The following is a 144,179-nucleotide window of genomic DNA, read 5'->3' on the forward strand; positions in this document are numbered from 1 at the left end:
ACAATCTCTCTCCCTCAGGCACCTGAATTTGGCAACACTTCTAAACTGTCATTCCTCAACTGTCCACCAGATGCTCTCAGATTTTCCTGCCTGTCCCAGTCACCTGACCTTCCCCACCCGCTAACACACCTGTTCCCAGTTTCCCAATCATCCAGCCAGTGTCCAACAAACATCAAACCTTAACCTGAAACCTACCTTCATACTGTGGACTTCTGTCATTGTCATTCTCTTACTTGTCACATGTTGCCTGTTCCCTGCCTGCCCGCCTGCCTTCACCATTTCTTACGTTAAAATCACTGATCCATTGTCTGGATTCGGGTGTTCCTTTCTGTGCGCCATATAGACCAATCATAGCACCTACAGTGACAGGTGTCATTTCATTCCCTCATACTCCTTCCCCCAGTGGGGGGTTATGGGTCATAGACTGTGGCTCAATCACACAGCATCAGCTGTATATCTCCCCTCGTTCATCGTCTCTGTCCTCATCCTCATCCATCCATCCTGATTACACCTCTAATGGTTCCTCTTCACAGCAGCCACCAACTGTAATGGAATTATGCTTGAATGAACAGCCGTGTCTCTGCACTTCTCCCTTTTTCTCTGCTTCTGTCCCCCCCCCCCCCTCTCTTAATATGCACAATCTCACTTCTTCCCAGTTTCATTTACAGAAAGCCATTTGGACATTAAATACTCCAATGCATTCCACTATTGGGGCATATGGGGGAAAAAGAGGAAAGCAGCATTACTGTCAAATTTTCAGATTTAGAGTATTTACTTTATACGCTTTAGTCAGAGGATGGAAGAGTACAAACACTGCAGAGGCTCCTCACATATATCCACTGTGTGCAACACCCCATTCAGTAGGGAAGATAGTTCCTCTCCTCCTTTGCCCTCCGTTTCCACAAGAAAATGCTTTTATAATCGCTCGTATTTAGCATTATTCCTCGATTTCACCCCCCCACCCCCTGTGCGTCTGTCTCTGCCTCTCCAAGTCTGTATTGTGACACTGTAGTGTAGCCTCTCGCTCTCCTCAGGGAAAATCATCCTTCCATCGTCCAACCCCGCCAGCCTTATCAGTGACAGGGGAGAGATGAATAAGGGATCAAAAGAGCCTTTTCTCTCCCTTTTTTCACACTGTCAGGTTATATTTATTCTGGGCCCCAGTGGCTCAGCACAATGCCGCACACACCAATTACACATGACAGGCTTTTTCATTTCTGGGACCTCGGGTGGTGCAGTTGTGTCATTACTGAAGCCCCTCTACCAAACATGTTCAAAGGCAGACCAGGAACATACTTCTAGAGTTGAGGGTAGATATCCTGCTCCTTAAGTCTACAAGTTGTTGTTTTTACAATAACTTGATTGCTTCAGAGTTTATAATTAAATCAACACTATATATGCTACATACTTTTACTCAGCAACAGTGGCCTCTGCAGCTTCAGGTGTTAACTATGTACAGCATGCTGACATATTAAACTCTGTTGAGCTTCGAGTCCAAGTAAAAGGTACCAGGAGCTACGTACCCCTAGGAGCAAGAACGGCAAACACAGCCTATCAATCCCTTGACTGGAGCTCTGACTGCGAAGCCCGACTTACTGAACTGAAACTCAGCCGAACTGTGAATATTCCTCCTGATCCCTGGCTTTCAGAACAAGGTATTTTTGTCGCTGTAACAAACACACAAAACTCTGTTTCCTCACTGAATTTCAAAGATGAACACTGGTTTTCAATGACTTCTAAGTCTTTTTATCTGATCTACAGTTCGGCATTACTCTTGAAGTTGCTGGGACTGATTCCAGCAGTTTGGGCTATTGAATTTCACTCAGTTACATACCTCTCGCAGGAGATCATAACCGCTCACCAAAGTTATACATAGTGCAAGTATAGGCATTCTGGGTCCAGAGTGGGAATGACAGAAGCACCATTTTCCCTATTCCAAGTAAGTGTAACATCATAATGATTTCAAAGCTGTTATTTTACGGTAAAACAGTTACATAATGTTGTTTTAAGCCTTTGTTTTTTGGCTTTGATGAAAGTTTGTATAGTCTGTTTCACAGTCTTTCTTCATAATGTCCCTTAGAGTATATTTTACAGCACACCAAAGCCAAAATGTGTTAACACGAAATGATATAATTGACAGAAAAGTATCAGCTAAGCTACTGTTACCTCATGTGAGACCAATTATCATCTTGAACCACAAACGGACAGCTTGTTTGGCAGTGCAATTCATCCATTGGATTCTCTGCTGCTTCAAACAAACCCTGCTGTGGAAAAAAAATCCCCAAATCCCACAAATCATTTAAAAGGAAACAATAGCTAACAGCAGCAGGGAAGCCGATGTAATGACCTGTGTCTCATTCTTTTAAAGGATAAACAGATGCCTCTTTTCATTCTTTTGTAAAATCCATACCTTCACTGCAGCATCACCACATGTCCCCAGCATTGCACATCTGATGAAGTACCCTGTGCCCATTAAAATAGGATCAAAGTTAATAACTAATCCCTGATAAAACAGGCAATTTAGTTCTGCAAAAACTAAAGCAGGCCAAGATTCCCAGTGTGTTTGAGTGTTTACCCAGCCCCCATTACAATGTACTAAAACCTTGGCTCTGGTGTTGAGGACTGGCAATAACCCACCACTTAATGAGTAAGGCCTACTGCTGCTCCTGCCAGGCGATAATCTTCTCTTGGCATAACCAAATCAAGCATAGAAATGTTCTTATCAGGAAGGAACAGCAGACATCCCCCCCAAACAGCCAACGGACCCCCGACTTAATTGATTTTCACCATCCCAAGGCAGCTCATTCCGTGCGTCAGACTATTTTATTTACTGGACTGCTTGTTTGGGTGCTAGATTGTTTTCTGCCCATTTGATTTGATGATGTGATCCAGGCCTTGATAGTGGCTGGGCAAAAATAGCCTAGACGTGGACAGTTTTTGTTATATTCACTGTAAGTTTTCTTCAAACATGTTTTAGTGCAATTAAATTGGTGGCTTGTTTGCTTACAAAGTAACCCTCCTACGTCAAATTGGTGTGCAATGAAACCATAATGAAGTCTTTGTTCAGGTAGGTGTTGTTTGTTTTGTCCCTGTAGGAGAATTCCTACAGTCTTCACCGTATGATCCAATTTGCAATAATGCAAGTGGATTTTAAATAAATTTAAATTTTTAATGTATATTTTACAAGACTTCTTGATGATTCATTCATGGGACACTATGATACATCAGAGTAATTTTAATCACTAAGACATAGATCATATTTACAGGCAATGATAGATCTGTGTCAATGTATTTAAGCCTTTTAGAAAAGAGGGTTATCTTAAAGAACTCTCAGTGTGCTCTAAAGATTCACGCATTGACTACTACAAGGATCGCATTAGAAAAGCTTATTTTAAGCGTGCTTCGACTGTAAACTACTTTGTCAAACATTTAATTTAGATGCAACAGCCACACTGATCGCAAGTCATTAGATCCGGCAGAACAAAGCTCGTCAGATTTGTCCTCCCAATTCTTTTCCTAATTACCAGTTCCACTTTTTGCTCGTCCCTGGGGCTAGCATTAATCTCATCATGTTTTGCCATTTTCTTGTCTTTTTCATAGAATATTGCATATTTTCAGATGGAGGAGGTGGCCGGGTAATAGGTCTATCATTTTAAAATAATGAAAATGATATCTGGTTGTGTAATAGGTTTCTAACTGTGTACTTACGGATTCACTTTCACTGATCGCCCCTTGCTTCTGCTGTACTCATGAAAAACCTCTCAACAGAGTGACAAGGGACAGACTATCGGTACAATTCATCATTGATACAAATTAGTTTGGAATAATGAGGCAGCTCTGCCACTGACTGCAATTAGAGACAACCATGCCTTTGCACTGCAGTGGAGGAACAAGAAAGTCAAATTCTGACACACTGGTAATACCATTATTATTATCTCTTTTTTTAATGTCTTGTGTTGTTTTTCAGCTGTCATGTAAATGGTGCACTACAGGAGGATTATTTTATGAAAAACAATAAAGCAGTATAGTAACAGAGTTTGCCATCTGTGTCTATAAAAAGGAAATGTCCTCATTCAAAGCCAAACTCAGGAAAGGTCTAGATCTGACCAACTTTTTTGTGATTTTCCACATTTTTCTTCTAATTTGTAACGGCTAGTTCCCCTATACTGTGGTGCTTGTCACTGCAAACCCCTGCTGCTGGCCTGGGGACAGTCTCTCCCTCGGTATAGAAGCCTAAGCAGCACCTGGAGGCAATAAAGCTCTCTAGTGTTACAGGAATTCTGTGGTCAAATGCATTTTCTAAATGTGTCTTCAGTGGTCCATTTAGTTGATTTAACTTAAAGCGGGAGAGTGTAGGAGTTGGATAATTATTGTTTCATTATTTCATAGTCAAAGTCTTCTCTGTGAGTTCAACTACTTGGCTGCCCAGGAAGATTTGTTTCCTGGAAGTCATTTTTTATGTCCTTTAATTTCACTTCCCGGTTTGTCAGATTGACAGTCCATTATAGCAATTTGGCTGTGCAACAGCCCTGTCAGCGGTAGACCATCAGCTCCTGCACTCCTTTACCCTTCTTTCTCACCGTGGAATGAAGTGCATACAAAGTGAGAGGAAAGGGAGGATACAGTTTGGCATTCTGTTGTTTACTAAAAGTAAATTTGCATACACAGGGATTAAAGTTTTCTGTCTATACCACTGATTTTTTTTGCAAGGCAGTGTTATCCATACAAAGTGTCACAGGCAAAAAGGGTGCTATGGTATTATATGCTGGTGATGGATACAGCATGTAAATGGCCTGTAATACAGACGAATGAAAACTTGACTGAACATACTGTTTCACCTCCCATCCTAAATATTAAAGTCGCTTTAATTGAGAGAAAGAAAGATAATAATGGATCACATGACTGTGTGATGTGATATGTATCCATCATCTTGGTGACAAACCCACTGCAGAAATCACTCAATTTTCAGTTCCTCTCAGCTTGATGAGGCTTTACAGGGTCTATCAGTTCTTCTTATTGCATTTAGATGTGACTGTCAGAGTTCAACAGGTTGGACCCAAATGCACAACTCACAGACTCAGTATACAGGGTACAAGCCAGGTGTTTAATGGCACAAAAGGTGATCACAAAATCCAAGCAAAGGTATAAAAGACGGCAGACAAAAGGGCAGGTCAAAAAAACATGGCGAGGTCAGAATCCAGTAATAGCACATTCACTAGGAAGAATATGCTGGAACGCTGGTACGAAGACTCAAGATGAACTAGCACAGAAGAGAGGGAAGGGAGAGCTTAAATAATGAGACACAGGTGCAATGCATGGGGCGGGGCAGGTAATCAGGCAGAAGGGCAGGACAGGAAGTAAACGGTGTGGAACGAGTGACAGGGTTAGGGTTTTGCAATACAACAGGACATGACACAAAAGCTGAAAACGTGACTGCAGCAGACAGGGGATGTGACAGCGACAGGCAGTGAAAAATTTCACACGAGTTAGTGGAGAGCAAAACAGCTCAAAACAAGAGTGAATACCGGGTGGATATAAACTTGTGATAGCACATGATAGCATGTCGGTGTTGTGCTCAGCTTGTTTCTGATGCCTACACGTTAAAAAAATAAAAGTTTTAAATAAACATCATATTGCATGTTTAAGGAATATTAATGTTTTTGCTTGTATGTAGAATGTAGTATGTGGATATAATGTAAATAGTGTTTGAAGACATACACCATACACTCATATTACTCCCTTATGGCTCAGGTATATTCAAATCTGGTTGGCATAATGGATGTTATTACTGGTTATAAATACAAATCTTTATATTAATAACTCTCTGCTGTCTTACAGATATGAGACAGCTTTCCAGCTAGCAATGACAGCGCACTCTGGTACACAATAAGGAAGGGCTGATGGATCAAGCAAAAGTAATTGCTATGGATATATATATATATATTTTTAGTACAATTGTCATCCGAGCTTCTTGGGCTTATGTCGGTGACTGGAGAGTTCTCATTCTGCTTTCATTTGCTCTCATGAGGAAAAAAAATCACAGAATTTGCAAAAATGAAAGCAAAATGTAGATAAGACAAGGTATCGTGTGCTCATTCTGTCCCTCTGAGGAAGCATTTACCAAGAGGACAGAGCTGTTTGTAACTTCACCTGTGATAAAATGAGTGCTGCAAGTGACAGTTTATGAGAGCCCCCCCCCCAACACACACACTCAGTCACCCCCACATCTGCTCTTGATTCTTAAAATGCATCTTTTATCTTCCCTGAGTATCGTAATCGCCTCTATATTTAGAATGGAGTTTTTTTGTTCATTCTCCTGTAATTTGTCGCTGTTCCATTGCTTAGTCTAATCAGTTGACTACATGTTTTCACTCGTCTCCAACCAACATAAAAAGGACTTACATAAAATTGTGTATAATGAATAAATACATATTACATCGACATATTTAACATGTAGTAACTGTAATATAATTCACAGCAATCATATCCATGTTTCATTCACCTTCTTTTAGTCAGTGATAGTGAATTTTGGTTATTCAGTTTGTCACTCCAGATAATTAAGACATTAAGGTAGCTAGCTCAGCAGACCTCAGTATGTGCCATCTCATTATCTTATTACATCTTTTCAGCCTAAAAAGACATGAAATGAAAGCATTACAACCTTTCTACCGTTCACTTTCCTCCCTGAAAACTTTAAACCCTTTTTTCTCAACTTAACTGCTTCTGTCGTTTTTGCACTCAATCTTACGTCATGGACATTTTTTTCTTACTTCCTCCTCAAGTTTATTGTTCTTATTCAGTTTGCATTACCGTAGTTATGACCCAACAAGCCCAGTAACACAATAATAACACCTGACTACCTCACAAGTCCTGGTTTCTGCAGCTGTGGTGGTGAACAGCTGGTAAGTAGCTCTGCAGCCCCACAGGGAACAATGTTGTCTTCTTTCATGTTCATACTGTGCACTGCAGAGTTCAAATGCAACCAGGAGTCATCATCTGCGGAATGCCTCAGATGACTCTGCATTAATGTCAGAGCTGAGCAGGGACTGAGAACAGAGATGTTGTGGACAACTTGGCTGAGTGATGTAGTGTGAGCCATATACACTTCATTGCAAGAAAGATAAAGAAGGCAGTGGATAAGGACACGTGTGACCCTTTAGACTTCATTCTTAATGCCTGCATCAATTCCATGTGTCCTTGTGAAAAATTTGGGATTGAATTCTTGGTGAAGTGTGGGCTACTTGCAGGGCTAGTAGATGGAGTAATATAGCTGACAACTTAGCCAGGACATGCTAGCATTAGTCAGTCCTGTTAAAGAAGGAAAACAAGTTCTCCAAGCTAGCAAGTTCAATTGTTTAATTGTCAGTTAGCAAGCTTGTGTTTTTGCTAAGGGTAAAATTACATAGTTTATTCAAAAGAAGTCTCATAACTGTCGTCAAACCAAGTCTCTTTTGAGGAGCAATTTACTCCAAAGAGGAAGTTCAATAAAATGGTGCCACACTTCTAATAAGCTGTTCATCCATTTTGGACTCTGGCTCTCTGTTCCCTCAAAGGTCAGTACTGTCAAGATGGCTTGCTATTTGTCGATGCTGCAAATTTGCAGGTCAAGGTTCACCAAAGTCCACATGAACAATTTGCATGGATTTACATTGCCTCAGAGAGCAAATCCACTAACCACAGTAATGAATTGATTTTTGCCATGAAATTTAGAGTTTAATTTCCAGCATGACCCAGCCTTCAGAGAAGCTGTGGACATTGTGGGACTTAAAAATATGCAATGGGCCAGAGGTGTAGTCCAGCAGCAGGTAGTGGGCATGATGTCAGTCTACCAAACCATCACATCCCCGCTGTTTGATCTGTCTTTCTACACTTCAAAACATGATGAAGTGCAGATGAATATCATTTAAAACAGGTGCACAAAATTAATGTCATTACGTCCACACAGTATAAAAGGATATCAGCTTGAGGGAGAGAGGGACGCTTTTTATGTTGTACAAAGTAATGTTGTGTTTATTGGTTTAGTCACTGCAACAAGAATCCTCAATTGCAGGGTATCAAAGGGGCATGACAAGACATTAACCCAAACTAAGGCGTTAATTGGAGGACTGCCAAGAGCTGGCACATAGCCAGTTGAATTCCGGTATCTTTGTTGTGCTTTTGCATGTCTGTTCCTTGGGAGACAAAACTGGATGTGGAGAATACTTTCCTTTTTTACTCAAAATATTTCTTTGCTACTTTGGTGTATTATTATTAAACATATAATTTCATCTAACTCTTCATATTTAATTATAGATACTGAAAGATTTTGCACTGGTATAATAGTCATTCAGTTAAGCTGCATATATTCAAAACAGAGATAGATGTAAATGTTCCTTTGATTATTAGCCTATGGCTAAGATATTTTAATTAAGTTATATGTATTACAGAGTGTAATTTAAGTTTATTTCTCATGCCCTTTTTTCAGATATGGCCTTGAATTGTTCCTTGTTTGTATCCATCCTGTCTTGCTTGGCTAGGCAGAGGCCTTTGGTGGTTATTGTCCTGCTCATGCTCCTCACCTTAAAGGTACACCAATGTAGCATTGTTAGACTTCACGATGGACTCAAAAAAAGATGCAGCACATGATGCATAATTTTTTAACCTACACATTCTTAAAAAGACCCAGTGCCTACATTACCCACAATGCAACTTGACAGTTAAGTCAGAAACTTGGGTGTGTTATGCAAGTTACTTGAGCCGCTTGCCTCAAGCATAGATGAGGTGCAGACAACAGATGTCTGGTAAGCTCACTTCTTCCTGTCTCCACACCCACATTTTTTTTTTTTTTAATTTTCAAAGTTGATGTAACATTTGAACGCAATTCTTCAGACAAAAAACAGAAACATCCAAATTTAGAGAGTCGTGATCGACTATAAAGAAATACCCTGCCTGTTCTTCAAACAGTTAACATCTATTCTTTGTCGGCATTTTATATTACGATCTAAGATTCGAGATGGAAGGCCAAAGGAGAGCTAATGCATTTTGGAGCAGATCCTTTCACCTTTGGCCTGCTCCCCAACTCAGTAATTTACAGTATTTGTTACACTGATTGATTTCTCTTTTTTTTGTCTTTTTTCTATAGTCAAAGATGAAAGAGTTAGAATTGCTTTCATCCATGGCCACTCAACCTACACATCCCTCTTCTATCACAGTACCTTGTTACTTTACTCTCTAGCCAGGAATGGATTCAGTGGGTTGACATCTGTTCTGGCCTATCTGCCATCAACTCAAATAGCTGAAATATTTCAAGCAGCAAGACTGTGATATTATGATTATTATATATCATTTTCATTCTTCTCTTTGGTTCCATCTCTTTGGTTTAACCTAAGAGTGCACTGACACGGGCTGAGTGAAGTAGTAGAATTTCATCTCCTGTCTTTTCAGTATTCTCACAGACATTACTGCACAGCGCCACAGGAGAGGCTCTCTTTCTCTCACACGCTCCAACTGATCCTTTTCCAGAGCTCTGAGGTCACATGGTGCAGTCTTATAAAATTCTGAGAAATTATCACAAACTTTCAATGCAGATTACATGCTGTAGTCGCAAATTGTGTACACATTATATTCATCCTCCATGATTCGAAGGCTGAGAGAGCAGAAGGCCAGATATCAGTCTACATAGAATACAGACAGATCCACAGGGGAAAAGAATGTGATGACAGGACTGTCATTGGCTGCTGCTGGTGCAAGCTAGTGGTAAACATCACTGAGGTGGTGGTGATAACATTTATACAAATATCTTCAGATATAATGAACAGTAGCCAAAAGCCAAAGTTAAGAGGGAAGACTTTCCATATTAAGAAAGTCTATGAAAGTTCATAGTCACATCCAAACAGGAAAACAGCAGAACATGTGGTTTGGAGCTTAAGAGAAATTTAATGGAAATCACATGAGTCACATAAAGGGTTGGGTTGCACCACAGGTACAAGGATGTGCCAGTAGGGGGCAAAGAGTCTTCATGGAATTATAAGACATTACGAGAATAAGTATTTTTGGATTACCTCCTGCCTACTTAATTCCCAATCTCCCAAAGAGGTACAGAATGGACTTAAACCAGTGTGGGAGCACAGCCCTACATGAAATACAGAATTAAAGACCTTATGTTCCTTGAGAGGGCAATAGGATCACATTCAGTACTTATGCGTTATTGGTAGGTAAGCTTGTTTGATGCCATGAGGTACAATGAGCTGATTAAGAGGAGCAGCTGAGGGAGCAGAAGGAAATAAGTGAAACGGGGTAAGAGATGAAGTGGGTGTTGATTACAGTGGAAGAGGAGTTTGCGGGTAAACTGCACAGGTTGATTTCTACTGTGCATGTGCTAATACACCTCTCATTTTTATTTGTACTTTTATGATGTGTGTGTTCCCCACCTTTCCGTCTGCTTTCCCAGCTCCAAAAGAAAAGGGATCATTGGTGGGTGGAGCAGTATATGCTTTCAGAGGTGCCTGGGAGCATTGCCCAAGGGAGGCCTGTGGATAATTACAAACCATTCAACAAACACAGCTCGGCGGCTCGATCCTGACGGTGAGCCAATAGGCAAACAGAGCTCTAACAAGATAGAGATGGCAAAACATGGAGTACATGAGTCATACAACATCAGCTGCAGGATTGGAAACAGACATCGAAGTTGCAAAGGCAACAAAAGAACTCCTGACTCGCTAGAGAGGATGGAAGTTGAGCATATGACCACAGCAGAGCTTAGTATATTACCCATTCTATAAATACTGTAAACTATCACAGATAAGGAGTATAGTCATACTTAATAGCTTGGAGACAGTAATGAAGACAGTAAAGAAGAGGGTATGCCGGTCATAAAGTGTTGAAACACCCACCATATTTTCAAGCTCGTAATCATTACAATCACTTTTGTGATCATCATCAGCACCACCACCACTTATGTAATTCCATCTCCCAGATTTAAGTCTAATTACCTCTATTAGTAAATGTCACCTCTATCTGCAACCAGACTCGGTGTACTCACTGGGCCCTCAGTGCTCAAGAATGTGTGTATTGCAAATGTGTGTATGTGTGGAGCATTTGATGAAATAGCTTTGCCCCACAGGGCTGATATTCTAACTGAAAAAGGGAGAGGGCAGAGCGAAGAGCTCTGCAAAGAATCTGATGTATCAGTAACCTCAATCATGTCCCACACCTATGGCTAACCTCGGGCTAAGTTAGGGAATTAACAGAGCAGCCGGGGAGAGATGCAACACTGCCTTTGACTTTGCACTTCAGAGGTGTGAGCGCTTTGCCCCTCCTCTGGAGAATCTTGAGAAAGACCATCATTATACATTAATAACACCAGAGACTTCTCCCTCAGCCTCTGTTTGTGTCCCCTATTGATTTTTCACTGAATTCTTTTGATGAGAGTATAGGGATTGACACTTTGATTATGTTTACCGTTACTGGGTGTGTGTTGGTGTGCACTTCTGTTTGTGCATGAGTGTATGTACAATATAGAATGAATTTACTTGTGCACTGTGTGTGTATCTATATGTGCATTTATGTTTCTCACTAGGTTGAACAGCTATTCTCTTCCTATACTTGTTCAGTAAACCTCTGACAGTGTTTTATCCCATGTCCAACTCACATCCATCCATAGTTCTACATTCGCCCATAATGTAACTCATATCCTTTACCATCTTTCTGCCTTTCACCTTTCTCTTCCTTTTTTTCTTTCCTTCTTTTTTTTCTGTTACTCCATCGTTTTGCAAATTATAGGCTTGGCATTTTGGGAAGGGCAGTTCACTCTGTTGGTTCTTCACAGTTCTGTGAATTTGTCCTGCTGCCGCTCCATGCGTAAAAATTCCAGAAAAAAAAAAAAAAAAAAAAAAAAACACAGCCAAGGGGGGGGAAAAAATCTCAGACGGCAACACTGAACCAAGTGCAGAGCTTGACCGAAACATTACACAAACACAAATGCTTGTTTGGATATCAGGACACATAAAACAGCACAGCCAATATGAGGCTGCATTGTTTGGGCTAATTGTAGAGATAAACAGCTCTTCCTGGGAGACCTCTCCTCTTTCTCTGAATGTCTCTGGCTGATCAGGTTTCAGTGACATTCAAAGATGGGGCCAGAACTGAGTAAACACATGAACACACACACACACACACACACACACCACACACACACACACACACACTTGCAAGAACAGACATTATCAGACGAATACATGACCACCAGCTGGTGTGACCAAGGTTCTACCTACAATGGTTTGCTCCATTGTATATTTGGCAGTCCTCCCTCACACCTTCTCCCTTGATATTAAAGTCATGGCTCATTCATTGTGTTATTACAATATTTTGACAAAAGGCCGGAAGGATTTAGGCCAAATTGAATACCTCTGCAGTTTGTCAGCAAATGTGCGATGTTGGCACTTTTTGCTTTTTTCATCAAATAGGAACCACGACCTCAGGGCATACTGTAAAAAAGACATTTAGTATAAACTGCCTTTTGTTCCAGTAAGCACAAGTCAATATGTCTGTTTTTACATATGATGTATGGCCCACTCAGTGTTTATGAGTTCCCACAAAGGATGCTATGCTCCCCCACCCTGACCTGTCTCAAAACAAATATAATTTATGTCAATAAAAATTACTGGAATGGTGAGTATGCTAATGGTATTACAACATGTCAAGTTACTCTACAATTTACTGTGTCATGAGAACATTTTCCTGAATGAGATCTTGAAATTCACACAGAGAGCAACACAACAAAAAGACGTGAAAGAAAAAGAGATCTGTGTGAAATGGGAAAAAAAAGAAATACTATTGTACATGCTGCATTTATAGTCATGCCTATACTACCTACTGCACACACACACACACACACACACACACTATACGAGTGCACGAGACCAACAGACCTACAGTCAAAATACACATTACAAATGAACATGCATACATACATGTAACAATATGTATGTATGTAACAAGAAACTGAGCAACTGAGGTAAGCACAGATTGATAAAGAAGAGGTATAACTATAGGTATAATCCTTATACAAGCAGTATTAAATCAACAACTAGAGGCACTACTTTTCTTTTAAACCCTTATTGTTATTCTTCAATTGACTTCTTTTGCTTTGAGTTCAGGAAATTGATTCCTCTAATCGACCCATGACGCCTTAGACTGAAGGAATTCATGCCACTGATCTTTCAATAATTGTTCTCAAAAGAATGCTGCTGTGATGTCCTCTGGAAACTGCATGTGAAAACTTTGAAAACTTCCAGGAAACTGTTTTGCTGTTGTGGGTTTTTCAAGCTCAATTGCTAAATGGGAAACTCACAACAGATCAGTGGACACTTTTAAAGAATTAAATCTGCCCTGAAAACCTATTTGGTCAATCACCTTCTAATTATGAGCAATGGAGTCCTGCATGAAAACAAGATCTTCTGTCAAAGTTGCAGTTGTTTTAGGTGATTTCACATGAGAGGTTTTCATAATTTTGCCACTGCCACTGGTTTATTTTGTCATGAATGTATAATGTTATGCCCCACCCCATTTTTAATGAGCTGTAATTTGAATAGAAACATTCAAAACTACATATTATTCCAGTGTAAAGCCCAGTGTCATAACATTTAATTTACTACTTTGGTCCCTAGATGCACTGTCATCCCTGACAAACTACTCCACCTTAACAACGTACCCTCAATCCTCTGCTGGATGTCAGACCTGCTGACGACGCACAATGTGTGTAGCTGTGACCCTAGTTTGCATTATCCCCCCACCCCACCCTTACCCCTCCCTCCTTGTGAGTGCAGGTTCATCACAGGGATGAGTAATAGCATGCTTTGGTCCCTGCACCAATGATTGGCTCTCTAATCATCTGTCCATCAAACTACCTTAACTGAGCAAAAACATGACCACTCTTGTGGGCCACATTATTGACAGTGATGACTCCATGTTAAAGAGAGAGGAGGTCTCTGTGTTGCTGTGCTGCCTATCACTTGGAACTGAGCACACTGAAAACTGTCGAAGTGGAAATTGATCTCTGTAGGGAACCTGTTGGTTAATTCATACCTGGAGTTCAAACAGCTGAGTTATTCAGGTTTTCTGTGATAAACCCTTATAATAATTAAAGTTTTAATACACAGTGGGAGCATTTTCTGTTTGATAAAGAAGAGCCAAACAAAATCCTGCTTCTGAGATATAAATCCTTTAAAAAACAACCACCATTAATTCACTATTATTTTCCATCTCAGCTGCTCAGATGCAGCTTTTCGCTGAGTAAACAAACATTGTATATCCTTCACTGTCAGTTTACATTAAGTCTAAGTCTTGACCTGTTTTACATACCATCCCAATGCTCAGTGATCTCAGCGCTCACCTCAGGTAAACTTGAACAAATCAAGGGAAGGACTGTGGGGGTTTTGAATTGGATTTCTGTGAAATAAATGAGGCAGTTGCTTCAGTTTAATATTCTGTTTCATCTTTTTTCTACTATATTGAGGTTCCTCTGCTTTAAACTCCCAAACAAGCAGCCCTACTTCTACTGGCTGTCATTCATATTAGAGGTGCAGTGTGATGTCACACCCAGTCATTAACACTGAGAGAATTACTGAACCCTGTCAGGTTTCCAGGTATAATAATATATATATATATTATTATACTGTGGTGTGACGATCTGTATAATGTGCTGCAACCTTAAATAGATTTGAGGGATTTCTCCAGGAGGATTTTATCCGCAATCCGACCCCGGATCTGTGTTACATTAACTCATTACACAGTCTGTAGTCTGCACATTAGACATACATTTACCACAATCTGCTGCTTTTTGGGTTGCAGTGTAATAGGAGGGTCCACGGTGCGGTGAAGTCGCAGGCGGGGTGGCAGCGGCACAGCAGTCGAGGGCAGGCGGGAACAGGGAAGGAACGCTCGTTCGGAGCGCGCCGCGCGCACAGAGGGGACGCGTTGATTGACAGTCGGAGGCACTGAGCGCCCCGTGCTGCACACAGGCGGAGCACGCTAATCTCCTCGTACCCGTCTCGTCGAAGGCATCTCTGTGAAATACCAGCCAGATCAGCCTGGCGCAAATAAGGGAGGCTCTATCTGTCCCTGGGCTCAGTGTCGGAGTCTTCTCGCCTCGTAAACGCGGAAAAAGGAACGCGGCAGCTCTGAGACCCTATCCCATCCGTGTCTTTACCTGTTCAGTCAGTGTAGTGGTCACAATCTGGGCTGACCTGGCGCCCCTATCCTGGAAACGGGAGTGGGTGGACAAAAAAGCTCGGGTTGCACTTTGCAATCTGAGCCAAAGAAGATTTTGTCGATTTCTTTTTGTGGAGTAAAAGGACTGCGCCCGGTGCTTTCGGGATCATTTTTGGGCTTCATTTTTGTCAAAACCGGTGTAATTGTGATGCGTTTGTGAGTCAAGTTACACACCGTGGAACCTGCAAAACTCTCCTTTTTATCCTTTTAATCGGAATAACGTTCAGATTAATCAGGAGACTCTTGGGAGGAATTTAAGTTCCATCTTGGTGCGTAATTTGTGCGGTGTGTGTGTGTGCGGTTGCTGAGCCGCAGAAGTAGTTGTGCCTCCCTTCTTCTTTTTTTATCTATTTTTTTTTTACGTTGAATACCCCATTTTCCCATGGAGTAGGCTAAGTCACTGATTAAGACTTAAAAAGCGCGGGTTTATTCTCTCTCGCCTGGAACAAACAGGCGGATCTGATGCGCAGATTCTCCGTAGGATGGTAAATGACCGATGGGGAATCATGAACAGCTCTTCTGAACTCGAAGATGGGACTCGGCATAAAAACCAGGTATGTTCACACAACGTTACTACAGTTGCGCTATGGGTTTGTGAGGAGTGGTGCATCTGTTGGTGCAGTGTTACCACGCTGAGTTTGCTTGGTGATGTGGCTCTCGAGCGAAATCTCTGCACTGTAGAGACAGGAGCTGCAAATGAGCTTTTCCCCGACTCCCCGGGCTCTGGCACTTCTGTTCCTGTCATCATGGCTAAACCCACCCGCAGATCACACAGTCCCCGTGGTTACTTCACACAACGCTTGAATGTGTTAGTTAGAATTACTTGGGATACAAATAGATGAACTGGGGAGAGTAGAAGCTGAAATCACGGCAGAGGATTAACATGAGTGTGAACAGGCCGATAGATGTTTGCGCATCTTGGCTGCATCTTCCCCCCCGTAAAAAAAACCACTCATGTAAACCTGGACCGTGCTTTAATTGAATGTGATTGAATGGAGATCGCATTTGCGTTGTTCAGAGTGCTGAAACATGCCACACAGAGACCCTCAAATAACCACTCCACAGCTCTTTAGGCTGTCTCTCGCTCGGATGAATTGAGACAGGAGCGGACGTGCGTTGTGTTGCAGCCAGGCAAAGCTCACTTTGGGGAATAGTCAATGTGTTTTCACAAGGTCAGTAGAGGGTTATTGACAGCCCATGAGGGAGAAAGGGCTGTTCGGGAAGACGGAATCGGATTTCGGGGGCACAGTTAAATCTCGGCGCCTTTGGAAAGACGCAGCAATGATTTACCTCTCTAATGAGATTGATGATGGATTTAGTTATTATGCGACATCACTGGCAAACAATGTTAAGGTGCTGACGTGAAATCCTCCCCAGAGCCACTGCAAAATGTTTTGACATCGCAGAGAAGTAAAGGATGTCACAAACTCTTACATTTTGGGCACTTTTTTTAAGAACTGACGCAGCCGTAGTTTGCTTTACAGTGCAAATAAATGAGCAGTTATGAAAAAGATAACAGCAGGGGATATAAGTTACCTAATAGGTTATGATTTTTTTAAAAGGATTAGTTTTCTTTCCCAGGTAACTATCTCTGTCACCTCTAAATGTTTTAAAGCAAAGTGGTTCACTCCCAACTCTTAAAAAAAATGCATTTGCTCTCTGCTTTTCTTTGACTCAAAGCTAAATGCAAGTGTCACTCAGCAGGCATTTGTTAGAAGGAAACAAGCTTGTGGCATATTTCTTGTTATTTACAAAGCTTGACAGGTGTCAGAAGATATGTGACTTCCTGTCTTGTGCCTCTGCTGATTTCATGGCTCACATCTGAGTCATTTGTATAGTGACACTTTGAACTGGGGCCTGAGTTTTAGTCCTCTGTGAGGCATAATGCCATTAGTATTGATCAATACAAGGCTGCAGTTAATTTTTCATACATCACAGTCGGCTGATTTTCATGTAACATTTATACTTCTGAGATGGAGCTGATCGGTGACTTACATTTTGCCTGTTGCCCACAAGCTGCTTTGCCTCTTTTATAAGCACTTAAAGGTCATGTGAATAGCAAATACATCTGCCCTGGTTTTTAATTTGATGGCGGCGTGTTCTGTTTTACCCAAATCTATGTCTCCGATCAATAAACTCTCCAGAAGAAAAAAATAATCTGTGCAAGGAAAATGAGATTCATTTAGATTTTTTTTTCAAGAAAAAAAACTGAATGAAGCTCTAATATGCTGAGTGGTATAAGCCTAGAGGATCAAAAAAACAAAATATGTTCCATATCCCCCAACACTCCAGTCCAGGTCAGACAGCATCAGGGGAATGAGATGAGAGGTTGTGGGAAATGGGGATGGCTAATGCTGCAATCCGTCCCTCTCTCCTTCCTACACCTATCTGTCTCCCTCTTCTGCACTTGTTATTTTGCTATCATGGGCAGACACACATAAATACTCTTTCTGCCTGTGTGTGTCAGCCTGTCTTTCTCTGTAATCTTGAGCAGTAACACTGAACCTTTATCTCTAGCTTTGTGCTATTGACACAGTCATTTTCAGACCCAGTGGGGAGGGATTGGGTAATAGAGATCTCTTGTGGTCTCTGTTTGTTTTGATATTACAAAACATCCCCCTCTATTTGTCTGGTAACTCTACATATTTGATTTGTAGCTGTAGGTGTGCTGTCATCCGTGCCCTTTTATAACAGATGGAGGCCAGTTAGAGTAAAATGGAGATGCTAATGCTATTTACAAATCAGCCTTGAAATCTAATTCACTAGATTACAGGCAACAGAGACTGAGGCTACATGGTCAGATGTACTTAATTTCTGTGTATAGAAATGCAGCACTTGAAAGGAACAAAATGGCCTCCGTGAGTTATAATATAGTCCAGTGAAGCTTTCATATCAAGCATTTGTAATGAAAAAGAACAGAGATAAGTCAAGGTTGCTGTTTGCCGTTATTGCCATGGCAATGGGGAGGAAAATTAAACTGAAGGATATAAAAAAAATAGTTACATTTCTTAAGAAAAATGCCAGTTTTGCTCAAGAATGAAAACAATATGTGATTTCACATAAGAAACAAAGAACAAAGGATGTGATATTGTGCTGTAAAAGCACCAATATTGATTTTTTTGGAAGGGTGCTAGCTAGATTTCTTATAGGGCTGTTTGCTATATCTGTTTCCATGGTATCATTTTTAAGTCAGCCATGAGCTGAGTTTGAGCAATTTGTTTTTTTTGTCTCAATTTAATGTTATAAATGTGATGTGTGCACACAAACACGCACATGCACACACACACACACACACATACACATCACATCTGAACAATGTGTATATCTGTATTGTTCTCTTCTTCACCACATGTGGCCCATGCACACACACACACACACACAGTATAGTTGAGAAGTCAGTGAGGCCCAGTGGGTTTGCCCACTTGGGTTGGAGGTAATCAATAACACTCTGAGAACTCCAAACTTTCCAAAGCACTGAAAGGGCTGTTTGTGTATGAGTAGAATACCATAGAATAGAGCTGCCAGCTCACACACTGAACTACGCATACACACACACTCACACACACACATACACACACACACATAGACTGAACTAAAGAGGTATATATTTTATAGACAATTTGTTGGGATTTTTATACCCAAAGCTCCACTTCAGAACCATGGACCAACACAAACACATCAAACCCATACAATCAAATCAATAAGTTAGCAAATCACCTAACAATGGTTAGGATGTTTATGTATTTCCAACGCATCAGACACAGAGCTGTAAAAAGGAGGAAGGTTCTCCTTGACAGCACACACACTGTAGGGTCCACATCTATCAACAACACGCTCGGCAGCGAACCAAGTCAGAAATTATATCAGACTTGCATGACAGCCACAGCACACACATGGACACACACACACACACACACACACACACACACACACACACGCACACACCTACCTCTGTCAGGATTTATCAATCTGCACTAACTCACTTTAATACATCTCACTCCCACATGTGGCAACTGTGGTTCAGGCAGAACCCAGAGGGCTTGATCCTCACATACATATCTGTCTACATATCTTATAATTACAGCTGAACAATGTGTGAAAAATATCTAACTGCAGTTTTTATTTATAATATACAAAATTATAACAAGTGTAATTACAAACTGTTTCTGAGGAGGTTTTTTTCTTTAAAGCAAGTAGGAAAGTAAATTGGTCAATTTTTCTACAGAAAATGAGACAAATATAACCTATATTAAGTAAGATATTACATTAGTGGTGTACTTGATGTTGCTCAATAGTATTCAAATGTAATCATGACATTCACAGTGGGTTTATATTTATTGGTACCAGCTGTATAGTCAGCCACTAATGATAGTGATGACAAACCGCAGGGAATTTGCACCGTGTTTTCATATCAGACTGGAGACAGGCAAGATGTTCCAGCTCTGCTTCACAGCTCTAAATCCTGGAGGTACAGATTTATAGGTGGGGTTTTGGCTGAGCAGTAAAATTCACAGGCCATTCTTTATATTTTCAAACATCAAAATTATACAGACTGTCATTTCTTCTTCTTTAGAACCATATTTGGCTGTGTGTAGGTTTACAGACACCAGACACTGGCATGCAGTGTTTTGCCTTTGCAAATAAATAATGTGAATTAACTAAGTAAATTTGCAGTTATTATAGTCATTATAGTCAATGGCATCAAAAACCGCCAGTTTAACTTGCTGCAACTTGTTAATACATTGTTATGTAAGTTATGATTAATGTGGCCTATCTTGGGATTTCAAATCACAATTTTGATTAATTGTTCAGCCTAACTAATGATACTGCATTTTTAAACAAGAGCTGATACATGTAAGGTATATGCTCCTTAGACTTTAGACTTTACAAGTATTTAAGACATCTTTCTTATTGCTAGTTCCTGCTAACATGTGAAATGGCTTTTCAATGACAGTGTCATGGTGTGTTGAGAGGTGAAGACCCTGACTGTTTACTGTTCGTGTGAGATGTGGGCTGTCTGGTTTTGTGGATAGCCTTGTCGAACTAATGAACCTGCTGAGCTGGCTGGAGGTATAGGAGGCAGTGTGGACTGAGGCAAAGCAGAGCAGAGAGAGAGTTCTCTGGTTCGCTGGGCCTGTGATTTCCCTGTAGGGGGTCCTGCTATGGCAGCAGAGCAACTCTAACTTCAGATTCTGTCTCTCCTGCCCCGCTCTGGGTGGCATCAAGGAAAAACACCCACCAGCAAAAGTTTTCAAGCCCCAGAAGGGCTTCATCCATTTGCCAGATCACATACCTGAGACGTGCAACTGGCAGACGCATTGACGTACAAATTCTGGACTTAGACAAGTTCAGCATGTCAAAATGGAACCATTTTAATCTTTATTTTTCTCCATGCTCTATATCTTTCTCAGTTTATGTGTGGGCGCTTGCATCTGTACAGATGTAAACTCTCACAAGAGGGCTCACAGTGTGAAATGTTTTTTAACACTTGTAATGTGAGTGTTTGACAGGGGTGCAAGGCTTTCTGTGTTTGTCTCTCAGTGTGTGTACATATTGTCAATGTTTTATTTGTTTTTTTGCTCATCCAGCTATACATAGTCAACTGTCTCAGAGGAGAGAATGGCCAAATTAAAGCAATGCCAGTCTTGGTGTTAGCTACAGTATGTGTTTAACAGCTGCAGAGTATAAAAAAGGAGAGAGTGATATTTTTGTGTGGGTCTGTGCATGCCTTGTGTGATCATGTGTTTCTACTGATCCTGTGTTCCTTTTAAACAAGAGTATGGGGGTGGGAGCAGAGGGAGAGTTATTCAGTTTATCAAGAAAAAACAATCCCTCAGTGTCATTGATTTCACTTGCTGCTCTTCATAACAACACCGCCTTTATATTGGCATGCACTATAATGAATTTCAAAGCCTTAATGCTTCACTGTGTTTTTCATCTTCAGTGGGGATGTTCATCTCATACACAGATGCTTTTGAAATCGCCTCTCCTTCTTATCGATATCATCTTTTTAGCTTTGGACACATCTATATACTATATAAGCTCTGTCTAGTTGAAACCCATCGCTTTCGTATTGTTGAATTGTGGGATCAAAACCTAAGTGGTTCACAGAAGTGTAGGCCTATTGTTAGAATGAAGGTATGAATGTGTGAGAGGAGTGTGTGTGTTGGTGGATCAGAGCGGTAACGAGCCATTACTGTCAAGTCGTTACGTAAGTGAAGAGTGCTTTTACATAGAAAGTGATTTAGTGCCTTAATGGAGCAGCATGTTATTTTGTTTAGGTTTCCTGCCACAGCCATTTTGTTTAACGCACATGTACAGTAGCCTGGTGAAGCTGAGGCTCTACTAGTCTGAAGGTTATAAATGACGGCAGCTGTCTCATGTGCTTTTGGCCTTGCTCATCCTCTATCTGGCTTTTGTTATCCGACCCTCACTCTCTTCCATGTCTTTTTCTCATTTTCTCCCATTCTATATCTCTTGCTGCAACGAAGGGACAGGATATTTCAATATCAGATTTCTGGTGCTGCAAGGTGGCTAGGAGGCCTTGAGAGAAAAAAAAGGCAGAGGCAAGAAAGGACAGGAGCAAGAATGAAATTGGGAATCGCAAAAAAATGTGGAAAAAGTAAAAATAAGAGCCAGAGTAGGGAAACAAAAGAGTAACCTAGAGTAGAGTAGAAAAAAAAGGGCACAGGGGGGCTGGGAAGTATGAATCACAGTAGGTCCCAGATCAGTGGTGAGCAGACAGCAGGCTAGCTGGGGGCACATGTACCTTTGCAACATGACGCAGATATACTTCAGCTGCTCAAAATCCCACATACCATCAACAAAGGACTATTATCAGATATACCACACATTGCTGTTGGAGTAAAAAGGCAAAAAAAAAAAAGGCAGTCTTTTTCCACAGTCGACTCTTGGATCAGTTACAAGCCTCATCACGGAAGCCCCAAAGCATCACCAAGGGCTCACTCGCATCCAAAACAACAGCTGCAATAGAAAGTAATTGTAACTAATTGATTCGTGATTCTTGGTAATTGTGTTGATTTTGTGTGTGACACGTGCTTTAGATTTGGCGCGCCTTTGTGTGTGAGAATGTACAGTATGAATGCACACATGTGCTTTCATGTCCACGTATGTGTGTGGGCAAACATGATGTAAATGGTCACACAGTTGGTTTCCCTCTGCGTCTTTGAATGGATGCAAAGAAAGTAAAGCTGTGTAGGGAACATTAGCAAGGCACCGCAGGGCAAGGTTATATTCTACCTCCCAGAGCATGTATTGACAGATGTGTCAGCAAGCTGACCTGATGGGCAGGGTTTCACAGTAGAAGCGCTAAAAGTGTGAGAGGGAGTGAGGGGAGAGAGGGAGACTGGGTAAGCTAAGGCATTAGATTTCCATCTGCAGGATTTAGCCCCTCGTGCATAGTTTGTGTGTGTATGTGTGCCATATATGCTCAGGAAAAGAGGAAAGATAAATGTTTATATTCCCCATCACTATTTTATTCTGGAAGACTGTAATATCAGCAGTCCTTCAATTTATCATTCACTTCCCTGCTAAATCATCATTAAAAATGCATTGGAAATCACCTGTGAGAGGAAGATGAGAGGTGTGCAGGTGTGCTAGGGGAAGGAGCAGGGTGGAAATGAGGCAGAGCAGTGGAGTGAGGGAGTGAGGGATGAGAGAGACATGTGTTATGGAGTTCAGTCATCTTGATGGACAACTAGCCAGACCCATTCCACTGACTGATTGGGCACTATCTCCATATCTCCACTGAGAAGTGTCCAATTTCCTCCTGGCGACTTCAATCTAAGAGTTAAAGAGCTCCGTTCATGGGACGCTGGAGTCTTGATCAAACAGAGATGTGAGATTAGGGGGCCCTGCTTTTAAAGGAACATACTCCACAACATAATAGTTTTTTTTTTGTTGTTGTTCCCTGGTCTCATCATTAATCAACGCTCACAGACACTCATGCATGCGCAATGAAATCACGTATATACACACACACACACACACACACACAAGTGTGGCTCTCTTTTGTGATGGGTTACGTATCTGACTAAGAATGCAGACTGAACAGTAAATAATAAGGGAATTAATTAGACCCTGAAAATCCAGTGAATAATTTATGATAAATGGGGAAGTTTAATCAAGCAATCAATCTCTTTGGCTGCTGGATCTGGAGCAGAAAAATATTGCAGGACACAGAGAGAGGAGAAGGGAGGAGGACGCAGTTTTAACTCAACATAAAGCAGTTAAAACGATCAAACTGAAAACTGCTGGAGTGCTGAGAATGCCTTACAGCCAGCAACAGCTGACTGTTAAAATAGTGATGCCAGTGTGTGGCATCTGCTCCACTGCTGGCATACAGAGGACCTTTTTATCTAGGTGTTAAAGAGTCTGTGATTGAGCTGGGCTGCTCTTGAACTCTCTCATACTTGGTAGCGTCTCCAAAATCACGTTATTGGTTCTCCTCTGACCCAAATTGCTTCATTTCAGCTGAAAACTGGCTTCATATATTTACCTGCTAATGACTTGCTTAAGCTAACAGAGGAAACATTATAGCATCATTATGGGCTAGGCAGCATCAGGCGTCTCAAGGTTAATAGCAACATTAATTGACTAGAAGGACGGAAGGCTGAGGAATCCTTGCGTCCCTATTAAGAAGTATTCTGGATCTGTAAATTGGATGCAAAAACTGAATGATTTCCTCGTTACCCGATCCCACATTCAGTGAAATGTGTCAGAAAAAACTCAACGACTGGGTCATTTTCACAAATATATTTTTAGGCTCGGGGACAGGTACTCTGCTTATAACAATTCTCTCAATTTTAAATATAGCTGGAACAGAAATAGAATTTTTTGTCATCAGCAGAATGAGAGAAAAACTCCATGAAAGAGGATAGGTGACTGATAGGAGAAAAGCATCAGGAGGGAGAATAGTTTCAGGAGAGAGACAAATAAATGAAATGATGCATGAAGAATACTCAAAACAAGACAGAGAGGGAGGCACAAAGAGATGCAGAGATGTATTTATTGCTACCCTATTAAACAGTTATGACAAACTCATGGCTAATATATTAACAGAGTTATCCACCAACATCCATTATTTATTCATCATCAAAAATTCAATCTGGCAGACTGCGTGCCATTATTCAGATGTGCTGGGGGAAAGTGGCACATTTGAATAAATGAGGAATTGTAGGGCTCACTCCCATGGCTTGTTGTTATTCCAAAACCCTCCCTTTAAATGATTCAAATGTTAAATCAATCAAAAAATGAAGGAGAGGGATTGATGTTGAAAAAAATCCCTTCCTAGCTCACATAGCGGGAATCTATTATATTTTCTGGAAAAAAAACATTTTATTGTTCTCGACCCATTAAAAAAAAAAGACAACTTATCGAAACTGTTGGAAGTTTTTCATTAGCAGAAAAAGAAAACATTATGTCTTCCGCACGTTTTAACTTCCATCTCAATTCATTGCAGCACGTGAGCCCCTGCTATGGCTGCAGCAGCGGACCAGCTCATATTTACTATATTTGGTTTGTCTCGTTTTCCTCTGGTGAAATTCTGCACCTCTCGGCAATACCTAAGTCTGAATGAGATTGGATATGGAAATGTAGAGTACTGCGGACCAGTAGTTTCTGCTGATGTTGTGGAACTTGGCAGCTCGGAGAACAGGACATATTCCTCAGAGAAACAAACAGTCGCGCATACAGACACTTCTGTGCAAGCAGACACATAAAACCAGACACACATGCACCAGCACATACTCTTCAGTTAATGCAGTACGTTGGAGAAAAAGCAACCACAGAAAAACATACACGTTTAAAGGGTAGGAGAGATTGTTGAAAATGTCAACTGTGCAAAAGTATTGGAGGAGGATGTAAATGGAAGAAAATGTACTGGCAACAGTATTTTACATCTGTAAGGCTAAATGAATCTATTATGAAGTACTTTTCTCTAATCGTCCTAATAGTGTGTACCATGCCAATGCTAATGCTAATATTTTGTGGGTATGACGTTTACAGTATTCACTGACTGAGTTAAGTGTGCTAGAATGCCAACAGTTTTTTTCTAGTGGAATCCCAGCACAGTTTTCCTTACTGACATTTTGTCTGACTTAGCTCGAACTTGATGCATGTTGTAGACACACTGACAATAATACTCATTCTAATACCATATCTATACAGCAAACAGTGTGAATAGTTGTCAGGCCTTGAATGTTAAAGTTTGGCCTTTGTTGTTCTTCTGCAGTGTGTGATTTTCAGGTGTCCTGTTGTTTTATCCAGTGACTTGGCCGGCATATCACCCAAACACTGCTGTGTTCAGTCATTCGTGCTGTAATTGGATCTGTACATTGCGTCACAATAAATTACAAATTACAGAGGCTCAAATCTCAATGACCTTTGGGAAAATTGGCCAATAATTGAGGACATGGTGACTTTGAGGCTTTTTGCTTTCTTTTGTAAATATTTCAATCCCAAACATTCTGTCCAGCTTTTGAGTTTTTCAAGCTGACGTGGCAGTATTATATGATGTTGAAAGGAGAAGCAAGAAGGTCAAGTGTAGTGTCTCTATCATTTTACAAAACTGAGGTACAGTCTGTCTAGTTCCAGGATTTACAATTCACTGATACACATTTGTTTTGCACAAACTAGTTCGATGTATCAGATTAGATTTGGAGCAGTCTAGAGGTATACTATCTCCATGAATTCTTGCTTTTCAAACTAGCTATATATAAAACTATAAAAGCTTTATGAAATGAGGTGTTGGAGGTGGATTATGAATATATGAGTGTAAATAAGCATACAGAATTAAGTACATGGCCATTATAAGCAGGTCTGGAGGATGATGGACAGAATTACCAGCTCCCAGTTTGATGTTATCCAGTCTGGTTTCACACAGGTGAAGTAAAGGTTGACAGTAGCAGTAGTGATAATCCTGGTGTTACAATTTATGGGTGTAATCATAAATACAGTTTAACCTCAATCATGGGAAGATTAATAAATCATAGCACATCATGCCAGAGGGAATTCCCATTTATTGCTAGTATTAATTCATGCTTTTATATCCAGAGTCATTATCTATCGTCTGTCCTGTGCTTTTGGAATGTTTTTGGTCAGATATGATGTAAAATCTTGTGGAAGATGATACCTCTCTTTCACCTTTACTTTGCATTGTAACTCATGTTCTGGCTAAGTTGTCAGATAATTGGGAACTTGTACTTCCAGTCTAAGATAGTCTGGTATTGTAAAAGCCCTTATAGAGTCTGTCAGCACTGCACAGTGCCTCAGCCATTTGTCTGTCACCTTTATTCAAATCTTCCTTACAGATGCAATGACTAATGGATGAAGTTTGCTAGAGATGGGGATGGACTACAGAGAGTGTGAGAGAACTTATTTGAAAAAAAAAAAAAAAAACAAGTCCAAAGTCCTGGAGCTTTTGAAGAGAAGTAGGGCTTATAGAAACATGTAGAGAAAAGTAAAACATAAATCTGGGGTTGTCTTTTTTTAATCAGATTGAATTTGTGATGAGACGGGAACAATAATTGTCACATAATCACTGACAAACTGTTCTTTAGCTTGTTTTGGCTCATACAGTGTCTTTCTTTAATCCTCCCGGCACATTAAACTTATGCTCTCTCTCTCTCCCAGCCTTTCTCACTTTGGGGAATGGAATCTGGCAGGCTCCTCACAGGCTTCTATAATGTGCTAACATAAGAAATCAATCAGACTCACAGTATTTCTACTGCCCCTCAGCTCACATTGATTTATTGCAAATGTGTTGAAGATGAAGAGAGAAACTCTTTAGCACTGTGGGCCAGGGTGGTCAAGGGGAGTAGATGGAAGGAGAGAAGAATGAGGGGATGGTGACAGGTTTGGGATGAAGGGGTGAGACAGGGGAGGAGCGAGCAAAGAGGAGGGATCTCGGCCTGTTGATATTTGTTTTTGATAGGCTGATGTTCACCTCGGGGTCAACTCACTGTCTGTCACCAGCCAGCCAGGCAGAGAAAATGATGATAATGTATTTTATACTTTAGAAGGCTGTGATGTGTTTGCTGTGTGCTGCGGTTTTCCAGTATGTAGGGCATGACAGCTGCTGTCAGCCTGTAGCGGAGGCTGGTCAGGGGTCGCAGAGATGGTGGTGGCTTAGTTTCCCCACCTGATGCCTTTTTTAAAACTAACCTGGCAAACTTATAGACAACTGCAATATGGTATTTTTGGAATTTGACTTTCCCATCTTGTACAGTATATTGACACATCTGCTGCTTTATAAAATGTGTGAGTCACCCGTGTCATAATCTACTTAAAACTTTGACTTGACTCAACTCTTGGCATTTTTCGAATGTGCCTGATTCATGAGTATCACTGTTAAAACCAGGCATCTTTAAAAAAAAACAAACTGTTTTCTAAACAAAATTATTACCATATTAAAGTGGTAATTTGTACCTAATGCATTTTGTAATGGCTTTTTGACTGTTGTTACTGTCACTCTCAACACTTTTTTAAAAAACTCAAAACAAATTATCTTGCCGTTGCCACTCAATTATGATTCAGAGCAATTTCATATTTCATGCTCACACAGCTTGGGGGGGGGGGGGGTATCTGGAATCTGGGATGCCTCACCAGTAAATTTTGTTTCCTTTTTTATACATCTCAAGAGTGAAAGGCTTGTTTATCTGTTTTGGAAAAGATGAATGTTGGAAGTAAGTAAAAGCTCAATAGTAGCTTGGTGTACTTATATCATGAACATACACTTAGAGACACCAAAGGGGGCTGCCGGAGATGAGGATTGAAGTGGATTACTGAGATAGCACAGCACTTCGGAGAGAATGAAATCTTATTTTTATATTAGGCCTTCATAAAATACATAAGCGGGAAAACATACGTCTGCTCAGTGGCCATATGCAGCTTTGTAGAGTGGCTGAGGCCCACTCGCTGCGGGGGCTGGCAGGCTGATTGAAGGGGTTAAAGAGGAGATTAAAGTGATAATGTACATCTCTAATCCCCAGCACTTTAAGAGGGCAAAGAGGCGAAACTGCCTCTAACCACAGAGTTGGACACGAGGAGGGTGCATCAATGGCCATCAGGGTCAGCCATTGCCATGGCAACAGATTATTCAGAATAATTATCTGCCATATGTGCCTTGTCACAATTAGAGGTTGGCTGTGAGCTGGGTCATGGGTCAAATGCTGATCAGAGTATTGGGGCGGTGGCGAACGTAACCACCCCACCACCACACACACACACACACACACACACACACACACTGCTTATTAGAGTAAAGTTCAGCCTGCTTATCACTTCCATCACATAAGCCACAGTCACACAACCTTCACTCTTTGCTTCCTAGCAGAGATATTCTTAGAGGTCTGATGCTACCAGCTACATCACTTCGTCGCAGTGGCTTACTCTAAATGTCTCCGCATGCTGTGCATACTGAGCTTTCAACAGCCCTTTTTTCAATAATAGATCTTACAAAATGAAAATCTGGAAATGAATGAAATGGATTTATGATTTCAATCAGAATACTAAGCTTCTTGAATCGACTTTTTTTTTTTGGCTGAGTAGCGAGGAAAGGAAATGACTGTGTGAGCAGAGTGCGCAAATGTGAGCTGACAGAGGCTCGGGGAGAAAAAAAAAAAAAGAAAAACTTTTGTGGTTTGCTCTCACGACCAAACCCTCCATTAGTGAGTCCAGACGTTTTAACTCATCACTGCAGTTCTCCCGCCGGAGTTATACAAAGAATGCTTCATTTCCCATAAAGCTGTGTTCACACTAGTACCCTGGGAAAAGCAGCAACAAGGTGCAAAGTGGTTTATCCATTATAGTGGATCATTTATTCTGTCACTGAGGCTCATGTGAGAAAAGTCATTTGGAGTGAGATACCCCTCTACTCTGTTTACTGTCCTGTAAAGCAGAAATGGCAATGTCAACCTTCAAAATCACAGTTAATTAATCTAGAAAAGTTATTCATGCGAGTAACATCAAGTGAAACTGCTGTGATTCTTGTTTCTTGAGCTTCTTACTTTTTATTAATTTTCACAGTGTAGGCACATGGAGCAGCCTGCAACAAAACATCCTCAAGTCACCCATAGCAATCTTTATTCAGATCAAGTCTCTCCCATCTAATTGTGGATTTGGCATGAAACAGTTTGAGGACCCCCTGGGGAAGTGTGAAACGTGACAGTGGCTTAAGCAGTTTTTAAAACACTCCTGATACCTCTGGCATATTACTGCAAGCTGTCAGATTGTGTGAAATGCACAGTGACCCTGCTTTTCTCTGATCAAGTTTGTCACATCCTGCCAGGCAGGATCACAGGGTGTAGGCACTTCCGACACGTTCAGGGAAGAGCCTGGATGTGCTCAGACAAGCCACTTAAGTTTAAACACCAATTAAGCCCCATGCACTTATATCTGTGGTCTATTAGATTGTCACCCATCACTATTAGGAGACACACTGAGCCCTCTGGCATTCTGGAAAAATAATTACATTCTTTCTGCATCATAATTACTGCCTTGAAAGTGTCTCTTTTGAGCACTAACAAAGCAGGCTTTTACTCTTTTTCTGTCTCCCCATTCCTCTCTCCCCAAGCTTTGCCTTTCTCATCTCTTGTCTGTTGTCTCTCTAGACACTAATGAAGTGGTTTAATCGCATAACTCCAGAGGAGTTGTCAGCAGAGGACTGCATTAATTAAGTGCTTGTGTGTCTTTCGTTTTAAAGTTTCCACATATCCGGAATGGGCCCTACCATATAAAGATGTCATTATCACTTATAGTGGCTTTATGGCAAATGTAGAATTTGGTAGACTTCAAGGATTTGCATGTGTTTTGGGGGAAATGTGTTGATTAATTAGTCCAAATGAAACTAATGCAGTTTTGTGCTCTTAAAAGTTTGATAGCACACTGATTTCCCACTTACTCAACTCTATGAATCCACACAAATCGGATCTGTTACCATCTTGAATCTGTTATTGATGCTGAAAAAATGAAGAATGAATTCATATTTCTACTCTTGGACTTACACATTGTGTTAATTGTGTTAATATGAAAAACCTGTCAGACGTGAACTGAGTTTGAGTAAGTAAAGTGAATTGCTTATATGTCACTTCCAGAGTGTGACTAATGTTTAGCACCAACTAACCACACTCAACTGGTCTATTTATGCAGTAACTCTTCTTCGATTCAGTCCTTGCCTTCTTCAGAGTATTCATTTGGATTATATATTTTTTGACATTGCCTTACTTCATTCATGGAAGAAAAAAAAATGACACTAGAGGCAGTTTCTTTTACAAACAGCCAGAGAGCAAGACACTGCTTCTGCTCTCATATTTCCCAGTGCCTGAATCCCAAGGATTCAGACTGTTGACTTTAGATCTTAGCTTTTCAGAATAAAGTCTACCTCCATTTTACATCTCTCTCCTCTCCACTTCTCTTGTATCGCAACAGCTAAACCTTGTCATGGTTCTTTTTGTATTTGGACAATCTGGCACTTTATGCTAGGTTATAATTTGCGTTAACTCTGCCTTCAGCAACTGTTAATGGAACAACTTTTAAAAAGGTGCTACAATAACTCCTCCAGTCATTTTACATTTAAGAATTTTTGGTATATTAAATATTAACTTGCTGCATAATTTCTGTATAATGTTACTCATTAGATTAAAATGCAGCATTAACTGACAGAGAGGAAATATGAAGCTTGCATGTATGTGAAACATTTTTTACTCATTAAAGTTACAATGAGTTTCTGAAAAAGGGGGGAACCTGAGGTCAGGATCCACAGGTCAGGATGACTCCAAATTTGGCAGGTACATTAATTGGATGTGCCTTTATGTAGTTTTTGAAAAGCTTAGATGAGTTTTGTCAAATATGAAGGCCAGGGTTATTAACACATTTTGTGAAAAGAAAAGAAAAAAGAAAAAAAAGAAAAGAAAAGAAAAGAAAAGCTGTAAAATACACTCTACATCAAACATGCATCTAGTATGTGTATCTGCCTGGTACTTCATTTCACACTCTTTTTGACATTAATAGTTTCCACTAAAGTGGCTTTCCATTACTTTCCTCATGAAATGGAAATCTGTGCGTAGATGCTTGTCTTTCGTTTACTTATTTATTACAGTGGTGGTTCCAGTGTCTTGTGCATGATGCCCTGTTTCTTTTTTTTATTTTTTATTTTACTTTATTTTTATTTGTTTGCTTGGTCAAGACTTCACTATGTAAAGCTATTATCTGGCCTATCATTCCATCATTTCCAAATATCTACTCATACACATACTGAGACTGACACTCATTCTCAACAAGTTACACAATTTCATAAACATTTCCCTGTTGCTGATTCGGTCTCTTGAAAAAGCAGTGATCAAACCCCCACACTCTGCAACAAGAGGCCCCTTCGTGATGTGCATGTATCCCCTTTTTACAATATGCACTGTGCTCATTGACCATCACTTAGGAAGGGTTATTTTGCACAGAAATTTAGAATGCTTCCATTATACTGAAGGCCCTTTTGAGAAAATTGCTTTTGTATTTACGAGTAGTGCCACTACAGCAGTAGCACTACACTGCTGGCATGCTGGGTACCTTTGTAACTGCTAACTAGACTCCAGCCAGAAACAAACCTGTCACAGTCGCTTTTAAGGACGGAGCAGACAGAAAAAGTGCAAAGAGGTGAGATACTGCACTTGATAGGCTAAGGGAACTGTTTTGTTGGTTTGTTTGTGATAGCTCAACTTAAGTCTCTGATAGGAAAGTTGAGTTTACACAGAAACCCATGACCTTAGAGGACTAATATCCACTACAGCACGACCTCCCCGCAGGGAGAGAATGAACATGCAGCACTTACCACCCGATAGCATTCAACCAAACATATCCCTTGGTCACACAGTGCCACACACGTGCACACACACACACACACACACACACACACACAGGCAGTTTGTCCACATAAATGAAGTACTGAGCACACATTCAAACTCACACCCCTACGTACGCGCACATATCCACTAACAGTGTGAGTAAAGGAGCAAAGACCACATTTGTCTCGCACTGTCAGCCTCCAAATCTGATCTCTTTTCCAAGGTCAAACTGTCAAGATGTAGGGTATCCACTGCATTCAGTCACAGACATAGACATGCACAAAGAGATAGATGGACACAAAGAAACATACAGATAGAGATGCACACTTGGCATACACACAGAAGGCCGCCATGATAGGCAACTGAAACCACAGCCATAAGTCATTTTGCAAGATAGCTGTACCATGAAGTGTAGACACTAGTATCCATAACATGCATGTATTATTTATGAGTCCCTGTATATGTAGTTTCTACATGGCGATGTATGCAAATGTATACATTAAGGAGAGGCAGCTCTTCATTTCTGCCAGTTAGAGGAAGTGTCTGCCTTCTTATCACACTGCTGTTAAAATAGCAAGGCTGTAGGGCGGAGATCCATCTTGTCTTTTAATGGCGTGTCTGTGTGTGTGTGTGTGTGTGTGTGTGGTGCACAAAGGTGTGTGCATGTGTTTGTGTGTCTAGGTTTGTATGGATCTTGCATGATTGTGCTGGTGCACTTCACTGTGCTTTCTGCAATCAGGACTGTAAGTGGCCTGCAGTTTCAAAAAGAGAAATTGAAGTGGGGACTGCAAAGGATGTGGAAGGAAATGTAAGCCTGCGGAGTTAAGATGTGAGGCATTCTTGATGAGAATCATTCTGATTATTCCTGACAAAGGTAACGCGAAAAGCATCATAATTACCTCCTTGCCATTTCATGTAAGAATGACTGTGTTCCTTTACCAAAGATATCTCTGTTAGTGTGTGTTTAAGCTGCTTCAACGAGGTGGCCACTCTGTTCTTGAGGACCCTCACAGTGCAATAAGAATGTTTTTACTGTCACAGAAGTGCTGCTTTTGCATTTGTAAGCCCCCATTAGAATACATCCTGGCTGGATGTGTACTGTATGTGTGTGTGCTGATGTGCCTGAGTTCGTTGTTTTTGGCATTTTATGCAGTTGTACTCAAATGATCCTTACTTGGCCTGCGTCTTGCACATGAAAGTTTAATTTCAAGTCAAGACAAGTCAAGTTTATTTGTATAGCCCAATATCACATTCAATGTCTCAATGGGCCCACAGCAGCAACAGTTCCTGATTTAGCCAAGGCTTTATAAGAAGGCAAGCGAAAAAAAACTCCACAAGAAGATGAGAGGAATAAAAAAATATGGATAAAAATCCTCAGGACAAAAAATTTAAATAGAGATCCTTTGTCCTTAGATGGTTGGGAGTAGCAGGACTGGGACCTGGGGAAAGGGCAATTAAAGAAAATGAAAATAAAGTTGTAGTAATTAGTGGAGATATGTAGAACGAAGGGTGGTTGAGCTTCTTAAATATCTGCATGTTTGGAAGCCTGTCATATTTAGGATTTAATAAATTAACATTATTAGATAAGGAAGCATAAGCAAGAAACACACACAAAATCATCCGAGTCCTGAGAGAAGAGAGCTAACACTATAAGCCATAACACTCATATGAAATTGAAAGTCCTCTTTCAATCTTGCCGTCTCACTTCACGCTCACAAAGCAGCCATTCTGACCTCACAGTGATTGTGTGCTTTATAATAGCGTCTGCGGTGATGTGTTTTTGCATTCCAGTGCATGCGTGCGTCTCAGGGACAGTGGGTGACAGACTCACTCCCTGTGTGTGGCCGATTGCCTGTGTGAGCTCCAAGGACAAGCAGTGGAGGGTAGAGCGGGTGATTTGTCTCTTAGGATTGAACTCATCTCCCTGGTCCCCCGCAGGCCTCTCATCCCTCCCCTCTCTCTCTCTGCATGCTGTCTTATTTTGAAGGTGAGGAGCATTTCTCTCACTGTTTGCATGCGCACATTTTAGCTGATGCAGTTCATTGTGAATTTACACAGTTTATGAAGTGTGCTTACTCGAGGACACATCTACACAGAGAAGACATTCAGACAGATCACATATTGATCTGCTAAATAAAGTGAGGAAACACAGTCTTTGAGGTTTTTCCTTGGTCTGTTTTGGCCAGTGGAGCTAAGGACATAATATGAATACAGCTCCTCCTGTAGTTCCGTTTCCTCTTTAAATTGTTTAAACGTAAATCTAAAATCCTGTATTCAAGACAGCAGCACTCTTTAGTTTAACAAGTACCAAGTCACTTCATGCATTTCTCTCAGATTTAGGGCTCTTAACTCGCTGCCTGTTCTAACTGTGGTATGTTTAGATGTGTTTGTTTTCTTTTGGCCAGAGGGCAGCCTCAATAAGGTGTGCTGAAAGATATTTTGTTTACACCTCTGAAATTGCTAATCTCTGAGCATAAGCAGCCAATCAGTAGAGGAGAAGAAATCCTCTGGATGTAGAAATTGAAAAAAAAAAAACAGCCTCATAAAAACCGTCACGGACAGCTATTCCCTAGTTATTCGCTCTGTTTAGCCGAAAGGCAAATGAAAAGTCGGTATAAATATAATATGGACAGTAGGCATGAAAAATAGACCAGCGATGGATCTGCCTTTATTGGATGTCTCATATTATCCCCATTAGCTTAGTATTGTTACCAAAACACAGCAGTGTCCCTCCTTCTACACTGTATTGGCATCATTTGTGTGCAAGTGGCCAAGTAGTCCAAAAAAGTGTCCAGCACTGTCATCAGCCATCAGCTGCATGGGGTACAGTCCCTTTGAAGTCAGGAAAAGCTGCTATGCCGCCCATCCCACCGGCAATGACAGTTTCCTCTAAAATATCCAAACCCAAACCTCTGTGGTCTGAAGAACAGAATATAGATGCTGGCAAAGTAAACATCTCTCATTCAACAGTCCATGCAACAATTTTCTGTTTGAATTCCATTTTGTTTTATGAAGGATGTGGTGAAGGTTATAATATTATTTTTGTTGAAACTCTGTGGTCCTGCTGTGGTCTATTTCATCAGTTTAATGCAGTAATTTGTCAAACCATATCTACTGCAAATTAAATTTCTACATAGTTTTTAGCTCTTTTTGGTTGGGGAAATATTGTGATCATATATAAATGACAGAAATGGTAATGGTGACCTAACTATACTGTCACTTGCTCTTAGCTTATTATACCAAATCTTCTCTGAATGAAGAAAGAAAACTTTTAACAATAAAGTAACAAAAAAGCTTGATTATCATATAAGAAACACATAAAGAGCTAATTAAGAGAAACTAGATAGCTCTTTAATAAATCTGAATCATAGACTATATACTAAAAACAATGACAAGTAACATGAGAACAGCATTCAATGTTAATGAACCAGCATCTAATGAATTTCTAAATCTAGTTTATAGATGAGTGTGAATCTACATATTGACCATTTCCTTGAATTCTTCCCAATTAAATGTAGATGGTCTGCTGAATAACACATAACCAAAAACCAATGGGCAAGTTACTTGGAAAATGCATTTCAGAGGTAATTACTGACCATCAGCAGCAAGCTTAATGTTGGCACCAGTGACTGCACACAGCACTCCAGAAGTTCCATCCTCATAGCGAAGCTCACTGTGAAGTTTACACGCCCTGCAACAGTGAACAGAATTTCTGAATTCATTTCTGAATGTAGGCATACAAATGTTAGTAACCCCAAAAACCAACTCTGTCTCCCAGAAATTACATTTATATACAACTAAACTGCAACCACAAATATGAACTGTAGGAGACATAACTGTGACAGGATTATGTTTTCTCTTAACGTAATCAGGAAACGTTTCTTTACATACTTGGCAAATGGCAAATATGCTGATACTGTACAAGCAGGGCATTGTTACTCACATACAAGCAGTTTATTATGACTCATAGTTACATTTTATTGTTACATCAACTCTAGCGGCTGTAGTAATTATGGCTGAAGCAAAGGAGGAAGTTAGGTGATGTAGATAGGCTGAAAGTCCTCAGCATTTATTCTAGGGGGATATAACAGCTCCACTGATTCATCCATTTATTGATTTATTCACTGTTAACCCCTGTTTCCTATAATCTTTTTGAAGTCTACAGATGATACACAGACGATAATCTTCTGTATTAAATACTGATGGAGGTGTGTAAGGGCCTTCATGCTTATGACAGGATGTCCTTGTGCTTTTTATTCAGCTTCCTGTTTCCCAATTTTTACTCCCCTTTTTCATCATGCTGTCAGTCTCAGTCCCTTCATTTAGCAGTCTGCAAGTTCCGTTAAATGATTAGTAAGCCCACAAGTGAATATGTGCAAAGCCTCTTCCACTCCATCGGCTTAGTGAGCAGCAGGCTTAAACACACCTTGCTAAAGTCCCTGTCACACACACACACACACGCAAAGGTATTGAGCAAAGTGAGCCGATATATTCAAAGAACAACACATTCAAACAATCCAAATATTCTTAGGTAGTGCTGGGATTCCTGCCCTGCAGATTCATGTCCACACACACTGCGCATGCAAACTCATCGGTACGCTCATTCAAAAAGAGCGCACGTAGACATTCAGTCACACCCAGGATAAGTCTGAGCCTTTCCTGTCTTCTAAGACGTGCCTCATCAGATAGGATTCTGCGTGTAAGGTCCAACCAATAAAAAGCCCAAATATTCTATTAAGTGTAAATCCTCTCCGCTGGTGGAGCTTGTGGAGTCAGATTAGGACTAGACAAACACTGCCAAGCAGTCATGCCCACACCGGGACAACTGCCAAAAAGAAGCCCCACAGATACTGGCGTGTCACTGCAAGTGCATGTGTGCGTGTTTTTGTGCACACAGGCAGCAAAGAACCCCAATGTGAGCATTAGCAGGCAGGAGGATGAACAAACTAAAGCTCTGATACGTGCTGTTCAGTGTAATGGGAAGGCAGTGTGTCAGTGATCTGAGTGGGTTGCAGCTGCAACACACAACCTTTGTTCTGTGTGCATGTGTGTGTGAGTGTGTGTATGTTTTTTCTATCTCTTTGCCCCCCTGTCACTAAGCAGGCATACTATACCTTTGGCTCTGTATCTGTATTGGTGCACATGCACACCTGTGAACTAAAATGCTAGCACCCATTTCTATTAGTGGATTTCTAACACATAAACATTCATTCCAATTTACTTTCCTGTGTAGCGGACTTGTTAGTTTGTTTAGCCGCATCACTGTGGAGTCTGTATTTATATAGTAATTGTAGCTCTGTAGCTCCTCTGTGTACTGCAAGCACAGACAGCTGCAATGTTTTAGGCAGAACAGGCATAGATTTCTATTGCTGACCCTAAGGCTGCTCATTAGAATTCAGCACACCTCTCCCAACATCCCCCACCCCATCGCTCCACCCCCCCAACCTCTCCCTTTACTTTCTTTCTCCATTGCTGCCCCCCCCCTGCTGTCTTACACATTGGAAGAGAATGAATGCTTAAAGCAAAGGGGTGAACCATTGGTCAGCCATCATAACAATGACTGTGTGAGCCACATGCACAGCAATTCACACTCACTGACAACTGAGAAAAAGGCACACAAAGATAACCGCTGCTGTGCAACCGCACGTGTGTGCACATACATCTATACGAAAATTTAGACACATTGGACAACTATTTGTGATATTAACATTAAATCAAATGACCCAAATGTGAAAGGGGTCACCCATACCTGCTGAAATCACAGAGAACTATCACCTAACTGTACAGCTCTAATGGAACTTTAGTCAAACCAATGTTGGCCTCTGCCACATAGAGCTTGTTTTAATATTATTGTCTGCCCCTAGTGGTAAAAAACACACATCATATAATATGTGCAAAGAGCATATTTGGTCTCTCTGTCGCCTACATTCACATATGCACAGGCCTATGACTGCACGTTCGAATATGATACATTAATTGCTAATGTTTGCAGCATCCATTCTTAAGTAGGCGTGTATATGTATGTATGTGCTTTTGTGTTGGTGTTATTGTCCTGGGCTAATTGAGCAATTCCACAGTGGGAGCAGCGGTGTTTAAGGTCACGGAATGACATGCTCTCCTGGAGCGGTTAGAAAGCCCCCACTTTCATAATTACTCTGCTTTTATCTCTGCAGCTGCTATAACTACTCCCAGACAAAAGCACATACAAGCACAAAAGAGGCACATATTGTATATTGAAGCACATATAATTCACATTTTACATACAAACACCCACCTGCCTTAATATGAGAATGTTCCCTTCTACACACATGATGGAACCCACTTGCAATCATTGAAATGTTCTTTATCATGCCTTTTCTTTTTATTTAGAGCCAGAGAAAACTGTGTGTACTGAGGATTTGCAAAGCTATCTCTGGGAAGATGCATTGAGGCTGTCATAAACTATTGAATTCAGTGATACCTTTGAGATGTACAGATGCCTGTTCAGATCTGTCTGTGTCATTGTGCAGTTATGTGTGTAGGCAATTGTAGTTTATCAGCACCAGCAGCATTTATCTCTTAACAATGATTTTATACACTTTTTATACAGTTGAGGGTTTGGCTTAGAAAAGGTGCTGTGCTCAGTGCTTTGATCTTTTTTTTTTCTCCAGATATTTAAATACTGATCCAAAACCTGTGTCTCTGTGTGTGTGGATTTGTGCATGCGTGCGTGTTTGTGCGCATGTGCTTGCATGCTTGATTGCACATGTGACTTGAACAAACGCCAACACTGGTGGCCCTGTCTGTTTGTCCCATGCAGACATTCTGTGAGTGTGTACCCAGCTCCTCCCAGCTCAAACATCGCTGGTCAGACTCAGAAACCGCCAGGGAGACCCCGGCGAAGGTAAGGACCTGTCACCACCAACACGTACAACACGTACATGCACACACCGGCACGTATGCATGAACGCACATATCAACACGCGCTTGTGTTTCATGGGTTTTTATTTTTATTTACATTTGGGGCTTTATTGCAATGGATGTGTCATACTGTTAAAACAAACAAACAAACAAAAAAAGAATAAAGGTTTACATTTTGAACATATTCCTTTTTAGTGAAAACAGGGGCTCACTATGCATAGTGACTTGCTCACCTGCGGAAGGGGATTAGGTATCAATGACGACGATTTCCATCACAATCCGCTTTCTCACTGCTTTGGTGATGGCAGTGCGAAGGATTATTGCATATTACACATTACATTTTGCCACTGAGCAGCGGCGATGGCACAACCTCAGCTCAAGTACCCAAACACACAAGAATTATACGGGATTAGGCGCCGGAGATTCTTTGAACTGTGTGGAGTGATCGTGGCTGCATCAGGGAAAAGAGCTTGATTACGCGGCAGAACTTTGGAAAAAGCTGCTGCATGTATTGAATACTGATGTGAAAGTGGTATTCAAGCTCCAGGAAAACTAAACCGAAGTGAAAATTGGTAAAAAATCTGCCTTTTAAATTTGTGTGTTTGTGTATCAGGCTTCTTTATATATATGCCAGTTCAGCAAAGATGTTTGCCCTTCCATGTGCCTTAGTTGGGTGGCATCAACTTGAATGTCTTCCTTGTGTCTGTATATGTGTGTGCATATTTATGTTTGAGAGAGAGAGAGAGGGATTGAGAGACAGCTTGCAAGACTCCTGCTGGTTTCCTTATCTAATGAGCAGACAAGGCCTTTCGTCCAAGAACTGTCTGCCAATGCTCTTGCGTGGGAGGACAACATCATTTCCATAGAGAGGAATTCTCTCTCATTCTCTGCCTCTCCTTTTCTGTCTCTTTGTCAGAATTCCCCTGTCATCCCCTCAATTCCCGCAGTGTGGCATGAGTAGAGACAGGAGAGGATCTGAAAGTCAGCCACTAATTACAGAGTGTGCTCCTGCTGTGAGATTGAGAGACTCATTTATAAAAAAACCAAAAAACCAAAAACCTGTGTTAAGAGGCTGTGTGCATCCTGTTCTCAGTGTCATTACCTGACTACAACTCTTGAGTTGAGTTGAGAGATTGTGTGTACCACTGGGATATGAAGCAGGTTGCTTTTGCATCTTTATTTTTCACTGACCAATGGAAAAAACAAATAAGTCAGCAGGAAGAACTCCACTCTTCATCGTCACGCTGACTTTTTCTTCCTTCAGTTCCTTCTCTCAGACTTTATGTCAGTCTGACCTGAGGAAAAACGAGAAGAGTCGAATTTTAGCTTTTGGAGCACAAAAGATTGTCACTGGGTCAGTACAGTATGGGATCTTTTCTTGCAAGTCAATTTTTGGACTCCTACCATTTGTACCATCACAAGTATAATTTTGTAACCCAAGTGACAAAAAGAATCCACAAATAACAGCTAGGTGCTACAGTCAATATGGTACCTTAATTGACTTTAGTTATCTTCATTTCTGGCTGATTTAGTTTTTGGGTGTAAATGATTATTAGTATCGGCCCACTATTAAGAATGATAAACCCAGGTACTGCAATGTAATAAAATGGTGCAACTCATCTGCTTCAAAGTATGTCCACTAAAGCTGCTTGTATTTGGCACCAACAGGCTCAGCTAGGGATAAAATGGCTGTTCCTGGTCAAACAAGAAGGATCTTACTCTTGTTCAGTGCTGCACCAGCTGCAAAGATTTTTGTCCCTATTAGTCATTTACGCCCAAAAATATGGGAAAATAAGGCCCGGATTCAAACATCCCAGAGGTATTCTTGTGCCTGTTCCAGTGCATATGTGAAAGGCTTCATGACTTAAATGTGCTTCTCTTCTATGTGTATATTAGAGTGTGCAGATGTCTGTCAGCTCCGTGTGTGTCTCGCTGTCAGCACAACGGGGGCCATCGTATATCTTCTCCATGTTAAGTTAACAATCAGTACGCTAGCAATGAATATTTAGTGCAGTGCCGATGATGGCTTCCACTGATGTCTTGGCCTGCGGGCGATAGAGCTCACTGAGACTGTTCTAATGTTACATTGCTGCCATTCTGCAGAGTGAGGCCATTATACACATTATGTACAGCACAGACACTCTGTCACACACACACACACACGCATCTCCATGCGCGTGCACACACACACACACACACACACACAGACAACGCCAAGCCCAGTCACACAATCACTCAGCTGCACCTGCACTCACAAAAAAAAAAAACACAAACTAAAAACACTGTTTGACATGCAAGGAGAGATTTCACAGTGCAGTCAGGGTCTACATGTTGAGTTAGAGCAAGGAGACGAAAAAAAAAATGTTATGTGCGGCAATACTCCCCTGGAGCTCTTTTCTCTGATGATGTATTTGGGTGAGAAAACAGGGGGAAGTGGGAATGTTCTGACAAAGCATTGCTCCAGTTTTTTCATGTGCAATATGTGAATGTGCTTGTCTGTCTGTTGCAAGCAGTTGGCAGAAGGGGCCATGCTGAAATGATGTGAGAGTGCATGTGCATATGCATCGGAAATTTAAGTGGCATGAGAGTGCTTGCTTGTAGTGTATTTAGTGTGCTTTATATGTTTGTGTGTGTGTGAATGCGCACGTGTACACAGTTTCCAACCCATTTGGGCAAATAGAGGCTAGGGGCAGTTTTCAGTGACAGTGCTTCCATACATGCCAGCGGTGTCCAGAAAAATAACAGCCGCAGTGATGTTAGATGTCGCAGAAAAAACAATAATGCATGAATTTAATCAATGTAGTGTGCTCAGTACATCTTCCCAAACAGCCTTTTATGTTTCAGAATTAAAAATAACACATCAACAAAATATGTGTGATGAAAGTAGTAATCACCTTGTCAAAAAATGTGTTCCTTTTCAGTCTCCAATAAATTTTATGCTTTAAAAAAAAAAAAAAAAAATGTAGTAGTCTATCAAGTTCATATATACACCAAGGCCATGTTGGTGTGCTGTTTAAATCATGGGTAAGATTTTTAAAAATCTTTGTACATAAATAGGATAGGCATCCAGTAGATACTCACCAGACTTAGCTAAATTTGCTCTCGGTCTCTAGGCCCCATATATGTCTGCCCATGTGGGTTGTGAATGAAGCCAGGAGGGTACAAGTGGGGCTGATGTGTGAAACCCATGGTCAGGTCTCATGTCAATCCAAAAAATCATCTTCATATCTCAGGATGCCTTTTTTCTGTCAACAGACCGACAATATGTGGGCTAAAAAGTGGGAGCCAGTGTGAGTTCCACATGGTGTATCCTATTTGCACTTGTTGTCCACATTTCAGTCCTCACACAGACAAGTTGCTTAGGCACTTAGAACTTTTTTTCTACCTTAAGAGTGTGGGTAAGCACAGTGGATAGGAGTATTTCCTGCACAACACAATTGATTTTCTTCACATTAAAGAAACCATAAACCTTTCTCGTAAAGCAGACCATTAGCTGTCTATTAGTGTGCCTCGCTGTGCTTGTACAGCCAATTTACATATTAATGAGCTTGCTCTCACTCACAGTTCCACATACAAACAGATAACAAACACACACACACCCACACATTCTCATCTAGAGAACATCCTCCAGTGTAGAAAAAAAAAATCAGAAAGAGTTTAGTTGCTGATTCATTTGGAGGAAGATAAGGGGGAGCTAGGCATTGTTAATCATTCATAGGTGGGCCATATAGCTCTCTCCTATCCATCGCTAGTTCTCTTGACCTGAGTGGAAAAATGGCACCAGATCATAAAGGGCCATCATACAGGCCTTTTATAGTCCAGTTAATGGAGACTATGTTACTGGTAGAGGTCTGCCTTTTTCCTCTAAGAGGCTTCTACTCTCTGTTCATTCATTTACATCCTATTATTGGTCTGAGTTGCTTTTGGTTTACTTTCGCTTCCTGGCTATTTTTTTTTTCATGTTTTTTAAAAAATTATTTTCCTTCCTGTCTGAGAAATGGAAAAACAGAACACTGGTGCCCCCTGACTGTGTGTTTTCCCAGACGTGTCTCAAGGTAGCATCCTCCATCCACCTCACCGCCACTGCATTAATAATATGCAGGGTGTTTGGATGAAAATGGTCTGGTTTTTCCTTACTTTTAGAGAATTTTGAGTTTCAAGAGGGTTGGCAGTTGAAGAAATCTACATTCTGTTGCTACATAAATCATTCAACACTACATTTTGACAGATGGGAATATGGCTATATCACTGAGCACTGAGCACCTGGCATTCAAAATATCCCCAGTGATGGATGAAAGTCATTTCTTTTTGAATAACACAGATGTTATGCTGTATTTTTTTATGTTCTAGCAATTGTGATCCTAACATCTACTTTTTCTCCTTTTCCTTCCTTCCTCCCATATTTCCTGCCTCTCCTCCTCTTTCCCTCTGTCTTCCCTCCTTACAGAGGATGAGCTGCAGCTACCTGCTCTGCACCATCCTGTTGTTCGTTGCTGTATTGCTGGCTGTCACTGTAACTGGCACCATCCTTTTTATGAATCACTACCAGGCCCCACCTATGTCTGATGGCCTACCCCACATCTCTACCAATCAGGATGAAGCTAATGCCCTGGTCACCGTTGAGAGAGGCGATGGCTCCCGCATCAACATCTTCATCGACCCCAACTGTCCCGACTATAACAGTAACTTTTTGCGCCTTGAGGGTGTGCAGACCTCACTGCTCCACTCGCTAACCGACCACGACTCTGACCTGAAGTCAGTGAAGGGCCAGGATCGGGCTCTGCTCGTCAGTCTGGCTGAGGAAGTGGCCAAGCTGTCAGCTCATGCAGGGCAACTGAAAATGGACTATGAATCTCTACGCAGGGGGCAAGGCAGTCTGGGGCAAGACCTTAAGACACTGCAGACTGAGCAGGGACGCCTCCTACAGGTGCGACACATGCACACACACCCACACAAACAACATAAATACAAATGAGAGACAGACGCACAGCATTATTGTAAGGTTCTAGAGAATACACCACACACTAAGTCAGAATGGTTACTGAGGCACAATATAACACAAAAAAGACGTTGAAAGCATTATCTGTTCTTACAGTTTGTAACAGTTGTGAAGACTGAGATATACATGAAAATGTACATGTATTTTAGTACATTATATAGTCTAAGTGTAGACACAATGGCAAAAGAAAAAATGGAGAAAAAAATCAAGGGTCTCAAATAGTGATCAGGAACAAAGTAAAAAAATGTAATTTTTAAGGATTCTAGTGATGACTGGAATATATACTTTTATGTGGAAAAAGATATTTTCAGGAATGTAATGACTCACCCATGGTTCGGTTCAGACCTCAATTTGTGAGCCATCGTTTTGTTCATACTCCAATTTTTGGTGGTATGGGTGGGGAGGGGGGGAGTTGGTATCACGGTTCCATCCTCCTGTATCGCAATACGAAATTGTGGACATTTTTAACACAGTTTTGGTCTCACTTTCAGACTTGTAACACCTCTAATTTTGTCTAGAAAACTAATGGAACAGGTTGTTTCTGTTTGTTCCTCTCTTTTATGGCTGAATTGAATTGGTTGGCTGATTAGTTGAGCAGTGAAAATAGATGAAGTGAATCCAGTCTGCAAGGCTCACCACTGACTTTAAGTACTGTACAGAGGTGCTCGAGTACTGGATTGTGAAACCCCTATCAATATGTATTGATTGTGGAACCGCCTTAAGATGTGTGACAGCTCATTGGATGTGAGTGTTTTCTCTCAGTTGGTGTTATTTAGTCCCCTCTTTTTCCTGAGTGCACAATCAAAGCACCATCATTCACTAATCCAAAGCCAACTCGACCATGTTAATTTCTCTCGCTACACTGTATACGCTCAGTAATGGCTAGATTAAAGTGCAAATAAGGTTCATGTTCCACTGAGTATAACTCACTCAGTCAAGTGTTTGGAGATGAGGTCGCAGGGGAAGGAATGCCCATCATGATTCAAGAAACAGAACAACTTGCACATTAATTCACTAAGATAACATAATGTTTCCCTAGATGTGTGAGACAGACTCCACATTGGATGAAAACATAATTAGACCCCCTTCAGTTTCACACTGTCCACATTGATTTATTGATGATGCATTTCCTAAATGTGCGTGAAAAATCTTTACACTACATGCTCTTCATTTTGGCCCATCAGACTCAGTCTCTCTATTCTGCAGTAAATAGATTTCATAGCTGCCAGCCATACAGCTCAAACAACTGAATGCATTCTGCTCCTGCCAATCCTTTCTTAACGCCAGACCTCTTTAGCTCAGGGTTCAACATTGTTTAGAAATCACTCAAAACTTACTGGATTGGTCTGCGCTTCCTCCGTGGGCTAAGAAACCATGGGTGCTGATTAGTAGCACAATGGGAGCAGAAAGAGGGCCAGTCCCTGCACTGCTGTTAACATGGCGTAGGTGGCATGGTGCAATGGGCTCTGAGGCTAAGTGGTGGTTGTGCTGGCAGCCCTGAAACTCCAGGTGATTGATTTTCTCTTTGGAAGCAAGGCATGTGGTGTGCATATCCGCTGTTTCTGCCTGACACCATGGTGTGACTGTGTGATCTATGGGCCACCTGTGGCCAGGACTTCTGATTTATACGATGACACAGAGCTGACTGTGCCAGTGTTAGTAATGGCTCTGTGTGTGCCACAGCCCCCTGAAGAACAGTTTCACCCTGCCCTGGAGTGGGGAGCAGGAGAATCTGATTGCGGTGGGTTTAGAACCAGTCTTATTTTGGATTTTTCAAAAACCAACATATTCTTTTTTTTTAACAGCTTGCAGCCTCAAATTGAAAGGCGCACCACAGCACACCCATTTGCATTCAAATAAATCACCCTGATAGGAAAGACCAGTAAAATAGTTGAATATAACAATACTTTTAGCTGATGCTCAGGGTTCACAGTGACAGACGTAAGGCATGTTGCTAGTGCTTGCCCTAGATCAAGATTCTTTTATAACACTGGCATTGTTAGTTTTATTCCATTTCCTTGCTTTATTGACAACTCAAAGTACAGCAGACTAGAGAGACCATTCTTAATCTTGTTGTCATTCTGTACACAGTACACACCAATTCAAATATTCACTATTCTCTAAATATGGGACCATATTAAGTCAGTATAATGTAAAGGGAATAATTGCTATTTTTTATTATTTCTCAGTTTTTTGCCAGTGAGTAAATTCATATTCTTGTTACTGTAGTCTGCATTGTGTATTATTTTAATTGATTGTAATGTGTCCCAGTGCGTCAGTGTCTTTGCTCCTCCTTCAGATACCCCTGAACGTTAGAGGCCCGAGAATTGAACCCTGAGGGATTCTGCATGGCTCAGTCTCCTCAGATTTATGTATGCAAATGGAAGCAACACAGCCATTTCACAGCAACACATGATTTCTAGGTGCAGCCTGATAGCCTATCTTTGAACCATTTGGAGCATTTCGAGCAAAAACTAAATTGGTTCGGTTCTGAAAAGTCTGTTCTCGCTGGAAGCAAGAGTGAACCGCAGTGACATCTGTTGACATACCATTTTCTACAGGTTGGAAAGAGAGGGTGGAAAAGGTAACACTGGAGAGGGCTTGTGAGAAATAATAGGAAAAGAATTTAGCATGCAGTGGTCTGCTGACAAATAACAGTACAAAGGCTCACAGGTAATCAGTGCGATCCACCATTGTGGATTGTGCAAAGCCCTCCATTAATCCTTGATCACAGTGTTTCCACTCTTGGTGGAAATGTGGGCCGGTTTTCTGAATAGCACCAAGGTTCCTGAATGGAACTGGTTCAAGAACCAGAGTTAATCTGGTGGAAAAGGGGTATCATACGTATGTCATTCATTGTCCTCATTAGTACAGTCTCTGTGTTAGCCAGATTGAATATTGTCAAAGAAGCAATACCTTTAAAAACAGTTAAGTTAGATTAAATAAAATTTCTCTATAATAAATTAATTACCCCCACACACAGATACACACACACACAGCCATTCCACCAAATCACCTTTCAGTGGCCCCCACCTGTAGATAAATAGTAAAGCAAAAACTCTGACACTGAGTCCTGTCACCACTTTATAAAGCAATAACTAACTGACATTTGCCTTTCCTCAGTGACATACTGTAGTTGTATGTTAAAGTCTGAAAAATGTGTGTGCTGTTTGCTTTTCTGCTTGTTGACAGGAACAGAACTGAGTCGCTATATTTACAAAATGGAGCATCAGCTCAGGATCACAGTTTATGTAAATTCAAGCAACATGTTCAACACCAAATCCAAATTACCTCAAAAGTCTCAAAGTACTCCTAGTCTAACATCCTCACATTAGTGCAGTGTGAACCTTCAAACCATGTTGTCTCAAAGGTCTCTTCAGTTATGAATTACATTTAAAATTGTCAATATATATTTTTCATTCTAACCAGTACTCACAGCACTGTGCATAAGCAACCTAGGCAATCATGTATAATGCCCTTTAGCTGGGGTGAGCATAGACGCTTCAGCATTAAAAAATGGAAGGGCTAGGTCTTCCATAGTAGAAGTCCAATCGAAATAAAATGTAGTTCACATATTCAACTGACTTGACATTCAGTTTTGTACAATGTCTGACTGCAAAAAGACTGCAAGAAGGTAAAGGCTTCGAGGAGAAGCATGACTTACTGATTTCCTTGAACCATGGGTCACAGTTTAAACTGAATTATGTGCCTGTGGAATATTAATGTTTTGGACAAGCAACACCCACAACCACTGCTAAAGATCTAGGGGCAAACCTCTTCTACTGTAGAATAGAAAACCATAATGCCTCAAGATGTTCATTCTGGAAAACACAAAATAGAAAAGTCCTTTGAGGACTTAAGAAAGTAAAATTCACAGAGTGCTTGTTGCAGCATGTTGTGTGTGATGTGATACCTGTGACTTCAAAACCTCAAAAAGAGAGTGGATAACGATTAGAGTTGCATAAAATATGGAAACCTAATTCAATTAAGCAAATGGGTAGCTTCAAAGATTTAGCTCACCAGTTCAAAGGAACAAAGAATATGAGTGATTTAGGGATCAAAAACATAACCATTAGAACAATACAGACCAATACAAATGTAAATACTTTGTAGTGAATTCAGCAATTCTGTAACACATATGTACTACAAAATAACCAAAATGTTATTTTTTATTACAATAAGCTATTTGCCTACAATATGGACAATATTCATTCAATATTTTTTATGATCTACTACAATATAATTTAGAGGAAATTAATGTTCTTGTTTAATATAATGATATTATGTCAAAACAGTGACAGTCAGATATGGAATACAGTACATATAGATGTATGTGTGAGGGACCATTGCTCAAGTAACAGAAGATCAATAAGTGTGCCGAAACATTAAAGGTTTAATCCACCACTTTATTTCATTAATGCTGATTTAATCTCACAGGATTTCACAGATTCTTTGCTCTGCCCCAACCCTACACTAAACCACACATGGACAAAATCAAAAGCCTGATCAAAGATCAGAGACTCTCTGTATGATATGAATACGATTTGCTATGAAAACATTCCCTTTATGCGTGAAGGTTCTGTCCATCATCAGGATAATCTTTTATTCATTGTTTCCTTGCTTCAGAGGTCTCTCATATGTCAAGGATCCCAGAGACTGTTTAATCAGAAGGATACAGTAAGTGAAGCAGAAGTTGGCACACTTGTGTGCCTCTTTCATACCATAAGTATTTATTGATAGTTTAAGTACAGCTGAACTATAATTTTCTAACATGCACATCTGCTATGATAAGTGAAACTATGAATACTAATATAGAATACACAGCCTTTTGTCCTGTTAATTCAGAGTGGTATTTTTAGTTTACTCTCTGGACTCAAAATGCATTCTTTGTTGACAAAAGCCCCATTCAGGCATAGCTTATTGGCATCAGAGAGGCAACACACAGGGAAAACAATTAGCCACCCAGAGGCTCTGGAGGAGGAGGTGGAGGAGAAGAAGATGTGCATCTACATCACAGCTGCCGAGAGATAAAAAAAGATGGGAGGGGGGTGCTCTAAAATGCAGGATGTGAAGATATCTGTGCAGAGAGATGGCTGGCAGCTACATGGCTGGCAAAGTGCAGCACAAAGGTTTGGGTTCACAGTCAATACATTTAGCTTGACTGGACCCTATGGACATCTGATGTTGATGTTGATGTGAGTTAAAGACAAGAAATTACATCCCATATTATTCAGCATAAACATTTACAAAGTATCATTGTAGTATATGTTTATCCAGTGATTGGTAGAGATCCAGCAAAATACAGTAGATTGAAGTTTTTCAAACCTATTTGTTGGATTTATAAGCAAGGTCATGGAATAGCACAACTCTGCTTGAGGGTTTAAATTATTTTCAACTAGAAAGGGCTACACCAGTCAAGAGGAAAGAGAGAGTGACTTTGTGACTTGATGGCTCCTCTCCCACTTGCTCCTCCAGGCTCCAGCTGACTTGACAGCCTCCATCTCTGTGGTAAAGATGCTGTATTAGGCAGATGGTGACTGAGTGACTTTTTTGCAACTCCTCTTGCAACTTGTCTCTGTTTTGTGACTTTACCCCATAGGGAACATGTCTTTACCTTATGGAACATCTGATTCAAGCCAACAAAAGGCACACCTTGTTGTGTGCCTCGGAAAAATAATTGCAGTCACTTAAAGGCACAAAACTTCCAAACACACTGCATTTAAACTACAGTAACAACAAAAAACATCATTTTGAGTGCAGATGCACCACACATTAGTGTGCAAATCATGTTGAGGTTTAATATGGACCTCTTTTCAAAAGATTTTGAAAACCCCTTCCATGATTGTGCGTCAGAAGTGTTAAAAACACCCAAATTTCCCTGGGCTTTAAACCTTGACTCACAAAAACCCCTCGTGTTAAGTGCTATGGTGTAACTGATTTTGTGAGCCAGTGCAGTAAAAGCTGCCTAATGAGAGCTAATTACATCATGATCCTAATTGATGTGTCAGTCAAGGCTTAGCATTAAGACTGCAGACACTTTTCTCCCTTTGAGCACACATACACACACACACACATACTTACCAAAGAAATTACAACACCAGAAATAATGTTAAATTAAAATTTAAAACACTTACAGGCGAAACCATCTATTTAATAATCTTAGTCTATAGAAACATTTTCCTCACCCCTTCACACATACACAACAAAACTGCCTTCCTGAACAATGGTGCATTCATAAAGCGGACACTCCAGTTTCTTTGCTGTGTCCTGCTTAGCTGCTTTGCACAATGGGTAATTTCTGTTGGTTTGTGTGGTTTTCTTTGTACTTGCATGTGGGCAAGTACATAAATATGTCTCGCTGTTTGTCTCTGTGTATGTGTGGGTTGAAGCTCCAGTGTCCATGTAATTTGATTGCAGTGCAGCTTGCTGTGCCTCAGAGGTGTGTTGCATAGTTATTGAGGCCAGAGAAAGGCCACCAGGGTTTCTGTCTAACGCAGTTTTAACACCTGAATATAGCTGCATAGACATACCTTTGATAGAAGACTCTGAATTCCTTAAATGTGACACTGAACACTGTAGGTCTCTGTGTGTTTGTGAGCGCACATGAGTGGAGGAACACAAAACCAAACCAAGGGAGTGACAGAGTTTGTGTGACTGTATGAGCAGGAAAGGGAATTTCTCATACCTTCAAAAGTATAGTGTGTGTACATGATATATATGGGGCCCAACACCTGGCAGTGCATAGGTGTTGGCAAACTAGGGCAATATGTGAAAACAACCTTTCTGCAATGAACAGTGCATAAAGGGCTGAAGGAGACGAAGTGACCACAGCAGATCAGAGAGGTTACCCTGCTCTCTGCAAGGCCTAGCACACACATTCATCACCAGCCTTCCCACAGGGCTTTTTGTGTTTCACAGCAATCGCCAGGGTGCATTATGGGATGGGGTGTCTTTGCAGTCTTTGCACCTGTGTGTTTCATAAGGTCCCTAAAGGACTATACTGTACCAGTGGTTATATAGTGGATGTTGTAGCCCATTAGCTACAAAATGAATATAATATAGCTACAGTATATTAATATTGTTTTCCAAAGAGAACCAGAACTTCTTCCATAGAGTTCTGTCTTCCAGGCAGCCTTTGGTTTCCACTTTCGATATACTTTTCCAACTTTTTTTTTCAAAGTCACATCATCACATGCTCATGCAGTTGAGACTACTTTGTAAACCGTCCTTGCTGGTGTGTTCAAGGATGCTCTGACATCTGAGTTTTCTGCTGAAAAGCACTGGATCCACAAGATTTTAACACAGAATCAAAACCAGAGGGGAAATGCTAAGAAAACATGGCAATTGTGTGAGAGATTAAGTGAATTTGGTCTTTTTTTTAAATCACTGTATTGTAAAATGTCAGATGGTAGAGCATCCTTCTCATGATTTTCACAGAATCCTCTAAGTCCTTTCACGCATTACTGTGGAAGTATGATGTAACTTTGACAAAAAGAAAATAAGTGTTTTGGATCGCTTCCATTCAAATGGTATGTTCAGTGATCACTGTGGGCAGGAAACACACTTTGAGCAGCTACTCAGTCAGAAATACAACAGACGAAGATGAGCAAGTCATGTTGTTCCCTAGTTGTTCAGCCATGATGAAAATTTGATGTCCTCTATATTTACACAAATATTTTTTCTTTTTTAAATCCTGCTCTTCAGAATAACGTCATTACTCAACAAATGCGTGTCCTTTGAATCAAATAGCATTTGAAACCAGCACAGGAATAGCAGAGTCTGCCACTGACAATTTAATTGGTAATTTTTATAAGCACTGCCTGCCAGAAGGTTTTAAAAAGAAGTAATCAGAGGTAATGAAATGTTTGCACAGTTTGTAGTTATTCAGGTAGAAGACAGCAAACAACAAGCATAATCACACTGTTAATAACTTAATTGTAAACATGTTTTCTTTTCTCTCACTGTGTATGCATTGCAGATGCTGTCAGACAGCGAGATCAACATGGTGAAGGTAGTGAACTCCGTAAGTGATACTCTTAACGCCATGCAGAAGGAGAACGTGGGCCTGAAGGCGCGTGTCAAGGCTGACTTGCAGAGGGCACCAGTCAGAGGGGCCCGTCTCAAGGGCTGCTCCAATGGTAAGAGAAATAAGGCATGACTTGATTTTGTGTCCCTGTCTGGAAAGATTGTTTTTTTTCTTTGTGGTTTTGTCTGTCTGAAACTCAATTTGTCTCTCTGTCTCTGTATATACAGTATAATTCATACATCGCTGGCCACCTATATGTTTGCCCTCCTGCCACTGCATTCTGTTCCATATTGTGATCCCTCCCTCCGTTAGCCTCACTCCACTATTCTGTGAAATTATATTCCAGTGTGGTCTGTCTGTCATCCATCTTAGCACATATTCATCCAACCCAACCTTTCCTGGTGATATCAGTATGCTTCCCGTGGCTACAACTCATCCACATTATCCAGTGGCCTTGGTAGAGATGTGGAATTTTTTACTGTACATGAGAAATGACTTGCATGTCCACTGGGCTGTGTTGGTGAGAAGCAGAGAAGGGCCTGAGGCATCATCCCATTGGAAGGCTTTTAACCAGGCACAGTATACCCAATGGCAATCCCCTGTTGGAGTTGCCTTACATAGTGTAGCCAAGGAGCACAGAGCTAAGGCCATTCATGTATAGCATACAATGAAAGAGTAAGAGACAGTCTGTTCACGTTTTTCGCATGAGAGACACGGCTTGAGAATATCGTAACTTTTTCACACATCTGCAAACACTAGGAAAGTGACATAGAGTATATTTTCAAGCTTTCACACTCACTGTTTCTCTGAGGAACTGAAGTCGTTTGCATGAAATATGGTGTTTTATTAATATCCTGCCTTACAAACAGTGTAGGCCTGTGGCATCATCAGCTTAATGGATGCAATTGAGCATTTAGCTGGCACACCTGCTACCTATCAGCTGTTGTTTTCTAAAATGTCTACCTTGTTCCTGACAATGGTTTGAAAGTAAATCAGAAAGCTTGAATATGCATCTGTAATTTTTCTGTTCCTCTTTGGTCGTAAACATGAGCATGACAATACACATATTTTGAAAAAGATGTATTTCATGCTCTTATTCTATATTATGTATGCACTACTGCTGTGTATATATTACATAATAGTAATACACAATCACAATTTTATCATAATTCTGCCCAAATCAGATCAAGACCTGTAAGATGAGACCAAGCCAATAATTTATATAGTACTGCTTCCTAATGAGAACCGTCTATCTCCAGTTCATTTTGAATTTAGATAGAATGTTCTATTATAGGTTGATTATCTTTCAAGTGAATTAAATTATTTAAAAACCCACTGAATTGTCTGAACAACTGAAAACGGGTGTTGTCTTCACTCATGAAAAGTTGACATTTTGGAGATCTGTGAGTGAGGATACTGATGCGCATAGGCTGATTGAGGCTCTGTCCATGGTGCTGAAAATTTGCACCGGTGGGTTAGTCATCTGTTTCCCAGCTTTATGCCTCATTCTACCTTCTAGAATGTTCCTGCCTCAACACAGTTACTTGAAAGATACCAGAATTCTGGATGGCAATAAATAATAAATCAATCAATAGAGAAATTATCCTTTAGATCTTAGCAGAATTTTTATCTCGCAGTAGGAATCATAGCCCAATTGTGTAATGATTTCCTCAAGCTTTACTTTAATTTGTTGTCTCCTGGCTCTATAGTAATGATAATAGTGACAGAGACAGAAAAGCTATTGTTCCCTATTGTTAAGGAAATCATTAGTCAATTTATATATAGCATTATAGCACCCCCCCCCGCCCTGTATGCACAGCATATGGGGAGAACCTAATTACAAGAACACCTCACAATATGATGAAATGAGATGTGAAGTAACAATACTGTTCTGAACAGAGAATGAACATTATGAGTTTCAGAAGGTAATATGTATTGCGTGGCTAATGTCTTACCTTTTATTCAGCTACACATGTTAGAGAAAATGTCTGGTAAAGTGTCCATAATAAGGAATAATTATGTATGCACTCTGTGTATTTTCAAACTCCATTTCTGTATAACATGGTTAAGTCAGCATCCAGTACAAGGTTGTAATGATGATTACATCAGCCTGTTGTGGCCGTTAGAGTATGGCTGTTTCTGTTCTCATTATTTCATACAGAACCTGCTGGAAACAGGTGTCCAGTTCAGTCAGGATTACAGCTCATTATTAACATTGCTATACATGAGCAGCTCCTCCGTTTGTAGTAGTTTTATGTGGGGAAGAAAGGAAGAACTGACTATTTTGTTTTTTGGGGATAATGGGTTATTGAAAAATGCAGACTTTTTCATTAGCCATCATATGAGGGATTGTGGGATACACCTCCTGCTGCCATGTTGAATTTACTTTTATTTGGACATGGATATGAGAGAGAGTAAATATATCCTTATTTACTTTATTTCTATATATGCGCCCTTCAGAGAATTCCTTGCATACTGTATGTATTACTGTATGTTGCTTGCAAGGAAAGACACCAGGAAGAAGCATTTACCATTTGTTCTTATTGATAAAGCTTTCCATGGTGTTGACTCACTCTTTATATTTTGGAGTGTTCTTCAAGGTGCAGTAATTGTACCCTCTCCTGTTCTTACAGCTGGACTTCCTCACCTGACATGTCATTGTATTGCCTTGGGCAAAAGAGGAGGCAAAAGAGGAGGCAATAACAGCCTAGTCTTACACAATACTTATTACTCGCAATGGAAGGCTCCCCTTTGTAGCTCAATTTGTAATTTTTGCCTTTTATACAGAGCCAGAAGTTAGTTAATTAAAATAAATCTTTTAAAAAAATGTCCCCAATTAGCCTAGAATAACTACTTCGCTATGACAAAGGCACTATCTTCAGGGAATATGTCTGTTATTTGATTTATAATTTATTATTGCCACTTGAAATTCTGGTATGCTTCATGTAAATATTCACAGTATCTACAGAGTGCTTCACATTGACCTATTTAAAGCATGGATAGCCCTAAAGCTATGCTAATGTCAGGGGTAAAGCTGAACACCATTCAGACCAATTGACCAACCAGCACCAAGGACTCAGCACCACAGACAGAGCCACACATATTCTCTGCTCAAGGTTTGCCACACAGGATTCCTATACTTTTGTGATAGTATATTCAGAAAACACCATACAAGTATATTTGGGATTAGCTAAATGGTTTATGTACATGTACAGTCACATTGAGTATCACTGAGTCCACTAAATCCTTCCTGGAAAGCAGTTTTATTCAGTTCTTAGCACTACAGCCAGGACAAACTACAGCAACACACCCAGCAGCAATCAGTCAGAATGTTTGAGCGCAGCCTTGACATTTTATCAGACATCTATACTGAACTAGAGAACAGCCTGGAAAACAATAAAGAACATCAGCACTGTTGTCAAATGATATACAACATACACATCGTCTCTAAAGGGCCGTGTTTATTTATCTTGTGTGGGTTAGCTTGCTTTTGGCTATTTGTGTATCTTTTTAGAGAAGCCATCAGATATTATGATAATGTTACATGTACTGACATGTCACTAACACATATGTATTAATTTTTTGTAATTCTTGTTATTTTGTTAATTCTGACATACAGTCAGTGCTGTTCACTAACATACAAATAAATAACAACTCTAGTTTTTTTCAGTTTTTATGATGTCTGACAGCCATGTGCAAATGTGTTTATGGGGCACAACTATCAATATATTTGACTACCAGTCTGTCGCACTGAAACCACTCTACCAGTGAAAGGATTTACAAGTTTATATCTTTCATCAGCAATGAGTGTATAAGTATTGGTTTGACATTTTATTATTATTATTATCATTTTGCTGCCATAAAAATTATTCTGTTTTATGAGCAATGCACTTTAAAGCAAAAGAAAGAAATAGAAAGCATAAATAAAAGTTAGATTCAGGACATATTCATGGTTTGAAACAGCTGTAATGCTTGCCACTAAATGAGCAGTGTTTGCTGAAGACAGGAGGACAGGGTGACAGGGTGCATTTAAATGAGTTCAGTTCCTACTGTGCAGTGCCTGCGATGTCAGAGTGACTTACTTTGGAGGGTTTATGTGGCTGAAGATTTTGTCGCCATACAAATGTGACTCAGAGCAGATACTCTCCCTGAAGGTCCCATCCCACTGTGGACCACACACACCGGGATGTGCTGCACATATACACAACGTATACACACGTCATTTTGAAACTAAACATCTTCTTTAAAGGATTAGTCTTCTGGCCTCTGCTGGAAACAGGTGTGCAGTTCCGACCTCTGTCTGACTCTCCATCTCTGTATTAAAAACAGATCAATAAGCCACAGCATCATAATGGGTAACATGTTCCTGTGTGAGCACTGGCTGCCTTTTGAGTCAGTCTAACATCCTGCTGCTATAAATGCTCAATAGTGCGCCAGTATCTGCAGCTGAAAAGAGTCCCCAACAAATGCACCATTATAGTAGTGTAGTAGTTTGAGTCACATTTTCTAGAGACTACAGTGCCCACCTGTTTTAGGAGAATTTTCACCCTTTTAATAAAATACATTTCAGCAGGACCCAGAAAGTTCAGAATGAACAGAGAGTATAGAGAGACAGACACAGTGTTGACAGTAAAAAAATATAGAATTCACTGCGTGTCTTTAACTGTTCACAGTGTATAAAGTGCCAAGATTATCAAAGAGTAGTTATTTTAAAAGATCTATGGACATACTGACATAGGGAACTATTCAATAACTGAGCTGTTCTCTGTCACAAATAAGCACATATCAACAGGTGGGAATGTAAAGACTCAGAGGCAGGCAGTTTCAGTTAAAACAAAGTTTGCTGTATCAGTAATTCAGAACAGGGTTTATCAACAGGCGATATGCCCAAACAGGCAGACAAAGCAAGAGGCAGGCAGGCAGCGACCCAAAGACATATCTGGAATTAACTTGGAACCTGCCCATTGTCCTATTTGGATAAGGAAAACACTTGTCAATGCCAGATGCAAATGCAGAAAGCACTTTGATCAGAACCAGACCATAGTAGTTTGGCTTATGTTGTGATAAGATCTCTGCCAGATTTGAATGCCAGCAAGTGCTGCAAAATGTACAAATAGCAGCAGTAACTACAGTAACAAGTCTTGCCTGGCAAAAAGTGATTTAAAATTTAATGATGCCTTTTGTAAATGCAAAAGCACGTGGCTTGGATTTTGTTACCCAGATAATGCATTCAGTTGCAGATCACATGTTAATCTCAGGTGTGAAACGGGGCCAAAAAGTCCACAATGGCCCATGCAGGCAGAGAGTGGCCACCGGTAGACTGGATAATAAGGCAAAATGCACAGCAGACAATCTGCCAGAGAGCTGTGGGAAAGTGGCCAGTATAGTATATACTGGAGAGCTGATTTGAGGGTTGGGAGCTGGTGCACAGGTGATGGCTGAGGGCGGAAAACAGAGATGACTGTGAGAACCAATACCTGCTACAGGGAGGGATGGAAGAATTAGTGACTGACAACAAAAATTATGCAAGTAATATGACTGGTTATAACTGGTTGCAGCCATGAAACATTTTGTGACACATCATTTCAGTTAGATAGCTTCTGTGGGTTACAGCTCTGATGACTGCTCAGTGAAATGGAATGCTGTGCAACGTGAAGAAATTACCAAACAATGGAAGACCAAAATTCTTAATCTGTGTTAAATTGTGTGAGTTATGAAGTAAGCCAAAACTGAAGTGGACCTGGAAAAGTAAGCAATCATGGGGGGGAGGGTGGGGATCCATGGAAAAAAAAATTTCTTTCCTGCAAGGGATCATTAAACTGCAAAACTTTGAAAGCCTTTGTTATAGAGGAGCAAATTCTTAAATAATGATGATAGTGTCTTTTTTTAATGTCCCATGGAACCTAGACAGCTTCAGTTTCCTGTAATAAAAAGAAGAATGGGGAAATGCTACCATTTATGTGTGATGATGATGAAAGTCGGAGCTTATTAGTCGAGGCTTACACGGAGAAAGGGAAAAGCTTCGGGGAGACCAAACATTCCATATCGTGTAGGGACTATGAAAAAAAATCTTGTATGGCCTTTTCAAGAACTCTCCTGGCTGTTTTAAATTCAGGAGTTTGACCCGGTGAAGGCTGGCATGCATAATCTATGACATGGTCCTCATCACAGAGTTCCTCTCCTGCTTCCTGGGGAATAGATTTTGTATCCCTTGTGTAAGATGGGTTTCTCAGTCACAGACAAGGGTGCTACTGTTCTGCTCTGCTGTAGCTTACAAGCTCCCTGTCTCTGTCGCTTCCTCTATGCACTAACTCCTCCTGAATTCTCTTTCTGTCTGTCTGTTATATACTCTCTCCGCACTTTCCGTCTCTTTGTCTGTGTTCTATCACTCAAATGTATATATCTCCTCACTAAGCCATACTTCCTCCTCTCTGACTTCCATATGTCCTTTGTTTTCTCCCTCTTCCTACAACTTGTGTTATCTCAAATCCGTGTCCCTGCGCTATATAACTGCAACTTCTCTGTGCCAACTTGTCTGCGAGACACCCTCGTGCCTCTCTGTCTTTATTTTGACCTACTTGCATTCCATCTTTTTTCATGGCTTTATCTTCGCCGCACTTAGACTCTGTTGTCCCACTGTGTCATCTATCACCTGCCCATCCGTCTCATCGTCTGTCTTTTTTGCGTCTTCCCCCTGAACACAGACATTCTCTACCTCCTCATTGCTCTTTCTATTCTCTTCAAGAGCCATCCTTCTGGAAAAGGGCCTCTGAAAATTGAGCAAGCAAAGAGTTTGAGGTTTCATTTTGACAGGACGACTTCACAACATAGAACCACCTTCATGTTCACTGTACTCATGTGCCTCTCCAGTGTAGACAGAAGACAGGGTGTGACGTGTGTTATCTCATGTTTTCCTCATCCTCTCTCTATTGCAGATTTCACTTTGCCGCTCCAAGCGCTCTTTGCCTTTGCAAGCCATATTGGACCTCATTTATTTCATGTCTTCCTAATTTCACCTCTCCCTAGGCTCACGTCCCCGTGACTGCTGGTGATCTGTACGCCAGTGGTCAGAGAGAGGACGGCATCTACTCCGTGTTTCCTGTTCACCACCCCGCAGGCTTCCAGGTCTACTGTGACATGACCACAGATGGAGGAGGCTGGACAGTGAGTCAGAGGAAAACACACACACACACACACACACACAAAGCTCTTAAGCCGTATGTTTATCTAACTAAAATAGAAACATTCACTCCGTCGCTACAGTTTCACCAGGGTTATAATCAAGATGAAAATGACAGTAGGAAAATAGAAAGCCTTTTCACTACGTCTGCTTTTACAAACCTGCTTTTATTTACCAAATACCCACAAAATAAGAATTATTCACTGAGCATGAATCTTTCTGACTGCAGCATCGGCACCATTCAAGCCAGAGTCATCCAGTAAGTGAAGTTCTATGCTGTTTTCCCAAGCACCACTGGTGATTACATTTGTGCCGTGGGAATCTCATGCGTCAATTCAAAAAGGTTTCATCAAAGTTTTATCACAGAAGAGAGAGGAGATCTTGAGAACAAGTCAAGACAAGAGCACCTGTTTTTAAAACAGCCCATTATTTTTTATGCTCTGTTTTTCATTTAGAAAAACAGAATGCTAATTAGTCATACTTGAAGCGAGAATGTCAACAGGTAGGAGTGCTGAAAGGAAAATGAATAAAGCAGGAAGTGAGACAAAGAAAGCCAATAAAACAGAGCACTGGGAGACACAACAAACCTGAAATATATCAGATGAATCATGGTGACAATTTTTGTATGAAAGACTAAGTAAATGGAGCCATAATAGCAGGGGGTAGAGATTCCAAAGCTGTTACTGTGTCAACTGATCGCATAACATAACTAAATTATGTAAATCTAATACTGTATATCTGCTGATGCTGAGATGTCTTACCTATTATAAAGATGGGATATAAAGATACAGTACAGTGCGGGCAAGACAAAATGCATACCCAGCACACAAATATACAGCCTCCATATTTTTTTGTGCAAGTTGTCACTGTGCTTCAAACTCAAGAAAAGAAACAGTTTCCATAATAGTTGACGAATGTCTGACCAGTTCATGTTTTGGTTTTGTAAATTCTGCATTCTTGTCTTTGTATAATAATATTCTTTTGTATTCTAAAAAGATAGCAACAGAAAGCTGGAACATGTTTCTTAAAGTGTGTGTTTTTTCTCCTTGATCAAACATCTGTCAGTTGTCTGGCCTTGCTAAAGTAAACATAGCTGTTAAAGTGAGACTGTATACTGGAAGTGTTGTGTCTTTTGGGAATGAGAGACAGCAAGGTGAGTAAACATTGACACGGAGTCTGTTTGAAGTTATATTTGGAAGTGTGGTTTAGATGTATTTTACTGTGTGTGCTGTGTGCACAAACACCATCTTACTGGTTAGAGCCATTTATTTCCCTTTGTTCTGAAGTGTACTGTAGCAGTCCTCGGGGATAGCAGAGCATTTCTTAATAGATAACTAAGGCCATGTAACACTTAAAGAGTTTGAAATTTAAGCTACACAAATCCATCGCAGCTCCTTTTTTTTTTACAGGTTGTGACACATCTTACTAAAGTGTACAGAGGCTGATTTTGGAATCTGTCTAAAACTATTCAGGGAACAATTTACAAAATTTGTCCAGTGAACTGTTGCTTTAAGGGAACAGATGCTTTAGAGGGACAAATAACCAAAACTAAGTCTGTTGACGTCACGTCTGTGATGCTGTGTTGTTGCAAAGATTTTGATGAACATTTGAAAACTTCCTTGGATGGAGATTATATGGCATCCTCACTTAAATGTGTTAAAACGTTATAGAGGTGTGAAATTTTCACCATATTTTGAATGATTTCCCAAACCTGTAAACAGATTTTCTAGCAATCTTTGGCTGGTGCACACATGCAAATGTATTTCCCAGTGAGTTTTTACTGTACTGAACTGTTAACACAAGTGCTACAGTTAATACTTTTGCAATAATTACACATGGGTAACAAATAAAAGAAAAAGCCAACATAAAGTGTCTCACTAAGGTTTTGGCTCACAACATACTGCCAAAACAACTTCAGTGCACCTTGGCATTGATTCTCCAAGTCTCTGGAACTCTGCTGCAGGAATGCAACACTATTTTTCTGAAAGATATTTTCTCATTTGGTATGGTATTAAATGATGATGGGGGAAAGCGCCGTCTAACGTGTCGGTCCAAAATCTCCCAAAGGTGTCCAATTGGGTTGAGATCTGATGACTCCAAATTATAGCATATGATTCTGATCAAACCATTTACTGACCCCTTGCATCCTATGGATGGGCCATTGTTGCCCTGTTTATCCATTCATTATATTTTTTTAAGCATAATAAGCAAGCATATTCAAGCATAATAATAATAATAAGAAGAAGACACTTTAAGTATATATCGTAGAATGGACCAGTGACCACCCAGTTTTGCTGACCTTGCATTACACTACAAACACACACAGCCCAGCTCAAACTTCAGCCCAAGTCACTGTTACACTGTCATGACAGTGAATTGTGTGTGTATATGTGTTCGCTTGTAAATCCGTGACTAACTGTGTGAGATAGGCAAGGTCGTACCCCCCTATCATCAAATAAAGCGAGACTGTCAGAGTGACAGAGTGCTTACTGCAGCATGATGGAATAGAGCAACATACCAGCCTGTCAGTGGGTAAATGTGTGTGCATGTCTGCGTATGCATGAATTAATGTTTGTGCCAAAGTGTGCGCACCTACACAGAAACAGCTTGTGAGTGTGAGTATGCTCTCAAATCAGACTTTCCACCCCCTATTCATACAATGCACTGGTGTTAAGTAACCGCTCTTTGCATATTGTCCTGTAAAAGGATTTACATAGCAGCTCAGATTGAAGTGATAATGCTGCAGTTACTGATCCTGCCAGGTGTGTTGAGCTGATTGTGATAACGCTTGAGCCTCATTAAGAGATCAGCACAGTGTGATCCAACAGGGGCAGGTAGAGAGACAGGATGCTCAGTGAGTGGAGTGGCTTACTGTCTGTCTGATGGCTGAGCTTAAATAAGGAATGAGCCATATGCTGCCACCTCATTAGCATACTTTGACATACCATAGCTCTGTTGCAGAGACTGAGACAGACAGAGACGAGCAGGTTACTCAGAAGAGGGAGGGAACTGAGGAGAGAGCAGGACTCAGACGAGACAAAGAAAAGAGAGCGCCTGATGAAAACATTAGGCTCTGATGTAGAGAGAGAGAGAGAAAGTGAGACATGCAGACAAAGAAAACACAATAGGGGAATAGCAATTTTCCATACTCTGCAAATTCAGATGTAGTCTGCGATAAAAATCTTTCTGTTCTATTGTATTTGCAGTAAAAAGGTAGTCTGTTGGGAGCCTGGGGGGATAATGCAGCTGTCCTAAGTAATGGTAGCAAGACGAGACTCTAGCTTTAGATGTCAGTCATTAGAACTGTAGCATCAGTCAGTGATGACCTTTAGGAGATCTCTTCATATGTCTACATCTCATCATATACACTGTCAAAATTCACTTAGCTCAGGTCACCAGGGATTTGTTTTGCACGTGTGGCCATGTTAACGTGTGGGTTAACATACAGGGTTTATGGTTCATTTGTCACTGCGCCCACCAAGGTTTGCTCATCTGAGAAAATGTCACAAAAAAATCCATCAGAGGCCATCAGCTACTGCAAAAGGCAGCTTTTTGTATGATCAAAGAAGCCATTTCCCATAATGCTCTGCATGATGTACGATCAAACAGACTAAACCGACCCAGCACAGCCACCCGCAAACACCACAGTCTCATAGTCAGTGCCATGTCTCTATATAAATTATAATATTGCCTCATCAATAGTTTTTGCTGAATGACTTAAGTGGCAAGAGAGAACAGTTTCCTCCAGGGTTGAGCGGAAAAGAGATGTAAACCACGCCTGTCAGGTTCTTTCAGAGAGGGAGAGAGAAGGAGGCAGAAAATGTATGGTTGAGGTAGCTTTGCAGTGTAGTAGAGATGAGGTATACATCTACAGTCATGTGTATCGCCTATAGTGCCTAAGTTTTCCTGGCTGTATGGCTACAGTGGCACTGCAGAGTATGAGATGTCTGCACTGAGTATTGTCGACATCACTGAGATCTCATGAATGTAGGGAAAATCTTCCTCTCGAGCATAATGACTCATAGGTCATATATAAATATATGCCTATTTTTTCCTTTTGTAATGCGAAGAAGCCAGACAAATGTAAAAATACACAAGCAATGGAAGTTTCTAACAGCCTTTCTTTGGTTATCTGTTGCTCGCTATAGCAACTGAGAAGACAGTGCCAGGTATTTATTATAGACCCATGAAGTGTGCTAGATCATCTATTTTCACAGTAAGAAGTGTTTGCTTTATGGAACTGAACATTACATGAACACAAGATCAATAAATACCATAGCATGTAGTCAGATATTGAGATTGTACAGTTGTAGTTGTTGGTTTTGAGCATGCTGTCATTTTGTAAGCTGCTGGAACCAGGAAATCCTGGGTAGAGCTGAGGTGGGTGGAGTTCAGCAGTAATCACTTGTTAAGTGTGATAAACTGAGACACCATCCCGTTAATCAGTGCAAACAAACACAAACCCAAATAACCCCTGCCTTAAAGTAACACTATTTATTTCTAACTTTTTTGAGAAGAAATAAGACAGTCTACCTCTGAAAAGCTGAATTCATAAGAAATAAAATGCACAATTTCACACCCAATACACTGAGGTGTTTTGCCAGCACATTTGGTCTGGTATGACCAGTGGTCTCTGGTGGCTAATGTTATCTTATGTTTGCCAGCTTTAGATAGATGCAATATAACTGACATGAATGAGCACAGTTGCTGATTTTATTACTTTTTTTCTATTTGTGGGTTTTTGATCAGGTCCCACTTTTGTTTGCGAAGGCTCTGGTACATGTGTGCACATACCGGTGACGCAACACACATTCCTGTCAGTGGTTTCAAATTCCACATTTGCAACATCAACAACAAATAGGGGTAACATGCCAACATATGCAACAGTGCACCATAAGGATAGAAATGCAATCAACACATTTCCTAGAGCTCCAGAAAACACACAATTCATTCAGTGAGTAACACTTAATGTAATCATAACCTTTGTTTTTTTTTTACAAGAATGTGCTTTTGTCCTGTAATTACCATTTTTGGCAATAGTGGCTGCTGTTCATTGGAAGTTGTGTAGTCTTGCTTTAAACTTTAATGAAACAATAAGAAATCACGACTCAAATGGAGATTGTGATTCAAGAGTTGAACTTGTTATTGGAAAAAAAAGAAGCATATTGGCTGAGAAGCTGAGAGAAGTTAGTGGGGGGTCAGTACAATCTCAGTTCAATACAATCTAAATTATTAGTGTGATTTAATGTCCATTTGAAGCAAGACAGCATAATAGTGAGAAGAGGAGAGAAGAGGAGAGGAGAGGAGAGAAGAAAAGAGACATTAGTACAGGTTGATGTGGATGGTTGTCAGAGGAAATTGGTCAGTATTTCTCCACTGCCATAATTCACGCCCCGGAGAGTGTCTGACCACAGAAGTAGGAGGGATGATGGCAGATAGGACATAAAAGAAAAGAGCTGTCATTACCAGGCCTCAGGCCACCTCAACACATACATATAAACACACAGACACACACACACACATTCCACACAGGCCACACATTCTGCCTACCTCTGCAAAATGAGTTGGATGACAACATAACCTCTACAAATAATCAAAGAAGCACAGAGTACATGTCTACATTCAGTAGACATTCAAATATGTGTTCATATGTGCTTACAGACCCAGCCAGTCACACATACTAAAATATAGATACACACACAAACCCCTCACTCAGAAAAAGTAATCCTTTGGGCATGTGGTCTACCTGTTTCGGCAAAGGGAGATTTCAAATACCATTTAAATACAGCCTCACGGCTTAGGGTAATGTCTTCTATTATTACTATTTTATTTGTTAAAAGGAAGGGACTAAAAATGACCATGGCATAAATAATGAATGAGAGTAGATATATCAGAGTGCAGTGTGGAGCTGCATTATCAAATGGTGCTTTTATCAGAAGTACTGCAATCACTCTCAAAATATTCAATTCAGCTAAGAACTGAAATGTAAAAGTTTGAGATTGAATGTACGATTGTGTGCATGTTGTATCACTCCTTTAGAGGCTTGGAGTGCCTTTTGAGCATTTCAGAGTGTAGGGTATAGGCTTTTCAGGATCTCTATCTGGCTCAGGGGTTCTTCAATATTTAATCTCTGTTAGTTTATTGGTTTGGAAAAAAAAGAGAAATCCAGGATGGATGTTTTGCAGTTGTGTCTTATCTGTAAATGCTTTGTAAAGTAGGGAAATTGAAAACTTCAGAGTACAATCTAACTTTTGTTCAAAGCATAATTGTTTTCCCGATGTTCAGATTCAATGTACTGGACTGTGAGTTTACTCATATCTTTACTTATTTTTCTTTGTATTATTTACTTTTCTGGACAAAGATGCTGACATCTTTTTGTGCCCTCATTAGCTGGAATGAGGAGACGGTTTATTGTGTTGCTGAAAGAGAGCATGAGCTGTCTGCTGGGAGCATTATCACAGGTAGTGTCAGACATGTCCTTTAGGATATTAGTGCCATTAGCCGGGGCTGAGTGCAGGTTATGTGAGGAAAGGTTAGACAGCTGTGTGAGGGCTGCTGCAGGAATATTCACTGATTTTATATTTCCTCTCTGCTACATGAGCAGACACGCAAACAGGACTCCCAGCAATACCGCTGCTGCTGGATGTTTTATATGGCATTCTAATTTTTTCCAACTAAAAGCTTAAGCAGTCTGATTCACTACATTTACACGCAAAAGAAACATGTCAGATTACTCCTAAACCCCATTTTACATGCAGCTGATAAGTAATCAGATTTCTGCTCCCTACCACATTTTTGAACTAGTATAGGCATATTTTGATTTACAGTTTACATTTTCTGTATTTTATCTTTTTGCCATGCATGCAGCGTAGTACTAGGGATAGTAATGTCGGTTAGTCAATCCATCACTTTAGTCCCGAGCAAATACATGACATTTGTGGTTTTAGAGAAATGTTTTCACTGCTGGATAGACTGTCAATAATTTTAGTACAGACATTCATGTCTCCTTTGAGATGACTTTTGTGATCTGCTGACTTTTACTCGAATAACATCATCTGATTTTGACCTCAAGCGTTTTCAAGATTTATCCATTACTTATGATTTATGACCAAATACCTACAAAACTAACGACCTAACCACTAGTCTCAAGTGTACACTGAGTTTAGTGCTAATTAGCAAATGTTAGCATGCAAACATGCTAAACTAAAATGGTGAACGTAGTAAACATTATACTTTCAAAACATCAGAAAAAAACGGTCGCAGTGCCAGGTAAAAATGGTTGTATTTTTAATTTTGCATGTGTTTTAGGCGTAACATGCAATAAACCACTAAGAGTGCAATTTCCCATTTCCCTTTAAAGCAACTGCATCAGTCTGAAACTAGCAAAGACGCTTGCGTCACACTTTGCACCAGGTATAAGGTAGGGCCCATAGTATCTTGTTTCTTAAATTTTTACCAAGAACTTGTTTATAATTTTTTTTTTTTTTCAGTAAAAGAGTGGATATGCATATCAGTTGTGATCTTTCCTTTTATCCTGCCACACTGCTACCAGTGTAACAAATCTTTCCCTGTTGTAGATTTTTGTCACACAGATTTTTACAAAATGTTTAAAAGGCCTCAGCAGTAATCTACCTGTGTTAACCTGGTTTATCTTAATCCCTTAACCCAATAAAGAAATCCAGGTTTCTTGTTTATATGATGTTTCAAAAATCAGGTTACTGCTGAAAGGCAGAATAATCTTTTTACTTAAGTACATGTAAATGCAGAAATTGTTTGCATGTGTGTGTGTGAGAGAGAGAGAGAGGGAGAGAGTGAGAGAAAGATAATTTGTGGACGATTGTGTTTCTCCTTCTGTTCTCGTTTGCTGCTGCTGTGTTCAAGGCACATCTGTCTTTCTGATTATAAAGCATTCACCAACAGATGTTAGCAGTCCTCTTTGAAGATAGCAACTCTGCAGACTGTTGTGGATTCATGAGTGCTTTTATCAGACATTGTTGAATTTGTCACCATATCATCAATATTCTTAACAATGTATCCAAATTGTTAGCAATTCCTCAGTCTCTTTTGATCTATTTTAAATCTATGAAAGAAAGTGCGAGACAACCTTTGGAGCTGATTTTATTAGTCTCAAAGTTTTCTTCATTTATTTATTTCTTTTTTTCCACTCTGTGTTTCTGTATTGTGTTCAGCATTTCCATATACTATCTGTTTACTTTTGAATTTTAACATTTGTCTCTATGTAATTCAGTCTGTCTCTGCTGGCTGATGTATTAATCACTCTCTGAAGATGTTACCAATTATCTTCAGTTAGTCAGTATAGAGCAACGGCACCAAGTGACATCTGCTGCCAAAGCACCAAACATATAAACATAGTGTGCTCACAGTGTGTACATGCCAGGAGCTAACAAGCTATTGGCACATTTCCTATTTTCCACCCAGTCATATGCCAGATTGTAAATCTGCCCCAATCAGCTTTGGAGTGCTTGTGTTGCTTCTTCCCTGCGCTCTGGTCTGTCAGTCAGGGTGTCCGTCTGTGCACGCTGCAGGCTCCCAGTAGTTGACAGAAAGCCTGCTGAAGAGCTTAAGGCAGCTTGTTAAGTAGCCTTCATCTACTGCAGAGATTACAGGGAGCTTAATGTGATCATGCCAATGCAATAGCCCTTTAGCAAGTGTTGGGTGAGATGGTCGTTAAGGATTGGAGATTTGCTCGTTAACACTATATGGCCATTTTACCTGACTTACATGCTTGTTGGTTAAAGTAGCAACCTATAACTCACACTCAGCATTTACCATTCTGCGGGCAGATACTTACTGTATTATGAGTAATATGGCTATTTTTCAGCATTTTTTTTCTTTGACAGGTTGCAATAGGGTTGCATTCCAGGAGCACAGGTCTCACTTTTCTGAAGAACTGTCACAGAGTTCCCTTGACTGGGAAGGAAAAGTACATGAGACTTTTAACTGTCAATACTTAGCCTTGCTGACACAGACACTCTGACAAAACATGTTACAGCAACCGCTGTCCCCCTCAAAGGTACTTTCCTTCATCTGTATGGCCTGTCTGCCTTTGTGCTGTACGATGTTGCCATGCATCAATGGAAAAAAGGCTGGTGTAGGAAGAACTGTGAGGAGAGAGAAGCTATTTTACTGTACGACGTTTGCTATACAACTTGGCAGATTCCAGGTTAAAAAAGTGGCAACAGTTTGGGGAAAAAAGAGTATACACTATGTCATTAAAAATGTTATATTTTTCTGACTGGGATAATTTGGTACGTGTCTTTAACCCTGTCAGACAACAAAAACAAATATAATGTCTAATGTCTGTGCATAAGCTTAAACTTGCAAATAAAGAAAATGGAGCTAATGAACTAAGAGACGGTGAGAATATGGGATATATATTTAGTAATTTGTTTTTTGCCAGCTGCTTCATCTGAACCAATTTCCTCACTTACTTACTGACAACATTCTCCATATTATGAGCTACTGCAATTTAACAAATTCCCTATATTGATGAATTTCTTTATGATGCGTTTTCCTACAGTAAATATATGCAGCTGCAGAAATGGTAGAGGTAATTCTGGAAAAAGTTTCCACTGAGAGATGGGTTGTTTAGGCTTTGTGGAGCATGTAGAACAGCTTGTATAAAGAATTAATTACCTAAGAGCTGCAAGGAAAAGGGATAAAGTCAAAACACTGCAATATGGAGAAAGACTGATGGAGGGTGTGAGAGCTATGAGATGAGAGGAAGTTGAAAGAAAAACTGCCCCAGAATCATTTTTCATTTTTACTGTACAGATGGTGAACACAGAAAAAAAAATATGTTGCAGTGCAATGCAATAGCAATAAATAAAACCTTTGTGAAATGTTGCATTTTTGTTCAGATTGTGTTGAGAGAGGTGTTCAATTTTATGATGATTAATAATTGATAATACATGATATTCTATATACCAGATAATGAAGTCTACTGTGTTAAATTGCATTGTAAGGTGACCTCATTATGTAAAATACACCTTGTATAATGAGGTCAAGCATTTTTAAAACAACATTTAGAACCCAGTGTGTGTGACTGCACTGAGTGCCATTAGCTGTTATTATTATGTTTGCCACTGGTGTACCAATATGAGCACAGGCTGTCATCACTATTGATTTTGTAGCTTAGTTTTTTGGATCGTTCTGTACTTTATGCTGTGAAACACTGAGGCCTTGCTCAGCCCTTTAATAAAATGGCTGCTGTGTCACAACAGTATGTGTACGGCTGGAACATCACCTGCCCCACACCCAAACAGAGCAAGTCTGTCAGCTTCTGACCTTGACAGAAACAACTTTGATGCCAGGCTCTGCCCTGTAGCTAGACATTGTGTGTAAGGATTTGTCAGCTGGGATGTTAAGCTGCATTCCCAGTGGAAACTGTGTTTGTGTCTGCGTGTGGGGGTATGGTGAGGTGACATAGCAGCCATGTCTCAGTAAAACAGAGGCATTTGAGCCACGGTATAAACACAAACAACTGTAAAAGTGCACACTAGCACATTTATAGACAGATACACTCTGAACTGGACAGCTGACTTTTGTTTCTTTAAAGCTGAAGTTGAGAAATTGTTGTTTTGTTGCACCAACAGTCTTTTAAAAATCCTTTCTGCTGTCGTACTGACCAGTGGTTGGAAAAAGTTCTTTATGAGCAACCATAATGTAAGAGTCATCCAGACAGTAACTGTCTCTCGGCTGCATATTTCTCAACTTTTTATGGTACCCACAAACTTTAACATTAGCATTTACACCCACACACTTATACAACCCCAGGTATAGTATGCACATACAATTACACACACACACACACACACACAAACAGAGATAATTGGGCATGCACAGAAATATGTAAAACACATATTGAACATGCTCAGAGGCACCCATACAAAACTATTTGGCTTTTCATACAGTACTTACTTAAAAGTATTTTTAACCATGCAGACATACTGTATGCACACATAGACATCTACACAGACAAAAATACAAACAACCAGTCACACATTCTGTACATACACTAATCGCACTAATAGCATGGTCACTCGCTCCCAAAATCTCATGCTTCTTTTCTCCACCCAATTGTGATTGCTGCCTTTCCCCCTTGAAATTGAAACGTGAAAGAAAATGATTGGTGTCTCTTTGAGCTACATGTCTCCAGGGGACACATACACACACTCTCCAGAGGACACATACACACACGCATGCACACACAGAGTCTGACCTTTGGGGTCAACATGCAATTAAACCTCAGAGGGGCTCTCCAGTCTTACAAGGATGCTAGACATGGGATGAGGCATGGCCAGCAAGACAAGAGTGTTAACCTTAATTTGAATTGAACTGCTTGCTGGTTAACCTGCTGCTGTGGCATTCACATAACCACTGGCCAGTTTCTTACTGCTGCTATGATTCACAGCAGCAGTTTGCTCCTGCTGGTGCATTGGTGTCTCAGTTTTCTGTCAGAACAGAAATCCTAAATTATAGTGCAGGTAAGCTTAGGTAAGACAAGAAAGCCAGCTTCAAGGATGTCTGTCGACCTGAAATACCTGCGCTAACAAAGTAAAGAACAAAACCATATCAACGGAACAATGGTTGTATGAGAGCACACTGCTATTCGGTCTCTATTCTTTCCATCTGCGGTCTATCAGAGATCTATGTGTCAGGTGTCTCTATGCAGCCAGACAGGCTTTGACTTTTTCAGAGCTGTGATAATGTGAGTGATATATTGTTCTGAACGGCTACAGATGATTTGAATAAAAATTAGAGGCTTGTGTTATCACTGTCTAAAATCTTTTCATAAAGACTGACAGTAGTCTGACACATCTGCTTGACTTTCTTTGGTGTAAGAAGAGGAGTTTTTTTCTCTGAAGTTTTTTTTGGGGATTTATTGGGTTGAGGGTGACACTTCATGCAATTTTCTTGCCTCCTAAACTGCTGCTAATACAGTGAGTGCCAGGGGAGTGAGTAAAAAACAATTAGGGATGGATGAAAAGGAAAACCTCTGCCTCATTTTTAACATAGCATTATCAATTTGCTCTCTTCTCTATTTCAGCTAATTTGAATGTAGGGACAAGGAGGGGGTGAGAGGAATGAGGGAGTAAGATAAGGAGACTGGAAGGTTATTATTCCAAGGAGAATTTTCAACCTAGCTGGTTCTTAAATTCAAGACAGTCATTGTTTACTGCAGTGCCTTTAGCAGGGAGTTGGTTTTTGCCCAAACCCTGACGTAAATCTCACCCATTAGCCCAGGAAATCAGTAGAAAACACCAGCTGTGACAGGAGCAGGCTCCCTCACAGTCCTTGAGTACCCTGCTGACATATCAGTAACATGATGACGATGCATTGTTTGCACTGTCAAATGCCACAGCCTTTTTCCCAAGGTCTTTTGAGATAGTTTAATCAGCACATGATGGCACTCGTTGCAGTAATAGCCTTATTAACTGGTTATTGGCCCTGGTGAGTCATATGTAATATTATTTAATATCACTCTGAAAAGATTTCATTGATGTAAACGTGTTACGAATCTACATGTTTTCATAGTAGGTAATTTACAGAGTAAAATATTTATTGTAAGCAAGTCAATCAAGTATAATGTGAAAATGTAAAATCACTCAGGCAGGTGAATACACTGAAAACACAGGAAGGTGAGATTTCTCTACCAAAAAGAGTAGGGAATAAAAGTAAAAATAAAGAGACAAATTCTGAAGCAGTGTCTTTCTAATGTTTTTACCACTGAACTGTGATACACAATACTATAGATAAATCAGCATGCTATTGTGGGTCATGACTTTAGAGGATTATCTCCATTGTTTTATTATTTGTATGTGTATTTTCTAAGCCATATATTCAAGTGACTGGAGAACTCCAATGCCTATGTCTAGAATATCACTGAAAAAGGCTGAGGCTTGATTCCATGTAGACTGTATTCAGCTGTCATACCCTGTCACTATGCTTAATGCCAAGTGTAAAGTAAAACATACAGTATAAGTGCACAATATTAGTTTTGTTTTATTAACTGAATTACAATCAGACAAGTAGTTGCCACCACTCCATCTGTGTTAAGATTTTCTATAGCTGTACTCCATTCCATGTATGAGTGATGGATGACACTTCTTTTATACACTGTCTACCTACCATTTGAAATCTGTCGTGATAATATATACCTCTGTACTTACAATGAAGGTACATAAAAAATATTACTGTGCTGCAGTGTCAAATCTCGAGCCACATAATAGTTTCTTATGAGACAGAATATAGAACTGTTTATATGAAATAATTTTTGAATGAGTAACACAGAGCTGCAGTAAATTATTGCTCATGTTAATATTCAATAACACCATCATACTAATAAGTTTCCCTCAGTAAGGAGTCAAATTCTGTATAACCGTCGACAAAGATTTCCATGTCAACAAATGGAAGCTAAGGATAATCACTGACATCATTAGATAGAACTGGGACACTAGTCTGATGGTCTAGTGCACTGCGACTGGAGCTAAGCCTGTGAAAGTCGTATGCAACAGATCCCTTACAAATCCATGTGTTTCTATACATGTATATATAATTGACAGCCTACTAATGTGTTATCTATGCAGCCACAGCCTGATACATTTTATTCCTCTGTGCTATGCACCACTGTTGTCTGCAAACTATTAAAAATATATCACTGACTTACACTGTTGCACTGAGTGATGCTCACTAGAGCACCAAATGCATGTTAATCTGAAGCTGAAAATAGTCCCCAACAACTGCATGGTTTACTCCTGTGTGGGTAACACTGCCTAAAGACTAGAAACCGAGTTGCATAGCCTTTTTCAAAAAGTGAATCTACATATTTGTGAGATGTTTGACTTACATCTTGATATATCTTTCCATACTCACTTATTGTTGTATTTTCAGTGTGTATGTTGGCAAATACATTTGTCCATTAGAGAGCACAGACAAACAGATTTTTACATTTACAGAAAAAAAGAGTAACAAATCTAAAGAATCTGTATCAAGATTGTTTGTTTAAGTTAAGTGTTTAGGTTCAGGTTAAAAAAATGTTATGATTGTGCAATAAGTGAAGAATTCAGTCATAGGACTGTGTTGAAAGACTGAGGAATCTAGCATCTTTAAGGATAAGAAAGAAAATCCCTAAAATCATTATATGGTGTTGATAAGTGATGATAATGATGATTAAGATTAACACAATTTAGGGGATCAGAATGATGAGGATAAAGATTTTGCCATTGCTCTGCAGGATTTTTGCTCTTTGTCTGCGCTGATGTTAAAAGCAAATATGGCTGTTGGTTCCATCTGGTACCTTATGGTATGTTAGGGGATTAGTCACGCTGAGCATAAACTGTCTCAGGGAATTTCCTTTGTCATTTCAACATTAACACAGCCTTCCAACAGCTACTCCTGCGCTATTTTCCATCTGCATGCATTTCCTCCTCTGGAGCAAATTTCCAATTTCCCTTCATCATAAGCCTGACACTTGACATGTCAGCACTTTTAATGGATAGAATATTTCATTGGGTGATAAAGATACAGCACCTTTGCGCGCATGCGCACAACCACAGCTGGGCTAAATTGTTAAATATCTGCTATTTTAATGTTCCCTTTGTTTCTCGTGCTGAAAGGGTTTCTATAATTTCTCCACACATCATTGCTTTATAGAATTTTGTGATTCACAGGACAGAGGAATAGAAATGTCTCTCTCTCTCTACATGTATTTAGGATTATTGTTTTATGAATATCATCTCTTTCCTGAGATTTCAATTAAGTATGCAGATTCCATGGCGATTTGATTCAAAGTCAGTCAGGATTTAATGGATTCCTTTTATTAGCTTCCAACAAATTGCCTTTTTAGTGGGAAGAGCATCTGCATTATTCATTTGTGAAAGAGCAAGCATTTATGAGTTCATCTAGTTTAGTTCTAGATGAGCTCAGCGACCTGGACTTGGGATGACTCATCACAGAGGAGGATGAAACACTTGCACTGTGCGAGATGAATCTCATCTGACCCCTGACCTCTTGCCTTGCTGTCTTGGCTGTGTAGGTGATCCAGCGCAGGGAGGATGGCTCGGTGAACTTCTTTAGAGGATGGGAGTCCTATCGTGAGGGATTTGGCAAGATCACTGGCGAACACTGGCTCGGTAAGTGGCTCAGGGGTGTGTGTGTGTGTGTGTATGTGTGTGTCTGTGTGTTTTTGGAAATGTATGAGTCATGTACCTGAGTATTGTTGCCTGCAATAACATGCCAAGCCAAACCCTAAAAAGCAGAGTTCCACACAGTATTGTTAACTTTGGTCACCTAGCTGTATAGTTACATCTCAGTGAGGAGACTTTATAAAACTCATCATCTCATCAACCATGTAGTGACAGCCAGTATGACATGAAATCAGTGCAGCACTCAAACTCAACACAGAAAGAAGACAGAAACTCAGTCACAGGGAGTGATGGATCAAGATAAACAGACAAAGCTGAGAGATTAGACATTGTTGGTCCCTCATATCGTCAAGCATTTAGTAATATATGTAGTGCTGTGACAACGAAAACCACTTCAGTGACAGGGACAAAGAATATTCTAGCAAATTAAAAGATATGTATAAAGTGCACTTTACATAACACATCAACAGTGTAAACTCCTTTTATTTTTTTAACCTCACAGCTTTTTCATGGTTGCCTTCTGCTTAAAATTTTTCTGTGTGCTTGTCCAAATCCTTGTATTTCTTGCTGGCAGCGTGACACATTAGTCCATGGCTCCCCTCAAATTTGACAGGGAAAGAATGCCAACAAAAGAATGAATTCGACTGTGAAATTGTCAACTTTGTCAAAGCCAAAATCCTCGTCTTCATACTCCCTTTCATTAACTGTACCAAAATATTTCTTCTTGGGGGGGGGGGGGGTCCCTCTCGTGGCTCTGAGTTACTTGTTTGCTCTTGTAAAGTACGCACTTGAGATGTGGCAGCGATGGCACCCACATAACATTTTAATTGGATTATATATTGACTTTCATATGACATATTGGGTTTATTTTTGTCTGTTTATACTCACAATCCAGCATGTTTAAAAAAATGAATAAATAAACCCTGAAGACCTGAAAGGGCACAGAACACAGTTACTTCTCTCCATCACAGACAGGCCTCTTAGCTTCTTTTTCAATTAGCCTGACATCTGTTCACATAGTGGGAGAGCAGGAGCCGGAGTCTGAAAGGCTGGTTTCTCACATCAGGTGTTAAGTATGAAAATTGACAATGTAAAAAAGCACATATTAGGACAAATACAGGACAGATGACTTAAAGAGCAACTTGCAGGTTGGAGACCACAGTGAACCAATGTATAAAGAAAAGATGTAGAAACTAGACTAAAAAAATATACTTATATATACACTACAATGACTTCTGGAGCCATTTTTGTGAGAGAATTTTCCTTACACATCTAAAAACGACAAACTAGAAGTGACATAACATAGGGGAGTGGCCAAGTTAGAGGAAGTTTAACATTAATACATATGGATCCAAATGTGAGTTTTGAAACTGAAGAGGTTGAAAATTTATATTTGTATGTATGACGGAGCACAGTTGTATAATTATGAGCCTACTGTGCCTTTAAGAGACCAGGAACAGACCGGAGTTAGGAGAAATAACAGCCACAGGAGAGAGACTGAGCTGTGGTGTAAGGAGGACAAGTGGAGGACTGGCCAGGTGTCTCTGTGAGTGAGCGGCGTTAGCTAATGACATCTAACGATGGCTAACACTGTGTCCACATCACAACATTATAGAGTTTCACATCACATTGCATATCAGGATAAAACAAAACCAGTACTGATCGTCTGCTACTGGCAGGAGTATGGATAGTTAAATTAAGATACTCTTTAATGAGTGTCCGCTTATATCAGTCATGTCTCGCACTGCATAATAAAGAGAGGCAGAGAGGCTCTGTGGCGATTGCTGCCGCTGTCGCCACCACTGACAGCAGAACCAGAAGCTGCTAACAGTGCGTCTGGTGAGGCATGAGTTGATCACAGGAACCGTTCTAGTAATAAGTCTCACATGGTTCTGGACTCTATATCCCATCTTTATCACATCGCCAGAAATATAATCCTCCTGTCTGAAATGAGCGCTGCACACATCCGTGTTTTTAGTCACAGATAATTTTAGTAACAAATAATTCAGCACGATCAGACATGGATATTACACTGTAAAACTACCAAAAATCACACTACTGCTCAAACTCACCATCACCTACTACTGCACATTGTGTAGAGTCGGAGGCAACAACACTGACTCCCCTATGTGATGTAATATGACGTGATGTTGAAAAAAAAATGCGTTTTTAGGAGCTTAGCTGAAAACAGACACTTTTTCCTCTTTTATGTCTTGTAAAACATATAAACTCTTGAGTTAACTTTTCAAGTGGTCATTTTCAGACATTAGGTATAAATCTAATGTTGTAAAAAAAATTAACCTGCAAGTTGCTCTTTAACTGGAAGCAACTGCAGCTGTGGAGTTAGATTCTGCATGTAATCACTGTAGTCACAGACAAAATCAACATGTCTCTCAGATCTCAGCCTCGAATTGCTACATAATCTCAATTATCATCCCTTTGTACTAAAACATCCCTAGAGACATGCCTCACTGGTATTTTGTTCTTTTTGTTCGTTTTGTTAAACATTCAGTCCATTGCAGTATGTCACTATAGATACTTATAGACACGATCTCTGCACAGCCTCAAACAGGCAATAGAAAAAAACCCAGCAAGAATCTCAAAAGGATTTAAATGGTGAGAGACCTTCGTTTATTGTTGAAAACATGACCCTGGGCTTGTACTTGGATGCTGCATTTCTGAACCATTAGCCACCATTCAAGCACTCGCTCCTTCACTCCTGATCCCAGAGCCTTCAGGGCTACTCCCACTTCCCACATGCTGCACGTACTGTGACTGCACTGTGATTCATGGCAGAGAAATTCTGATGGTGACAGCACTCTGGCGAGATGCGTGCCCGACTTTGACTCATCCAATCAAACTAGGTTGCTGTGAAAACAACTTAGCCTATGAACTTCATAAAACCTGTCATTTAACTAGAAGGTTCAGTTGGCAAGATACTGGGGTAATTAGCTGTTTCATATTTTTAGTAGTGCATTACTGATCAAAAGTTCTGGTCTGCTCATACAAAAACACCAGTCCCAATAACAAGCATTTGCAGAAATGTTATTTCCTGAGTATATTTTGGATTGGGCAGCAGGGTGTTAATGAGCTATCACCATGGAAAATTTGTGTGTATCTTTAAAATATCTCATCACAGTTTGCTCAAGTTCAGAGTGGTAGTGTAAATGGAGCTTGAAGAAGTCTATTTCTGTAAAAAAAAAAACAAAAAAAAACACACACACTTGGTCACGGTCAAGGTCATGGATGTACCATACAGCAGCTGAGACACTCTCTCATCAGTACTCTGAATTAAAGCACTCTTTCACTCACATAACACTTCAAGAGCCATACTGTGGACAATATCTGTGGGCAGCTCAGCTTGCATGCATGCTTAATATTGTACAATAATGATGGCACATGATAAAGGATTTGCTGTCATAGTTTTATTGCAATCAATTTGTTGCACTCACAAACTCAAAACAAATATGCTGCAGATCCTAGAACTACAATTTCTGCACCTACAGGGAAATAATACATGCTGCAGTTTTAAACACTTGTGCCACCTGCAGACAATGGGCGGTACAGCTGAATTTTTTTCTTTTATGTAACTGCTGTTTTAAGAGTTTGCTAGTTTAGACTTTACTAATATTTTACACTTGAAACATTTAGTAGTTAAAATGAAGTCATTAATAAAATGAAACATCATTGTGTCCCACTAATCTGGAACAGAAATTTTAAAAAAATTAAATAGAAAGATATAATTTATTTCTGTTGCTGTCTCAGTAATTAATAACTCACAGTATGCAAAATGGTTGGATTGCATGTCCGTCTGGGAATGCCGCCACATATATTACCCAAACCCGCATGGTTTTGGGTGCTTTATCACCTCCACTACTCTGTGTCCTTGCTAGACACAGGAAAGTGTGTATATACTTTATAGCATTTCAGAGTTTAGGTGAATTAATGTAGATCTAGGTCTCTTTGCTGACCTGAGGCCATTACAGAGTGCAGCCCATAATAAAAAACGTGGTTAGTGGAGTGGAGTGCCAAGCTAGATCTCCCCATGGTATGCTGTAGGAACATGGTGGGAATATGGAAAGCCCTGGATTTAGCAGAATGAATTTGAATGAGCCAGCAGGCTACTTTGAACCTTTCGGAGTACCCTTGCTCATTCAGGGTGTGCTGTTGTCTCGTCACCCCCATCATCGATTACCCTCAGGGCAAAAATGAAAAATGGATTCACGCTTGCCTGCAGCCTGGAAAGAAATTCATTGCAGCTACCACCTCCAGACCAATATTGCCCGCTAATGTCATCCGACACCTCTGAAGTACTGTACATTTCTCATTATCTTAATATGCCATTAAATTCTGGTTTCATTTTAGGATTTTTGTTATATGTACTGAACTTTTGATAGTGTGATGAGAGTGAAAATAATAGTCATGTTTTTAAAAAAAAAAAAAAAAAAAAAGGGCGAGAGAGAGTTAAATCCTGCATACTGGATTCTTTTGATGTGCATGCCAAATGACACAGTCAAAAATATGAGAAAATTCTAGCACATTTGGTACCACATGCATGAGGCTATAATGATCTAAACTCAATTTAGCATCAGAAAAGGGCCCAGTTCCGAGAAAATCAATAAAGATATCTTTCCATTTTGGCAGTTTGGCAGCTGAGGTGTTAATTAGTTGATGTGCTCAAAGATTTTAATTGGTGTGTCAATTCTATCGAGAGTAATTGCACCAATCTTTCTCACTTGGCAAGGAATTTATTCTACTTCTATTTATGATAAAAGTGCTAGTGCTCCACTTTGATTTAAGGCAGTGTGAAGTTACAGTATAATGATGAAGGTATAGTGTTGATATGCTTGTATGTTTACATGCGTTAGGTTGCTTGTTTTGATATAAAGCATGAGTCTCGAGAGAGAGATGAGATTTGGTACCTGTTTTTTCTTTTCCTCTTCTATTTCTATTCTAATTGAATGGCATTGTGCATCACTTCTCTCCAATTACTTGATGACAGTTTATGTCAAGCAAGCAAATAATTGGGGTCCCATGGCTCAACAGAAAGATAGATTTTCTGCATGCTGTGTGTATAACTGTAAAGACTAAAATATTGCTGAATAATCTCTCCCAAAGGAATATGTATAAAGAGCAGAAAACTGGGTCAAGGCAGTTCCACTGTCACCATCAAATCTATCAGACACCTGGTCTCCGAGGCTGATGTAGACTTGTCTACCTGTAATATAGGTCCTAAAACAGTTTAATGTTGTCCCAAAGAGAGTAACCTAGTTTTCCAGATGGCCTATTACAATAATATAACTTGGTCTGTAGTGCTGAAAGCCACACTTTCCAGCAGAAAAGAGATAGATAAATTGTCTATTGTCATATTCAAGTCCTGTCTCTCTCCTGGCTTCATGTCTATAAACTGCAGCTATAATTTATTCTTGTGTACAAACAAAATATAACAAAAACTCAAAGGTGTCACTATAGCTGTGCATTGTAGAATTATGGAATATTGGTCTAAAGCTGACACAACCAATTTCCAGTGACATTTTGTCCTTTTCTTTCTGTGAAACCTATCATCAGGGGAATGACATTCAGAAGAAATGTTTCAGTGTTTTGAAGGCTGTTTGTCAGAACGTTTATTTTTTGGTTTAGAAGCCAATCAGGTGTTTGAAAGCATAACTGTAGGAACCTCCCAGGAGAAGCATGTTTGGAATTACACTTAGATATAATTCCAAACATCTAAACTGAAACATTTTAAGAGTTTTCAAGTTAGTACTATCTGTGCACTGTGTACTGAATGCTGATTGATTGCTTTTTCTATAGGAAGAAAAACAGCAACACTTAAGATTCATGAGCAGTACTCAATTTTATTAATCAGTGGAGCATTAACAGCTTAATCAATACGTCTAAATGGAATTCTATTTTTTTGGTGGCTGCCAATAAAATAAATTAATATTCATTTGTTGTCATACCAACTGCTGGATTGGACTTCTGTCATCCATTTCTTTATTTACAATAAAAAGAGAGTTTGTCATCCTCCCTTTTCATTCAGTTTGTTTCATACTGCAGTCATTTTTGCCATGAATAACCCTTCTCTGAAATCAACACACATTTAGAACATGCAGTGGTTTACTGTGTCTTATGAAATCACTGCAACAAGAAGAGTTATTTGAGTATCTACCAAAGAAACCCTCAGTTTGGAAAGTAAAAGCTTGTAAAAAAAATCCTGTTCTCAAATCACAGTTTTTGAGTAGAATGATTCTGCAGTTTTGGGACTGCTGTCAATGGGTCCTAGAAACGCGGTCCATTGACAGCAGTCCCAAAACTGCAGCTTCCTCTACTGCAGGAACACAATAATGCAAGTTCTACATTTATAAGATCATTATATACAATTTCATTGAAGCAAAAGGAGCAACAGGCACTGCATCCTGAAGTTTGAATCATTTCAGGAAAAAATCGGTTGATCACTTATTAGCATTTTGAAACTGTATTTCAGTTTTATGGACACTCTAGTCTGAGGAGCAGCAGTCCTCTGCATGAGAAACAGCAGGGAAAAATATGCTAGAACTGCCAAGGCTCCGACCGTGGGAGTTTCAGAGTCTGCTCGAGAGTATATACCTGATGAGTCTTTGCTCTCTGGGCAATAAAACAGACAAACTCTTCAACAGAGCCAGCAAGAACTCCTTACTCTCTGTTACACTTAACTCATGTAAACCTGGTGAGGTGAATCCACCGTGGACATTACATTATATCTGCCTGGCTTTCTACTCTAAGGAGTGGGCTGCGTATTGGAGCTGGTGCATCAGGGAAATTAGGGGAGACAGAATCTGCTTTTATATCAGTGAAGGTTGGTGTATTGATGTCACAGTGTTAAAGAAAATCTGTTGCCCTCACCTTCAAGCTCTTTTCATAAAGAGTAAGCCGTTTTATTCACCACAGGAGTTTTCCTTCCTTTATTCTGGCCAGTGTTTACATCCTGCCTCAAGCCTGTGTGAGTGAGGCGCTGCAGCGCTTGGCTGACCAGATAACCAGTATGGAGCAAGAACACCCAGACTCTCTTCTCATTATTCTTGGGGGTTTTAAAAGAGCAAACCTCAGCAATGAACTGCACAAATACAGACAGTGTATTAAGTATCCCACTGGGAACAGAAACACACTGTGACACAGTATTAAAAGGATGCTTACTGTTCTGTCCCCTGATGCAGCTTTTGAACCCTGTGATTGCCCATCCTCTCCCAGCTTACGGGAAGCAGGAACTAAAATCCACAAAGCCCATGGTAAACACTGTGGAAAGATGGACCAACAATCTGATTGAGCGTACACACACTATCTTTGTGAGGCACAGATAGAGAGCATGTGCCTACCAAGACTTTCTTTTACTGTTTTACAGCCAAAGTCAGGCTTCATCGGGCCAAGGATAAGGTCTACAGCATTTGAAAAGAAATTTGAGCAGACAAAAGAAACCGCACTGACAGCTTAAAAACCAAAGCATCATCCCTGGCTCTAAGTCTTTTCCTTCACACACCCAATTTCACCTGCATGCTGCATCAATGAAGAGGAGGTCCTTTTCAGAGACAAAAGACCAGGAAAGCCCTAGGCCCAGATGGTGCCTCACGCTCCTGTCTGAAGGCCTGTGGTGACCAACTGGCTCCTGTCTCCACACAGATCTTCAACAGATCATTCAGTCTGTGTGAAGTTCTGCCCTGCTTCAAATGCTCCAGAATCATACTGCTCATAAACCTTGCATCACAGAAACAAGAACTACAAACCCATTGTCTTCATATCTGTGGTCGCAAAAAAATCTCTGAAAAACGAGCCTTGGCCCTAACTAAAGCACATCACAGGCCCCCTGCTGGATCCCCTGCAGTTTTCCTACTGGGCAAACACGTTAGTTAATGAAGCAGTCATTATGGCACTGCACTCTATCCTGCAACAGTTCTGCTGCCTGGAGAGTTACTGTATGCAAGGATACTCTGCTCCTCCTCTGCTCAAAACTCACTCACTCAACGTACATACAGTCTTCTTCCAGTGGATCACCAACTTCCTGAAAGACAGGAACGAGCAGGAGAGGCTGGGGGGATTTGTATCCAGTTCTGGTATTCCCCAGGGATAGGTATTGCTCTTTTCCTATTGCACACATGACTGTACCTCTGGGAGCACTGGTCTTATCTGAGACTCAGCTCCCCGTACTAGCTCTTTCACTGACTCTGCAACACCGTGGCTACCATGGAATATTTTCAGTTTCAGGCCAAGCTTCATAAAGAAGCCCAGCTGAGGGTGTACTTCCTGTTCCAGTTGAGGAAGTTCATCTTTAATTCTATGTACTTACAGTTAGGTGCCCCCCCCCCTCGAATCCCCATTTATATGAGTCTGATTCAGTTTGGGCTGTTAAGCAGGGCAAGAACAGACTACAACAGAGGGATCACTGGCACCAACCTGACTACCCTCCAGGACTTGTACACCACCTGAGTCAGCAAATGTGGTTCCAGACCCTTTCAACCTTGGCCTAGAATTACTTAACTCCTCCCTCCTGGCAGGTGTTTAAAGGTCTGAATGGGACTGTTTGTACAATCCCATATCCACCTTCTCTCACAGGATTTCCAGTCAGTACTGCCCACTCTGGCAGATGTTCCATGCCACCCCAGCCTTATCTTGTGGGGATTCTGATCTCTGTCGCCCGTAATACAGTTTTCTGTCGGAAATCTGTCTGCAGGGGAAATAAGACACATGTAGCTGTTATGGATTGTTTTAATCTAAAAGAAAAATGCTAATATAGTTACTCAACTGTTTAATAAGCCAGCTGTAGAAGACGTGAACTGAAAATAAGCCTTATTAAGTTCCTTCAAAAAACAGCTCCAGCCTGAGGCGGTGGGAGAAGTGGATGAAAATGTTACGGATCGTGTCCTTGTTTCTCTGACAGTTTATGTCATTTCCCATAGCAAGAGATGCAAACCAGATGCTGTAACATCAGACTTCAGAGCAACAGTGATACTGTTTTATTTTTTTACACCAGATTTGGCTTACGGATTGCAGTTTTGCAAAATTCTACTGATGTTTAAATAACATCTTTGTATCCAGCTGCACTAGGAGTGTACAAAGAGAGAGAGTGAGAACAAGTAGGCAAACAACAGGAAAAAACAAATTGAACTAAACTTAATTTGGTGCCGTATTTGGAGGCTTTCATATTTTCATATATGAACTTTCATGATGACTGGGTAAATGGATCTGTGTACCTCACTGTGTACCAAAACAAGTAGGCACAGAAACATATGTCATTACAGTAATGAACTAATAATTCAGCCATAGGATGTCTGTAAACAATACCTGCCCCACCCACTCACCCAACCATAAGGCACTGTTCTTATCAGTGGGCTTACATTTTAATCTCACATTATGAACACATGATGATGCATTGGCAACCTGCAGTCATTCTTTTTATGTCCGAGCATGCAAGCATACTTGACCAATAAACTTAGCTCTGATTCTTATTGGCCATTAGCATATAGATTCAATAAAGGAAAAATGATAGCCCAATAGGCAAAACTGCTGGCATTATTTCTCTATTATTCAATTTCTGCACCACCAAATGACATACAACAGAATCATTTTTCCCTCAAAGTATTTAGTGATTCTCTTTTCACTCGGGGTGCCCAAAGCATGTCATATCATCATACTGTATTTTTGTGATGGTCCCCAGCAGTGTGAGAGAGGGAACAGTGTAATAAGACCCATGTGTCTTGACTGCTCTGCCTGGAAGTTGTCCTCTATCTGAAAGAGAGCCTTGTTGTGATTTAACATTCCTCGGGTGACTGCCTCATTAAAGATACACTTAGAGCTGCCACTGAGAAGAAATAGAAAAGCAAACCTTTATTTTCCTCTTCTACAGCCTTTTCTCTTGCCTGTCACTAAAATTGCACAAAATTCTGCCGAAGATAGCAGTATTAACCACTTTACATACTGCTCACCTTTAACAAGTGGGGCATGTGCCAGTGCTATAATTGAGCTCTTAGCCTGGCCCCACGTATTGTAAGCTTGTATGATTATAGGGAGGTGAGCCGCAAAGAATAAGACATTTGTGTGTTTGTGTGTGTTTATGGGAAAGTGTGAGTGCAGATGGGAGCCAGGCAAGGGGATGACTATAATTTGGAGATGGGCATTTCACAGGCTCAGCTGTCTGTGTCAGTCCTTAGCGAGTGAGGACCACTTCATGTGAAAAAGGCAGCCTGAAAATACGTAGGAGAGAGAACAGTCTGCAGTGAGTCAGAAAAATGTTAAAGCAAAGATATCAATAAAAAAGATATATAATAACATCTTTCTGGTAAGTAACATCAGTGCTGCTCCCCAAGTAACAATGAAGGAGGAGATACTAAGAAATACAATGACAAACACACTCACGCCCATCTGTAATCATACACAATACACATGGTAAACCACTTAGTATACTATTTGCCAAACATGTTCTTTTGCTACTTTATTCCATTCATTTCTCAGCTACCCCTTGTATCTTCATCTCTTTTCTACGGCAGGAGTCCTACCCATGTTTCCCAGATCAATGTGAAACAGCACAGTCTGAGGCAATTAACTCTCAGCCTGTAGAACTACTCAGAGCTTAGAGGAGCAGAGGAGCTACACACAGCAGGGGAGCTCATTCATCTTTGGTCTTGATAGAACCCACTGTCCACACACACGCACCCATGCTACAACACATATACAATACAACTGAAGGAACTGATGTGACTAGGGAAAAAATTGCTTAAAGAGAGCATTTATTCACTTTGATAAATACAAATAATGCTCTGTGTATGGACATGATATGTAAAGACACACTGTTGATTACACTGTAATTCTGCTCAGAGAAAAAGAAGAGCAGGGCATTACAGCTTTCTGTTGTTGAACTACGTGAACCACTGAAAAAAATCTCATAACCCGAACCCACCACTTCCAAGGTGGTTGATCCTTGTTTTGACTGCATGGTGCACCATCCTCTGGTTCACACATTTAAAACATGTAGCAATGCAGCCACAGTGTACCAAGTCGTTCTGTGTGTTTACCTTATGCAACTATTTCTCTATTTTTTATCACTTTATTCCTCCTAATCTTTTTCTTTCCCACGGACCCATGTACAAACACATCCTTACACACATTTATCCTCCACAGCTTGCCTCTTCCACAATGCAGCATCCTGAGGCTTGTATTTACATTCTTGTCACGCAGTAGAAAACCTAAAGAGGACTGTATCTACAAAAGAGAGCACAAATCAAAGAACATCACAATTCCTGTGAAAATGACAGCCCATTTAGCCTTACTTTGTGTATTTTCTTTCCCCATTATTTTGTCTGTGGACCCTTAGTTTTGTGCGATTGAAATAAGCGAGGGAAGGTCAGTATGACCATGAAAAGAGGGGCCAAGGGTTTGAATAAACATCCAATCATACTCATGGGGACTATTCATAAACCTCCCCCTTCTCCTCCACCTTTACTTTGCATACATGAGTCTGGATGGAATTGCCTCACAAACCTGCAGAAACATTTAGGGTAGACAGCAGCACTGATTGCTCTTAAAGCAATCTGTTCAGAGAGCCAGAGGAGTAAAAATCACAGCCAAAACAACTGCTGTAGATGTGTCTTGACCCTGTCGATGGTTCATCTGTTTAAAAAAAAAAAAAAAAAAAAATCTGCCAAACACTCCAATCATATGTTGCTGCTTCTTCTCTCAGCTTGGCAGCAGCACCACTGACAGCAGCAAGGTCAAGGGTCAGTACCTTTCACCGCTCACAGGTTAGCAAAGAGAGGGGGATGGAGTGCTGATCGATTGTTCCTTGGGAGATTTATTACTCCAGCCCTTAATAGATAGGTGAAGCTTCAGCCTCATTTAAACCCCAGGACTTTCAGTTGCACAGCTTGCTAATGTCCATGCCCATGCAGAATTTTGTGAGAATGTCTTATATATTGAGACATTAAGAGAGCTAGACAGGGAGGACAGGTGAAAAAATTGGAGAGATGATGAGCACAGACAAATTGGTGAGCTAGCTGGAAAAAGAAACAGATGACTGACATTAGCAAGGATTTGTTGGAGATTAAGTCAATGCACACTGGAGTAAGAGAAGGGGAGAGCAGAAGTGAAGGAGGGAGACAATCCAGTAGACTGTTAGGAGGGACGAGATGCACAAATGGAAGCATGGAGTCAAAAAAGGGCTGAAGCTAAAAAAATATTTTTATATCTCTTTATGAGTGCATATCCTTGCCAGGAATATGGTGTCAAGTGCATGTGCACATGTAGGTGCATACATGTAAAAACATCAAGCCTAAGTATGCACAGTCACAATGTGTATAAGAGGCTGATTTGAAGCTGGTGTAGAGTCAATAAAGGCTGCTACCTTGCAGGAAGGTCATAGCTTAGAGAAACTCTCCAGAAGGCTCTACACAGTCTCCCCCTGAACTCTCTCTGTTCCCGTTAGAGGGAATAAATAGCCTCATTATTCCGCCAGGCGCTCACCATCCATCCCTGTGTGTTGCTTCCATTGTTTCTAAAAAACTCCTATCGCTTTGCTGTGAAAACTCTTCATTCTGTCTGCCTCTCACAATTGTTCCCATAACCATATTCTAAGAATTATTGGACATTTTAAATTATTTGCACAATATAATTTGCCATTTGTCTATTGTACAATGTAGAACTAGTCCTTGTGATGTTTTGTTCTGCCTGAGGAAACAAATACTGCGAGCTGTTTACAGCAGGTGACATTAGATCCCCCAGACTCCACCAGAGAAACAAGATGTCAGTTTACATATCCTACAACATATCAGTGTGCTCTTTTAACACAACTACAAGGTCGTTAGCTGGTGCCCTTTTTACGACTCATTAACCACACAAATCATCATGTCACTACTGTATTTACAAAGCGTTGACAGAATTACTCTTGATGTACAGAATATTGTCTTATAAGAGATGCCAGCTGCATCTCTTCAGCTGATTTCACTAACACTGTACAGCCAACAATGTTTATTCTACTGTGTTTTGAGAGTTTGAAATTTTATATACTCATTCATATACAATACAGAAGAATAATTATTATATCAGCATGTTTTGCTTGCGCTGGGCGCTCTTTTATATGGGCCTGTAATGTCATAAAATAAGACACTGAGTAAACAGAATTGGGTTGAATAATATACTCCAATTGCATCATTTTATTACAACCTTGACTGACAAATAATCATCCAGACTGACCTGACTATTACACATTGATAGTCAGTTCTTTACAGTTGTTGGCCTGTGCATTTCTCCGCACACTGGCTTGGGTTTTAATTGAATGAACTGGCAGAGTAACATTTTAAGCCACTTAACTGTACAGGACCATAACCTATTCATTGTAGTTTCCCTGCTCAGTCTGCAATTATAATGTGTCTATAATACGACTTACAGTCACTCAGAATAATGCATTTTTTACTCTAATTCCATATGCCTAGGACCTTTCACAATACAATTACAACATGTTGAACCAAAGCAAAACAATACTCATTGTAATCACCTAGAGATGACCCAGACATCAGGAAAACAGTTGTTTTTTATGCCTTGTGCTGCTCTTTACAGTCAGTGTCTGCCTACACATTGTGCCCATGTGGCTCATACTGGCTTTCTACCCTGCAGATTTCCTCCCTCCAGCCGTATCCCCCTGATCATTATAATCGAGAAAACCATTTCATGGGGTAGTACAACCACCACCAGCAGTTTGCTAACACTGTGTTTAATTCTTCACCATGACACAGTGTACAATTTTAAGAGTGCTTCAGCAAGGGTGTTTCATATAATTGCTGCCATAATAACTGGCTCCACATGAAAAGGGCTTTATGAAGTTTATGCATTCTATTGGTTCCTGACTATTCACTTAATACTTGGAAAGACTATGAAAATCCTTGGAAAGGTACAATAATATGCTCTGTAGATGCATATAAATTATGCTTCTCTGAGGTCAGTGACAAGTGTCCCTCAGTGTGGCTGTGTGGGTGCTTTATATCGTCACATCCTGGCACATTTGCTCTGTGTGTTCTGTGTGCTTACTGAACTAAGTTACTTAAATGTTTTTCACACAAGATGTTACCTTTCAGAATCATTTTTCTCTTATTTCTCTTCCTAAATTTGCGCTTTACAACTCGTACTTACAAATCACATCATACATTCTCACTGATACACACTGCCTGCTTATCCTGATGCAGATGGATATTTAATACACATTTTCAAATATGCATGAGTAAGTGTTACTGGTGTACATACTCTTCTCCACTAGCAAAAGCCCCAGGAATATCTTACTCTACAAGGAACATTTAGAAGACTCTTAATTACTGCTAAATATAACACTTGTGAGTGAGTGTGAGTACATGTGTATATATGCATTCAGTGCATTTAATATGTCAATTAAAGTGCCAGCACAAGCTGCAGAGTGCAAGTCAAATCATACCAGGGGAACTGATTGAGATGGGTGTGGATCTCAGCTGTCAGGAAATACAGACATATATGATATGATACCATATCCCGGATGACAAAGAGAAATATAAACTACAATCCCCTGCAATCTATTATTTAGAGCACATGTAAGTGTTTTCAGTTAAAGCTCCTCCAATGCTGCATTCATATCCAATCAATTATTCAGCAGTGTGATTCCTCCTCAGTGAGTCCGACACACTGATGTTGGCTGTCCAGGGATCCAGTTAGCCAGCCAGCTGAGGCTTTGCCAATCAGCCCTGATGCTGACACAATGATGCCTCAGCCTCCAGTTCTGCCTCTGCTTCCTTCAGGAGGGTATGCTGTCTCTGATTGGTGCGGCTGTACCCTGGCAGACACTCCATCTGCACTAGATTGCACTGCTGGAGTGGAGATAGCTGCAATTTGCAGCAATTCTGTCAGTAATTTCGATATGTATGAGGACCAAAGCAATTCGTAGCCCTCTCCACAAGGCCCAGGTACTTTATTTGATGCCTCTCATCACCAGCCCACAGGTATATTCCTCCACCTCCCTACTTGTGCTGGTACCAAAGTCTGGTTTGGCTCATGCTGCAGAAAAAGGCTCTTTAAAAAGGGAAGGGATTTTATTTTCCAGAAGATGTAAAAATTTATGAGCAGAATCTTCTTCTACAGGAATGTTGAATAAGCACAGATGGGGTGATTGAAAAATTGATTGAGGAATGATTGATCGGATCTACTAATGACAGTGACAGAAAACTCTTTATACCAAGGACCCAGCTTCTTGCCACATAATTACCTTTCTATTTTGTTTCATGTAATAATTCATTTCATCATTCGTCTGGGTTTTCTTAGGGGCTTTCAATTAAAAAATACATCACACTTTTTCAGTACTTTGTACATAGCAGTGTCACATTGTTCATGCCTGGTCAGGTGTTAGTCAACAGAACAACATATGCATAATTTTCAATGCTGCCTCGACCCCTCTGAGCACACATTTCTGCAGGATGACGTCCCTGCTGTGTGCTAATGCATTGTGAATAAGACACTAAGTAAGGCTAACGCAATGGTAACTGTGAAAAGCATGTTCCTCTCACTGAATTAAACATATGTCTGACACCCAATGCTACTCTACACTGTTTGTATGGGTTACTACCACTTTGGGAAGCTCGCAATAGACGCTTTCTCCTCATTCAGCTCTTGAGCTCATTCTTGGCAACAATAATGCACCCATAGCACCTTTATAAGCCATAATCTTACAGAACCATTTTTGCTTATTTCTAAATACTGGAATCTGGCTTCTATTTCAGCCTATTTTTCCCCATCAATTAGGGATTTGGGGATATTTTTAGTAAACTAAATGGTCAGGAAAAGCCTTACTGTTGACAATATTAATATTTGAAGGAGAATGTGATGACTTTTTAAAAAACCATAAAATTATAATGATGTCTGTCGCTTAATTAGCACTGAACTCTTAACAACCTCATTAGAAGCAAATAGCACTGGAGGGTCTGAAGATGTGTGGCCCCTTTGGACACTCTCTCTCTCTTTCTCTCTTTCTCAATCAGAGGAGGGGCTAAGCAAGACCATCACACTGCCCTTGCCCAGCCTTAATAGTGTCATGTGCCCATGATCAAAGTCCTCATGGCGTCTTAGTGCTCTACTCCATGCTCATCATGCCTTGCTCTATGTCGACTCCCTCCCCCTGTTTTCCCTTGCTATCAGTGTCTTTCCTCCTCATCTAACAAGTTCTCTCTGCTCAGTTAGATTTGCTGCACAGCACTCCTTTTAATGCATTTCACATTTTTACCATTTTACCCCCTGAAGACTCAACCCATCAGGGCAGATTAGGAAGTCTACGGTAGAGATCTTTACAGGCGCTCTTGATTTCTCCCAAGACCCAGCCAGTACCAAATTCCATTCTGTCTAGTCGGGGCTGGGTGCGGTTCTATTGCAGCAAGTCTCAGGTCTGTGAGGTAGAATGTCTAATACTTAAGTGGATTCGCAATTAGCTCTGTTCATGGAGTGCATCATAATCACTGAAAGGGGCAAATGTGAATGTCTTACGCAATACAGTGTCAACTCTGAATTCAGGTTGAAGAGAAGTCATTAGCTGATTAGTGCAGGAGCTGATGATTCATCCAGTAGTTGTCAAGACGTTTGTCAAACCACAAATGTCAACTTTATGGTGGGACTAGAGAGAGTCAGTAGGCTACGTCCTCTGGGGACCATCAAGGTCAGGTTCAGAATTTTGCACCAGTGAAAAACACTTGTGGATGGATCTTTACCATTCTTATACTGCATCTACTGTATGTGCTGTGGTCTGTTATTTATCAGTATTTTTTATTTCAAATTTACTCATCCTCAATTATGTCTTCTACTGCTAAACCTTTGTATACGTGCAACTACTGCATACCCAGTGGATCTTTATGCCCTGACTGTTGCCGGTCCTTCCCGTAAAGCTGGGGCTGCTCTGCTCATTTTGTTTTACCTGAGAGCACCTCTAAATATTAATGTGGTCTTCTCCCTGAATTACAGCCTTACAGCCCTGCCAATTCTCTCGGCGTTTGTCTAGCTGCCTCCCTTTCTCTCCTCCACTTTCCCCCTGTATCTCCCTTCACCACTCTTGGTTCAGTCTTTCCACCCCGAAGGTTAATTTCTGATGATATCAGATGTGATGGGTTGTTGGCTCTCATTCTTCTCTCTCATGATTTTATGACTCTAATCCTGCCACTTGAGCAAAATCCCCTCCTTTATTTTGCCCCGTGGATGGCATTTGGAAGCATTTAGTTTCACAAAGGCGTGAAGTTGAAAACAAACCTGACATCTTATACTGACATCTATCTGAGCTCTCTAGCATCAGATAAATTAATCTTACCTGACTCTAACCAACATTGAAATCTGAATTATTTCATAGATTTAAATTTGTTGTGTCACCCGTGTCCTACCTGCCCTTCTTATCACCAACAAAACAAAATAACAAAAACAAGTTAGCTGGTGTGGCTGTGGCTGAGATTTGAGCAGGAATTTGGAGCACTTCTGTTTTTCACATCGCTGTTTTTGAAGAGCAGCTGAAGAAGACCAATAAGATAATATTCACTGTGCTTGCACACGTGCTGTCACTGAAATACTCAAAAAGATTAAAAAGACTAATGATGAGGTATAGTAGTGAAGTGCTAGAGCTAGAAAATGTTTAAACAGACTCTAAGACAACACAATAGCCAACAAATGCGGTGTACAATTCAACAGCACTCTTTTTGAAATCACCCACTCCAAATAATATCATTAGAAAAGAGCCAACTACCTATTTGCACCTGGAAAATATGGAAAGAAATGGAGGCTTTTATAGTGATTTTCTATTGATGAGTACCCCATTATTGTGCACTCATGCCTTCAAATGCACAATTGACTTACCCAAACATTTGTCAACATGTGAATCAAAACGGCATGTGCAATATTATTACCATCAGTAATCACTGTCAACTGCATAGTCATAGCAGACATTTTGACTTCCTCCTCTGTGCGCAATTATGTCTCCATGAATTATTCTTAGAGCACAGGCAGTGTTTTATGCATAATATATTATAACAGGACCTCAATACTTGACAAATTTCCATGTGGATCATACCAGTGAAATGCTGAGATGATGAGAAGGAGGTAAACATGGCAGATGTCAGCAATGTAGTAAAAAAATTAATACATTTATTCAGTTAATGTGTAAATCAGTAGCTTTATATATGAGAAGCTGTGTATCGTGTGTGTGGAGACCTAAATCTGTCTACACAGTCACATTATGAGGACTTGTCCTCCTTATGGGGACATAAAGCAAGTCCCCATAACATAAATCACTAAATTGTAAGGTAAGTTAAGATCGGGATAAGAGTTAGGGTTAGGCAAGTAATAGTTATGGTTAAGGTTTAAGTAAGTATTCAGGAAATTAAGTCAACATAATGTCCCCTGAAGTCATGGAGACAGGACTGCGTATGTGTGTGCATGCTTGTATGTATATGTGTGTGTGTGTTCTTGATGTATTCTTGTAGCTTGGTTAAACTGTGGCAGGAATGTTAGTTGGAGAGGCCGTGACATTAGTTTCAATCAAGACTCATTGCAGCTACATATCACAGTGACCTGCCAATTATTTTTGCATCTGGCGCATCACACTATCCCCTGCTTCTCCCTATCTATTAAAATAATATACCTGCTCATTAATAATAGTCGCAGTGAAAAATGCAAAAGGATCCTCCCCTCTGTTTTCAAAACAGCTGGGTGTCTGCGTGGAAGGAGCTCAAAATCAAGCTCACTAGCATCAGTTGAACCATACAAACATGAGATTAAATTGTTAAAGCTACATTATAAGCAACATGAGCAAGCTTGTCACTTCCTCCATATCTGACTGTGAGCTCACATTGGCAGCAGCAACAGGAGACAAAGCAACGGGTACTCATTCATTTCAGATGAGAACTGGGAGATGTGGTGCGACAGAGAGGGGAGTGACAGCTGGTGGAGAGATTTCAGCAAGTTGGCAAGTTCAACTTTAAATGAGCAGAGACATGGTGTAGTCACAGACACCTCATCATTTGTTAAGATCACAGAAATAAACATTTACATATGAATGGATTCTCGCTGATTTAGGAATGCTTTAACTGTCTATAGTTCATGCACATCTCTAAATATTACACTACATATTGGACAATGGTGACCTGCGCGATAGCAGTTTCTAGGTGCTACTACCACTAAGTCAATGCTGGGCTAAGTGAATGGTTAGCCACAACCCACAGTTCCATCTAATCCACAGGACTGACGGTTCGATCCCTAGCTTCTCCAGTCTGTAATGATGCCGAAGTAATGTTGGGCAAGATATTGAACCATCAGTTTGTGAATGGCTGTGCATATGTTAGAGCGCTTTATGAAGCGCTGTATGAATGTGTGTGTGAAAGGGTGAATGTGACATGTAGTGTAAAGCACTTTGAGTGGTCAATATGACTAGAAAAGCACTATGTAAGTACAAGTCCATTTACCATGAAAAAGACAGCTATAAGTAATAGTTAGTGCTAAGATAAGCCATGTCCTAAAAATCAATATTTTATTTTCTAATGAAGATATGTGGTATCAAATACGAAGCTCTGACAAACTAATATACAGTGTTGTATCCTGTGGGAATAACATTGTTGTAGTTACAGTATACCGATACAATACTGTAGGTTGATTACCTGTATCTTTAATACACGGTCCCAAATCTGCTTGAATGTAACACCTAGTCCTATTAGCCTCCATTACCTCTACAATTCTACACCGATGTACTTTTGGGTTTGAAAAGAAGACAACATTATTTTGTAAATGTATTTCAAAACAGGATGTACCAAACTGTTTTAGGTACTCTTTTAGGTATTCTTTAATATTGGTGGTGGTCATCAAAGGTCATCAAAGGTTTCATACAGTAATTGAGGTTTCATACAGTAAAGGTTTCATACAGTAATTGAGAAATATACAACTGGGCATCACTTAAGTCATATGTGCCATTAGTTGGACAATTTAATTGTTTGCTACCCGATAATATATTTTGAAAATAATAGGGAAGCATTTTAAACTAAGTAAATTAAGTATATTTTGTTCCCCAGTTGTGGGTTGTTTGGAGGAGTTTTGGAGGTGTATCAGAAATGTCTGTGGGTGTAAAACATTCCCAGCATTAAGCCTGAAGTCTTAAAAGTAATTGAGCTAATAGAAGATCAGCTGATATTGATCACTACCAGTTGCAAACCCCACTGTTTTATATTATCCTCACTTTATGTAACAAGACTGCTAAAATATTGTATTTTGTTGCTTTAAACAGATAAAAAGCACCAAAATACTCCCTTCCCCTTAAAGCAATTTTATTGCAGTCAGAGTTGCCCTGATGGTGAATTTCATAGCACAGATTACACATGTTTCATGGTGGATTAACATTTAATTATACCTCACATTAGAACACCACCATAATAGCGTTATCTCTCCTGGCTGTCACTCTCTATCACTTAATGGCTCAAATGGACTGCAACAGAGACGGCTTTGCTTTCAATTGCTGTGTGCGTTTGTGATAATCTCTAACTTTGTCTGTATACACTGTGCACTTAAATATGACCTTTAACCATGAAATGATGAACAGAAGTCGAAGCCTAAAACTTAATTTTGATACATCATTCTTCATACTGTCGTCCTACACACCATTCATCACATCTACAGAGGCGCATCTCCACACCTGCAGTCATGTTGAACCACCTCCGTCTACAGCACTGTGAGACGACTCCTATTAAAGCCGCTGGATTTAATTCAGTTAAAAATGCTGGAGGTCTGAAATATGTGGCTCAGCAAGCTTTTGTCTGTTCAGAAACCCATAAGGATTCAAAGGAAACAATATGTATTAATAATATATTGCAAAATGTATCTATCTTCAAAGATGAAGCAAGTGACTCCTGAGAGCAGTAATGAGGGTGCTGTGGGCAAAGTGAGCAAACACTCCCATGATCATTATTCCCAAGTTAGATTCAGCCTGGGGAGCAGTGCCATGTGTTTGCTGCTGAACAAATAGTGCTACCGAAATGTTCATTCAGCTTAAGAATATTCTGTATTCAGTGTCGAAATGATTTGAAAATAGTGGCATCAGCCTCTTATTTTCTTGTTCTCTCAGTCAAATGCCAGGTACTTGTATGTGCACGAGTGCAAGGAAGCCAGGAGGAAAATGCAGCCCTCACATTCTTATTTTTCCATTCCTCATGAAAGAATTGTGACCATGTTAGCACTCGTAACAGGCCATATCTCATTTGATCTGCAGCCAGACTGAACAGTCACCATTCATAGTAAAAAGTGAGTGGGTATGATGAAGGGCTTGCACTTTCTAATTTCTGTATATTTTTACAACAGCGATCAGGAGCTTATACTTCAAAGCATACAGTATATCAGAAAAACATGTTTCAAGAGCAGTATATCCCTCACTAAAAATGAAACATGAAAACATTAAAAGTCAAAGTCCCTCACCAGGGCTTAAAAAAATCTTACATACAAGCATATTCCTCTTCATGATAAGTAACATATAGTTCCTCGGAAAAGCCACTGTCTTGAATGGGAACTTGCAAACAGGCATAGATGCGTCAGAGGTGTGACAGTTAATCTTAAAATTCTTTTTCTTTTTGTCCCACCAAATGTCACAGTTGGCTCCAGGGGAGCAGCAAGCCAGAGAGTTCAGCACACACCTGTCTCTGTTTTTCTCCCTGCGCTCCTATCTTTTGATGACAAGGGGAGAACCGACGATAGCAAGCCTTTTCTATTCCCTAAGAGCAGACGACAGCAAGCTTTTCAGCAGACGCGTGTTCATGGACCCGCTCAACCAGCCCAAGCGCCCGGTGGCAAAGGGCACAGCAACTGTCCTCATGGCTACGGAAATAGCCCATCCCGTGCAGTCCCCCCCCCCCCTTCCACAAGTAAAAGTAAAAGTAAAACGGCTTGACAGGAAGATTAAGCGAGAGGGAAGGTTGGAGAGAAAAGAGGAAAAGAAAAAACTAAATGAGGAAGGGGTTGAGTTATGGAGGGAGGAGGCGGGGAGGAGGAGATGGAAGAGCGCTGCTCCTTTTCTCCTTTTCAGCCGAAACAGTCTCAGGAGCTGCCCCCCAGCAACAGAGGGAGAAAAGCATGATGAATAATTAACTTCGAGAAATGTCACAAGCGGCAGAGAGAAGTGTAATCATTTCTCTGTTGGGTTTAGAGATCTGTTTTTTATTCTTTTCCTTTATGCCCTGTAGTGCTGCGCTATGCTGAGACTGTGAGCACAGGACTGCAACCTGTCCCCTAAAAGCATCCAATACATTCCCCCTACATAAAAGCAAATAAATCATTAATATTTGGGCCTTTTAGCAGTATCACAGAGACATCTTGCAGAGGTCTTCTACATTTTTAATCAAGTCATTGATGTCAGTCTCATTAGCTGTAAAATCACATTTAAGGAGTGGGAATCTCTGGTGGTAATGGTTTAATCAATGTCAGGAAGGCTTGAGCTTTGTTTCTTTTTAATTCTGGAGAACACAACATGCCCTCTCAGAATGAATAAAAGATAAAAGTGACAAATTACTGTCTTCATATACTAAACAAGCTAAATTTGTCCTCTTTCCTATAGACCTCAGAACTCTGAAAATGAGTTATGGATTACCATGACCTAGTTTAATGGGGTAATTGCAGTTATATATCATTTTTATTGTCATTTTTCATAGATTTATAACCAAAGAAAACCAATAGTTTGCTCCTGCGTGTATTGTGTGTTCTAAATTTAATAGTGGCCTGCTTTTAACACAGAGGATACTCTTTGTCTTTTATCCACCTGAAATATTCATGAGAATGGACATGATAAAGATAATGTTTAGCTGTTAACACCAGGGAAGACACTGACTTTTTAGCCTCACAGCTCTGTTGTTAGCAGACATCGTAAAGGAGACTGTAACGACAGAGATGATTTAATGGCCAAGAATACTTAAAGATTTTTGTCCCTTCGATGTGCTTGTTAATCAAGTACACTCTAAATGAGATTCCTTATCAGTAAACACATTGATTGTTCAAAATGAGATGCTGATTTTGCTGGTTTTATTTATCTTCTTTTAAGATGACATTGAGTAATTATGCTTGTGTAGGATTGCTTGAGTAATATGGAGATTTATCCGTAGGAAAAAAAAAGTTGTAACCTATTCACAATGTGTTGCTTGAATGTTTAATAGCACTATTGAAGGCTAAAATGTGTACTCAAGAAAAATGTAAAAAAAAAAAAAAAAACTTGGGGCAGGGCTGAATTAGCCCAATAGGGGGCCCCAGAACCCCAAGGAGCAGTGGGTCCCTTTAAAGCCCCTCACACAAACATGATTTGCCCAGAGTCACAGAAACCAATCGGTATTCCTGCCCCAGGTTTGTTGCATGTAAATTAGTTTGTGATAATTTGACTAAACACATTGGTTTAAGGATATGCAATATGTAGGGAGTACTAAATATTAGCATTGAAATATGAATATGTATTAAAACTAGATTTGGACACAAGGGCCCTCTGCAAGACTTCAATACAAGGGGAAAAAAATACAGAAGCCACCTGTGCCTTTACTGTTTCAGTTATTGCCACACATTGTAATTGGTACACAGACAACCTGACGCTTTCAAGGGCCCTGAGGGTCTGGGTTTCTAATCCAGCCTTGACTCAAGGTCTATGAGACAGATTCACACCAACAGGTAGTGTTATTTGTTGGTCAAAGTATACTTATTTCTCCACATTTTCTGTGACAGACATACATCACACCTGGTCTATTAAACAGTATTTTTATCTCATAATTTGCTATATAACATATTTTAACTTGAAACAAATATGTGATCATTTTTAGTCATAGTGGTAGCATGGTTGTAGGGATGGCAATGTCAGTCAGCTGACAGTGACAGTACCAGACCAGTGCTGTATACAGGTACTGCTCATCATCATAAGGTCAAAACTTTTATTTGCTGATTATAGACACCATCTCAGTTCAACATGTTGATTTTCATTTTGAGCATGTTAGTATGTTGATATTAGCATTTAGCTTAAAGCTGTAGCATAGGTGCAGACTCTTCATCTTAGTCTTGTCCCTAACTCAAGTGTGTGGCATTTGCGTCTTCTCCCTGTGCCTGTGTGGGTGCTCCAGCCTCCTCCCACAGTCTTAAGACACATTAGGTTAATTGGCAACTCAAAATTGCTTGTAGGTGTCAATGTGAGCTTCAATAGTTGTTTGCTCCTAAATGTTGGCCCTCTGATAGACTGGCAACCTGTCCAGGGTGTACCTTGCCTTTCGCTCAACGTCTAAAATAACAATAATAATAATTATTATAATGTGCTACAGACTTAAAATCGAGGTAGACATTACATCAAAACAAACAGCAATTAAAAACAATGGGCTTTAATATGGCCCAGATATAAAGCTAGTAAAGAAAGCATACCCTAATTGCCTATCTAAAGCGCGTAGGAGGACAGAAGTTTTTTGACTCTCCACTAAGCTTCCGTTTAATAGCAAATCAGGGAGAAGTGGGAAGAGTATCTCCCCAATGGAGCAATCAGCACATTAATACTGAAGCAAAACACCTCAAAATTCTCACTTGTATTAGAACCCATTTTAAATAACCTAACAATTGCATTTAATTAACAGGGAGTTACACCTGAGCATTTAGATTTTAACCAAAGAAGTCTCTGCTGTTATTTCACTTGTCTTCCTCTTTAATTATTCTGAATTAGAGTCTTGCTGAGATTCTCTGGGGGTTTAATTAGGGAGTGAATTAAAGTTATGTAAATACAGTTGGAAGCCACAGAGTCTTTAAATAGAGTTGTGTTGCATCTGGTATATTTTTCTTTTCTTTTTTCTGAAAGAGAAAATATCCTAAGTCTTTCTTTTGAAGTTTGTCAAATCACTCCAGGGTAGTTTTCCCTAGGTGTTTGTGTGGATTGATACTTTTTCTCAGAGGGCTATGTCACAAAAACTATTTCTGCAAGTGAGCCATTTTTGTTTCTCTGAATATGTGTGAAAATGTGTTGCATTTTGTGTGTGTGTTTTCTTTGTGTGTGTCTGTTCCCCGTGGTTGAGTATTTGTATTCTTGTTTTTTAGATGGAATTAGATGGAAAACAGTACGCATGAAGTTACCTGCCTATTAATGTATTGAAGTGTATTGATTGACTGAATCTACCTTCAATTCGCTGATCCACAGTGAAAATGAAAAGAGCCGGATCAACCTCCCATTGGGCTAGATTAAATCCAAACTAAGTGCTTGGGCCCAGACTGCAAGCTTCTGTCTCTGAATAATAATGGGTTATTTCAGCTGTGTTTGTCATCAAATTAGCCCTCAACTTCAGACGAGGTGCTCTGAGAGTGCAGTTCTCGACAACGACGGAATTCAAATTAGGCAAAGTCAGTTTGAGGTTTGTAAGCTTTAAAAAGGAGAATGAGTTTCATTTGTGAAGGTGATGATTGCCGTAGGAGGTAAAAATCACTATGTTCGGGTTCATAAAAACACCCTCCTTCCTGTGGTGCAGCTGCTGTCGTGCTGATTCTGAGTCACATTACAGGAGAGACAGTAAAACAAACCTTCAGCCAGCAATTGCAGCCTACAGCTTCCTTTACATGCTTTAAATCCAACCCTCGTTCTTAACCAGGAAGCCTTTTAGGCTTCTCCATCAGTGCATGCTTTCAAATACCTTTTTTTTTGTTTTTTTGTCCCCCAAACAAACCCTGCCAATGTATAGAGTGCACTTGTAAGTATGGAGCAAGGCTGGTTTAACGGAGTCTGAACACTGAGTTCACTTTTGTTTGTCTTGTGTTGAAGGGACCCAGGTTGAGTTCCTCCTGCTCCTCTCCACCTGACACACTATTCCTCTCGTGCCTTTGATCAAATCAGAAGAGGAATAGTTGCCCTGGGAAGCGCCATCACTCCATCACAGCGGGGGCAAACATAGAGCAGGAGGGGGCAAGGAAGAAGGGATGGAAACTGTTTTTCCCTCAGGCGCTTTCTGTCTTAACACATTCTCTCTAAAGCATTGAGCAAAAATTAAAAGATTGATTTGGGGCATCCAGTGAAGCAATGGCAAGCTTGAATCTTACGAAGCTGAGAGAGATGGATGTGGACTGCACGTCTTTATCATTAAGTAATCATCAGTAATGACTCCAAGCAGAAACAAACAATCAAGGATTTATAAAAAACATTTTTTTTTCCTAAAAAAAATGCATGTAGGATATAGTAATGACTGACATGCAAATGAGGTTTAATCAAGAGTGTTTCTTCCAATTCCAATCTAATTGTAGCCATTAATGAGTTGGGATGCAGCACTTAATCATTTGCAAAAAATCAAGAGTTAATTGGGATTTATAGATGAGTAACTGAACACATTTTTTTTTTTAATAAACCAAATCAGTTTTACCTGCATAACCACTTTGGTACAAGCATATGCATGTGGCTATTCCTGGTATAGCGAGGTTGCACTGATGACTCCAACCACATATTACACTTTTTTTTTTTTTGGTAGTAAATTCTCCTCCACCGTTAGCCCACTGGTTTAGTAAACATACCCTATGAGTACAGCAGTTTTTCTTCTTTCTCCTTAGCTGACCTGAAGGGAACTGAAATTATCACACTAGTATTGCAGCAAGGGAAAGAGTAGTTTGAGGGCAGACTTTCAAATTCTGTATATGTTCTCATTATCAGGAGGCCACAGGTGTAGTTGACCTTGCTGTTCCATTTTGAATTTCTTTCTTCAGTATTAAAACGATAACTTTTGCTTCACATCAGGTCACTGCCTTTGATGTTCAGAGACAGCAAGGGGGATTAATCTCAACATGTTTTGTACAGGGTATAAATACCTTCTCATTTGGAAGAATGAGAATAGTTTGTTTCACATTGTAGTTTCTCCTGGATAAGACTAAAGGCCTGCCAATTATTTATTTTATTTTTTTTCATTTCTTTAAAAATGTTTTTAATCTAACAACAAAGCAGATAGCCTTGTGATTTTTTACAAATACTTACTCTCACCATGTGCATGGTCAGCCTCAATTCTACTGCGACTCCTTTGTCCAGGACACTCCAACCTATCATAGAAAGTTGAACACAATTACAAACAAATTCCCTATAACCATCATGGCAGACAATGGAACTTTGTTATTCTATTTGATTAACCAGAATTTGGTTCTCTCTGCCAACCGTAGCTAAAACCATATATTTCAAGCACGCTGAACATGAGTTGATACCCAGGATGGTTATTACATGTTTAGCAGTGGGAAATAAATAGAAATGCTCCAATTATAAATTTGCAGCTGGATGTCAGTGGGAAAGGAACCTTAATCATTTGTGTCATTACTTCATTTAAAACCACATATATTGATTCAGTGTTTTCAGCTGGTCTCTCCACCCTTACTGCAAACAGTGGTGCGAGCACTAGACGTTCTGTACACTTTTGAAACTCTAATCACGTTATGGAAAGAAACCCTACACATGCAAGGGGAGACTCTAAATGGGACAAAAACCATATTACATCTTATTTCCAGAAAATGTACGGTGTTGAGAGCCTTCTGAAATAGCCTTATATTGTTTGCTGAGAACAATTGGTAGTACTTTGTAATGGATTGTTTTGGTCTGTGTCTCGCTCTTTTTTTTCCCTGCAGGGCTGAAGCAGATCCATGCCCTGTCCATCCAGGGGAACTATGAGCTACGTATCGACTTGGAAGACTTTGAAAATAGCACTGCACACGCCCAATATGGTACCTTTGGAGTGGGCCTCTTCTCAGTGGACCCTGATGATGATGGATACCCTTTGACTGTGGGAGACTATTCTGGCAATGCAGGTATGTACAATCAGTGAACTAATTAGACTTGGCTTGCAAAAAAATCTGTGCTTATACTCTGATTACTATATGCTATTTCTGCTATAATACATTTTTATATATCCTAATTGCGAATGCGAATAAGTCACAGCGGTGGGGCAAACTTTCTCCACATGCTGCCGTCTAGTAAAATAATAGTATGTTATTTTTACAGTGCAGTAGCTGCGTCCACTTGTTAAACCATGTAGACAGTTGCGCAGAGACAAAGACTGCTATTGTCTGTGTCCCTGTTCCCCAGCCATCAGATCCAAGCCAGCTATACCTGTCACCTTGATTAAATTACTGCCAATTAATTGCACTGCTTGACCTGCAGCGTAAACAAAAACCTACCGTTGAAATGAAGAAGCAATTTAAAGAACCTTTGGGGAGCTCTGCTCTGAGAACGCAGAGAGAATGGGGACAGATATGAGATATGGAGCAGGGGAGGAGAAGGGAGGGCTGGAAGAAACTAGGATGGAGGAATGAAGGGGACAGGTGTGAGAGAAGAAGAGTAACAGAGGAGAGGAAGAGGTAAATAAAAATGAGGATAGAGGGATCTAAGGGACAAGGGAGGCAGATAGAGTAAAGAAAGGAAACCAGAGGGGAGGAAACAACGTGATGTGTGTGTGTGTGTGTGTGTGTGTGTGTGTGTGTTAGCAGCTTTCTACCCTGATACGGTGTCTGCTAAAAAAGTCCTGTAATAGTGCTCCTGGCCTGTCCTCAGCATGACCTGACCTTGAATTTGTGCTTGTTAGACATTTGAATCCAGTCAAATTAAGGGTACTCAGACTCGCTCAGGATGCTCATGCTCTCACCTCAGCTTCCCTGAAGGCAGTGCTACTGTTATTATTATTAGTAGTACTTCGCTGTGCTGCGGCTGCTCTCCGATCAGCTGACAGGTGCTCATTTGGGCTGGGAGCAGCTGGATCTTAATGGGCATCAGAGGAGGCTGCCAGCCCCCCAGCCACCAAGGTGACATCCAGTGCCTTGCAAATGAGCCTTTAAGTGTTTCATTTTGTTTTTTCCTCCACTTACCTCTTTCCTACATCCTCTGGACAACACCATTGAGCTGTTTCTTTTTCTCCATTTTTTTTTTTTTTTTTACCCCCACTATCTCTTTTGTCCTAATGTCGGGCAGCACACAACACGAATATCAGACATGCCTGTCAGATTATTTTTCCCGCTGACTGGTTACCATGGTAATGCCAAATGGAGAGCAGAGTAGAACAGAGTGAGAGGGTAAGGAGCTGGGCGGCCACATCCTGGGCAATTAAGGGCTGTTTGATGCCCTGACGAGCTGTTAGCCATCACCTGATGGCTGGTGAGCCGTCTTTCATTCTGCTCTCAGCTTTATCCTTCTATCCACTTCTGGTCACAGTATGAAGCCTGCTTCAGAAAGAAAGAAAGGGACAGAGAGTGAAGGGGATTTTATTGAACATTATGAGCTCTCTGAATGTCCATTTGCTGAAAATTTTACATCTACCACAGTATCTGTAAAGATGTTTCTTTCATTTTACTTGGAGGCCTCTTAGAGCAGCGGCTTGCAAAGCAGTTATCGATGTAGAGAAATTGCTAGTGAGAAATCTTTATTTAGTGAGTAGATCTTTTCAGTCCTGCTGTGTGATTGTGCAAATCAGTCTTAACCATGCAGACCATGATTAAGGGCACTTAGGTGATGCAACTTGTCTATGCGGCATTACTGCAGGGGTCCTACATCACTGTCATATTCACAATCACAGGTTCCAGGAATGAGTGGCCCCTGATTGACTATTATGTACTTAGACTGTATCTTTACCGGTTACAAAAATACCTGGACAGAATGAAACCGTATGTAATAGTCCATAAAGTATGTCTTTTCTCTCCTCTTTTAACATTTCTGTCCATTCACTGACAGACATCCTGATGAAATCATCGGGGATGTGCTATTAAGATGAGGAAGATGAAAAGGTCACCACAGAACCTTTGATAAATTGGCTACAAAGCCGTCTGACCTCCTGCTTTAGATAATGAGACACAATACTCTGGAGAACTGTGGAGCTTTATTTATTTCCCACATTCTTCCTCTGTTTATAGAAATCATTAATTGAAAAGTCCTATGCCATTTTAAAATTAATCACTTGTGTCTAATTACTGGTTTCTGGTATAAGCAGCAAAAGCTGTTGCTTAAAAAAATGTACTTTGTTAAACCTTGTTTCTTCCATCTAATGCCAACATGCTAACAAGCCATTTTAATAAACCTACATTTATACTGAAAAATAAATGTGGTTCAACTTAAAAACTGAAGTTCAATTGTTGCCTTAAAAATGCGAGTAAACTCACCTTGAAGATAAGCTTTGTTTCAACTCAAAATGATGATATATGAGTTTTTTTAACTAATGGTCATTTGTTATGTAAACTTGAAACTTGCTTTATCTTGTCAAACAAACATATAATTCCACACTATTTCGACTCATAATTTCAAGTTAAGAACTTCAACTATATTCATACCAACTGCTATTTCAAGTTACGTTTCCATGCATTTTTAAGGCAGCAATTGAACTTAAGTCTTCAGAGTAAGTAAACTGTTCTTTGTTATTCTTTATCTTGACTAACTTTTTATATATTTTCTGATGCATTCAAATTTTTTTTGCTGTACATCATTTTTTTTGTTTCCACCATAGGTGACTCTCTACTGAAACACAATGGGATGAAGTTCACCACCAAAGACAGGGATAACGACCACTCTGAGAATAACTGCGCCTCCTTCTACCATGGTGCCTGGTGGTACCGCAACTGCCACACCTCCAACCTTAATGGCCAGTACCTGCGCGGTCAGCACACCTCCTATGCCGATGGCATCGAGTGGTCCTCCTGGACTGGATGGCAGTACTCACTCAAGTTCTCGGAGATGAAGATACGGCCCACCCGCGACCCTGAGAATAAATGAAACTGACAAAAGAGAAGGAAAAAAAAGAAGAAATTTTTCAAACATTACAAACCACAATTTCTGACAGCTAGGCAGAATTACTTGTCTTGATATTGTTTATTCACTAAAACATACCTCTTTGAGTTTAGTTGACTCTGCTGTTTTCCTCCTGATGTTTCTCTTCCTTTTTGCGCCTCTTCCTCCATCACTCAGCTACTAGTCATGCTGGCTGCCATAATCCTTCCCCTGGTCCCTTTTTTAAAAAAATAATGTATCCGTGATGCCCATATTTTTGATCATCCAGTTCACAAAAACAGCATACGAGAGCCCTGAGCCCACAGTCCACTGCGCTAGCTTTACTCAGTCTGACATGGTGGTCCAGCCGTCCCCTGCAGAATCACACACCAGTGATTTCCTCCTGGCATGTAACTCTGACCTCCCATCTGTGCTGACATGGCACTTAGACTGTGGTTCAGTCTCACTGCCCTTTACTATATAATCTGTGAATAGAGAGGGTTGCTCCAAATATGATAGAAAAAGACAAACCCCTCACAGGAGATATAAATTCTCCTTTTTTTCTCCCTTCTGCAAAAGAAGTCTAGCGTTTCACCAGTGAGAAGGGACAGCGCAGTGGTAGACTGTGTCACATTTACATCCTTGATCTGTATGAATAACACCCAGCAGGGTAGTGGCCTCAGATAATGAAAGGGAGACGGAGACAGAGAGAATGAGGAAACAATTTGACAAGGGTTAAATTAGTCGCGGGGGGGAATCACAGGATAGTAAGGAAGTGGAAGAAGAAGAGGTGCGGATGAAAAAGAGAAATGAGAAAAAGAAAGAGACAATGGAGGATCTCATTCATCTGACTTGGGCCATTAGGGAGCATATTGGGCACTTTGTCTGATCTGCCTGCCAGCTGAGTACTGGCCAACTGATGCAGCACTCGCAGATGGTAACCCAGCACTTTTTATGAGTATGAGTGTGTGTATGCGTGTCTATGTGTGTGTCTGTGAGAGAGAGAGAGAGAGAGAGAGAGAGAGAGAGAGAGAGTCTACGACAGAGAGAGACAGACAGACAGACAGAGTTTTCTAACACTATCAGTTTCCTGTCATGAGTTCAGTAGAGCGTCCCGATCGACTACAATGTTTAGCACCAACAGGCTAAACATGATGCATGACTGGCATGCCTTCACTCTCTCCATCTCAGCAGTTAATATGAAACAACAAAGCCTCTAATGTATGTACATGTAACAAGAAGGAAAACATACTGACAACAATTTGAAGACGACATATGGGACCACAGAATGAGTGGCAAATCAAAAGACTGTCTCACATTTACCCCATTGATCTTCTTTTCTCTGACTTGTTGTGAAAATACTGCATTTTTCCCACCCCACCCCCCACCTTATGGTTTGTCCTCTGTCCTGTAATTTCTATTTTCCAGGTGATCATTATGGCATTTGTTTGTGTGACACAGTTTCACTTGTCACACAAACAGTGAGTAAATTGTTGTAAAATAAGATTTGACGCTCTCAATCACTGTCTTTTTTTTTTTTTTCTTTTTCCTTTTTAGTAGGAAAGTGTTATGGCAAAAACAAAATTGCCTCAAGCAAACAAAAAAAAGAATGAACGCAAAAGAAAAAATGTTCTGAAGAAAAAAACACAAAAGCAAGGTGTGGGCGGAAAATAATTTTTTTTAAAATCGGTGATACAACTTTTTGCAGTTTCATCGAGTTTCTTTGGATGTACTAAAAGCTTTAAAAAAAATATCTGTAGATTTTATTGTATAGTGTGTATGACTTTTAGAGCATGTGAATCTGTTTTCTTACTATGCTAAAACACAAAGAGAACTGAAGCACATGGACTTAACAAAACCCACTGGTTAAAAAAATATATAAAGAAGTGAAATGAGATGTATTTACAGAACTTTTTCCCTTCCTCTACCTGGACAATAGGTGGGAGTGGCCCACCCCCCCACACGCCACTCTGAAAGTCAAATACAAATGAACAGGAGGAATGTGATTATCCCTCAAGCACATGCCCGTTCTAATCTGCAGCACAAATATAAATCCTTTTATGGAGGCACAATATGGCAGAGATTTGGAACCTCTTGGCACATTAGCTGCCTTGCTGGACATACGCGATCTTTCTGACATCTTGGCTTTTGGAAAAGTCCTGTGGCACTGGGAGACAGTTTTGAATGTGTGCTGAAGGGTGTCGCCCCAGCTGACAGTGAGTGAACGTGTAGCACTGAGCAATGTTGCACTGAATACCTCTGACACTGGAACAGATGCGAGTTTCTCTGTCAGCACCGGTGCTTGGAAGGATCTCCCATGGCTGTGTGTGTATGTGTGTTTCCGCGGCACCTCAGCTGTGTATATAGCGCTATATGTCGAGTCTTGGTGGACTCCTGCCACTTTTGTTCAACATCAAAGCACAGATACATGTTACAAATACTAGCTGATGTTAGTATGGCACAGAGTATGAGGTATAATAATGTCAGAGGATATAACAGAGATAAAATGAGTTGGAAATGTATGACGCCACTTAAAGAGAAGGAGGTTGGCTGTGTATGAGAATGTATGCAAATGTGTGTTTGTGTCTCTGTACTAAACAGAGCATGTATGGGTGTATGTGTGTGTGTGTGTGTGTGTGAGTGCGTGTGCACATGTGTGCGTCTACAGTGTCTCTGTGTGTACACATAATATGCACATGCTTTGGTTTGTACATGCCCATGTGCATGAGCCAGACAAGAGAGCGGGAGGCTGAGTGTGTCTCTCTGTGGAATTTTGAAGTAATGTGATGCTTATGTACAACTCGCCTCCCCTGCTATTTGTGTTGATAACAGAGAGATTTACATAATTATAATGAACTATTACTTATTGTGATTGTGAACCCATTAGAGTGGACACCAACTTCTGGTACTGTGTTGAACTGCGCTCGTACCCTAAAAACCCCCCAAGAACCCACTCCCAAAATCTTTATTCACCTCGACACAACGTTGTGCTCACTTGTATATGTTGATGCTATGTTGCCCCTTGTTATTTAAATGTAGAGACGAGTATTATTTGCCATACCCCTTTCTGTGTTTTTGTTGAGTGAATGCCTTTAAAGATACGCTCTCTGCTGCAGCTTGCTAAGTCTCCAACGGAAGAGATGATAAAAGAGTGAAATCAGAGGCTCTAATCATTCGCAGTTATCCTGCTCATTACAGTGCATCGGCACCCTCCTGATCGATCCCCCAGGCCCCCAAACCTTCTATCTTTCTTACTGTGTACCTCCTTAATTGCCTTAGCCTCTGCTGCCGATTCTTCCTCACTCCATCCCTCCTATATTCTCCCCTCTTCTCTCACCCAGCTCTGATCTCCCAGCCTCTTTATTGCTCTGCTTTTTGCCCCGCTCCTGTCCCCCGCTCTCCTCTCCCCTGCCCTCAGTCCTCCCATTCCTTCAGTTCCAGCGCAGAACTAACTCTGTTTTCTTTTTCTTTTATTTTTGGTGAAGTACTATAGATTGTTTTGCTGAATCTTGATAATGTGTTTTAATGTTCTTGTCAACATTTAATAAACATTCACATTTTATAAATGGGGAACACCCTGGAGTGTGTGTGTGTGTGTATGTGTGTGTGTTGGTGTGTGTGTGTTCTTTCCCTCTCTCAGTGCATCCATGGTGTTCATGGCATCACAGTTGGTTTTTGTGAGTTTGTTTTTCATCTGAAAATGCTGATTTGATGAAGCTAAAACAATTAACGTTTACGAGTCTTTTACCTGTCATCAAAAAAACAAAAAACAACTCTGTTAATGTTTTGGAACATCAAGCACGATAAAGTAACAATAGAACATGCCGCCTGGTGTGAAAAGTAGACGAAGCAACCCAGAATGTAAAAACGCTTTAGGTCTTCAGGGGCAGCGCTGATAGTTTTGGCTTTATTTGCTGACGTTTTGAGATACAATCTCTAACTTCTCTGCTGCCAACACAAGGCAGTAGCGGTAAATCGAATTTTCTTTGTAAAACATTTAAAAACATTGCATTTTGAAAGAAATTAACACAGCAGCAGCATGTCTTTCCATAAAAAGTGTCCCAGTTACTCTGGATATTCCACAGAAGTGTAAAATGTTTTCTTTAATTTATGCCAAGAAATAAATAAATAATCCCAATGGAAAACAAAATTATAACTCATTTTATATTATCGACCTGTGTTGAGCTGTCATCACCAAGAACAAGGTTACAGCATACTGCATGATTGCATGCCTAGAAATTGGCAAAATATCTGAATGAAGATAATAATAAGGCAAGTGGAGATATCAGGGGTAATTAATTAGCTTTTAATTAGCACTATCTAAAATCGTGAACTATCTTAATTTTCAGAGGGAGCAACATGTTTTTTTAGTGCCACTTTTTAGGACAATTTAAGGTACCGCTAGAAAGTCTGGTGGTACCTTATGATATTTATGTTTAAAAAGTAGACCATAGATATTCAGTGTGTAGGTGAGAGGAAATCTAAGGAGGTATGATTATAAATGGGGTCACTGGAGTAACTTGGGTTGATTTGTTAGTGGAAAGTGATCCTTGTGAAAGCTGCACTTTTTGTCATTTGACTATTGATCTATCCAGATAAGCTGTTTGTAGAATTGTGGCTGTACCCATTCCAAGATTAAGTGTTAACCAGATAATCCTGGCTTTAGGGGCCTCAGATGTATCACTTTTAACTCGGTTTGATCACCACAGTAACCTGTTCACGTATCCAGGATATGAGTAAACTGCTCCAGAGCAGATCAGTGGATCAGATAAAAAAAAAAAGTGTGCATGTAAACACTACAGTGACATATTACCATTATGTTAGTATGGAGAGCATTGCCCAGTTACACATACAGCAGTTATGGTCAGCAATCTGGCTCTTTAGCAGCTGGCTCATTGCTAACAGTGGGTTTTAGAGTGTGTTTTCTGAAAACAGCTGCCTGTTTCTGCAGCAACAAGGTTGTTGACAGCAGTGAGACTGAACTAAAACAGTGAAGTGAAACAGTAAGCTCAAAGATGCTAAAACTCTCCATAGAGCTGAACAGAACTGCAGAGATACATGATAATTCCCTGTGGATTTCTCATTACGAACAACCCCTCTCATATTACACATAGTCATTCAGTCCATTGTTAGTTTCAGAGGTGTGTGGTTGCAGGCCTATTGTAGGAAGATACCAGCCAATCAGAATCAAGGATTCTTAGGGACCTTAGTTCCAGAGTAATAGAAGTCCTTCTCATGTCATGTATCCTATCACCGCAGCCCTGAGCAGCATACTGTAGAACTTTAAAGAAGAGCATTTTACAGACTCAATTAGATGTCACATTATTTTATGAATTAATTGTATATCTGCTTTACCACAGAGACAGGAAGTGATAAGAACAAATGTTCAAATGTTGATAATTAGTTCCCAATAATTTGCTCACGTAACATTTTTGCCACAGGAACCTTCAAGCCATTTTTTTTCCCATTATTATTTTGATGAAATTAGCTTTCCCACAGTAATGCTCCAAAGCCTCAGCAACATAAACATCATTAGTTTTGAATGTTATATTGTAGGCACACTACTGATATTCCTACATTAGTGTGTTCTGCAGTGATAGCCCATTTCTCTCCCACGCCCACATATAGAGCGCTGAAAATGCTGGTTGTGTACTGGTAGAGAGTTCCAAGCATGTAACCTCATTAACACCTTGAGAGTCACTGAAATGACATGTTAGCAGCCATCACAGGTTGGTCTCACTTGACTGATTTTATTGTCTAATCGCTTTCTGTTTACTGTATCTATTGCTTTTTATATTTTGCTCATGTTCTTAGATTCTGTACTCTTTAGCCTACTCTGCTGAAACAGGGTACGTGTTGCAACTCCAACAACCCACAAGGATCAACAGTTTGATCTTATTTCAGAATACAGTCTGTTGGAAAATCCAGCTACGAGGTGAGCTCTCAGAGGATGCTGATGTTAAGCTGTATGACAGTGACTATCCAGCACCACCAACGTAAAAGGGCAACTCATATAATTCCTAATTTTGAACATCCTTCTTACAGTCCCCTTTATGTTTTGAAATTCTGCAACACAATGCAACCTGTCACCGATCAAATTCTACGTGTCTGTGCGGGGCCAAAAGCCCAAGCCAATACGGTGTATCTGCTAATTGCCTTGAAGGACTGTAAGTCATGATAGGAAGGGTGCGTGCTGAAGGAGTCACGCCAAGGAGGAATGCCAGCTGTGTGATTTAGCTCTTCAATTCATTTCAGTACAAAAGGCAGCAAATGATGTCAGTGACTGAGTTCATATCTCTGTAGAGCCGCCAGACGCACGAGGCATTCAAGTCTGGTCTTGACACTGCGTGCTGGCTGTGCCATCTCCTCAGTCCCTTCAAAGTGCAGAATTGGCAGCAAAACTGTTGTTTGCTTATTTGTGGAGCAGTGTCAAGTTGTTTTAAATACCATTCCAACTGCTCATACAGAGATCCATCAAGGAGGGATGATAAAACATCAGGGTAGTATTTTGTGCAATATCTTATCCTGTGAAGTTTCCTGACTTCCTCCAGTGGAAGGCTACTGCTTTCTGTTCACCTCCTCCTGATCTCCCACTGAATGTCTGCGCAATAATGTAACTATAGTGATGTCCAGTCACATTCTGAATCTTGCAAAAGGATATTTTTCCCCATCAACTTTAATTGTGTATCAAATTTGCAAAGAATTGCATGGGAAGGAAATGGAAGAAAGAGGAAATAGCTTAGAGAAATCACACTGAATACTAGACAGTGAGTGGCAATGTGTTAGGGCAATAATTTAGTAAAGGGATGCAGCCCAACATGGAGGCAAGAGAGGAGAAAAAACAGAGCATACAGATAGTAGGGAACAATTGGCCACATTTGCCTCTTTGTCAGTCATTTTGAAATTATTTTTTATTATTTTGTTGTTATTAAGCTAGCGACAACTCCTATCTAAGAACCTAAGAACCATTTGCTCAACCTTTACCACATAGTTCTGGCTTTGGGGGTATTAGCATTCCTTTCCTGCACCTCTTTTCAGCATACCAGCAGGGTAAAGCATACAGATTAGCGCAGAGCCATGAAAACCAACTAAACACATGAACACCTGACTGAAAGAGAGCGTTGTATTAGTTCAGGCTGAGCACAAATGCCATGCTTTACTAATCTATCAGCTAATTGCTACACACTCCAGTCTCCCTCCATTGTCATAACAAAGCAGTCTATTTAAATGACTTGCTGTACACTGATGGTTGTTATATAAACTGCTGCGCCCATTTTGCTGCAAGGTAAAGCTTTGCTTCCTCCTCCCCAGCCCTTTATCTGATATATTCTATCCAGTGGCTCTGAGACTGATAACGCAGTACTGTTGGCCTCACTCTGTGATCACCCATGGGGGGATTTGCATTACAGTGCGGCTATATCTTCAGCACGCTTGCTGGGAAGGCAGGGGGCAGCTTACTGTAGAGATCTTAATGTCAAATGGAACTGTGTTGTTATTTGTTGTTGTAAAAAAGGTTTTATCTTTTAACTGGTGTGTTTCTGACTGAATTAAACACATGGTCCTTTATGTTGTCTTAAATCACACTCAGGGTGTAATAATGTAAATACACTCTGATTTATTCACCACCAAAACAGATGATCCTGCATGAGTCTGCAAATGGCAAAGCAACTGGTAGGCATGTTATGGGGAAAATCATCAGTATTTAAACACACACACACATAAGGTCCTTTGTATTTGGTGCTTGTTTGTATACAAGGAGGTGCTATTTAAAACAAAACAAAACAAACAAAAAACCTTAGGCTGGCAGTATCCTCCAAGCAAAATCATATTTACCATGCTCATAGAGAAAAAATAGTGAGGATCAAAACAAATCACAGGCTTTGGTTTTGATCGCTGCTGTGGCACACACGTGTGACCACTTTTGTGTTAATTTGTAATTAAATTTGTCAAGTGTTAATTTCTAGCGATTTAAAAGGGCACGATATCAGCCTAGGGAAAATAGTAATAATTATGGTATTTAGTTTTGAAACATGGACAGTTCTGAAGAGCAGTAAAGCAGAGCAGCGCTTCAGGTGGAACTGTTGGCACTGGAAACTGTTGGCATGGGAAATTTCCGCCCACAGCCCAGGTGCAATCTGAAAGACGAACCGAGTGCTCCGTCTCTTCGCTGCTGCTGAGCCTGTATCTTGCAGGTTAGTACTTTAACCTTCCCTTGAAAAAACAAGATTCGTTTGTACGCCATTTTTTGTAAGAGTCTGAGATATTATTTTAAATATTTGTGTGGAGATATAAAAGTTTGGAAACTTTCGACGGCTTCCTCAGGCTGCAGGTTTACACTTAACAGGTGGACTAAGTGCCGCGCCGCCGTAATGTGGGTTTTTGTCCCTGAACGTTGTCTTGCAGGACTTTGGCTAGGGCTGTTTACCTCACACGGTAGTAAATTGAGCTCCGACATCCTTCATAGTTGCAGTGAAATGGTCGTATGTGTTATTGCCTTTGGTATAACTACATTTTGAATACATTTTTTAAAACATTAAATGGCATTGACTTGTGAATGTATAAATATGAGTGTTGTAAATTTACACTTTATACATTTTACACTCGATCTGTCCTGGGTGTGCCCCGCCTCTCGGCCAATGTCAGCTGGTATTGGCTGAATTTGGCTTGGTTAATTGAGTGTTAAGTGTAACTTGCACTATGTAGTTATGGTCGCCCCAAATTATTTATTATGTCGCTTGAAGTAAGAAACACACTTAAAATGGTGAAATGTCGATGGCCTGAATATATTGTTGTATTGGTGTTGTAATGTTTTTTCTCTTAATGATTTGAGTGGAAAAGGTACAGGTGTGCACTTTATGGACACAGAAACTGTTACACACAGATATTTTCAATGTTTATTGGAACTAAAATGAGAAATGCATTCTGGAAGATGAACTGAGTGCTCTGTGTCCTCATTGCTGCTGAACTTTGTTTCTTACAGGAATATGTGCAGAGTGGTCTGCCACACTTTTTATTATTTTTGGTTGCAACTTAGATATTTTTGGTTTTCCTGACTAGAATTATTATAGTATTTGTAGTATGTTTTTTCTTGTTTTGTGTCATGGTCCCTCTTTAGTTCAGTTCAGTTTTATTTGTGTAACACCAAATCACAACGTACATGATCCCAAGGCAACTTTACAGACTGAGGTCGAGACCTTACAGTACTGTAGAGAGGAATTCAACAGCTCCTTCAATGAGCAAGCACTTTGCAACAGAGGAGAGAAAAAACTCCCTTTTAGAAATCAGTACGCTCTTCGCACATTTCTCAAATTCCTTCATCTGACCTGGAGCCACATGGAGGGCCGTACACATGGAGAGGATTCTATATGTGCATACATATTGGTATTTGTGAAAAATAAATTCAACATGACTGACTGTGTACTTGTCCACATACTCTGCAGTAGGTCTATGCAGATTTTCAGGCAGAATGGAGAGGCTATTTTTCATGCAAAGTATGACTATTTTAGGTTTTAGAATTAGAAATGTGATCGCTGTCTGGTGAACTAATGTTCTTTTGTTTTGCTCACAGTATGGTGCAATTACAGCTTTACTGCAGAACACTTTCAGCACAATGTAGTGTCGACAGATAATTACGCCAACTTGTCTTATTTTCTTCATGTGTGATCAGTAACTGAATTGCCAACACATTGAGTAATGACCACTCAATGGCTGTCTTAGCGCTTTTAGAGGACCTTGCAAGGGGAAGCATGCTGATTTTTTTTTTTGACAAACGACAATTAATAGCTTGTGGAGCTTTGCGTGTGTTAGTGTGTATTTTTGTGCGGACCTGAAAGCTTTCTGCTTTTCCAAGCAGTCTGAATCCAGTAAGTAACTTAGCATGGCAATCTCAATTAAAGTTTTTTTGTTCTTTAATGTGACTTTGAGGTGACTTTAATTTAATTAATTGATTTAATCATGCTCTCCTCTGTGCATGAAATAACCCATTTCAACCTGCATCAGTGTCTCCTTCAAGTAAGTGACAGTTCTGCCAGCAGCAGTAGCTGTATTCAAGTAGAGATAGCGCCCGTTTTTCCTTCCCTTCAAGTCAAGTTTTTATTTTTTCATTGTGTGGTTCTCATATCTTACATTACTAACTGCATTAGTGACCCATTGCTGCTCTCTTCCTTTTCAAATGCAACTGCCCAGGCCTTCCATTTTTCCTCTTTCAAGTCAACAAATTTAGACAGACACAGTTGCAAGCAACCATTACTATGGGTGGTCTGACATGCAAGCCAGAAATGGAAAAAAGTGTATTTAGCCATATTTTGGTAAAAGTGGGTCATACTGAGCATCCGGATGGAAGGCAGAGAGATAGATTATGCTGCAGGAGTGGTTTGAGAGTTTTCTTTGGACATTTTTTATTCTTACCTGCTGTGAAACCTCGTCACCATTGGAATTTATTTTAACCATCATGAATTCAAGCGAACCACAAACTAATCTGCAACATATTTGAAGCCAAGATGCCACAAATGCACCGGCTTCAGTGGTTAAATGTGAACAATTTCAGCTTTTTTTGACACGTGATGATAAAATGAAAGTCTTTGGGTTTTGGACAGCTTGGCAAACAAAATCACCTTGGGGTTTGTACTCATAATTGGCATGTTTTTTTTCTGGCATTTGATAGACCAAAACTTTAATCACTGCATGCGTCACACCATACGGCCCTGGTAGCTGCACACTGCTGCTTTTAATCCTCCATATAATGACAAGGGCTTTACCTGTGACTTTATCCGCAATAACATAAGCACTGCAAATACACTGATCTCTAATCTTGTCTTACTCTCTCCTTGGTGCATTGATTCATGCACAATGCCCTTTGTACTTTTCTTGTTCCTCTATACACCATTCTGTCTGTATGAGGATAGGTTTGCCCCATTTCTCAGGGAACATCCAAACACACAACACAAGCTCAAGTTTTTTCATCTTATCTTTCTTTTAAAGTTTTAACATCGTATCCACTTTACCCGGAAGATGTTTCAGACCAGTATGGTATTAAAGTGACAATAGATGACTTTTCAACCCCACAGCGTTTCGAAGTGGTATCACTATGGGTACCTCTGTCAAAAAGACTGGACTGTCCATAGCAACAACAATAATCCATATATGAGCTAGAAAGCCCAATTTCATTGCTGTGATAAAGGCAGAGTAAGTCACCTTGTTTTACTCCAAGAAGGCAGGTTTTGTTTTGTATTGATCAAGTAGAAATAATGCCAACTGACTATTGGTTTTAAACCCTGTCAAGTCCCGGTTGTTCTCTCTGTCAGAGGTTCACTCTTGTTTAACCTTGGTTTCTCTCACTCTCCCTCTTGGCCCTCTTGTCCTCATGTGGCAGGGAGGCTCTTTTTGTTTTGCTGGTTAGAGTTTCCACAGTTACTCTGGTTTTTTCACCATCCGCCATTTTCACCACCTGGGGAAATCTACCAGTGCTCTTTCTGTTGTGGTTGAGCAATACCAAATTTAGAAGTTCAACTTCCTTAACATTTGTGCCTTGGCTGCAGCTGTATATACTTGGCAGATGCACTTTCTTCCAGCCTTAATTTCCTAGCGAAAATTCACACCAGCTGGCAGACTGAATTGCATCTAACTTACAATCACTGTTGTAAAGCCATTACATTGTGAAATCAACAATAAATTTACTTCCCAGTGACAAGTTAAAAAAATGTGCATATTGCCACATTACGGCAGATGTTGCAGTCAGATTAATTCATTTTATTTCATTTCATAAATTTAAGTTCTTGCTCTGTTTACTGCTGACAACACTCACATCACAGGCAAAACATTATTATACAGCTTATACATATCAATTGTGTCTGCAAGTCTTGAACTCTTCCTGGTTAGGTTTAGGGTTTGTTATTTTAATATTGCATCTGATAATGGGATTACAGTTCTTTGCAGTTCAAGGCACAGAGACCAGTCTTTAATATTCTGTGATGGAGGTGTCACTTGTCCCAGCACATGAATAATTGGGATTGGACAGTTTCTGTTCATCTGAATGTTTTGTAAAAAACTGAAAGCAAATAGGACAGTCTAAGTTTGTTCTCATGTCTTTCACATATACTCATGAATCTTAATGTTAAAACAGTAGCTGTCAACCTATTTATCAATTTATTTTTTATTTTTTTCCAAATCCCCACGTAGCGTAAACAAGCAATAAATTGACTTTCCTAGTGGAGCTGCAGCAGAGACACTTCATCATGCCACAGTTGGTTCCTTTGAGCTTATTATCTCATGAAGAGTTTCAGCGCTGGGTGTGATAGAACAATGACAGGGACTCATTGTACTGATTAACTTGAGAGCAGCAGCCGCTCCTTGGCCTCTTCACACAGCCTTGATGTTCCTGCATTTGGCTCTGGTGAGCTTCCAGGTGTTCAGGTTTGTAAATAGCTGTCTTTTTTCCCCTCCTTTGCAGATTTCACCGTGTTTTAGCAAGGCTTTTATGTTCATGAATTTGGTTCCCTAGAAAAAAAATGTCTATTTTCCTCTAAGGCTCTGTGGGGGTGTCATATCAAACTGGAAATGTCAGGGAGAAACCACACACATTTTTATTACACCTCACATTGTATTGTATTGTGACTGGTGCCAGCTCTTGACATGTCAGCACCTTGATTAGAATAATAATCCGATGAGAGAACAGGAATGGGAGAGGAAATACTGAGGCAACAGTGAGTGTGGCTGTTTTATTGCACCTCACTGACAGACATCTTTGTAAATCAGAACCATGAAAGCATGACCCCTGAATTTTTCTTCTGACTGGCTGCATTTCATCTGCTGACACTGTTAAAGCAGCTCTGAAATTTTTTTTGTGTGGAACTTAAAAAACTTCAAAGGATCTTTGTAATTTAAGCTTGAATTAATTAAAGCACTTATTATACTATATTAAAAAAAGGTGATGATTCCTGGAATACATTGTGTTTATAATCAGTTAAGCAGACCTCAGCTGAGGCATTTAACATATTTGATGCAGGTCTTGACCCTGTGAATGTCAGTTTCAGTTTTGGTCTTTTAGATAAAATTTTGTTCTTTGCGTCATCTTGCACACAGTTTTATATTTGTGTCAGCTGTTTTTTTTTTTGTTTGTTTGTTTGTTTGTTTTTGTTTTGAGGCTATGACTGGTTGATTATGTGAATTACTAGGTGTTCCTGCATTATGAACATAAATTTGTAGGGGCAGGGGTGATGAACAGGCAAGAAATGTAATTTATTTGTCTGTGATTCAGCGATGGTTTGTCTCCCTGAATACAGTTGCTCTTCCTAATTTTGTGCTTTTTGCCATTCTTGCAAAGTTTTCTGCTGCTTTATGTACTTTCTAGCTTCAAGCCTCACATTGCATTTTTACCACACTGTAAAAGGCATGTTTGTAACGTAATTAAATGCAACGAGTAAGAATAAGTTACTCTAGTATTCGCCAGCATGAAAGGCGAAATTTTAAAACAAACTGCACTCTCCATCTGCAACAGAAAGGGTTTTTTCTCCAACAAAGAGCTTTCCCTGAAAACTGTGCATTTTACCTATGTCCATTCGACATCCCTGCAGCTGAAAAAGTCGGCCATGTTGAACCAGTCACTGGATATCCAACTGAGCCTTTCAAACAGAAGAGTCTGAGACAGCCTGACTCTGACACTTGCCGCCTCCAACAGATATTCAGAAACCACAATTGAGAACCTTTTTGAGGGTCTGGCGTTGGCAGCAGCAGTGACAACCCCTATAACCCAACACTCACCCCAGCAGTGACATGGAGAGACAAACTGAGCAGTAGTCATTCATTTCAAATGAGCGCTCAGACGTGAAGAGTGACAGAGAGCAGCAGAGCCATGCTGGAGGAGAGAGCTCAGCATTTTTTGGGGAAACAGCAGAAAGTTGCTGTAAGTTGCAGTGAGGAGCAATTTGGTGTAGCGAAAGCAAAATGAAGGGCAGAAGTGGGCTCTTATAAAACTTCTTTGACTTCTGTCCCATCACTTGTGCAACCTGTTGTTGATGATGTACAGGCATCTCAGTGAAAAGAATAGAAAATAAATGTGGATTTGAATATATTAACAGCTACGTACAATATTAATACTTTTGGTTCACAGAAATTCCACCATTAATTAAAGAAATAAATGGTAATTAATACAACCTTAAATCTAACTTCCTTGATGTTAAAGACCCTGAAAACATAGCCTCAAGTTTTTTATACTTCTGCTCTGGTGACAGATGTAGGTAGAGACATTCTGTTTTCAGCTTGTCCATCTGTCCTTCCCATTCTCGTGAATGTGATATCTCAGGAACCTGAGGGAATTTCTTTAAATTTGGCAGAAATGTCCACAAGGACATTTGGTCATCAGAGGTCAAAGGAGAAGGTCACAGTGACCTCACAAAACACGTGTTTGGCCAAAACCCAGCAATTAGTGGCCAGATTATGTCACAATTTCAAACAAATGTCTAATAGGATAAAATGGATAATTATTGACATTTTAAATCCAAAAGGTCAAAGGTCAAGTGTAATAGTGTTCAGCAAAAACACTTCCCTACCCATTATTCACCACCATAGCTCAGGAACAGAAGGTGAAATTGTGAAGATATTTCATATTTGATAGGATGCTGAACCCTCTTAATTTTCTCTCCTTGGATGACAGCCAGGACAGGGACCTTCTGATCATCTGGTGGCTCACCATCAAACTCATTGGTATTGCTGATACTGAGTTTCAGGTGACTGATGTAGAACCATGTGACAAAGCTCTCTATCAGTATTCTGTACTCCCCTGTAAAAAAAATAGTGAAGACAGCATGTTTCTCACTAGAAATCATTAACTGCAATCCCATGTTAATATAGTGATAACTTTCAATTTCCCAAAAATAGACTTAACACCTTTTATTAAATTCCTTCAAAATCTTCACTACATCTGAGCTGGGACAGACATAGATGTAAACTGCAACTTGACTGGTTGGATTAGGTATATATAAAAAAGGAAGGGTTAGCAGTTATAGTCTAATGCAGTTTTATTTAAAAAATGTAGTGTTTCTATATGGCCCTGGCTCTAGAATTGGGATATAAATGAAGTGGATCAGTGTTCTATTCTATTTGTTCTTGGTGTAATGTTAGACTAGGAGGAGAGTTGTGCGTGTTGCTGTCTGCAGCTACAGTGTTAGCTCTGAGAAACTCTTAGCTTCACTGCAGCTAATGTAATACACAACTTAAGTGCTCTGTCGTTGTTTGTTGTTGGGATATTTGTTCCTACAACTTTTCTGAGGACCTACAAACAAAAGTTGGCAAGCATAGTGGGACTGATTCATAATTTGAAATTCTATGCCAAGTGGAGTAGCTAAACTAAGCTATAAATCTACAGACCTGTCTTCGGTCACTGTAGCTCTGTAAAAACATCTAATCACTAACTCTTTACCCCATTATGTTGCAGATGCTGTGTTTGTGTTCACACTCAATTCTACCATTTTCCTCACTGGTCAGTTGTTGTTGTGGGTTTCCTTGGTGATGTGCAGCTATGAGTTTGGGGGACGGAGCTTCTGAGGGAGCACTGAAGAAAAAACTGTTTTTCAACCAGTTTCAAAATGTGTCAGTATATTCTATGTGAAATAATTGTCCATATGTGCTTGAATCCATCAATCCATATATGTGCCCCCCTGTGCAAGACTGACATTATGCAGTGCTACTTCCTCTGTTGACAGTATATGTGAAAATATCATATACCAGCTAGTCATGTCTCCAAGCTCCTACCTAAGAGTCCCCATGTTCCTGTGGCATATGACGTTATTGTGCGTTTGGCTAATTGATGGTGCTGGCAGGTAGAAGGTCCCATCGAGGCCTTGTGGGAGCTGTAGATCTAATATTCTGCCTGACAGACACAGGGAGAGGTAACCTGGAACCTGCTTATTACTGGTGACACCTCACAAATATGGAGCAGCGGCTAATAACTAAGCAGACCCCATGAGAGCCTTTGATGGAAGGATGTTGGCCGGAGGAAAGTGAGGTTTCAGCCAACAGGCTTTTATTGAAATTACACAAAAGGGTTCTCGCTTACGTTTTGGGACACAAGGGATGAACTAGTCCTGCACAGACAAACCCATGTGTCTCTGTTTGCACTGTGCCAGCACTGGACAAAGGGTACATATTGACATGAGTTATATGAGCTTCAGAAGAGCATCTGTGGGTTTCTTTAGGGATTAACACACTCAAAATGGAAGATGTTCTAAGATACAAACAGCTAAATATATATATATATATATATATATATATATATATATATATATTTTATTATTTTTTTTTTTTTTGTTTTTTTTTATTTATATATATATATATATATATATATATGTTTGTCTTTTTAGCCATGCTAGCAGCATGACACTACGATGTGTCAGACCAGTGTTGGTCTGTCAGTCTGTTGGTCCACCGCTTTGGTCCAGTGATGGATCCCAGAGAATGAAGTCTGCTGACACTGATGATTCTCACACCTTTCAAGTAGCTCCACCATGAAGTTGACATTTTTTATTTTTAGTGGAATATCTTGACCACTATCACATGGATTGTCATGAAATTTGACACAGACCTCCATGGTGTCCAGGGGATCAAGTTTAAGGTTTTTGTGGATAATCGTACTTTTTCATCTTGTGCCACCAGCAAATGACTTTTTCTTTATTTATCCAGTGAAATATCTCAACATCTATTTGATGTATTGGCACCCTTTTTTTTTTTTGTTTAGATATTTGTGACTTTGGTAGTCCCCTGACTTTTTCTCCAGTATCTCCATGAAAACAGGATTTTGTTTGGTGCTGTACTTTTGGCTTATGGCCATAATACCTGCAAAACTAACGACATCCAGCCTCACTTGCTCTGTATGTTTAGTGTTGATTATCAAATGTTAGCATACCAATAGGCTGGAAATGGTAAATGTTACCTGTAATATCAACATGTTAGGACTGTCATTTCAAACATGTTAGCATACTGACATTAGTATTTATATCAAAGCATTGTAGTACCTAAGTACAGATTCACAGAGCTAGCTGGCAATTTATTTTTGTTTGCTTATTTTTGTTTTGTTTTTTGGTACAAGGACGCACATCTATGCAAATGAATGTGTTGTAGTTTGTTTGGTGTGTGAGTATATTTGGGATGTGAGTGTGTGAGTGTGTGTGTGTGTGTGTGAGTGAGTGTATTTAAGATGTCGCATAACATTATGATAAGGTACCAGCAGTTCATTATCTCAGTATAAATTATAGTCCCAGTTCATCCTGATTTTAATTAATGATGGACATGATAAAAGACGCTCTAAAGTCAGTAACCTCAGTCATGAGGCAGGTAGCCAGAACCTCAAGTAGACAGGTTATGGGCATCAGGAAGTGTATGATTTTCTAAACAATAATAAAGAAGACAGCATCTAATCTATGAAGTACAACTGTATTTGATGGTATTACTGATAGGACCTAGTTGAAGACGACAGTCTGAGGTATATCTATTGCCTTTATGTGATCAAAAATTAGAAACAGTTGACAGAACAGTTGACCAAAGTATACTGGACCATAAATGTGGTAGAGATTAGTACATAACCGACTCTAATGGAACAGGGGGCACAAATTCTTTTGTGATGAAAGTTGTGATGAAATAATACTGGGACTTAAAATATATATATGCTAAGATAAACCTATAATTGCAAACATTAAAAACTTACTGTAATTTTGTAAATTTTGTAATGACTGTGAGAAAAGAAAACATGCATGTAAAAACATGAGGCAAAAGTTAAAATGAGGCAAAAAATTATATGTGGGACATTCAGATAATTTCACCAATAATACAAAACAAAAAATAAAACTAGGGGTATGTATGCAAGCAACTGATGGTGTGTGTGTATATGGGGCTCACTTTGGAAAATGTTAAGACTTAAGGTCTTTTTTCTTTTTCTTTAGTATAAGAGCTATACCATATCTGTAAATTTAGCTTAAAAGACAGATCTTGTGTGGAAAGTGGAAAGTAAAGGCGGTGAAAACTAAATTCAGTTCCTAATTTTCATACACACACAGGGCCATTGAACGAATTTGTAAAATGTTGTGAAATTGGTAAACAACTGGCAGGCACAGAACTCCAGAAATCACTAAATGTGTCAAACCCTGTAGATCTGCTGAGCTAATCATCTAATTTACTAAACATATCTGTGACTCTGAAGCAGATATTTTTGCTGGGTGTGATAGAGACCCACTGTTTTTTTTTTTGTGTGTGTGTGTGTGTGTGCACAATCATCTGTTTGCAGTCATCACACTACAAAAGTGGGAAGCTAATGCACACATTTGGGGCCTTGGTGTCCTCTTTGCTTTCAGCTGCATATGCCTAGGCAAGAAATACTGAAGTCTTCATGCTGGTATGGGACCGAGCTCTGCAGCACTGTTGACCCAGTTGACTCACTGATACTATTCAGTCCAGCAGGGAATATCAGAAAGCATGCTCTGTAAAGTTTCCTTTTTAGATAGCACCTGTGTGGTTGTGCTGTGTGAAGTTAGTAATTAGTTTCACTTGAGTGAATTAACTAGTTAGCTAACATTAATTCCATCCTTCCAATGTCACTTTCTTTCAGTTAAGTTTGTGTTAAGATTCAAAATGTACTGTATGTTGAAATCAAGTACCCCAGTATATTTTTATTTTCATTGCATGATTGTTCTAGTGGAGGCAGGTAACACTTGTATACATATATCAGTTGACCCCGTGTTTAATCTTTTTAGTTTGTAAAGAAAGTAAAGTATAGCTTGGGAAAGGAGAAGATACAGCACAAGATGAGGAGACTGAGAGAAAAAGAAAGAGAAGGTGATGGAGATGAGAGAGGAAGAGCAGCATGTCCCCCATGCTGTCTTATTACCACAGAGATATATGTCGTCTGGTAATGACAGTGGAACCTACAGTCTCAATTTAACAACAACACAAACATAGCATAATATTGTGTCATAATATATTGTATAAATATACAATAAATAAAAATAAATAAATACATCATATAAATATATGATGTATTATATAAATATATTGTTGTATAAAGTACATTTTTGAATGCCCCCGAACCTCACTAGCACCTTGTGCATGGCCATGACTAGAAGTTACCACAGATTCACATAGAGACCATTTTTAATTGTGGTAGAAAAGAATCAAAATCTAAAAGTGTCGTGAAGCATAATCCATTTCCCTGCTGTCCATCTGTAGGCTCAGCTTGTTCCAGGCAGTCATATTTTCAATAAAACATGGCTAAATTCAAATTCAGAGCTATGGCAACATGTTATACAGCCTGATGGTAGGATACTGACACAGTTTTACTTTGGACAGAATTAAAGAAAGAGAATACTGAGCTGGGAACATGCCACAGACAGATACGATAACTCTGGGCAACTTTACAAGCTTCACAAACACTTACAGTGCGCTGTAACCCTCAACTCATCCCCAAGTGGTTTTCCACCAAAACAACATTATTCCCTCACTCTGTCCATATATATAGAATATATGGGGTATATAGTACGGCTAGTGTTTTTTGAGTGAAAAGTTATGTGAATCCCATTTCACTGGATTCAAAATCATTTCCTTCCATACGCTCTAACCTCATAACATCCTGTGTACAGTGCCCTTCTGCCTACTTCTGCTTCACTCATGTATGTCTTATTCACAGCCCCTTATCTCTTTCTCACATTCAGAATTAACACATTGACAATGAAAAGAAGCAACACTTGGCGCGATGGCTGTGAACCTGGCACTCTCAATGGGGCCAAAAGTCACACCGCAGTGACAAAGTTTTTATTCATGAGGTGTTATTTTCATGTGTTTCTCGACTGTAGGATGTGAGCCTGTCAGCTATTTTTTTACAGCTAATTTTGGATACACCTCAGGGATGTGAAAATAATGTTCCTTTGTTTATTACAGCTTCTGATGTGCTTTTTGTTATTTCTTAACTGAGGAGTTGTCTAACAGAACTGTGCGAGCCATCTGATTAGACTGGACTCAACAATGCACTCAATAATATGGCTCTCTGCTAAAAAGAAGAAAAAAACACCCTTTCTGCTGACATTTACCACAGCTAATAACAGATGTAGATTTTGTTTTTACTCTTCTCGAGGCTCTAATTGTGAGTATGACTTCAAGTTTCTCAAATGTGATACTTTGGCATCCCTCTGAACACTTCAGTTAATTCACAGCTTGGTAAGTAAAATGTCTCATGGCTCAGCATCGCTGGTCACATTTGTACTTGCAACGATTATAAGTTCACTCCTTTATAAAACAATGATTTTGAGATTTAGCACCGCAGATTAGCCTCATGCCTAATTGATCATGAGTAACATTTAACTGTGTTACAGCTCATAGCAAATTGGACATTAATGCCATCTCCTTTGTGCAAATGCAAATGTTTACTCTCCCTCTGTTACTCTGTTTGCACAGAATGCATTTATCTGCCTCAGTAATTCTCTGTCTTTTTCTCCTCTGTGCTCAATTCACTTTGCTGTACTGGCTTCACCTTCAGGCCTTGCTCGGAGCCTGAAGGTGAGGCTTAGGATTTACCAGCTGATCTACGCTCCAACTCTCACCTCTAGTCACAAGCTTTGAGTCGTGACCAAAAGGATGAAACTGCAGATACAAGCAGCTGAAATTAGTTTTCTTTGCAGGGATAGGCTGGGGAGCTCAGATTCTCTGATACCCTATCTAAGCTCCTAACCTATTCTTGCAACAGTTGCTCCTTTATGTTGAATGGAGCCTGCTGAGGTGGTGGGGGCATCTGATTAAGATGTCTCCCTGAAGCCTCCCTGCAGAGGTATTCTGGGCACGTCTGACTGGGAGGAAGCCCAGAAGACTCGGGAGGGATTATGTATTCCAACTGGTCTGGGAATGCCTCAGGATGCCCTAGAAGGAGCTAGGAGCACATGGCTTGGGAACAGGATGCCTGAGCTGCTTATGTTAGTTTGCTGCCACTGGAGCCAGGACCCTGACAAGCGAACAGGGAGATGGAGAGGATGGATTTAGTAAATGGCTTAAATGTTAAAAATTAATGTTACCACAGTTTCCATTAAAACGGAATAAAGTAGATCATTTATTTAATTTAACAACTAACAAAAAGAGCACATAGCTCTTCTGAGGCTGTAAAATCCTTGAAATCTGTTACTAATAATATCAAATATTTAGAAGATTATATCTGCATCTTGACCCGTATCAAAGAAGCCTGAATAATATACGTATAATGATACTAATTTTTTAAGGATAACTAGATGGCTGTTGGCATTTACGTTTGAAATTCTATCATCATCTGCAGGATTGCTTGTTATACTGAGACTCACTAAAGGGCAGTTGTTTGATGGAAAACCTGACTGCAGCATTTTGTCACAAGACTATTATCGAATTACATCTACTGGTTTGCAGTTTTTGCATTACACAAAATTAACATAACTGTGATTCTGCAGCGGCCATTTTCAAAATTATGTAGGTGCTTATGTATCTTTTTATTATCTTCACTATTATGCAATGTCTTTTAAAGTATTCCACAAAATTCCAGTCACATCTGTTGAATATTTTTTGCTGCTAACAAACAGAGAAATGGGTCCAAAAATAACCTCCTTGCTGTCTGTGTGTGTGTGCGCGCATGTATATGTCAACAAAGAGACAGTTGCATAAGGATAAAATCATCGTCATCATCATGGCCCTTTTTGAAGCTTCCAATATACAGAAAAATGCTCTGAGACCTCCCTTTAATCCTATTCAGATAAAATATAATAATGATAATAACATCTCTTTGCTGATGAGCTGGTAACAGAACATAACAAACATTCCAAACAGTGAACTGGGACATGGATTCAAACTGTTAAAGGATCCAAATAAGTGCACATTCTCTATATTTCTCTCAGTCATGTATATATGTGACACTGGGTCTTTGTGGTGACAGGAAACCTTCTGACTCCTCACACTTTTTTTTTTTTTTTTAACATTTTCACCATAACAGTGGTATATGGGGTATTTTCTTTTTTCTTAACCATCTTGCAGTAGATGATTTGTGAGGGGAAAAAAGGGTACCCTGAGCTGGGGGGTGGGGTGGGACAGGGGTCTGATTCCTCCAGCTTGTGTTTTAAGTGCATCTTTGTACCATCCAGGTTCTGTCATATCCTATCAAAAGCCATTCATGGTGATCTTCCCATGTGAATACAGCAGCATGCATGGCCTGACTCTTCAAGTTCCATCTGACTCTACACATATAACATGGTCAGCCTCACAGAGACAGCTGAGGCAGCCTTTAGATATGCCTATCAAGACAGAAAGGTGGAGGTTTTGTGTGTATAGGGGCAGAGTGATTTTTATCCAGACCAAATGTTCCTGCAGGTTCTATTGCATCAAGATGTACTCTTTGTCCAGAGGAGCTAGTAGGAATTGGATGGTAAACTGATACGACTTACATTATACGCCCTAGATGCAACTGTGGGACGTTAAGAGAGTTCAAGGATTTTTCAGAAAGGAGGAGGAGAAAACACGAACACTTTACAATAAAATGTAATTGGATCTAGCTCCAGCCAAGAATCAACATCTTTCTGATACAAAAAGTGCAGCTATGGTTCATGAAGGCAGTGTACATATTGGAAAGTGTGTGTGAGTGTGAGTGTGTGTGTTTGTGTGTGTGTGCACTCTCTGTCATCACCATGTGCTTTACACAGCATATTCTCTTCTATATTTGATTATAGGACAGTGTATCATTTTCACATGCATGAAATAATACCAAAATACACCAAATTAACTACTTTCAACCTTATTAAAAACTATTATAACAATTATAACAATCACTTTATTGTGTTCAGATATTTTTGGCAAATCCTTTAAGATGGTGCCATTAAGCCAAGCAATTCCCCTTAACTAAGAATCTTCACGTACAGCACACTCAGTGAACCAATAATTAATATTTTAGCAGGCTACGTACTAATTAATGCTGACAAGATATTGAAATGTTCCCTTTTTTACTGATCTGTTTTCTTGGGCACAGGCATTTATTGGCCTTCTCATTTTAACTCACAGTGGAGCCATTTTTCACTTGAGTGTATCCCCCCCCATAAGTGTTGCATATATCTGGAGTCAGCAGAATCTAAACAAGAGGTTAGTGACACTCCTATATTTCTCTTTTATGCAGCATTACACACTTTTAATCTCATAAATGACAAAAACCTAAAGACAAAAAGAGTTTATAGAAATTAAAGTCCCATAGAGTTTTTAGAGCATACACATTTTCTGGAGGGTACAATAAATCTTTTGTGCATTATCTTTAAGCATTCTTTGAGCATTTTATTGGAGAAAATGCTTCTCCAGCCTGACAAAGCATTTAGTGTCCATGAAATTCAGAGTCACGCTGACTGTGCTGTTGCTGTTGACCTTGCAGAGTTCAGAGAAAATGTAACCATCGCTGCCTTTTTGGTGATAATGTACACTGTGGTTATTTTCCGCTGGAGCTTGATGCAAAACATACTAAATAAGATTACTAGCAGTCTATGAGTTGGAGATATGCTTGATGAGTTATTGATTTCTGCTTCACTTTCAACAAATTACCTGGCAATATGGATTCACCAATATTCATAAAGACAGCTCTTGAATTTCAAAAGGAAGACTGAGCATGTGTTTGTAGTTTTTCCACATCTTCATCATACATGACCCAGAATTCAGTCAAGGTCTATGATCTCAATTGTCTTAAAGTTACTCAGAGGAGCAAGGAACGAAGTTGCACATGACCATCCAGCATCTTTGAAAATCTGTCAGATCCCCCAGCTGATCTGATGAGACTGACAAAGTGAGCTGCTATAAAAATTTACCTCACCATGTGCTGCAGTTTTGTCAGACCTCAAGAGGGGCATAGGTCAGTGTATATATATATATATATATATATATATATATATATATATCTACACACACACACACACACACACATACACACACATACGTAGTGTGTGTATGTATTCTTTTTTTCGGTGACAGTGAGCTGTAAAAAGGTGCTGCTCCTCATATCATTTACTGTACTCAACTAATGAAACACAACATTCCAGTGTGCAAGACAAGGGTCAAACAATCTCTGGATGTTGAAATATGACATTGCCTTTGCTAAGTAGCTTGCAGAGTAATTTTATTACACTCTCTTACATCATAACAAACCATAAGATTGATGGGACTTGACTGGTGTCACAGAGCTTGGACAGCTCTCTGTACTGCACCAAGATTAAGGCCAGTGGTCTTTAAATGTAGCAGAGAGAATTAAATTATATAATTTAGTCTTTTTCCCATTAAAACGGGAATCTCAAGTCATTAAAGCTGCCATTCTTCTAGAAATGCCATCCATGAATTCAGACTTTAGTGACCTTGCTGTTTGTCCATTTATTAGGGAAAAGCTTGTTACTGGTCCCTGGGCTGATAATATTAGAGCTGATACAGCTTCAACAGCAGTCTTATCTTGTTTTCTTCTCTCTGCATGACCCAGGAATGACTTCGCAGTTTCTGGCAAATACCTCTTTTCTTTTCTCTGTTTGGAGAGAGCACTTATCTCTATTTAATTTGCTACAGAAATGTATTTTGCTCTTTCATACTTCTCTTTTGTCCCCTCAGCTTCTGTGCATATTACACCATGCAGGGTTCAGCCACTTCTTTACTGTCTATGCTGTTGTAAGAATAGCTTGTTGTGCCTCTCTGTTTAAAGAAAAAAGCTAATGACAGAACAATAATGGATTTTTATGTACACCCTTCCTAGTCTTCTGTCATTCAGGTAGATATTTAGCATGCAGACTTCAAACACAAACATAATATGTGTTTTCCTGTTTTGTGAATGGCGTACTGCAGCATATCTGACAAGTCATGTTGGCCCAGTAAAGTGGCTGCGGCTTCTGTAAATCTTGATTCATGGATCAGCTCAGCTGTGATATGGCAGGGAAAAAAACTGCAGTACTATACAGCTCAGTATATGAATTTGCATGAGGAAGATTACAAAGGCTCTTGTGCACCAGCACATGCTGAGCCGGTGTCATGGATGCGTATGATGGATGATGATGGAGTCATATGGTATGTGTTCTTAATTTCCTCATTTGTTTCAAAGCTTCAACAATCACCTGCAGAGCCCTCATTTCATCTATAGCATGCTGCTGAATGAACAGTTCATATGTATAATTTCCTCTTAACCATGTTTGCTGAATGACTTCTAATGTGTTAAGTGTTCAAGGTTAGCTGCATAAGAGGGTGGAGTATATGCAGTGGCGGTTCTAGCTTGTATGCTTGAGGTGACTCCAGTCTAGCCCTGCCCCCATCCCTGTCTCCTTCCCAGTGATGGCAGTAATGCACCAATAAGCTGGATGCCAACCACTGTGAAACAAAAAGAAGAAGCAGAGGAAGACCTCCCCAGGCAGCAGCCTGTCTGTCTAGCGCCCCAAACTAGAATCAGGGTGCCCACTCTGACATGCACCAGATTAACTGACTCACACAGTGGCATGATATCGCTGATGTGGTGTGCGGTCGCGCCGCCCCACGCTGCTCTCAGCAAGATGCCGCCCTGGGGGTGGCTGCCCATGTCTCCCATAACTACATCCGCTGCTGAGTATATGATGAGCACACTTTATCCCACTAAGTTTACTGTGTTTCCGTGAAGGGATGTTTTCTTGAAAGATTTAGATGTAGCACCATGAGATATATTTTTCACATCCAGAGCTCAATTTGTCATTCTTATCCACAGCACTAATCTATAGTGAAGGCATAAGGGGTATCAGTGTTGGTGTTGCAGTGTTTAGGTATGTCATGTTTATATTCAAGGCGGTGTGTGTGTGTTTGCACATGAATTACATTTCATTAATCACTCAAGGTTAGATAGAGAGAGTATAGAGAGTTAGAAAAGGAGCGATGGAGATAAAGTGATTTTTGAGAGAAAACATTGCTTTCTGTATTCATATTGATTTTTTCACTGCTTGCTCCTTTTTTTAAAACCACTGAGATCCCATCACTGTCAGCTGCAGATTACAGCTTTCCCTCCCTCATCATTTGCATTGCCTTCATCCACCCTGTGACCGGATAAAAAAAGGGTGAAGGAAGCTTCTCTAGCAACACACCCCTCATCATTTATTAACTAAATGAGTACTGATGCAGCTGCTGATGCGGCTCCCTATTAAGATGAATCCTCCTGGTCTCTCAGGACCCCTGCCTCTTGAAATAGGATATACCCACATGTATTACTGAAGTTAATATTTTCAATATTGACAAGTTCGCTGTTAACGTTGTTTGAATTGGATTAATTTGGCGTGGATCTTAAGGGGTTAGCCGGTTGATATTAAAGCCTTGGCCCTTGGATCAACATATCTGGGGAGGTTTCGAGGAGATTGGAGTAATGGTCGTCCTCCTTATACAGGAAAGTGACCTGAGGCGAGAGAGTTTGGCTGAGGCAATAAGGCAGAAAATCTAATATGGTGGCACAGGCTGTCCCACTGGGCTAAGCTCTCTCAAACAGTGAAGGTAGGCATCTCGCTCTGTGTGTGTCTCCACTTTTTTCCCCTCTTTCATGTTCTGCTTCCCTGCCTCCCCCCTTCCTTCCTCTCTGTTTTTCTTGCTCCTTATCCTTACATCAGGCTTACACATTCACTAATACATGCTTACACACACACACAGACACACACACACACATGCAGTTACACATACATAAAGCGATAAGCTGTGAGTCCTGTCTTGCTATGACCCTAACCTCATTGCAGAGTTTATTGGGCAGCTTCACCGGAGAAGTAACCTCATTTTGCCTGTAGGAATACAGAGTCAGCTATTTGTTTGGCTGCTTGCACACCTCCAGCACCCATATACCCCTCTGCCTTTTCTCACTGTCCACCCCCACCTCTGTCCACCCATTTGTTTTCCAAATATATCAACCCACCACCCACCCCTGAGTATGCACACACACACACACACACACACACACACACACACACACATCTACAGATGGTTTAGTAGCTTACTGAGCACAGATGGATATGGTTCAATAGCTTTAGGCAAAAAAATAACATTGTCAACTTTCTGCTGAATTGCAGACGTAATGTCCACACACAGCACAGTCGTCATTACTGGTGTTGTGGGATTGGCTGCACTCATGAACAGGTAAAGGCCAGTTGCAGCAAAGTCTCTGAAATGGTCATGACTGAGCATAAAAGAGAAGAAAGAAACTGCAAAAACATTCATTTATTATTCATTAATTAAGAAAAGAAAGAAGCAAATAACCTTGTGCCATGTTCCCTTTAATTTTTTTTTTTTTTTTGCCCACTTGTCTTTCATCATGTTTTTGTTTTTTTTTTTTTTCTTTTTTGGGGATTGATTTTCCTTCTATTTCCATTTTCTTTTCTGTTTCTGTCTCACCAGAGTGCAAGGACAGGTCCCTTGACAGATTATTCATGTCTGGTAGTGAACAGACTTTCCTACAGATGGAGAATTACAGGCTTATTTCCATACTTCTTTACATCACTCCCACTCCCTCCACTAACTTCCTCATTCGTGCACAGCTGACTGCACAGTGAACTCCCAGGTCCTCTGGGGGCACAAGTCCACCACCTCAGCCTGTCCACTCTGGCACCCTGCACACTTGGTGTGTACTGCTATCATTCTTGATGTGGAGAAGAACACAGATGTTGATTACAAGGGTTTTCTTGGTAATGTACACAAAGAAAGAAGCCAGTACTCACTACACATGCATTATGTATCAGCTGGGAGTGATTGATTGCCAATGGTGGTGATTTTTTCTTTTCTCTCTGTCTCTGTCTGTATTTGTTTCTAATTTTGTCTGTTCACCAGAACTGTCCTCTTCAAACTGGTCTTTTGTTCAAAAAACTTGAAATCATCAAGAGATTCTTGTGGCCATGAATGTTGTCCTCTCTGACACCTCTTCCTAACATACAGCTAGCGAAAATAGATAGATTGATAGATTTTTTCTATGATTTGTGCATAGTTATATATAGGCTCATTATGTTGGCTGTAATAAATGGTGATGTTGAGTCTAACGTCAGAATAACAATGTTATCTGACAATCTAGCCAGCACCTAGCTACTAGTTAGATTCAAATTCACAGACGTAGAGCTAAGATATGATATAACTTAGGTTGGAAGAGGGGCAAACCTTTCACAGAAATAGAACGGGGGAAAGCGTTTTTTTTTTGGGTTTTTTTTATCAAGCAGCACGTTGCTCAGCCTGTTCACTAACACACGGAGCAGGTTAGGACATCTTCAGTGGGAAACACTGACATAATCTGATGTTCGGTCGCTCACTCGTCCACATTGAGTCCAGTTAGGGATTACATCAGAGGCAAAGGCAGATGTACTTTCATATTGTTGTCACACTGAAAAAACTCTTAGGAGGAGACAGAGTTTTTTGGAATACCTAACTTCTAAATTTAATACTGAAAATCACATTTCGCATTCTTCCCATAACTATAACCAAGATGTTTTAGTTGCTTAATCCAAACCCAACTTTAACCATAGTGGTGGCAAATCAGGCAACACCAATTAATCATATCTGTAACTATTCTAGGTTTGTATGGGCTTTGGAGAGCACTGACAAACAATGCTGCCCTGACGATAGATGAGAAAACACTTGTGAACTGTTTTGTAATTATTGTTTGGTTCACTTTGGAGGACCGTGTCTCCAAAGTGAAGTTTGGATGTTGGTTCATCAGTCACATCCTCTGTCTCTCTCCTCTCTCCTTTCTGTCTCTTGTCTTTTCCATGTTCTTAACTGCTCTTGGAAGAATGGACATTCTATTGAATGAAACCATCAATTCAGCAGCGTACGTTGTTTGTGCTACACTCTCATTAGCATCAACAGTTCAAGCTGGTGATTAAAAAAAAAAAAGAAACCACTTCAACTGCACTAAATTACTGATTATATTATCATCTAGATTTTGGGCAGTGTAGGATGGGGTACGAGAGTGACTTTATAAAGTACCTATTGAGGCACACAATGGCCTCATCCATCTTCTTTGCTTTCCTTTCAGCTCTGATTAAATGAGTGTGATGGATCTCGCCATCATTAGGGAGACTGAGGGCTGGCGGATTGGAGCCATCACAAATCAGCTTTATGTGGGAAGAGCATGGAGTGGCAGTGACAGCTTTACAGCTCCTGTGATATTAATGGAGTGGACAGTTTTACATTGCATGGCCCTGCAGCCCTTTTCACATCAAATGTATGGTAACCAAGGGTCATTATAGATCTCTAGGCTCCAAGTTATGAGTATTTCCATTGGTGTTCTGTACCTTAGTCAGCACACTGCGGGTCGTCTGTCGGACTTACTGTTCAGTATTCTCATCCTGAATTCACTATGTTAATGCTGACCTAGTGCCTCAAGATGTAAATTATATCTAAAAGAAGTGTGCATAACAAATCAGTGTCTGTAATTGAAAAAAATCTACCTATGTTTCTTGGGACTTAAGTTTTCTTCTGCCCCTGAAAGACACTAATGAGAATATAATAGGTCACCAATGGTATGAAATTGCAAGCTGTGGTGAACAGCTCAAGAGGAGTCCATGTTTTCTCAAAATGCATTCGAGCAGAGTGTCATCTTATCACAGATGCCGTTCCCACCATGGGTTTTCCTCACCCCAATTTTGCACAATTGGTTTATGCTTTTCTGATGATCCAAATGTAGAGATTTTCATAGGCTTAGCTCACAGCGGAAAATATCTTGTTCTAAAGCATAAGAAAGAGGTCAGACAAGTCGCACATCCTAAGAATCACATTCCATTTCAGTCGAGCTTGCATCCATAATCTCTGTCTCTCTCTGTTTAATTTAGCAACAGACAGAGCAGGATGACACTGGTGCTGTGTCTACCACAAAAAGTGGGTCTTCGTCTAGCTGAGGAGACTGGCGTTAAAAAATGTAGAGTGTGCTTTCACCGTGATGTGGGTGTGCTATGGGAGAAAGATGAAAAAAATATATACTTTTACTCAGCTGATGTAAAGATGTCAAAATGATGGTTTTCTAAATGTGTTTCACCTTTTCAGGAGCTTTTATCTCCCAGCTTTGTCAGCTTGACTTCATAATGTTCGATCTATAATGCAATATATTTTCTCAGTTTTTATCCTGTCTCATTTTGATATACAGTAAACTCTGAAAGTTGCATTTTAAAAAAATAGCTTTTTCTTCTACTTTCTACTGCATTGGTCTTGAAATTTTTAAATACAGGTCCTTGTGGTTCATCAATGTAAAACAGCATTTCACATGTGATGAAGTCTCAAAAAGTCATGTGTGGTTTGTGGACATCTAAAATGGAAAAAGCATTAATTTTACATATGCTATGCAAAGTGGAGTCACAGAGTGTTCACATGCTTATCCTTACTGTGTATGAGAGAACATACAATGTAAGACACTTGTTTTTGTAGTATGAGGAAATGGCAAGATAACACAAATTCTTTAATTTGTGGCTTTAACAATTTTTCCCCCATTAACCAGAAGAATGTACTGTTTGTGAATGCTTTTCACCTCTACTATCACATTATCACCCTCTTGATATGAAGAAACTGATTGGTAGGAAGGTAGAAGGATGAGTATTAGGTTTTTTATAAGCAAGGTAAATAAGGTGTCACATATGTGTACACACATAACTCGTAGTGAATAAACAGCTATTTATATCTCTCATTAACACACTCCTGTTTGAAATATTCCTTTAGTTGCAGAAAGCCATCAACAAGCATGAAGATACACAACAAAGTATTGTTGCCATTAGCAGCAGGAATGGAAGCAAAGCTATGACAGATTCACCACACCTGGGGTGGAGGTCACCTTTCCTGGGGAAAATGGCATTACAGCTGCAGTAAATTCAGGCAGATTGTTCTCAAGTGAGCGAGCTGGGGAAGGCAATATTAGAGCAGCAGAAAAACAAAAACAAAAGTAAGCCAATAGGAGACACAGTGGGGTGTCAGGCTTTTGCTTTCAGAAATGAGTTATATCCAAACCATAGGCAGCCACTGAATACAGAGCAGCAGACACACAGAGTCCCATGCCTGCAGTACGCAACTTCCAACGACATGAAGTGTTCCCTAAATCTGTGTTTATTTCTGTGTGTGCATGTGTGTGTGTAGTTCTTTGATATGTGTGAATCATAAAACAATGGCTCTGTGTGAAACCTCTCTAGCAGAATATGCCTAGTGTGAAAATCCATCCACCCAACATGAGCCAACATTTTACTCATTAATGTCTTGAGAGGTTTGCACCAGAAATACCAAACAGCCTGCAGTATGTGTCTTTGTATGAAGATGACAGCATTTGCACTGTTGTTTGTGTCTGTGTGTGCATTTGTTTGTTTGTGTGTTCGTGTTGTTGATTTTGACGTGTTTTTTTTTTTTGTTTGTTTTTTTTTCCTTTTCATCCCTTTGTGTTGTTTGACATCCACATTGCACACTCTCAGTTGAGGGACTGACTGTAATCTACAGTCTATTGTCGATGAGTCATTCTTTACAGAGCAGCTATTCATACATCTTCAAGGTTTGTCACCAGTGAAATAGTGATTAAAAGGAAGTCCACGAAAGCGTGGTAATGTCACAGAATGTGATATCCTCACATAAACAGAGTGAGAGTGAGAAAACTCAGGAAACAATCCATGTAATACACAGTCTGCTGATTAAACTATGTGGATTAACTCAGGAGTAAAGAGTCAGACAATCTCTGTAGGACTGACAATATTAAGGAAAGGTAAAATAAAACAGAATCTTTGTTAATGTGTTTACACATTTGAAAAGGGTTTTTTTGTAATCAACTGCAGAGTTCTTGCTGATTGGTAAACAAGAATGTATGCAATGTAACTAAGAGTTAATATCAATGCTCGCACCTCTGTGAGGCTGTACTTAGAGCAAGATAGGAATGTCAGCATGCTAACTTTCTCACAGTGACATTGCTAACATGCTGATGTTCAGCAGGTAAAATGTTCACTATGTTTACTATCTTAGTTTGGTGTGTTAGCATGCTAATATTTGTCAAGTAGCACTAAAAAGGAAGAGCAGCTGATGCTGATGGAAATGTCAGTAGTTTGCAGTTATTTGGTCCTAAACCTAAGAACAAATTAAAAGTTTGACCTGAGGATAGGGCAGAATGACAAGTGAAAGGATCATCAAAGTTGATCATCCTCAAGGGAACATGAATGTCTGTCTGTCTAAGTTTCAAGGGAATCCACTTAATGGTTCTTAAGACATTTTGCTAAAATCCAAAATGGCATTGCCATCAATCTAGTAGCTGTTGAAATATTTCACTCTGGACCGTGGTTGCCCAACCGTCATAGCCATCAGTTGGCTCATGCCACCTGCATGCTCTGTCTGTAATCACAGAACTACTGTTATAATGTGAATCTTTGTGATTACAAAAGAACACTTAGAATATGCAGCTATTGTTCCATCTCATCCAGGATTTTACCTTCCATCATGGCTGCAAATCTCAGTAACTGCATCCAACAGTGTGACACTGATATACACACAATGGTGCATTATTACACCATTATGTGCATATACAATTTACATGATAGAACTATCTTAATAACAATACTGACATGCTATGTACAGCACATGAAAGAGTTAACTGATTCCTCCGGTCGATACTGGCCTTGTAGCAATCTGTTTTCTAGCATCAGCTCACTCTAAGAAATAGGGAACAAAATCTTCAGTCTTCATTCCATGCAAAAATGCCTTCTGAAGCTCAGCCAAAGCTATTGTGAGGCTGCAGCAGTCTGTTGTCAGGACACAACACCAGCCACAAACCAACACCCAATTGCCAAGACAAAGGTATCTACTTAGAGAGCCTACAGCAACCATTAACTTTTTCAATATAGATGTGGCATGAGTTGAAAAAATCAGAATCCTTATAGAAATATAACCCAGAGTAATCTGTTCTCGCTACCCATCCAATCTGTTTTAATCATATACTTAGACAGCCAATGCTGTGTTGCACTGACTGTAAATGCCATACAGCAGGTCACCTGGGGCAGAGTTGGCCTATCTCACCAATCCACCTACTAAGCAGAAGGTGAGAGACAGCACAACCAACACATGCATATCTTACAGCATCAGCTCTCTATGCCTCCTGCTCAATAAATCTCACGCCCACTGGTCTCTTCTGGGTCCTAAACATGAACCTGGAGAGAGACCTGAGCATAACACCAGACAGTCAGGAATAAATTTCCACTCCCCACCCATCCTTCCTGCAAAGCAGAATGTGGGAGGATGGTAAGCCAACAAAGGCAGGTCTAGTCAATGCTGCACATATGTCCTGCTCACATTCCACTGATCTAGCCTGTTGATGCCAACGGGGATGGTCTTTGCCTGCCAAAATGTAAGCTTTGCCATTGCAAAGGCAGCGGGCAACCCTATGTTTAGACTGAGAGCATAGCATGTATTTGCAAACTGCCTTCCCTTCTACTCTGATGATGAGAAAGACAGGGATGGGGGTGTTCATTTGAAAATGGCCAAGCCTGTCATTGTGTTTGACAGTGTTTCATCCTTCCTTTCAGAAAAGCCCTGGGAGAGAGTGATAGGGTATCCAATCCACCTACTAATATTGAAGGCATTCTTCTTGGGAGAGAGAGTTTCAGATATTTTAATATCAGATTGGATAAAAAAGACAAGGCCACAGAGCATAATCTTTGTTGTCCTCCAGACAGTGGAGAAGGGCTAGTGGGACTTTCACAAGGGCAGAGGGGCAGCACTTGGTGGAGCCATCACCACATGGCCTCACTGTCATCAGAGCACAACACACCACATGAAATTGCTGGAAGTCATCCCACTGCTGGCATCTTGCCACTGCCAGACGGGTGGTGTGGTGTTGTTGATGAGTGAGACAAAATACTGCCAGTGTAGGTCAACCTTGATGACCAGGCTTTGACAGAAGGAGCATAAGATGATCCTGATTGGCTCAGCATGCAGATGGGACATTATCAGCTCACAGATATGTGGGGAAGATTGGAGAAAATTGCTTAAGATTATAGCACCCCTATGTCTATCCATCCATTATCCACTGGTTGTTCTTTCTGGATCACAATGGCAGCAAAGGATACCAGACGTCCCTCTCTCCATCCACACTCTCCCCTTTTTCCTGGGAGATCCTGAGATATTCCCAGACCACAAGGGATTTGTAATCAATTCAGTATGTTTTGGGCTTGCCCCAAAGAGTGAACGAGGCATTTGGTAGACATCTTCATCAGATGCCCAAACTACTGTTATAGACTCCTTCCAACGCGAAGGTGCTGTAGTTGTACTCAAGGCTCCTTCTGGGCATCTCATTCATAGATGCAGATTTACAGCAAAACTACTTCAGTTAGTAAATAAATCATTCAAAAGCTGCTGCTTTGATATGACTGTCACCTCTTATATGACCCTCTGGCATCTTGTTTCAGCTTGATGCTTTCTGTGGCATTTTCTTGGTTCATCTCAATGCAAACTCAATAAAAGAGTTTCTAGCAAACTTGTAGAGCCACTAGAGTAGGACAACCCTTGGTATTTTTGCTGCAGCAGATTTCAAGTGAACTAAGACGGAGGCTGTCACCACTAAGGGTATTAGCGGAATGTGATTTGGTATTTTCTGCTTTATGGGCCCCCTGCACTGTTATCTGGCAGTGGAACAGAGGACTTGGGGCTGTCATTTTGCATGGCATCAGCAGAGACACTGTGCAGATAGTGTCAGTGCTGGGAGATCACAGGTAGAGAGAGGTCTTTTCCTCTGGGATGGAAAGCTGGTAATAAGACAGCATTAGAGAGGCAGGAAAATACAGGCCGACAACTAGAACTTATCTGCACTGCCACTAGCTTACTATGTAGACAACAGTATATGACATAAAAGAAAGGAGAGATGTTTTGCAACAGAGCTATATTCCTGTTGCCAAAGAGACAGAACCAATATCTTGTCTAGATTATCTCGTCTTATCCATCCTCGGTATACAGCCATTTTCTAGATGGCAATTTGACCCATTATACAATGTTCTTAGATTTTTTTTCAAACTATTCTAATTTGTGTGGGCTTACATAATATGCCAACCTTGGATTGCATTTACAAGTTGAGGATATAATTGTAATGCACAAACGTGAACAAGAAATTTGAATGGGAAGGAAAGTGAAGGCAGATCAATTGATGAAAGACAGAGAGGAAATAAATAATGGAATTTAAAAAGTTAAAGAGGAATCAAGAGAGAGATACAAAAAGTATTTAGTATAACATGTGTCACCTCCTCCAATAAATATGGCCTTTTGGCAGTAACTTTTGTGAATATAAACAATCTAATGCTAGATTAGAATAGATTCTTTTAGTTTTAGAAGTTTTATCTTCTAAGGTATCTCTGCATGCTGCTCTGTTGCTCTTGACAGATTGGACTTTGTTTGTCTGACTGCAGAAATGTCAGACAGAAAACAGCCAAATGTCACTGCCAGACTTCCAGCTAGCAATCTATCGCTCTGTCTGTCTTTCTCACACACACACACACACACACACACACGCACACGCACACACACACACGTACACACAAGTATTTCATATTTACACTGAAGTCATCCCAAGACCGCTCTCTTGAGAGAGGCATACGTGTTTCTTAATCCACCAGCAGAGGAGAAATCAATAGTGTTTTGCTCACCCACGCCGAAAAAGATTGTGAACACGGTCTCATCTGTCCAGTTTACACAGCTAAATTGTTCCATGGTATTAATCAAAATATCAGCACTGATGGCAGACAAGAACCATAGAGTTGGTAGAACAATGCCCAACAAAGTTTGGATTTATAGTAACTACACGGAGAATTCTCCTGCGCTCTTTTGGTTTTAAACAGACTGTTACTAGACAGGATTTAATGAAAAATGTCATTGCATTTTGGGAAATGTAGGATCCAGGGTTTTTGAAGTTTGACTCATATTTTTAAAGCTGCAATATCTGAATATCTGAATATTAACAGTTTATGTTAATAAAGAGTTGCTTATTTACATAGCAGTTATAGAGCAACATTAGAATTAATTTAAAGTCATGTTTCTAACCATCTGACAAATCCAAGTCCAATATTTACTCTCTCTAGCTTTATTTTTGGTCTCCACCATCTGCACAAGGAAATATCTGACTCTTTAGCTATGAAATGCTCCACTATGTTCACCCGTTAGTTGATAACTGCCATTTGCTGCTGAACAAGTAGTGTGCACTGTGTTGTTACAGTTTTGTTGCCAAAAACCACTGCCTGTTGTCTGCTGAAATTGACACTGTGAGAGCAGTAAAGTTGTGGGCCAGACAGCTAAACAGTGAGGTTAAACTCACCATAAAGCTATAATATAATAATTCTCCATTGGTTCACTACAAGTGACCCCTCTCACATTGTATTCACATTGTCACTTGATAAATATTTATCATAAAAATATTGATTACACCCACTTTAACTAAAAGTCAGGAGATCTCAGTCTTATTTGTACAGATTTTGGCTTCTCTTTTTAATCTGTGTCTTGCAAATCCCCCAACTTTATGGAAGTTCAATACTAAATTGCTGAAGCGAACCTTCAATCCAAATGTCAGGGTTGATAGCAGACAGGAAATAAAAGATTGGGGAAACTGTTTAAAAGTTTGGATTTTTGCTTTCAAAATTAATCCCTAGCATCTTTTTATTTATTAAAAGAAATGCTATAATCCGGATATCACAGTTGAGAGCAGAGAAGAATTATAAATGAGCACACACAGAAAGTACTCCAGAAGTGTGTCTTTGTATCAGTGTCAGTAGCCTGTACAGTTTATTTGTGCCTTTTGGCGCCACACAGCACTGCACCATATCATCTAAACAGTATTTGACCCAGCATACCCGTAGTTTTATGATGTTGGAAATATAAAACATAGTGCAAATTGAATTTGTATCTGCCATTGTTTATGTCCCCGGGGATATTTTAAATGTGAGCATGAATAAAAGTGGTCAAATGTGTGTCACTGGGCACTTCAGGCTTCAGCAGTATGTGTTGCTGTGATTCCTGTCACACAGCAGTTATTCTCTCTCTACTTTTTGTCTCTCTTCTCATTTATGTCTTTGGCCAGCGTGTAACATAATTTTTTTTCTTGTAGCTTTTACATTTCTGCTCTTACATATGCAAATGTTCAAAGGTAATAATGTATTACTCTTTCTGTCTGCATATGTCTCCCTCCTCTCTCCCTGTTTGTGTGTGTGTGTGTGTGTGTGTGTGTGGGCACCGTCATGGTAGACAGCCATGTAAATGAAGAGGCATGAGCCTGGGATGATACTTTGATGCTGGTGATTTATTCTCATGAAGAGATGTCATCCTATCAAAGTCACTGAGTGAAAGAACCTGCCATTTGTGTTTTTTCACATACAAGGTAGGATGGACAAAAAACTCAGAAGAGAACCCAGAGGCGCATGGATTTGCTACACCGATGTCATATCTAATGATTTACCGCATGTATGTCAGGTACAAGTTAACATAAGGACAGGACATTACAACACGCCTTAATGTTAAATTCAGTGGTATTTTCTCTCAGGCTCTTATATGAAGACCTATACAGCTTTAGACATTACACTGCGGAAATATGAAAGTCTGTTATATTGACTGGATTTGTACAAGAGTGAACTGACTCAACAGGTAACTCAGGGACATGTGCTATTGCTATTGATCATTTTGTGGTGCATTTATCTCAATGTGTGTGGTCAAATGGGTCCTGGAAGTCCCCCGTGGTTATAATGTTTCACTTCTCTATTTTCCTCATCTGTCCTTTTCTCATACCTTCCTCTCCCCTTTAGTTTCCCTCCCTGTCTCCCTGTTTGGGGCTCTCCAGCCAATCTAACTGCCATGGCACAGTGTGAACATGAGCATCATTTTTGCATGTCTTTTATGATGCTACCGCATTAAATGAGAGGCAGTGTTAATTTTTAGCAGTGCTCATTTTGGCACTGCTCAATTCCCCACAGTATCACAACAGAGTTGGGACTTTGGCAGTTGGTGTTTGGTTGCCAGCTTCCCTCTTCACCAACAGCCACTGCTACATCTGAGAAAGTCAACAACTACAGAAGCACCAGCCCAAACGTCCTAGGAATAATATTCATTATGGACAATTCTGCAGTCCATGACTTTGGTCCAACAACAACTTTCAGTGCCAGTGCAGGGGGAAGTGTGATGTTCTTGGTTGAGCACAGGTTAGTTCTTATTTAGCAATGAGCAAAAGTTTCTCTTAGGAGTTGGAACTTTGTTAAAAGCCACAATGTGTAGGATTTGAAGACTCTTGACTTTGGCATCATTAGCAGTATCAAACACACACTGTGGCAGGCAGCAATACGTGCCACTACACCCACAGTAAGCACTTAAAAGAAGCCATTCCCACAACAACAGATATAGGTCTGTGTGGTCTATGAGACCTACCCATTTTTTCCTCGCTAGAGCATGTGACAAAACAGAACAGCCCTCTGTGTTTAATGCTGCGCTTAGATCTGAAACTGCAACAGATGAACAGTCATGGTTCCATTTTCAAAATGTAAGGCATTAGTAACCTTGGCAAGGGCAGTCACTGTAGAGGGCTCTGAATTCAGAAACTTTTCAAAGATGAACTTCCTTGTGAAACACTCACAGTTTATTGGTATGTACTGTAGGTATTTTGAAAGTTGGAGTCACGGCCTGCCTTTTTGAATGAAGGTAGAGTAAGGTGTGTTAGGTGTGTAAGAAGAGAAGGACCCTGTGGCTCCAGATCTATTTATAGTAGCTGGACCAAGCAGTCTGAAGAAAGGAAAATGAAGTAACATTTAACTGGCCTGCAGAGCATTTTGTAAAAGCTGCTTAACTGATTTTCTTTTCTTTCTTTTTTTTTTTTTTTTTTACCACTTTGGGTCACTTGAGCAAGTAGTAAACCCAACGCTGACATATTATCACCTTATAAAGTTGTAAGGGCAAATGTGTTAGCAAACAGGTGCCTTGTTACAGACAAGGAGCATCATTAGTATTCATATGAAATCGTGTTCCTGTTCACCTGACAAGTGTAATTTCAATATTGACTCTCCTTTTAACAGTATTCTGGGTAAATATCTGGCATCAAAGCTGCTAAATGCTCCATTATGTTCACCAGCTAGTTGT

At 40.1% G+C, this 144,179-nt stretch overlaps 1 protein-coding gene across 1 annotated transcript; it reads left to right on the forward strand.

Moving 5' to 3' along the window:
* Positions 1 to 14,727: 14,727 nt before the first annotated feature.
* On the forward strand, positions 14,728 to 108,881 carry fibcd1b (fibrinogen C domain containing 1b). The gene is given in 9 exon segments (XM_018662529.2): positions 14,728 to 15,803; positions 38,902 to 38,985; positions 43,450 to 43,929; positions 51,980 to 52,139; positions 59,054 to 59,076; positions 59,078 to 59,191; positions 74,266 to 74,362; positions 101,990 to 102,169; positions 104,848 to 108,881. Coding segments are annotated over 9 exon segments (1,476 nt in total). The 5' UTR covers positions 14,728 to 15,731; the 3' UTR covers positions 105,114 to 108,881.
* The last annotated feature ends 35,298 nt before the right edge of the window (positions 108,882 to 144,179 follow it).

Source organism: Lates calcarifer, linkage group LG9, assembly GCF_001640805.2.
Source record: "Lates calcarifer isolate ASB-BC8 linkage group LG9, TLL_Latcal_v3, whole genome shotgun sequence".
Lineage (NCBI taxonomy): Eukaryota > Metazoa > Chordata > Actinopteri > Centropomidae > Lates > Lates calcarifer.